This window comes from Thalia democratica, chromosome 8 (genome assembly GCF_965202585.1).
Source record: "Thalia democratica chromosome 8, ktThaDemo2.hap1.1, whole genome shotgun sequence".
Lineage (NCBI taxonomy): Eukaryota > Metazoa > Chordata > Thaliacea > Salpida > Salpidae > Thalia > Thalia democratica.
The window spans coordinates 12,602,465-12,742,113 of record NC_139172.1 but is presented as its reverse complement, the minus strand read 5'-3'; the positions used below and the strand labels follow the sequence as shown (position 1 = coordinate 12,742,113).

The 139,649-nt window shown below is 27.8% G+C and overlaps 2 protein-coding genes across 2 annotated transcripts; both read left to right on the top strand.

The window, feature by feature from the left end:
- Positions 1-18,092: 18,092 nt before the first annotated feature.
- LOC145841903 (triokinase/FMN cyclase-like) lies at positions 18,093-32,556 on the top strand. The gene is made up of 2 exons (XM_082949200.1): positions 18,093-19,476; positions 31,968-32,556. Exons 1-2 carry the CDS (start codon positions 18,093-18,095, stop codon positions 32,342-32,344), a joined length of 1,761 nt encoding a protein of 586 aa, XP_082805326.1. The 3' UTR covers positions 32,345-32,556.
- A 37,996-nt stretch (positions 32,557-70,552) lies between these two features.
- Positions 70,553-136,037, top strand: LOC145842914 (1-phosphatidylinositol 4,5-bisphosphate phosphodiesterase zeta-1-like). The gene is made up of 15 exons (XM_082950389.1): positions 70,553-70,695; positions 75,212-75,341; positions 76,693-76,842; positions 79,388-79,552; positions 84,731-84,843; positions 90,598-90,823; positions 91,836-91,938; positions 99,088-99,215; positions 99,388-99,603; positions 99,763-99,914; positions 109,996-110,129; positions 113,729-113,917; positions 116,753-116,899; positions 117,841-117,984; positions 135,795-136,037. The coding sequence occupies exons 1-15, from the start codon at positions 70,580-70,582 to the stop codon at positions 135,926-135,928; spliced, it is 2,247 nt and encodes a 748-aa protein (XP_082806515.1). The 5' UTR covers positions 70,553-70,579; the 3' UTR covers positions 135,929-136,037.
- The last annotated feature ends 3,612 nt before the right edge of the window (positions 136,038-139,649 follow it).

Sequence of the window (139,649 nt, the reverse complement as noted above, 5' to 3'; positions counted from 1 at the left end):
TGTTCATTATTATCAAAAAGTATTTAAGATTTAATATATTTATTTAATTATATAAAAATAATAGTTTAGACAGCTGTTTCGTAATATAAAACTTCGTGTACTCCTCAGTAAGCTAAAGTTAATTATATTAATAAACATAAATTTAGATTTTGAAATTTTATATAATAATTATGACGTAGCAATAATGTAGTTTATTGTACAGTTAGCTGAATTTTAAAAATACGCTGTAGTTGTTAATTATGCATTTTAAAAAGTTTGGAAAACGTCATGTTAGAAAAATATTTAAAACTAGTAGAAATGTTTTTAAAACTACTTGCTTTGCGTCTAAAATTTTACTTTGTTTTAATATTTAGTTATTTTTAATTTTGCTAAAAAAGTATTTTTGGTAATGAATGCATATGTTTTGTCCTTCGCTTTTCTTGTTTAGTGTTATGTTCTTATCTGATTTATCAATTTCTTTTTTTTCTAAGTTACATAGTTTGCAGCCGAATTTACTATTGAATTTTGATTTTGTCCTGTTTAATATTTCCTATTTAATTTTGTAGTCTGATATCTTACAAATTCTAAATTAGTTCGCTAGTTCTGTTGTATTTCTTTTGTTAATATTGTTGAATGATGATTTGTGATTTTTGTATCTTTGTTTGAAAGTATTTCCTGTGGATCCTAAGTACTGTTTTTTTGTTTTATTTGATGTTATTGTTGCTTTATATATTATACTTGACACTAGACATTGGTTGTTTAAAGGGCAAGGTTCTTTACGGCAATTGCAAAGTTTAATTTTTATGGTGTTTTTATCGTCTATATTGTTTTTGTTTAATATTTTATTGTTGTGGGCTATTATTTTACTTCTGAAATTGTAACTGTACAATCAACTGTATTATTGCTACGTCATATTTATTATAAAAAAAATTCAAAATTTAAATTCCTGTTTACTATTATAATAAACTTTAGTTTACTGAGGAGTACATGAAGTTTTATGTTTCATGTACGAAACAGCTGTCTAAACTATTGTTTTTATATAATTAAATAATTATATAGGTCCAATTCAATTTGTCGAGCACTATCGACCAGAACTTTTTATAAAATCTTTGAGATCTAGTATATATATTTTTTTCAAATGTATAGTAATCTAAATATATAAAACAAATGAACAGTGCAATTGAAATTTATATATTCCATGTTTAAAATATACTCAAATATTTTATAACACTAATATGTGTATATATATATATTATAGTTAATGAACTTTACTGCACGATCAAAAACAACAGCATCCGAGACAACTTACAACTGGTTTCGTCCTAATTAGAACTCATTAGGCAGGCATAGTCGCGTGAAACCGCTGTTGATACCCAGCCAAGCTGGAATAAGTATGAAGTTCTGAAGCAACCGTTTGTGGGTAAAGTTGAAAAAATTGACACAGCTAAAACATTCACAGCCCAACGTCTCAGATATTGTCAGCTTATTGTGAGATTAAAGTCTGTGCTCATTTGATCAGTTTTAACCGGTAGTTATTACGGCCATCATCAACAGAGTTGAGATGCTATGTATTATTTAGATATTTATAATTAATTTATATTTATGTATATTAGTCATATGTTAATATGTAGCATAAATAGTAATAACGCTTTAACATGTTTAGAATATGTTTTAATCATGAAATATATAAATTTCAATTGCACTGTTAATTTTTTTCCATTAATTAAAATTTAATAAATCTTTTTTAAATATTTCCAATCCCTATGTTTTAGTCATTTGGTATTTAGATGTCAATAGCACTGTTATTAATCTTATTATAAATGTTGAATACGATATAAAACTAGTTAGAAGACTTTCGAGTCGTTTAGTACTTTTTTCGAGTCGTTTAGTTTTCGTTTTATTTTAATTCAAAACAAGATATCATTTTTTTAAATAATAAATTTAATGAGTTATTACGTTAAGATAGTTGTTTTTTTAAATAAAAATACACAGAGTCTTTGATATACAGCGTTTTTTGGCTTAAAATTGCGTACTCAACCGGCATGTTATTGTACTATGCTTTAACTTCTTCAAACTTGTAATTTGACAAGGTATTTTAAATAATAACGTAAAAAAACATTTAGAGCGTTATAGAAATTGTAAGTTTTGAAATTAAAATAAACTAATAGTATTTTAAGTTTATAATGGTCTGAATTTGAATCAGGTCTTAATATTTTTTAGCGTCTATTCTAAAGTTATAAGTAGATTACTACAGTATCTTATTTGTTTTTTTTATACAAACCTAAATATTTGCACTATGATTTTAAACCTAAGAAAATATTTTTTGTTGCTTTTAATTTTTTCTGTTGGTTGTTTTAGTAGTAAAAGTTTTAGATAAAAACATTCAAGTGCTGTGATGCCAGAGTTCTAGTTATGATATGCCTATTGGAAACTGAATACTTAATAAGCACTTGTTTGTTTTATATTTTTTTGCTTAAGTAAATAGTTTGTAAAAAAGAAAAGGTTTTATAACTCAGTAGACTAGAAAGAGTTAATTTATTTAGTTTTCACCAAATCACTTTTGCTCGTCACTTATAACCAAATAGTTTTTACACTACATGCACGGAAAGTTATTTTTGTTCGGCGAAAATTTTGAATGGTAGCACTTTTACACGAGTCATCATATTTTTATGGCTTTTTCTTTTGTTAAAGAGTTTTTTTTTTTCGCACGGTGTCATTTTTACACCGGTTGAAATTTTTTACGCGAGTCGTCACTTTTGCCAGAGTACAATTTTGCATTGTACTTTTGTGAAATTAACTTAATAAAACTAAGTTGACCAAAGTTATATAGATATAACTGTAAAAGTTAAAATTAAACTAAAACTTTAATAAATTTAAGTTAAACATAATTAAGATTTAATTATGAACTAAACTAGGGGTGGGCAACATAAATAATTGACGGGCCGGATCCAAAAAAAATAGTCCTCAGCGGGCCGGAGCATTTTGAGTAAGTGATCTACCGGATTCAGTTAGATGCTTTTTTAGATCCGGATCTTTATTCAAAAATGTTATCAAGATCCGGCTAAATACTAATTTTAGACAAGGTTTTGTATCCGAAAATAATTAATTTCAAAAGACTTGGATCCGGCTGGATGCTAATTGATCTGGTGTTTTAAAATTTGAATCAATTTATTAATTACCAAGGTTGTCAAGTATAAAATTTTAAGTTAATTTCTATTAAGTACTCATAATTCTATATTTATTACAACTCTGGACCGAAATAATACTAGTTAGTTTTATAAAAACAATAATTTACTTGCTATAAGTTACTTGAGCCTAAGATTTCAGACTAAAACACTAAAATTTTTTAACTTTTCGAAATTGTCTAACTTTGGTAATCCTTGGCTCGAGGCTACATTAATAATATTATTCAGAAGTTAACTAACATTGCAATACTAAACTACTCTATACTTTAACTTAAAAAACTTATAAAGATTCATTCAAAATTTTGTTAGATTGTAAATTGTTATTACAAACATACACAAATAAATTTTCTAAACAAATCATTCTTAAAATTAATGAGATATTGTTTTGAAATATTGACATCAGTCGGTCATCATTAAACTTAATCATTTAATTAATCAAAAATTCCTTAATTAAAATATCAATAGCAGAAAAGAGTGCAAACTGTAGTCTCCACTTGGAATATTCTACTAAAATATAAAGTTAAGCAGTTTTGCTTAAAGTAGGTGTGAATGTTTTAAAAAACTATTTTTATTAGCATTTATAAAACAACTTATTAAGCATCTAGGAAAAATATCAATTTTTTACATGTCATTTTTTATGAAAATTATTATGATAGGTAAGATCATCAAAGTTAGTTCAGTAAACAATTTTTTTGGATAATTTAAGAAAGAATTTATTCAACTGACTTGAAACAGAGCAAGGTACTATAACAAAAGAGTGTTTTTATAACTCCAAAATTTTAAAGCCATTTTTAAAAACGTTTTCAGGTTAAATTTTTATAGTTTATTTTGTAAAAATAATTTAAAAAAGGTTTTGTTCAAACTTTGTAACATTTACATTGGTTTGTAGGATTTCATATAAATTTTAAAATGCCTAACGGGCCGGGTCATCCACTCGCGGGCCGGATAAATTTTGTCCGCGGGCCGGATTCTATTTAAATTTAAAAAAGGTTTAGGGGCAGGTCATTTTGACTCCGGGGGCCGGATCCGGCCCGCGGGCCGTACGTTGCCCACCCCTAAACTAAACTAATGTAAAATTATTTTCAACATATAGATAAAATAAGCTCAAATCAAAATCAAATACAACTTAGCTAAAACTAAACATAGCTTAAAGCTAAATTTATTTTAAGGTAAAAAAAATCAAAGTTGAAATAAAAAATTAAAAGTAAAATTTATTAGAAAAAAAAGGTTACTAAAAGACTTAGGGAATAAACTCTTAAACATTATTATAGATACTTTCAGAACAATTTTTCAATTTTTACTTTGATGTTATTCATTAGTGATCTACTACCAGTTTCGAATAATCACAATGTACTATAATGGTCGAACGCAACGTCTTTTTCAAAAGAGAGTGCAATGACATATTAACTTTTTAAGACAATTTAACTGCTGAAACGAAAAGTAATACAATTTTTCCTTCATTTTACTTGGAATATAATTATTAAGCTGTAAACATTTGTATCAATTTTTATTTTAAAGACAACTTATTAAAATACTAAAAGAATAAGTATATATAAATTTAGATAATTTCTGCCTAATACTTTAAATGTTTCTTGATTTATTAAACTTGTGGTAAATATTAATCATTTCAAAATTAATACTTAGTTACTTGTAAAACAAAAAACAATGAAACGTACTAAAAGACGAATCGGTACACACGTTTTACAAAATAAAATTTTACGTTACACGGCAGTGTAAGCATAGAAAAAAAATACTGTAATACAAATGTATAAAAGTATTTACACGCCAACTTTGACAGACAGTATGTAACATAATAGTAAGATATTTGATATTAATATTAAAACTGCATTTACACACGATACGGGGCAAATCGAATCTTGAATGAAAGCAAGTGTTAAAAAAGTTATAAATTTTTGTTAAAACGTAACTTTTACTTAAAAAACTTAAATGTATTAGTAGTTTTTAGATGTTATTACAAGTTAAAATTTTCTCAAAATTTAGTGTAATTAAAACTACTACACTCATAAACTAGCTTAAGCTAAATAAAATTCAAACTAAACCTAATAAAAAAATTCTTAATCAACTTAAATATTATTCAAACAAAGTACCGATTCATCTATTAGTTAGGTGCTAAACATAAAGATGTCTAAGGTAGTTATGGCTGTATGCTATAATTAAAACACTAAAAAATGCTAAACTAAAAAATATATTAAAATTCTATATTTGTTTACAAGGATTGCTAAGTTAATGCAAATTTGTGTTATTATTTTTTACACATACATAATCATATTTTTATTTAGTTTGAAGTAATATTACATTGTATGTAATACAAACCCATTTTAAAATTATTATTTCTTTTTATTAAAGTTTTTTTGTTTTTATTAACACATATTAAATAGATAACTTTACCAAAAACTTGCTGAGTAAATTTTATGTTTAGCAAAACATTCTAGAGCTATTTTAGTTGTTCTAATAGATTTTTATTTTAAATGATTGGTAGTCTGCAAATATGATTATATGATAAATAAAAATTTTCTGTTTTACTTCAGATTTCGGTAGCTCGTTTAATTTTTCATGATTTTGTCTTTTCGTTTTTAATTTGTCATTGCTCGTCATAGTCAGTTCAAATTCAGGTCTTGATCAGTGCGAAAAGAGATAAAATTGCAACGTAAATTCAGTCATTGAAACTCTTCGTCGAATTTTTTTATTGTCCGTAAAATAAAAATAACGCTTGAGGTTCAGAATCAGACAAGAATAAGAACTCACTCTTCGTTAAATTAACGTGAAACATATATAGCGTTGAAGTCTAACCGTCAAGAGTTCCGCTCTACACTTAAAAACAAAACCCGCTTAACTTTTTGATAGCTTGTTATAAACTCTTAGATAGAAACATGATGGATCAAATATTACATTTCTTTAATTGTACTATCTCGCTGAAAGGGAATCGCTTATCATTCTTTTAGTTTTCGAATGAATTCTTATCGTGTTGCTTTAGTATTTTTAAAAGATGATTTTTTTTTGCGTATAGTGTATTGTTTTGTATGTAGTAATTTCAATTAAATAAAAAACTTTTAATGTTAATACAAACAAGAAAACTGCTGTTTTTTATTGGAAAAACGCTTTTAAGAAGAAAATTTTCATTTAGAAAAGTTGGTTATACGCACGAATTGGGCACACGTTGTTTAACAATATTCACTGGATCTTTTTCTATTTTCATTATGTTCGATATTTTACTACTCAAAACCACATATTTCTACAATGTGTTTTAAAAAAAGTAAAGACATCAATAAGGTACGCACTTTTAGAGGTACAAACCCGCCAAAGGTATGAACTAATTAAAAAAAAGTCAAATAATAAAAGTAGTAATGTATATCATAACTACATAAAAAGTTTAGTAGTTTTATTTACTTAAATGCTAACATTGTAAACAAAACTTTAAAGATAACTTACAAAACTAAAATAAAGAAAAAGTAATTTATAATAAATAAATCATAGGACAACTGTAACGGTGTGAGCCGATTTTAAACTTGTAAAACATAAAAGCAAACTTAGAAAAAAAATTATAAACTGATAGAGGTACATATTTTAATAAAAATATAACTCTAACCTAAAATTACCAAACTATCTTAATTGAGTTTCTTGAGTATATAATTAATATAAGTAACTTAAGATCGGTTAAAATCAATCATAGACTTTTCAAATTAATCTATTTATTTTAACTAAAAAGATAATCTAGTCGTTTCTTAAAAAAAAACTTTTCACCTATCTTTAGAACAGTTGTATACTTAAGAAGTTATAGTCATTATTATATTATATTGATTTTGCTTAAACTTGGATTATAAAACCTTTAAATTTTATATATGTTTAAAAATATGCTAACTCGTTTGTAGATTGAAAACTGTTTTTTGTTAAGACTCACTGACGAGTTTCAATAAAAACGAAACACAGGTCTCAGTCTACCGAAAGCTTGACGTTTGATGATCATACTGCTTTTATCAAGTATCTATGTTAACTTGAGCTTATCTCTCTCAGCAGACGAAAGTCCAGACTTTGGTTTTGTTAGAGTTTCGCCGATGTTTTATTGATTATCAATTATATACTTAAGGAGCTCAATTGAGAAAGTTCTGTAATTTTTAGCTAGAGATATATTTTGATTAAATTTTTTACGTCAATGGTTTAATAAATGTTTTTTATAAAGTTTACTTTCATGTTTTACAAGCTTGAGTCTAACTTACATCGTTTGAGTTGTCTATAAGTTATTTATTTAAATTACTTTGTTTCTTTATGCTTTGTTTGTTTTATAAGCTATCTTTAAGTTGATTTACATTGTAAGCATTTTAAAAAGTAAAACAAGTAAGTTTTTTAAAGCATTTAAGATATACATCATTGTTTTTAGTAATCTATTTTAATCATTATTGTGATTTAGTGGGTACCTTAGGCGGGTGTGTACTTATTAAAGTGCGAACCTTATTTATGCCTTTATTTTTTTAAAAGCACATATGTGTTCGTTATCAAATAAACATCCAACAACAAAAAGGAGTTCTTGTGAATATAGCTGAAAAGTGTGTGCCCTGATTCGTGCGTATAACCGGGCCATGTAAAATTAGTAACGACATAACTCACTTAGGTTTTCTACAAAACAATGTTTCAACAATATTCTAAAGAGTTTTTTCGTTATTGTTATTGATGTTAAATATTTTTTTAAGTCCAAAATACTGCATGCAAACCTATCTGTTGTATTTAACATATAGGTTATTATGTTGTTTCTTTATTGCTTAAAAGTACATTTATTCGTTCTGGCAAAACTGTTTAGCTAAATTTACTGTAAAGTAAAGAGCTTATTAAAATGATAACAAAATTTATTAAAATAATTAATAGTGCATTTTATTATAATAAAAGTCCTAAACAATAAAAATTATTTAAAGATGTTATACGAACAGAAACTCTTTATAGAAAAATTAAAATACTTTAGCTTTTAGTGACATTTAAACCACGTTAATAATTTCAACTGCATACAAAACTTTATATTTAGCTAAAACATCTTTTCTGTAGAAAAACAGTACTTTTTCCTTAAAATTATCATGAAAACTAAATAAATTAAACTTATTTATTGAAAAACTTTTTATTTTTATTTGCTAATAAAGTTAATTAAGTTATTTTCAACCATCCAGTACACTAACATTACTTGATTCTATAAATGCAATTGTAATATACTAGCTAATAGTCCTGGACAAGACATTAAAAGGTATCCGTGGTGTGCGACTCAATAACCGAAAGGTTTTTCGTGCAACAAGTCTTAGGACAAAATATTTTGAGCGCTTTTTTTTTGTCGTTCAATAAACAATATATAATCATATTCAATATTATCATTATTTTCATAAATACCTTTTATTACTACTATAGTTTTTTATAAATAGACACTCAAAGCTTTTTTTAGTTAACTTTTTTAGTTCTCAACTTTTGAAATGAATTAAATATTCGAGATTTATACAATCAATAAATATAGTTTTAACTATCTTACACATATGATATTTTTGTTATCTTTTATTTGTATTACCTAATATCGCTAAATGCGATAATTTAGAATAAATTTATTACCAGAGTAAAAATATTATAAATAAAGTAATTTATCAAATTCTTTCAAGACGTTTTAGTGCAAACTCAGTTTCGGTCAAAGACCTCGTCAGTGCTTATATAAAAAATCTAGAAAGATATGTGTTAGTGATGGAAAAAAGCGCTTTAACAAAAAAAAAAACAAATCTTTATTTATAAAACAAGACTAATTAAATTTTAATCTTATTATTGAATGTATGTTAAAGTTTAAATTTAGGTTTAGTTTCAAAATCAAAGTGATGTTAAAAAAAATAAGAACCTTGAAGTAGGTTTCTCTTTTTCTTCTCGAAATATCGAATAAAAAAATACAGGAAATATGATCTATTACTATAATATTGAGAACAACAAAAATTATACTCCGGAATCATACAACTGTTTTTTATAAACAACAACTTTAATGTAAACTTCATCAGCTAATCAACATTTACGATGTTAAGGGCTCAACTTAACTTTGAATATTTTCCGCTCTTATGACATTATAATTGTAGCAACTAACAGTAAAGGTAGGTCGTAAAAAAGTTCTTGACTATTAAGCTTTCTAAAATGCCCTTAAACATAGATCTGCCTATAAAACTAAAAAATTTACTGTGTTGTTCGTGGTATTTAATGTCAAAAAGTAAAGCATTCTCAGTTACTTTCAGAAAATAAATCTAGCCAGTATGAAAAATACTCCAAAGCACTTAGTTTTGAACAGTGTGTTTTTGTGATATTTGCCAATTTTTGGTTTTTTGTGATTTCTTTTTGCCTGAAATCAAAAACTCAAAGATCGCCTGTTAATAAGTACTCTACTGTGCACAAAATAAATCAAGTTAATTAGAGTTATATGTTTTAAAAGGCATAACTTTTGTGCGTGCTTCTACTTGTACTTATAGCAAAACAAGTTGATAAAAGTTTTATTGTTTTATAAATAAAAACAGTTGTCGTTCGTGCGTCTACTTGTAATGAGCATAAAACCAATGGACAAAATCTTTATATTAAGCAAAATAAGGATTCGTTTCATCAGAAATTCGATGACTTTTTTTTTTTTAATTTTTGTTCTAGTTATTTTTCAAAAATATTTAGTTTTGATATCACTTTAATTTAATGATTATATTTCTTAAACTCTTATCCATTAAGTTATTTACTAAAACTTTAGGTTCTAAAATTTTGTATTTTTAAAATAGTTCTAATATAAGTTCAATTCAAGATTGAAAAAGTAGATTGAAAAAACAAAAAGTATAAAATAATGAAAAATTTAAAATTATGTGTAGGTTGAAAAATCAAAAAATGAGGTTATAAAATTAAATTAAAATTATGTTAAGTTAACACTAAAATAAAAATTTATACAATTTTTTTTTTTACTTAACACATTAAATTTGTTATGTCTTAAGTAGACTTAAAATTTAAAGTTTTATTATTAATTCAATACTTTTATTAATACTAGTTTGTTTTTGCTTGAAACCAAGATTAAGAAATAAAAATAAAATAAAGAAGTAAAATGGGTTAAAACGATCGGGTTAGAAGTGATCGGGTTAGAAGTGATCGGGTTAGATGTGATCGGGTTAGAAATGATCGGTTTAGAAGCGATTGAATTAAATCGGGTTAGAAATGATTGGGTCAGAAGTGACTGGGTTAGAAATGACCGGGTTAAAAGTGGTTTTAATACTGCTTTTTTTTCAATAATTATTGAACCGTTACAAGAACTTTGCCAACAAAATTTAGAACTCTGAAGAACCCATGTGTAAGTTTTTATATCTTTTGAATAACGTTGCAGCATTTAGCGTAGTATTCGCAAAATATTCGCCAGGTATTCGCCAAGTATTCGAAGTTTTTTTGAAATATAATTTACCATATAAAAGTTAATTTTTAACCAAAAAAAAGTACCTTCTTGTTCTAAAAGGTCTGTAGTTTCAGAAAACAGTTTTTATTTCAAAGTATATAATCTTTTATTACTATAAGTTACGTCACAATAGTAGCTTTTTTTTTCTACTTATGATTCTCTAAAAAAACAGTTTCGGAGAATTATGCTACAAAGTCAAAATTGGTCTTAAAAAATGATATTAGAGTCTCTCTTAAGGTTTGTAGTTTTGCAAATCAGTCTTAAATTTTTTAAATTTTGTTCAAGAATGACGTCACAATAAAAATTAAATTTTTGCCGTAAAAACTTTGTTTCGCAGATTCCTTCTACAAAGATTCAAAGTTGGTTTTTAAAAATGATATGGGCGTCTTTCTTAAGGTCTGTAGTTTTGCAAATCGGTCTTTGATTTTTAATTTTTGACGTAGTTTGTTCAAAAATGATGTCACAAAAAAAAGTCACTTTTTGCCGTAAAATAATAGTTTCGGAGAATTCTCATATAAGGAGTCAAAGTTGGTCTTTTAAAATGGTATGGGCGTCTTTCCTAAAGTCTGTAGTTTTGCAAATCAGTCTTTGATTTTTAATATTTGTCGTCTTTTACTAAAAGTTACGTCACAAAAAAAGTCATTCTCGTTTTAAAAAACTTTTTTCGGAGAATTTTCCAATAAAGAGTCGAAAATGGTTTTTTAAAAATGGTATGGACGTCTTTTCCAAGGTTTTATAGTTTTGCAAATTATTCTTTGAATTTTAATTTTTGACGTATTGCGCTCAAAAATGACGTCACAAAAAAGTCACTTTTTGCTATAAAAAAACTTGCTTCGGAGAATTCTCCTCGAAAAAGGTAAAATTTGTTATTTAAAATAGTATTAGCGTCTTCTTCAAAATTTTTTTTTTGATTATCGATTTTTTTAGAATTTAAGTCATAGAAAAATAATCGTTTTTTAAATATATGTTTAGTGTATTTCCCCATAATGAGGATTAACTGATAAAAAAGTATAAGAATCTATATAAAGTGTTGTAATTTTGCAACTAAGTTTCTAATTGTTTTAAAAACTTTATATCCAAAAAAAAAGAAATTTATTTCTTAAAAAAGTATTAGCGTCCTTTTTCAGCTCTTTAGTTTACAAGATACTTTTATAATTTTAAATTAACTTGTTAAACCTAATTAAGTTATATATATAATCTATAAACCAATCTGATATAAAATCAACTTGTAAAGTTTTTTAAATATAATAATTTTCAATGCTTAAATAACAATTTCAAAAAAATTCAAATTTTGTTTGTTACACTAGTCGAAGTCTTAACTGCTTATATAATTTTAAACAATATTACCTAACTATATTATATGAAATAAAAATTAAGTACAAAAAGTTTTGAAAAACATACATACGGCACACAAAAAAAACATTAAACTAGCTATAAAAACAAATGAACAAAATATTTATCTGTCAAAGTTTAAATAGTGTTTGAAAACACTAGTACAATGAGTAGTAAAATTCAAAAATAATTATAACAATTCAAAGTATAGTCAATAGAGTAACTGACTAAATTAATAAATTTAGTTTAAAGTTAACTAAAACAAGTTGCTTTACTTTTGTAAATAAAGTAAAAAGTCAGCTATTTCCTGATAGCCGTTTGAAAAGATTTTTAAAGTTTGTAAAACATACAAATTTATTGTGGTTTAATTTGTATTGAAAGTTTGAGTAATTAAATTGTTTAGTAAATAAATTTTTGATTAATATGGTTTTTTTATGGTACATTAAAAAATAGTTTTCTTTTTTTTGTTGTTCACTGAAAAAGATAAAGAATAAAAACTATTATGTAAGAGGTATTTTTACTCACGACGCTATATTCTTATGATTAATTTTTTTTGGATGCTTTTGAACATTAATTTATAACTAACTTGTCTAATTGATCAGCATAAGTTATAAAAGCTTTTATAAATGTTATATTAGTAAAGCCTATTTAAATTATCAAAATTTTTACGTTTTTGCTTTGAATACAAAAATATTTCTTTTTAATCCATAATTTTACGTTTACCACAGCAATATTTTTTAATTTTTAAGAGTATATAACTTTCTCTTTTATACTTTTTTTTATATTAATTTAATAAAACGAAGCTGTTTTAAGACATTCTATAAATTTACAAACAGGTGAAATGTTATGACAGAGAATGTTTGTCTAGTGATACTTTGGATGAGCAAGTAAAAGTAAACTTTATAGTTTAATTTATGTTTTTAATTTTTATAAATTTATAAACAAAAATAGGTTGATAGTCACAAGGAAGAAAAAAAAATGCATCAAAGCATATGCAGTTTACAGAGTCTTTTAATTTTAAAGTTTAATAAACTCTTTTTAGAAAAATTTTAGAAGTTTAAACGAAGTTATTAATCATTTTTTATGGGAAGTTTTAGAAGCAGAAATATCACCACTTATAAAGTGAAATCGGAAAACAGTACTATTAGGGTACACTAACCTGATAGTAAACAAGTACTTTTTAAAAATTAAGCCCTACTATGTACTGAAATTTTACTGCAAACGGTTTAAAAAATCGATTCAAGGATAAAAAAAACTTTGTGCACTTTGTTTCAAAAGCTCAGCTTAACAGCAGTTTCAAGGGAGAAATGTTTCAGCTAGGTTAATCACATTTTACAAAATACAAATTACTTTTCTCCATACCTATTAACCTATTTTCTTCTTACAACCTATAACCTTTCTAGAACTTACTCATCTCAAATTACCAAAATTTTAACAATTCCACAACAGCCAAACGAGATATAATCGGTTCGAAGAACTAGAAACAATAAAAAAACGTATAAGGTAGAAGACGAACAAAGTAGAGAAATAAAAGGCTATATTTAGCAGCTAAATAAAGACAAGTTTGCTGTGTATATATACCGAGAAAGGTAATAATATTAAACTTTAAACTCATTTATATTTTCAAATAATTTTTTATTATGTATAATAGGATTGGAAATATTAACAAAACATTTAAAAACACAAGTAAAAACAAGCCTCTTTTTTGACGCAACAGGGAGTGTAATCAAAAAACCAGCTGTAGTTCCAGGTTAAACTTGATTTATTAAAAAAACTATCAAAATTGTTTGGTAACAGGCTTCAACTAGTTTAAAACGCTCAACCAGAAGTAAATCAAATAAAAACTTTGATGAAGTTGCAGAAGATGTTGTAATTGTTGGCTCAACAAAAAACCGTACTCAAATGAAAGTCACATAACTTATAACTTCATATAATAAAATATAGTTATATCAAAAGTACTAATCAAGTTTAAAGTAGGATAATTAAACAGCTCTACAATCCGAAGAACTAGTACTTATAAACTTGTTTATTATTTCAAACTAACCTTCTTTAGAATTTAGATAAAATTCGTTACAGGTTGAATACATTTGGAAAAATGGATAACCATATTACGGAAATAATTTTTAAGGACAAGAAAAGTAACTTGAATTTAAGTGCACTATTGTAAAAAATTGCTAAGAAAAAAGACCTAAAATAAACTTAATTTTGTATAAGTCAATAGTTAACGATCATAATTACTTGCTTAATTCTTTGTATAATAAAATATATTACAACATAAATAAAATTTATAATAAAGCAATGTATAATACCAGTTTTGGTGTAGTTTTTAATTAGAAATTTTACTGTAATGTAATGTTTGCTTGCAAAATTAATTCAATTTATGAAGGATACTATTATAAATCAGACTGTTATTTGAAAAACATTTTAAAAACAATTTTTTCTTTGAGTTTTTTTTTGTGGAGAAAAATGACTTTTTTTGTGACGTCATTATTGAACAAAATACGTCAAAAATTAAAAATCAAAGACTGATTTGCAAAACTGCAAACCTAGGAAAAGACGCCCATACCTTTTATAAATGAACAATTTTGACTCTTTATATGAGAATTCTCCAAAACTGTTTTTTACGGCGAAATATGACTTTTTTTGTGACGTCATTTTTTAACAAAATAGGTCAAAAATAAAAAAATAAAGACTTGCTTGCAAAACTACAGTACAGACCTTGGAAAAGTCGCCCATACCATTTTAAAAGACCAACTTTGACTCCTTATATGAGAATTCTCCGAAACTATTATTTTACGGTAAAAAATGACTTTTTTTTGTGAAATAATTTTTGAACAAACTACGTCAAAAATTAAAAATCAAAGACTGATTTGCAAAACTACAGACATTAGGAAAGACGCCCATATCATTTTCAAAGACCAACATTAACTCATTGTAGGGGAATTCTCCGAAACAAGATAGCACGAATACTTGACGAATACTACACTAAATGCTGCAAAGTTTTCGAATATATATAAAGTACTTAAACGTTTTGTTAAAAATTGTAAAATAAAAATACAATCGATTGTCCAACGCAAATTAGTTGTTTGAGTTGTTTTTCTAATAATGCTTTTTTTTATATTAATAATTATTGAACCGTTACAAGAACTTAGGCAACAAAACTTAGAGCTCTGAAAAACCCATATGTAAGTTTTTAGATCTTAAGAATAAAGTAAAGTACTTAAACGTTTTGTTAAGAATTGCATAAATAAAGTTTTAAAATTAAGCATTTAGTCTTTCAGATACGCTTTTAACTTCTTGTTAATGTAATTATAGCCATGAAATTGCCACCATAACTTAAATTTAATCCTACTTAAAAATTGAAATGTTATAAAATCTGAATTATCTAAATATACTATTTAAAAGCCCTTAAGTGGGCCCTTAGAAAGATGATTTATTTAAATTAAATATATAATTTTCTGGTAATTACTTAGGATAATATTGCACTAATATCAAACTGATAATAAACTGTATTTGATGTCTTTTTTAACCAAGATTACAAATAAAAATTGATGTTTTTAGCCTAATATGTTTAATTAAAAATATTAAGAAAAAAACACTATATAAATACATAGTAAAAATAAAATATATTTCTGATAAACTAAAATATTTAATTGACTTTATTTTACAATATCATAATCAATACAAATCATTGTATTGATATAATCGCTTTATATTGTCAAATAAAAGCGATTAAATATTTAAGTTTTAATGATTTTCGATAAATAAGTTTAATTTTATTTATGTATTTATAAAATATCAATTTAAACCTATAAATATTGTTAGAAGACAAAAAATCAAATATATTTTCAGTTTGATATTGGTGCAACATCATCCTAGGTAATTACCAAATTTCTTAATCCAGTACTCAAGTACAGTGGTCTTCAAAGTGTGCACCAGTGCACACATAGTTTTTTTTTTGGTGCACAAAGTTTATTTATGGTGCATGAGTTGTAACTTAAAAATTTTATCCCAAATTTTGAAACTTTCACTAGATATGTTGGAGTTGATGATGGAGAGTAAAAAGAAAAATAAATCTTAGGTGTTTTAATGGTAGGTTAAAACATATACTAGATATTATGGAAAAGATTAGGAAATTAATGGGGACACAAGTTGTAAAACGGGGAGCCACACAGCCATAATTTAAAATTTACACTAGATATTCTGGAGTTGATAATACAGCGAAAAAGAAGGCTTTAGGTGTTTTTTTTTTGAGAAATCTTGTTGGACGATGGAAAAAAGTTTGGAAAACCCTGCATTAGATATAAGGGGAAATTTGAAACTTTACTAGATATTCGCACATTGGGGTACACAGAATTTTAATTTTGTATTTTAGGGTTCACAGATTTTGATTACCTTGAAGACCACTGCTCCAGTATATATCTAATGGGTGGGTGTCACTTTTGCACAAGGTGACATTTTTGCACATGTTGACACTCTGCACATGGAGACACTTTCGCACTCCGACTCTTTTGCAAGAGCATCACTTTATCACAAGGGCACAGGTTGAAATTTTTTAAAATTTGTTTATTAAAACTAAAATAGTTTTTTTTATTTTTTTACTATCACTATTACTTCTAACCCTAACCCTCGGTTTTAGTAAATCGTTTATTTTATATATATATTTTTAAAACTTTATTTTTTACCATTTTTTTTGATTAATAGTTTTTATTAGGTATATATATTTTTTTATATTACTGTTACCCCTAACCCTCGGTCAGTAACTTTTTTTTATCCTTTTTTGTTTTTTTATTAGTTTATTTAATTTATTTTTCTCTATTTTTTTTTTGTGATATTTTCTTTTTATTATAACTGTTACCACTAACCCTTACCCTTTGGTATTTTTTTTTCTATGAACTAATCTTTTTATGTTTTTTTTCTTGTTTTATTTTTGCCATTTATTTATTTTATATATATATTTTTTTACTCTCATGTAAAAGTTACCCTTCATGCATAAGTGTCCCCGTGCAACAGTGTCCCCTCGTACTAAAGCGAACCGTTCCCATATATAATGCATCAAATCTAGCTTTAATTAGACAAAATGAACTTTTTAGTAATTATGAACATTTTTTTAGTTTTTACTTCAAATTATTTTGAACATTAATGCAAACTTAGTGTGTCTTATATTTTTAAATGATTTATATAGTGACGTAAAAAACCTAAACTTTCTTTGCTTATTTCAGGGTTGCCAAAAAACCTGGAATCCTGGAAAAACCTGGAATTTGAGAAATTTTGAAAAACCTGAATATTTAACAAAAACAACTAGAAAACCTGGAAAAACCTTGAAGTTTAACCAATTTTTACATGATAAGTTCTTGAAGTACATGTTAAGAACTTAAAATACATGTTAAGTACTTAAAGAGGTCGCAATTTTTTGTCACCAAAACCTGGTTGTAAATATAAAAAAATAATTTGCACATTTTTTTTTATAAGTTAAGTACTAAAACTTTAATTTGACATGAAAATTCTATTATATATTTAAAATACTTTTATCATCATCAAAAATTTTATTTTATTAAAAAACACGTTTAAAGTAGCTTTGTAGTATCTTTTCAATGTTGTTGTACCACTTAGAATATTTTTAAACCACCTTAAACTTGGCTTTAAACTACGAATAGACCCAAAAACCTGTACTTTAAAAAACCTGGAAGAAATTCAGAAAAACTGGAAGAAATTTCTCAAAAAAATTTGGCAACCCTGTTAATTTCATGTACATTTTGATTTATATTTTAAGATATTATTGTAATAAACTAACTAATGTGCTCTTGTGTCTAACAGAACATTCAAGTATTTGTATTTGTAAAATGTAGAGTTGTATAAATATTAATGTATATACCTTTATAGTTTTTTTAAACTAGTTTTATAACTTACTTAAATTATAATATCTCTAAAAGATTTTCTAAGAAACCAAAACATTTACCCATAATAATTAGTTTTGAAAATATTAAACTTACTCAACACAAGTGCCTTTAAACCAGTTGTATTTAGTAAGTTTAATCTTTTCTAAAATAAAAAAGTGGGTAAATATATTGCTACTTATAAGTACATATTTGACTAGTTTTAAACCAAGTATTACGTTTATATCAAAAAGTCTTTAACAGGTATGTAAACATATGTAAAAAATAATGTCCAGAGCTAACAAGTTATTGATAAATGATTATAAAACGTGTGTTGATGAATTACTAGACAATGTTGCATTTACAAACCCAGGTTTAGTTCGATTAGAAGGTCATTCTGTAATTCTAAGAGATGATATAAACAACTTTAAATCAACACATGTCACAATAATTTCTGGTGGTGGTTCTGGTCATGAGCCATTTCCTTCAGGATTTGTTGGTAAAGGCATGCTTTCTGCTGCTGTTTGTGGTGATGTATTTGCTTCACCTTCTAGTTCTGAAATATTTGCTGCTATTCAATCAGTATCAAGCAAAAAAGGAGTGATTTTATTGGTTGCAAATTATACTGGAGACAGACTGAACTTTGGTATTGCAAGAGAAAGAGCTGTACAAAAATTAGGTATTAGAGTCGAAATTATTGTTGTAGGGGAGGACTGTGCTTTGTTGCCAAATGATAAGACTGCAGGTCGCAGAGGACTTGTTGGAATAGTATTTGCAATGAAAATTGCAGGTTCAATGTCAGAAGAAGGTAAATCAATTGACAACATTTGTGAAGTTCTCAAAGCTGTTACTTCATCAAAAAAAATGGGTACAATAGGATTAAGTTTGAGTGGGTGTTCTGTTCCTGGAAAAGGAACTTCTTTCAAGTTGTTAGAAGATGAAATGGAATTAGGGCTAGGAGCTCATGGGGAGTCTGGTGTGAAGAGAGTTAAAATTGCAAGTGCTAAAGACACAGCTGAGTTAGTTCTAAATCATATGACTGACGAGTCGAATTTCGCTCATCTTTTATTAAAAGAAGATGATCAGGTATGCATGATTATAAATAACTTAGGTGGTTTAACTTTCCTGGAAATTCGTCTTATAGCAAGTAGGCTTTTGAGTCAACTGTCACAGAATTTTAATGTTCACGTTGTTAGGTTCTATATTGGACATTTAATGACATCCCTTGATATGTGTGGTTTTAATGTTAACATAACAATTGTAGATGATGATATTGTTAAGTATCTTGATGCAAAGACAAATGCTCCTTCATGGCCAAAAGTTTCTAAGTCTAAAATAAGTTGTTATGAACTTAACCATCAAAATTTACTTACAATAACATCTCCACAAGTAACCTTCTCTGAAAGTTCAAATAGTACAAACTTAGGAAAAGAAATGATTGCAGTTGCACTCAGTTGTATTAAGGCAGCCTGCAAAAAACTTTTAGAAAATGAAAACCTTATAAATAAGCTTGATGGTGAGGGTGTAGGAGATGCTGATTGTGGATCTACACTTGCCCGAGGTAGCAATGAAATATTAAGTAAAATATCAAATTGGCAATCAATTAAATGCATTGAACAAGTTTTTACAAAGATTGCAACATCAGTTGAAAGCTCAATGGGAGGAGCATCAGGTTTTAATTTTTTTTATTTTAGTGTATGTACAAGTAGTCTGCCACATAGCTTTGAAATTAATATAGCTTTTACTTTTTAAGGAGTAAATTTTATTAACAATAATCTTTTACTATAAATTACAGCTTACAGTTACTTATATAGCTTATAGTTACTAAAAAATATTTATGGTTTCTTAAAATCAAAATACTAACCATTTTATATTAGTCAATGTAATTTTTTATAAATTAATAGTTAACATTACAATTAATGATTTGATAAAATTTAAAGTTTTAATTTTTCTACTTGGATTTTAAACTTGTTTTAACTAAAGCTAAACAGTACATGAAATCATTGACATTTAGATCTAATAAGAATCAGTGTATAGTCTAAGTATGAACCTACCAGCTATTTTATATCTTTGCACTTTTGTTACACACAAGTTCTGTGCAGATTACTTGTATTAAATACTAAAAATTTGTGCATTTTTAACTAAGGATAGTAGTTTAGTTTAAATCACCTTCAGTTTTAGTTAGATTTTTTCAATAAAAAAAAATCTTTTATTATTTATTTAAAAATTGACTTCTGCAAAATTAATGTTAGCTAAAAAAACAAGTAAAAATATTAGATCCTAGTGCCACAAGTCAGACTAATTTTAGTTTATTGAACAGCAAAAAAGCGCTTAAAATATTTAGTCCTAGGACGTGGTGCACAAAGAACCTTTTAGTTATCGAGTCGCACACTACGAAAACCTTTTAATGATATGTTCAGGATTTAAAACAAAAAAAACATTAATGTTAAGTTAACCATAAACAGCTAATCAACAAAAAAGAAAACAAATTAAATAACCAACTGTTACAAAATTGACCTAACTAAATAAACAAACAGTATAATCAAATTATTTTCGTTTGCAAAACTTTGGCTTCAAAAAATTAATAAAAATAGCTTCAATTTCAATAAGATCAAAAACTTAAGTACATTTTCTTAATGTACTGAAACTTGAATCACTAGCTTTTTCAATGGTAACAAAGATGTTTCGTTTTTGTGATGTATTTTATATGATTTGCCACTTAAAGAAATTTATGCAATAAATGCACCTTATGGTACAATCAACAGCATAAGGTTCCATAAAATTTTTGTTTGTAAACATAACTTAAATAAAAAAGGTTAAACCCGAAAGTATTAATTTAAGAAATTGTATAAAAAATTAAATATAATATTTTTTGTTTACAGAACTTAAATATAAAAAAATCATAATGTTTTACTTCTAAAAGGACCCAGCTTATTTCCCAATATATGTTAAATTTAAAAGACGTTTTAATTAAGTTACAAAGCGTTAACTGGAAAAAACTGTTGGTATAGCTGAAAGAATAAGAAAGACATTTAAGGTTGGAGTTGGGCAATTTTGAAAGTTTTTCAACAACCTCTTTCTATGATATTACAATTTATTAAAAATTGAACAATAAAAGGTTCTTAACTTATGTGCATAGAAGTAGACAAAATTTTGTTGGAATAAGATTTAGTTAAAAACTTAAGATATCTCTAGACTTACTATTAGGGTTGCCACAAGGTCAGGAAAAACTCAAAAAATGACAAAAGTCAGGAAAAATAGGGGTTTTTGAAAAAAAGTCAGGAAGTTTGACAAACTTTGAAAATACATCAGATTTTGTTAGTTCAACTTTACAAAATTCCTTATTTTTCAAAGCCTTCAAACGGTAAAAAATCATTTAAAAATGCTATAAAGTCAGACGAAATTTGCAAAATTTTCCTAGAAATTTACAAAATTACTTAATTTCAAATACCTTCATATGGTATAAATTAATAAAATGAGTGCAAATAGAAAATAAATAATGCCCATAAACTGTAGCTAGGTTTAGAGAAGAGATTCTCTTCGACAAGTGTAGGAGCAGCAGTTGAGAACGATTTGAATAAAATGAGGTAAATAGTTTTAACTGCTTAGAAAATTAAGCGGTACGCAGACCAGATGAAGGAAACCATATTTTCATTAGATGAAGAGGTTTAAGTCCTAATAAAGAAATGGAGAAAATCAATTTTAGTACATATAGTAAAAAAAAAACTGTTTTTGATTAAGTTCTTTTTTGTTTTAAGGTTTTAATTGTTCAAGTTCGTTATTGTTTTAAGGTTTTAATTGTAAAAGTTCCTTATATATCTTTTCTTTTATTTAGGTAGGTTTAATCTTAGGAAACACTAAAATATTGTTTCTTTTTAAAACAAGTTGTGTTTGTAACAACTAGCGCTGTTCTTTCTTCCTTTTCTCTCAAAGTTAAAAATGCTTAAATTTAGTGAAGCGCGAGTAGTTTGGCCAATCTAGTTTTAGCTTTGGAATAATATCATATCTTGCTAAAGGTTGTGTTCGCCTCGTACTTCTTGTACGCAGGCGACTGTTTTTTATGAACTTTGAATTGATGTAGTTATTTGTATATTTTGTTATTATGTTTAATCGCAGTTTCTATTCATTGTAATATAGTTTTGTTTTCTAGACTCGATTTCTTATATACAATTAGTTTAAGCATTCTAACAATCTAACTATTCAATTAGGCTAAGCATTAAATTATAGTCTAAGTTTAGTTCGCAATTCATTAAGTCGACTTAGCTAAATAACTTAGCTAAGTCATTTCTAAACATTTGAATAACATCACCGATATATTTATAACGCGCTAGGAGTCAGATAATAACCGGCATCGCGTATAAGTAACATAACATTATAAGTAAATCGGAATTGTTAAATGGTGAACCCTAGTTGTTTAACGCGCACCTTATTTAAGTCCTTAACTTCTTTTTATTTTCTACGTTTCGTAGTGGTAACCTGAAATTAGTTTAAAACTTTATTAAGACTTTAAACAAAATCCACTAGTATCATGGATATACTTTATTTTAGGCCTAATAGCTGCCAGCTTTATAGGGACTGGGAAGATTAAAAAATTGACATATATAATACATTAATATCAGAGTGTCCCTTGTCGGACCCACCCGAACCAGTACCCTACAAATATTCAAACGTTACGTACAATCACAATCTGACTAACCGCTTACAAAAAACTCATTTGCATTGGTTAATTTCATGTCTAGATAACGACCTATACCAACTTATTTTATGGGAAGGGCGCGTAGCTAACCGCTTAACAAAACTTACGTGTTTGTTAGATGACCACTTTCTTTACGATTGGCCTAAGTATAGGAGCATCGAAGTAATCGATGAAGCCCGCGAAAATCTCGAAGATATTATAACAGCCTGTAACGAAATTATAGATTTTAACGTTGAAATTGATTTGTTAAGAGCAGAAATTAACAAAAGACAAAGTAGGCGCGATAGATTTAAGAAAACGCATTTTGATAAAAATGTATGGTTCGAATACCAAGGTTTTAGCCACGAACGGTACCAAGTTGTATTAAGAGAAACCTTTAAGCACCTTAATATTATAGAGAATGTTTTGAAATATCTCCCTTTATTAGGCGTAATCCATGAAGTATATGATGTTGAGACGATAATTAACATATTCAAAAATTTTTTTAGTTCTACAACCGTATCGACGAACTTGACAACTGCGAAAGAATAAAGTTTATCTTATGGTCCAATGTTTTACCTCCTGATGAGATGTTTATTTTTTTAAATCAAACACAACTGAACATAGAAATGTTGCTAACTTAAAATTATTTTTACGTAACTCATATACGAGAAATAGTGAGAATCTTAATCAAGAATTCCGCGAATTACAAGCCGAATACGACGAACTTCTACGCAGATCAATTGCTAGCCGATATATGCAAGAAATACGCGAATTAGAAGCCGAATTAGCCGAACTCAATCGCTGGAAAGCTGCTATAGAATCAAAACGCAATCGCGCTGTCTCCAAACCGAATTATGACGTCATAAGTACAGCGTCACGCAATGCAACGAGAATATCTATTAAGAACCAACGTTCTGAGCAACCACGGCCAGAATCGCTAAGGCCAGAGTCAACGACCAGAGCCAAAGATCAGAGCCATGCCAACCAGCACCACGACGGGCAGTCCCAACGGTCAGCGCAATCGCAGCCAGAATCCACAGGGCCAGAGTCAACGGTCAGCGCCACCGAAGCCAGCACCTATGCTACCAGCGCCAACGATCAGAGCTATCTCAGCCAGCACCAAAACGGGCAGTCCCAACGGTCAGCACGACCGCAGCCAGCACCAGAACGACTAAAGCCAACGGCCGGTTCAGATATGCCTTCCGTCAAACCGGAAAACGCACGGAAATTATCCTCGTCTATGACAGGAAGCACAGCAGCGACTACAAAGACTTCTTCCAACATTACTTCGGCCGACAGAGCGACAAAATCACGGAAGTTGCCCTTTTCTCTAAACAAGAGCACATCAGCGATGACAAACAACGACAAAACTAAAAATGTTAGGCCCGATCGCGAAATCTTAACAAAAAAACACGTTTCTTACTCTAAACGCAAAACGATTGCGAATAACAAAAAACCTTTAGAAATTAGCTTACAGCAAATTTTTAAAACAAACCACGAATTAGTTTGGGTTATATTTCACTAATGGCATTTTAAAACCAAAATATCTTTGAACAATATTGAAGCACGCATTTTTAAAAATAATCGCGAATTATTTTGGTTAATTTTCCATCGATGGCGCTTTAAAAATTTTTAAATTGAAGATTCTATAAACACTATCGCACGCATTTTTAAAACTAATCGAGAATTATTTTTGTTAATTTTTCACCGATGGCGTTTTAAACATATTAAAATCGAAATACTGGTCAGAAACCGTTGCAAAACTTTGAGTTTTTGTTCAAACGCTATTTTTCACCGCTGGAAAATTAAACTAAGATGTTATTGAAACCTTACACTTAATTAACTCTTACGGCGAAAAGTAAAGATCACCAAAATAGCAATTTATTTTATTTAATTAAAGCAGACAACTATTCTAAGAAGCTTTCTGAACAAAGCTTAGGACGAAATCGAGTCATAAGAAGTTAAAGGAGTATTTTTAAAGTTTATTCTTTAACTTAAAATTTCATTTTGAGCTCTTACTAAGTTGAAAAATTGCCTTAATTTGTTAAACTTGATTTCAATTTGTTTTTAAACATCAATTTTATGTTCAAACTTTGAACTATAAAATATACAGTTGTACCATAATAACCTTAGTGATTGCAGATAAAAAACTTAATTACCATGTTTTTTGTTTTTATACACTTTAGCTTACTCATAAAAACACAGTTTTAATAAGGTCATTCGAGCTATTAAAAATCTTATTCAACATTTAAACGCTAAAAAACAACTTTCCTAGGATACTTAAGTTATATAAATTAGTATAAAGTTCAAGAGCTATATATTTTTACGAAAACAAGTCTAAACTTTTGAAATGCATGTAATTGCTTGTTTTTTCAACTAACTCGTGTTAAATGTAAAATGTTTTTAATACACTAAAAGTTTATATAACGAATAATTCGTTTAAACTGAATCTATAAATGTTTTTTAAGTTTTTTATAAACGTACTTGAAAGTACTTGAAATAGTTTCTTCTTTATATTATTTTGAGCTTCGCACGAAAACGGCTCGAAAATCGAAAGTCTTCAAAAAGTCGGCGAAGGTGACAAAGAGATCTGATCTACCATCAGCAAGGTGGCCGAATGGAGTACAGATGAGGAGACCGAGCATGTACGAGTAGCGCTATGGGAAACAACGACTCGCGAGCACTACTAGCAAATAAATTTTTAAAAATTCTTTCAGTTTTTTTTTTAATTTTGTAAATTGTTAAAAATTTTTTAATTCTGCGCGTCATTTACGGAATTTAAAGCATTTACAAAGTGAAATAATAATTTATTTTACAAATAACAAGATATAAGTCGACGATAGTCGACGGTCAAATTTCATTTATGCTTCTATATTTGTTTTTTAATGTTTTTTACAGATTCAAAAATAATTAAAGACAATATTTTCTTAGAGATAAGTGTAAACTCCAAAATAGCGAGTTTAAGTCGAGAGAATGTAACAACTAGCGCTGTTCTTTCTTCCTTTTCTCTCAAAGTTAAAAATGCTTAAGTTTAGTGAAGCGCGAGTAGTTTGGCCAGTCTAGTTTTAGCTTTGGAATGATATCATATCGTGCTAAAGGTTGTGTTCGCCTCGTACTTCTTGTACGCAGGCGACTGTTTTTTATAAACTTTGAATTGAAATAGTTATTTGTATGTTTTGATATTATGTTTAATCGCAGTTTCTATTCATTATGATACAGTTTTGTTTTCTAGACTCGATTTCTTATATACAATTAGTTTAAGCATTCTAACAATCTAACTATTCAATTAGGCAAAGCATTAAATTATAGTCTAAGTTAAGTTCGCAATTTATTAAGTCGACTTTGCTAAATAACTTAGCTAAGTCATTTCTAAACATATAATTAACATCACCGATATATTTATAACGCACGGAGTCAGATAATAACCAGCATCGCGTATAAATAACACTAAAAGTAAATCGGGATCGTTAAATGTTTATAAGTTATAAAATACAAATATTTTACTGATAGAGCTGTTTATTTCAAATACATCAACCATAAACAGATGGTTCAAGTGATGTAATGGAAGTTAAATGATTGAATTTAGCCAAAAATAACTGTTGTTTTAACCTGTATAAAAATAAGAATGAAGGCTTTATATAGTTTTACGTTGTAACGCCTCTGGCTTTAAATTAAATTCAGCAAAAGAGTTTTCTCTAATTAGGGGTTTTTTGTATTAATTTGTTAACTTTCTAAATTGCCGCCTTAGTTTTGAATTATTAGATTTGTAAAAGCTCAAGCTGAACTTCCTATGTGCTAAATTGTGAGTATTGTCATTAATCTCTTATTTTCTAGTTCTGTCTCTTAAATTGAAATTTCTAATAAAGTTAAATTGAAGTTAATTTTACTGTGGTTTGCATAAATTTGAATAACTAAACTCTGCTGTTGATAAAATTAAATTGAACTTAATTGTACTTTTGGTTTGCATAAATTTGAATAAATAAACTCTGCTGTTGATAAAATTAAATTGAAGTTAATTGTACTTTTGATTTTGCATAAATTTAAATAACTAAACTTTGGTGTTAATAGATCATTATATTGAAATTATCTGTAAATTGGTTATATAAAATTGAATAAATAAGCTTTGTTGTGGATAATTAATTAAGAAGCAAGCTGCTTTTGGTGCTCTTAATAATCTCTGAAATTTATAAATCAAATTTCATTAATTTAAATATCTAAATATCTAAATCTCTAAAATATCTAAATATCTAAATTATCTAAATTTAATTAAATAACTAGTGGGCCACACCTAACTCTTGGTATAGCATAATGAGTAATAGATCCAAGCCCCCCAAAAAGGATAGTATGTTCTCTAAAGAGAACATACATCATACTTTAGACAAGGTCAACAACCCCGAAACTCGCTGTAGCCAGCGAAACATTGACAGAGGGATCAACAAAAGGGGTGTTGACCCACACTCTTCGCGCCGTAGCCAACCTGGTCCATCAGACCAACCACAAGCAACGTGCGAAAGATATGGTGACCATGACGTGGAGGAGGAACAACCCCAGGCAGAAATGGGCAGTTATCAACAACCTAGAGACCAGCCTAATCCAAGTGGTCTGCCAAGACAAAGCTACCCACCCCAACAAAATTCTACACCTAGCAACTATGGGCCTCCACCAAGGGTGACAGGACCACCTAGCAACAGCTCCATTCCTCCAGCAAGAACCTCACCCTTGCCACTCCAACCTAACAACTTAAACATGGACTATTCCCTCCAAAACAACAGGAGACCCCCTATTCAAGTGCCACCTCAAGAACTGAGTGCTGAGGAGTTAGTACAGGGGATCAAAGATTTGAAGGAACAAATTCGACGGGCTAAACTTCTAGAGGAATTTCGAAAATTACAAGAAGAATTACATGAATTGAGAAGTCTAAATCCATCCACAAGGACAAATCACGACATCTCAACTCAGGTTAGACAGAATACATACATGGATCCTCAAATCCAGGTTCCCCACCAGGTTTCACACACCTCAAAGGCTCAAGACCTACCAAGGAGCCAGGTGATATCTCCGCCTCATGCAAAAAACGAGCTCCCAAACTCTCCGCAGTGAGAGGGAGAGTGATTGGGGCTACACTATCTCACACCCAAGCTTTCCAGTTTGTAAATAAAACCGCCCCTCGACAGCAACCCCCATCTCAACCGAGATCAACCAGAAATGCCTCAAACTGCACTTTAAGTCATCCAGGAAATGAAGTGTCCACACCTTCAAACAAACCAAAGATGACTTTTCATATAAAGCAAACAGCCTCACGTAGTGCAGCAGAAACACCTGATGAGAACCAAAGTTCTGAGCAACCGCAGCCAGCATCACCAGGGCCAGCGTCAACGGTCAGCGCCACCGAAGCCAGCACCTCCACGACAAGCGCCAACGATCCGAGCTACCTTAGCCAGCACCACAACGGGCAGTCCCAACGGTCAGCGCAAACACAGCCAGCATCACCAGGGCCAGCGTCAACGGTCAGCGCCACCTTAGCCAGCACCTCCACGACAAGCGCCAACGATCCGAGCCACCTTAGCCAGCACCACAACGGGCAGTCCCAACGGTCAGCGCAAACACAGCCAGCATCACCAGGGCCAGCGTCAACGGTCAGCGCCACCTTAGCCAGCACCTCCACGACAAGCGCCAACGATCCGAGCCACCTTAGCCAGCACCACAACGGGCAGTCCCAACGGTCAGCGCAACCGCAGCCAGAACCACAACAAAAATCTCTCGACACTACCAATCACAATAAAGACAAAAGTGTAGAAAAATGGACTTTTCAACTGAATAAATTCCCTGCACCCAAACCGAAAAACCTCCCTCAGAATCTATTATTTTTAGCGGATTCAAACACAAATGTTATCTTTTTGGTTGACAGCGGATCCGAAATTTCAATCCTGCCGAAGGAATTGACTAACGGTATAGACAAATATTTTCCTAAACAAAGTAGAACCATCCAGGGGTTTGGTAACAAAACAACCCACCCTATTGGTAGCGCAGATGTCGAACTTCAATTGGGGAATTTAGAACCCATCAACCACTCGTTCTGGGTTATTCAAGAATCACGCCACTTTGGCATTATTGGCATGGACCTGTTAAGAAAGAACGAACTAGCGATCCTGCCATCTACCTCTCAACTATGCAAGATGGGGTCAAACGAATCAGCTAGACTGTTCGCACCTGCTGAGTTGCCCACCCCTATAGTCGCTTCAGTCAACCACATCAATCTGGGTGGTAAGAATACGACTCCGTTAGAAGAAAAATGCAAAAGACTATTAATGGACTTCCCTGAAATTACCAGGAAGCCAACCTACCACGCAAAGCCAAAACACAACTACGAGCTCGAGATAATATTGGATAATTACAAGCCTGCCATGGTCAAAGCCAGGAGACCTGGTGTTTTTTTGTACAAGCATAGAAAGATATTTGGTACTTTTTAGATGAATACTACTTAAGGGCTTATTCAAATAGGCAACAGTTGATTTTCACTGATTATTTTGTACAACACCTAGAAGCTGCTTGCATTTTTTGATATTACTGTTAAATGACTTAACTTTAAGAATTTTTTTAATTTTAAAATTAATGGGGTTTTTGATTTTATATTTATTTGTACAACCATTAAAAATTGGTATCTTATAGACATGTATTTTTTTTTTGTAATTATCTTAGCTAAAATAGGTACTGTGTGATGTTTTATATAAAAATCTAAAATGTTCTATATTGCATTGAGTTTTGGTTGTCTCCTGTTTAGCACTGGGAAAGCTTGCCAAGCAAGTTGTAAAAATCATGGCTCAATAACTTTCACTCATCTAGTTTGGTGGGGTAAGTCGAACTGCCACACCCCAGAGACCTCAGAATGAACCATTCTAATAAGAACAAGCTGCCACTACGTACAGCAGAATTGTAGTGACGATGTCGATTCGTCTGGAAATGCATACATGGCAGCACACCTTCGGATGCCATGGGGGCAATGCCAACCCGTCTGCTGATGATGTCAAGCAGACCCTCGAATCCGTTGGCGTTGATGACGATGGTGAACAACGCCAGGTCGCCAGCGATTAATTCGCGGAGAAGGACGTCAGTGGAGCCAAACTTCCCGCCAGAGTTCCGGGAGAACCACTACAAGAAGAGCGGCCGCAGCTGGAGCAACCAGAGAAGAGGAGGAGAAGGCGAGTAAGAAGAGGCCGAGCCTCAACCTCCAGTGTAAGAGTAAGGAACCATCATCATGAACGGTAAACATTGACTTTTAAACAAACTTTTGACTCATGATTGTAATTAGGAATTTGTAAATTTATATTAAAAAAAGTCTTTTCTTTACAATTTCTTTAGAATTTCTTTTTTATTTTGTTAAAAAAAGCATTTTTACCACACTTAAAAAGTGTCTTAAGCATTTACTACATTTAAATACTTATAGTTTTAATTTTACTTTAAAAATAGCTAGTAGAGTGTTTAAATCCAGATTTTGAATTAGCTCAAAAATGTTGTTATATGCAAGTACCTTTTAGCACATAAAGTTGATGATCATAAGTATCTCTTAAAATATTATTTCGGATTATTACATGTAAATTACAAAAAGAAAGTTATAAACTTATGTTGCATGCTTATATATCTCTAAGTTGAGTGCTTTAGTGTATAATGGTTTTCACCTGGACTATATTTAAAGTTTTTTTCAGTTTAACAAACGTTTAACACCTTAAAACTAATATTTATCTAAAAAAACCTAAGTTAAAATTCTAAAAATGTTTAATAAGAGGGGAAAATGTAACGCCTCTGGCTTTAAATTAAATTCAGCAAAAGAGTTTTCTCTAATTAGGGGTTTTTTGTATTAATTTGTTAACTTTCTAAATTGCCGCCTTAGTTTTGAATTATTAGATTTGTAAAAGCTCAAGCTGAACTTCCTATGTGCTAAATTGTGAGTATTGTCATTAATCTCTTATTTTCTAGTTCTGTCTCTTAAATTGAAATTTCTAATAAAGTTAAATTGAAGTTAATTTTACTGTGGTTTGCATAAATTTGAATAACTAAACTCTGCTGTTGATAAAATTAAATTGAACTTAATTGTACTTTTGGTTTGCATAAATTTGAATAAATAAACTCTGCTGTTGATAAAATTAAATTGAAGTTAATTGTACTTTTGATTTTGCATAAATTTAAATAACTAAACTTTGGTGTTAATAGATCATTATATTGAAATTATCTGTAAATTGGTTATATAAAATTGAATAAATAAGCTTTGTTGTGGATAATTAATTAAGAAGCAAGCTGCTTTTGGTGCTCTTAATAATCTCTGAAATTTACAAATCAAATTTAATTAATTTAAATATTTAAATATCTAAAATATCTAAATATCTAAAATATCTAAATTTAATTAAATAACTAGTGGGCCACACCTAACTCTTGGTATAGCATAATGAGTAATAGATCCAAGCCCCCCAAAAAGGATAGTATGTTCTCTAAAGAGAACATACATCATACTTTAGACAAGGTCAACAACCCCGAAACTCGCTGTAGCCAGCGAAACATTGACAGAGGGATCAACAAAAGGGGTGTTGACCCACACTCTTCGCGCCGTAGCCAACCTGGTCCATCAGACCAACCACAAGCAACGTGCGAAAGATAACGTGTTTGATTATGTATTTAAGAATATGTTTGAATTAAGAGTTTGATTTAGAAAAGTCAGGAAAGTTTTTGTAAAAAGTTAGAAATAAATAAGCAGTCTAAATAAGAAATTGATACGAAAACAGCATTATATAATTGTAAATTTTAATTTTCGCAGAAAGCTATCTGACACCAATTAGTTTTTTTTATCTACGTTATAATTCTCTCATGTTTGTTTGTATAGTTCTGTGCTATCAAAAGTTTCTTGGTTGGCTGCAGTTGTATTGTTTTTTTTTTTTTTTCATTCATAACACTATGCAAATGAGGTTAAGTGATAATACAGCAGTATATTAAGAACATATATACCCTTATCTCTAATACACCTTACCCAAATTTGCGCCTTAGATCTGAAGGTGTTGCAAATTACCTTGCTTTAAAAAAGCTGTAAAACAATTTTCAGCAACACTCAAAAGTAGCTGTTTTTGTTTTAAATAGCTGAGTTTAAGTATCTCTTAGTAAATATCTTTTTTAAACAGTTTTATATTTGGCTTAGAAAAACCTGTTTTAAAAAATCTATTTATATGCGTAAAGCGGTTGAAATACTGAAGTACATAGGTAGACAATTTTATTTAGGCAAGATATAAGTTTTGAATTTTTACCAACGTTTGTATCTTACAAATTCTGATTTAAATTAGTTTTTAAACTACACTTTTACTTCAAATTACTTTTATTGCATTAGTTTGCATAACTGCATTTTTTCTGAATAAAACTACTATAAAACTTATATGTATAAACTTTGTTATTTTTTAATTAGAACTGCTCATTTACAAATTGATGTTTTAACAAAAATTTTTCAGGAGGAATTTACAGCTTGTTTTTTACTTCAGCAGCAAATAAGCTAGAAAGTTTTAATAATTCAACCACTTGTCAATTAACTAGTTCTTCGTTTTTTGAAGCATTTCGATCAGGAATTCAATCCATTCAAAAGTATGGAGGTGCGAAATTAGGAGACAGAACAATGCTAGATGCTCTTATTCCAGCTTGCAATGCAAATTGCATTAAAAAATCCGTTGAAGCTGCATGGAAGGGTGCTGAGACAACAAAATATATTACAGCGTCGGCTGGAAGAGCGAGTTATGTGTCTCGAGAGGTTGTTGCAAACAAAATGGATGCAGGTGCTTATGCTATAGCTCTCATTGTACAAGCAATATCTGATGAACTTTTAAGTATATAATTTTTTATATTACCACCAAAAAGTCTCGCTCTACTTAGTTTTAAATGCTTATCAAAAGCGAATATTACTTAGATTAAGTTAATTTTTGAAGTTTAATCACAACATAAATTAATCATATTATATGTAAAACTTCAGTTTTTATTAATACATTGGGGAATCAAAACACGGTTGTTTGTAACAGCTATTTTTGTAATATTTCCACAAATACCTTTAAATAATTTAAAGTTATTACTTACGTACTGTTATCTTTAGTTAATCGCATCAGTTGTTTTAGTTTTTAAGTTGAATCGACACAAACAAAAAGCTAAAATATTAGAATCTAATATGAAGTTAGATTTAAACTTCTACTTAATTAAAATTATACTGCTTACAATAAGAATTTATCTATATAAGAAGGTTTTCTTTGATTTTTTTTTTACTTTTTTTATACAATAAAAATTTACTACAACATTAACAGAAAGGCTTTCTACCACTTTTTTTTAAGTGTTGTATTATTAGTTTATTGAAATTAAAAAAATTATAAACAATCAATTATGAAAAAAAAACATGCAATAAAATATATAAATAAAACTTTGGCAAATATTAAGTAAATATATAAACTTGTACGTAATTAAGTTTAAAAAATTAAATGGTAAGAGTTATCAAAGTGATTATAGCTGTTCAGTAATTTAGCGTAAAATTCTATCATATCAACAAAATTTTAAATAGAAGTACAAAAAAAGTTTTTTAAATTAATATTTTACACTCGACTATTTGTAATTGTTTTTTATGCTTAGATATTTATGCTTTTGACAAATAATTTGTGCATACATTTATATTAAGTAATTTTCGTAAAAAACAAGTTTTGATATTACTACTTATTCATCAGGTCATAAGCATTAGGTAGTTTGAGACCTAGGTTTCGTTCTTATTGAAACTTGCCAGTCGTAACCGAAAAAGTTTAAAGTTGTTAACCTACAAAGAACATTATGATGGGTTACCATGAAATTACTGTTTACTGGTATGCTAAGTAAATTCAGTCTTTTCTAATTTCTATACAACTTTTAATACATTGTCCACTAACATGGCAGCTGGCACGCTTGTTGGTAAGACGATATAAGAAAACAAGGTAAAAATCATCAGAGCTAATACCTGGACTTTCAAAGGCTGTGAGGCAAGCTTTAAATTTGTTAACAACAAATTTTAACATACCACTTGGAGCATTAGACTAGCACACTGAAACCTAGGCTTTGTTCTCATTTAAACTCATAAGTAAATAAAATGAAGACAGTTAACGTCACGGATCTAATTAGCAAAATTTAGCTTCACCGTAAACCTTAATAAATATTTTTAGAATAACAACTGCCAGTTTCTTTGGTAATGACTGACTGATTAATTCAGTAAAAATCAAATATATGACTCAATCACCAAAAGGTTGTGATCTGATGATCTAATTAGTATAACCAACACTTTCACTTTGATTTGTTCCACTTATTTTCGTGTAATGTTTTGATTTTAATTTGATGTTAATCATAAAAATGGCTGAATGTTTTGTTTAAATTTAAGGAAGCTTTAATACATAAGGTTTTTTAACTAGTTAAATTGTTTTTATTGATAAATTGTTCATCTTTTGATGTTGAATTACAAATACTCTTGAAAAATAAAGGTTAATTATCTTGGAATATAAACTTTTAGCTCATAAATATATTAGTTTTCTTTGAAATGTCTTTTTAACTATTAGCAATCACACCGAATCATTAACTTTGCAATAAACTATATACTAAACTTTTCTTGATTCATTTAAGTAAATAAGCATAAAAAATTCAAATTAAGCAAAATTATCACAATTTTCTAAATTTTATTTCATTACATGTTTACGACTTACGAATCAAAATTTAGTTAGATTCTCGACTTTATTCGTGTTTCGTACGTAACACTGTTGACTTTTAATATCAATAGAAATTGGTCTTAAATGTAGAAAAAATATTAAATTGAAACATTTTTTAGTAAATATATAATTTTTAGTAAACTTTTAAATCAAAAACTGAACTAGTCTACAGCTAATTTTATGACGGCGAAAAAATCTTAGCTTTACTGAAGATGGTCAAAATGTTGCTGCCAGTGCAATTAATAAGTATGTTGTTTTAAAAAAAATTGTTGTATATGATAATTACACTTATGTGTTTTTATAGTTATACTTATATGTGTTTTTTAAAGTTGCATTTTTCAATGTTTCTGGTACTTAAAAGTTTTATATACTTGGATTTTAGCGTACAAAAAATTTAGTGTCTTTCGATCGATTAAGATCTATTTAGTGTTTAAAAACTTCGTTGCTTTGTACACAAAACTCTTTGACTAGGTACCAAGTCTAATTATAGACTTTGTTCTAATAATAAACTTTAAGATCAAAAGAAATGTTCTAAATAACTATGTTAAGGGCGTACGGGGAATAACCCGGGATTTTTTTTACAAAAAGTAACATTCACTCTTATTCAAAAGTTTAAAGTATATACTTAAAGATACTTTTTATAGATCAAGAAAATTTCAATTCACATTTGAAATATAACCAGTTTTGTTAAAAAAAAACCGATACAACTGTATGAAAAAACAAATTTAGAGCTGATTTTCACAGAATTTTTAAAGATTCACTTAAAAATTATCGCCCTCATTTTTAAAGTTATTTACCTAAAATTGTTAAGAAATGTTCCTTGTATTATAAGAAAAAAATCATATTGTAAGATTAGAAAATTAAAGTTTTTGATAAAAAAAAAATTTACTCAAAACATTAAGTATTCCTACAATAGGATTGTTTGTTATTAAGTTAAGATCAAACAGAGAAAGATTGCTAAACAAAATGTAGGAGGAAATAGATTTTAACACAAAAGTTTTTTTTTGCTTTTTTAACTTTGCCCTTTCGTGAACATCCTATTGAATTCTCCAAATTACTTCAAAAACTTATTTATATTATAAGAAACGGTAAAAAGCAACTGTTAGTTAAGTTAAAAATCTTTAAGATAATAAAACATTTAAAAAAGAGCCTTAAACGTATCAGAAGCATGTTGTTAATTTTACAGAAGACGTAATTTACTATTAAACACTGAATAAAAATTCAGTGTGGTTTTATCACTAAATTCGATTGACAGACCTACTTGCATAGCACCAGCAACATCTTTATAAGGATCTAGTTAACTACTTTTTTAAAAATCGTTTGTAACTAAACTTTATAGTGCAAAAATGTGTTTTACGTCACAATTAATTATATTTTCGTATGGACTTTATGTACAGCTTATACTAGAATTGATGTAATTTTACTTAAGTTAAACAAATGGTTAGTAAAGATCCGAACAAAAAAAGAACTAAACAATAAAAATAATTCTTTATTTTACGTACTTCATTCGTTGCACCAGGCACGTAGCTTGGTACGTTTCTGCAAATCTACAGAAACGTAAAAATTTGTGCGAAAAAACTCGCTTTTCTTTCGATTATTCAGCTTTTAAGACATTGTTTCATAAGCTTCAAGTATTCGTTTATACTTAGTTTTGCACTCCTGAAAAAAAATTTTATTTTCATATTTTTACGGACTCTCTAGCACTTTTAGTTTCGTAAATATTGAACAATTTGAATACAACTAAATTGTATACAAATAGCTTGGTGTAAAGATCTATTATCAAATAGCAAACTATTGTAAAAAATCCATTTCGAGGCTGTAGATTTGGTTTAAATTATGTGAGAGAATAAAAAAAAAAGTAAGTGTGAGAGAGGATCTTGTACTATTGAAATGTTTGTGGTGAGTCAAAAAGAACTTTATATTTTTTGATATTTACATTTTTTTGTCTTACAAAAGAGCAAATACAGATAGAAGATATATGAAAAGAAAAATTTTAGAAAAGATTAACCTCAAAGTAAAATAACATAAAGAACTAACTTTTGTTTTAAATCAAATTGACTCTCTGAGTTGAATGTTTTAAGATTAAATCCCTGTGGTTGACAAATATACAAAAATGAAAAACTTTTGAAAGAGTGATAATAATCTCATTTCCTGAAGTTTTATCAAGAAAATTAGAATCTATTAAATCAGAAAAAATAACACAATAAGGCAAATAGCTTGCAACAAGAAGAAAAATTGAAAAACTCAATAATATAAAAATTTTAAAAAGAATATTATAGACAAATTATTTTTATTTATATTTTAGAACTTTATTTTTTAATTAAAACTTATTTTAAAGATTTTATAAATGCTTAGTAACTTAAAGTTTTTATTTTTCAAGATTAATATAAACAAATTATAGTTTTTTTATTGTATTTTAGAACTTTATTTTTTAATTAAAACTGGTTTTAAAGATTTTATAAATGCTTACATTAGTTAAAGTTTTTGTTGCATTGTTTAGCAAAATTAAAAGATTTAAATTGTACATTGTAGCCACACACTGAAAGTATTCTGGATAACTCTAGGATATTTACAGTTTTATTTTTGAACTCAGACTGACTCAGTATAGTTTTTTTTTTTGTTTATGAAAAACTAAGGACATTTTAGGTTTGTTAATAATGTCATAACAGATGTTTTTCTAGATTTGAATGAGATTTTGCTAGCTAGTTTTAATAAACTTTATTTTATAACCAATTTTGTAAAAAAAAACATTGATAAGTTTGAAAAGTTAGTCTTATTTCAAAAAATAAGAAGAAAAATTCAAAAATAAAATCTTGGAATTGATGTTGGTCATAGGGTAGAGCTGTTGTTAATACCTATTTTACTTGTATTGTTATATTATTTGTTTTCTATGCATATTGTTTTATTATATGAAAAATTTTTCAGAGATTTTGGTTTTATTCCCAACTTTCAAAGGTTTTTCATTATATCTGTTTTTTTCATCTTTATATTAATAATTTTTAAAAAATTTACAAGATTAAAAAAAATTAAGTTAGTACATTTGTATTTTCTATTTAGCTTTACATTTGAAAATTGTTTTTGAGTTTATTTTTGTTACTACTGTAAACTTGGTACACTATGTTAAGATTTTAACAAATTTAGTTGTTTCACAGATTTTTAAAACTAAGTTTAAAAGTTAAATTTTTTAAGGTTAAAATTATGCAAATATTATTTGAAACTAAAACCACCCACTTGATACCATTGACATTCAAAGCTATTAACAAATTCAATCAATCTGAAGTTCAGTTTGTTACAATGAGTTCCAGATAAGTACTTCAAAAAAAGATCTTTAAATGATGTTTTTAGACAACTATGTAAAATATTAAGTTTGTTTCAACTTGTTTTTAAATATTACTGTAAATTTTGTTTTTCTACAAGCATTGTTGTTTACAATATGAAGATTTTTGTATTTTATATTTTCTTTAAATGTATCAAGAATATGAATTGTATCTGTTGTTTTAAAATATGTTTTTAAATTTTAGAGTGGTTTACTAAACTTAAAAAATATATCAGTTTAATTCTTTAATCTATGATTGATAAATGATAAAAAGTTATAAAATAAGTTTTATATAACTTTTACAATTTAAGAATAAAAAGAATAAGTTAGTACTATTTATTTTAACAAGTGTATAGTTGTATTATAAATTCGTAACAAGTTTAAAAAAAAAAAAATAGTATATTTTACGTTTAAGAATATTCATGTTTGAATTTATTTATATTGTTGGACACTTATGCAAAATCTTATTTTGCATGGGTGTCCAAATTTTGTTAATTTAAAGAAATTAATGTTTTTTACTTGATATTATATTTTTCCTTTAATAAAAACAACAAATAAATATAGTAAAACTAATTCCCAAAAAAAAACTATTTTTCACTAACAAAATAAGTGCTAGTTAAAATGATTTTTGTCTTTGATTTCTTGATTGAACTGGAAATAGCTTGTTTATGGGTGTGGCTAAGGGAAAATGAGAGAATCAAATGAGAGATCAAGTGATCTACGGAAATTCTAGAAAAAGAATCGGGAAACTATAAATACGCCCAATCAGAGCGTGAAGCGGTTATTCCACCTCGAAACAAGCACGAAGCGACATTCTGCTCCGCAAAAGAAATAACAGCCGCCGCAATCTTTGGTAGAAGATAATATCGCCAATCTTTAAGCAAGAAGATTTCAACAACCACCTAATCGAAGAAGCCCACGCATTCTGTGGCATCGAGAATTTAAGTACTGCAAGTACTCTTTCATCAAATAACTCTATGCTGGATTCCACGATTGAGTCAAGCGTTCAAGGAAACAAACTTGAACATTCATCTTATCAAGTAAACCCACACAGACTGTGGCGTCAACCTTAGCTACACTTCTACAAACAATTTGTTTTCGTACTTTTTATTTAATTCTATCGTAATATTTATACATATTTATATTATCGTATCTACTCACTATTGTACTTGTATTGTAATATTTATACATATTTATATCATCGTGCGGCACGATGATATAAATATTCGTGCCTATTTATAATTGTATTTCACGCTACGCATATAAACGATTCGTGCCTATTTAATATTGTATTTCACGCCACGCTCCGATTACGGAAAGGAACCGAAAGAAAACCAAGCAACGTTCATCAAGATTCTGTAAACGAGACGGACCAACGTCGAGTGCCAGAAACTGAGCGACCGGAGACCAGTGACACGTCAAGGAGGGAATCCAGAGCACGTTTCCCTTCTAATTGTTAACTTTAAGTGTTTAGGCTTATTGTGAGCTGTCATTGCGTTTATTCGTACATAATAAAACAACATTACTTAGTTTTATTATATTTAGTTATATAAATTATATAGTTATGTCCTTAAAACCCCTAAAAAAGGCATTAGTCTTGAAAGTGCCACGCACACGTTCGCGCACCGAAATGAGTTGTTCCGAGACTACTGCTAACCTGGAATCTGATGAGATTGTCGAGCCTGAGACCGAGGCAATTTCGAAGGAAATCAGTGAGGCTCCTAGTCTGGGTAACAATAATATGTTTCACATTGCATCTGAAAAATATTAATGTTTAACATTCAAGGTTTGTTGTTATTTAACTAAGTTGTTTTATTTAACAAATTTGTTTTGTAAAAATAAGTTTGATTCTTTTTTAAAGCTTTTATTTAACAATTTTTTTTTTTTCAATAAGAGAATATTTTATTCCTTTTTTACAGCTTAAATCTTTATGCTACCAAAGCTAGTAATAACATTTACAAAGACGTGTACTCTTCCTTTCTTTATGAATTATTTTTGACAAAATAAAGTAATTGTACATCTGTATTATCTAATTTTGTGAACTTTTTATTTTATATCCTTTTTGTTTTTTATTCAACTCCTAAAATTTATGATTTTTATTTTAATAATAGCAACAATTTTTGCAAATATTTTCTGAAGTGAGGAAACTGTTTTCAAAGTTATATATTTTAGGCCTATCAGTAATACAATTAAAGTTAAATTTTTAGTTAATATTTTTATTTTAAATGAAAGGTTTTATAGGCTCATTAAAGTTTCAACACATAAAGAATTATAGGGGGTCAAGAGCAGTACAACTTGCCTTGTATTCAGTTATTCATTATACTTCAACATTCTATTTATTTTTAAACTTTTAACAAAGTTGCACACTTTCATATAAAATTAAAGGTAGTTAAAACTACTCTATTCTTGTTATGACGACATCACACATTATTCTTGATTTTTTTTGCAGATTCGTAACTTTTTAGAGCTAGCTACGTCCCTGCATTGCACTGACGCACGTTTTTCGGTGTTAAACTAATACTAACACAGTTCCACAATCTTCTAAAGCATGTAAGTACATCAAAGAGAAAAAATAAATGTGCGTATTCAATAAATATAAAGCAAACAAATTGATATGATACAAAATATATAAATTAGGTACTGTAAAAACTTAAAAATATTAGTTAATAAGCTTCAACTGATAAACTATCAATTCCAACCTGATCAATTCGCACCAAGATCAGCTCCTACCCGATTTATTTTCACACAATTACTTTTTTATAACTACTTTTGCACGAAGTTATTTTTTCAGCGGTGCTAATTTTTACGTTAGTCATAAGTTTTGCACAGCGTCACGGTTAGCTTTTGAGAAAAAAAGGTGAGTTGACAAAATATGTTTCTACTCTACCTCGTACAGTCATCATATAGCTTAAAAACTTATAAAGACAAGGAAGCAAACGAGCAAAATAAGATTGGCATTTAAGAAACAAAAAATAATTACGACGTTAAATGGAGTATATTTCACTACATCGGGGAAATTAAAAGCCTACATAGTATCTGCAAGACTTTTGTTCTAGAAAAATTGGAAATAGTCAAAGCTAACAAGAAGTTAAACTTAAATGAGAGGCACAAATTGTTTCCAATCTGTCCACACTTAAAAAGAAAAAAACTTACATCCTTTATTTTGTTTATCTTTGTTTTACTTGTGGACAAGATGTTGAAAGGTATCCGTTGTGTTCGATAACCAAAATGTTCTTCGTGCACCAGGTCTTAGGACTAAATATTTTGAGCGTTATTTTTCGTTCATTAAACTTTTATTATTTACGATGTTTTAAGGAAAAAACAAAAAAAAAAATGCAATAATAACATTGTTTATTTTTTAACATCTAAAAAATATATAGATTTTAATCAAAAAGGTTTTTTTATATAAATATATATAGTTATTTTAAGATGTAACGTTAAAAGGCGTTAAATCCTGGAGATCCTGATAAGCTAAGCTTATCGGAATAGATACCACAGATGTTCTTGTGCTAAAACTTTATTTCAACTAACGGCGTTTCACTGCTCTCAAATAAATTTAAGAACAGATCTACGGAGTCTATAAAATATTAACACACATTAGAAAAAAAGCAGAAAAAGCATGTATAATTATGTATAGTGTTTATGTAGGTAGTAACTATAAATGAACTTTATGGTTTAAAAAAAAAGTTTGGGATAAAAACATAGAATTATAAAATTGTCTACAAAAAATAAAAATTTAATAAAAGTAGGCACTAACCTCAAAAAGCTCTAAGAATAGGCAAGTTTTTAAAATGAAAATTAAATTGAGTTGTGCAGAAATGTTACGTCATAACAAATTTAACAAATTGGTCAATAATTTATACAGCTTAAAAACATGAAGTATTAAGCTTGCAAGTGTATGTGTTTGTAATGTGAGTGTTGTGAAATAAATTAGTACATAAGTAGACAGAGTTATTTAAAGTAGAATCGTCGGTTATGGGGACAAATATTCGATAAATCTTGCCGCTTATTCAGAAGTAGGTCTTTATCTTCTGCTGCAATTACTGCTCTTACTGTATTGCAAGTTGGGCAAATTCTACTTACTCCGTTGGATGCATGTTTGATCTTTGAAACAATACTCCACTCCATGTTTGGCCTTTTACCGTACCTGTGAAAAAAGCTCCAGACATAATCAGATAAGTTAAGTAATATGCCTAAAACATGTAATTGCCGTAAATCAAACAAAGATAACTGCCCATTAAAAGGTAATTGTTTAATTAAAAATGTAATTTATAAAGTCAAAGTTGAAAGTAAGCGCCCAAATAAAATTTATATCGGAAGTACAGCAGGTAGTTTTAAGGATAGATACGTTAGCCATAAACATACTTTTAAAAGTATAAATAAAAAACAAAGCACGCGTTTATCGGATTATGTCTCAACTTTTTTCACAGGTACGGTAAAAGGCCAAACATGGAGTGGAGTATTTTTTCAAAGATCAAACATGCATCCAACGGAGTAAGTAGAATTTGCCCAACTTGCAATACAGTAAGAGCAGTAATTGCAGCAGAAGATAAAGACCTACTTCTGAATAAGCGGCAAGATTTATCGAATATTTGTCCCCATAACCGACGATTCTACTTTAAATAACTCTGTCTACTTATGTACTAATTTATTTCACAACACTCACATTACAAACACATACACTTGCAAGCTTAATACTTCATTTTTTTAAGCTGTATAAATTATTGACCAATTTGTTAAATTTATTATGACGTAACATTTCTGCACAACTCAATTTAATTTTTATTTTAAAAACTTGCCTATTCTTAGAGCTTTTTGAGGTTAGTGCCTACTTTTATTAAATTTTTATTTTTTGTAGACAATTTTATAATTCTATGTTTTTATCCCAAACTTTGTTTTTAAACCATAAAGTTCATTTATAGTTACTACCTACATAAACACTATACATAATTATACATGCTTTTTCTGCTTTTTTTCTAATGTGTGTTAATATTTTATAGACTCCGTAGATCTGTTCTTAAATTTGTTTGAGAGCAGTGAAACGCCGTTAGTTGAAATAAAGTTTTAGCACAAGAACATCTGTGGTATAGTTATTTTATTTACATTAAAAATAATTTATAAAAAATTACAAAGACTACATGTTATTATAAATGTTATTTTTAGCTTTGGTTGCTCAAAATTATCAGTTGTGAAAATTAAACAAACATTTTTAAATTGTAGTATATATATTATAATAATATCATATTTTATTTTGCAGGTTGATAAGCAAAACAATACTTCACTTTTATAGTAAACAATAAGAAACTTAAAGTTTATTAACGATGTTTATTGTTTTGCTTTTTAATCTACAAAACAAAATCTAATAAAAAAAGTTATAGTAAGAAAATGTTTGATTGTTTCACACAGCTAAAATTGTTAAGCAACCAAAGCTAGATATAACATTTATAATGACATGTACTTTTCTTGATTTTTTACAAATTATTTTTGATATAAGTAAAAAATAATTATATATATGAAAAAAACCTTTTTCGATAAAAACTTTGATGATTTTTAGATGTTCTAAATTAAAGAATGTTACTAAGAGTGTTGAACTTTATTATTGTTTTTTTTTGTTTTTCTAAAGAATCTTTAGAGTTTAGAATTTTTGTTTGAGAAAAGCATCAACTTTAGTAAATACCTCCAGAAATGTTAGCAATCTTTAAAAGTTATAAACTTTAAGCCTAGCTAACTTGTTTAAAAATAAGATTTAAATTTTCTTAACTTGAATAAAAGTTTGTACGGGTTTACATAAATAGGCAACAAATGAAGAACCATTAGGGATCTGAAGCAACATAAACTACCTTGTATATAGTAATTTCTGATACTTCAACATTCCTTTTATTGTTAAAGTTTTTTCGTAATTGTATACTTTTATATAAATAGAACAATATTAGAGGTACTTTAAACAGCTCTGCACCCCCTATGACGTCATCAAGCTTCGTCCTGATGTTTTTTTTTTTTGCGAAATTCGTAACTTTTTCGGGCAAGCCACGTACCTGGAGAACATATAGAAAAACGAATATCATACATATTACATACTTTTTACCATATCTATTATAAAGGAATCCTTAGTATGAATGAGGAAAGAAGTAATACTGATTGTTTAGTGTTCATGGGAAAAAATACATCTGTTATTCATTACAACTAGGTAGATTAACAACTTTAAACCTCATAACTTGCTAAAATTTTAAACTACATTAAGTTTTTTTTTATCTAGTAGATTTTTTAAGTTTTAAGCAAACAAATATATGTTTAATCAGTTTTTGAGTCCTCTATCAGCAACAATCTCAAAAAAGTAGTTTTTTAGCATGTTTGCCAATTTCAACTAAAAGTAAAAACAGTAACTTTTACGTTTCGCTATGTTCACAAAACACAGGACAAAAAGTATTACTTTAATCTAGAATTAATTGTTTGAAAAACTTCGAAACAGTATATCTATACAAAACTGAGAGAAGACTGAACGAAACTTATATTTAAAAGACCACCAATTTTAATGTATCCATTAAAGAACACACATAAAAACAGCAATCATACACATTAGATATTTCTTGCCAGTTCTACTTGGAAAGAATTCGCTAGTATGAATGAGGCAAGAAGTGATACAGCTCGTTCAGTTTTCAAAGGGAAGATAATTACATGTGGTTATTAGAACTTCAGTAGATTAAACTATTTAGGTTTTAATTTTAAATAGTTTTGAATAATGGTTTTAGAAGCAAAGTCTTCGATTTGTAGGCAAAATCGAAAAAAGACCATTTCAGCACGTCAGCAGTATATTTTCAGAACTCTGATCTCGACCCAGACACCCAAAAATTTGCTGCAAAACATTCCTAAGTCAATCTTAGCACAATCGTAGAAATTTTTATGCATTATATTGTACAAAAATATTGATGTTAGGCATTATTTGTCAATTTGAAAATATTTTTGTAGTTTGGGCACCCGTTTTTACTCTATTATTTTAACAGCGAATGCAAAACTGCTTTTTTTACTTGTAGCATGATGTTTGAGCTACATCCTGACAAAATTTTACATGCTTTTATCAATTTTTAGACTGTTTGATTTGTTTTATTTTTTGTAGGTGCCTTTAAGAGGCAAACTTGTAGAACTTAAACCTTAAAACTTGCTCAATTTTTAAGCTGTTTTTAAGTTTGTTTTTAAATTAGTTAGTGTTAGGGTTAAGGGTATAAATTAAAAAAATAAAAATAAAAATGCTGACTCATCAAATATAAGGGAAATTAAGTTTCACTTAAAATCGGACCCGTGTGAGTGGTTAGATTTTGTGGTCCGATTGTAATGTGAAGGGGTTTCCCCTAATACTTTTTTTTTGCTGAGTAGCTAGTATGTAAAGTTTTATATGTCAACAAGTTGTACATAGTAACAACAGTATAGTAAACAGCAAATACAAAAAAATGTAGTAAACAAAATAATAACTAATAAAAAACTGTGTAAATCTCTGGAATATTTTAATCATTGTAAAAATATAAAATTTAAGGGGCAGCAGTTATTCAAAAACAATTGATATTTGCACAGGAATTTTTAGTCTTGTAACTTACGGGGGGATTGCTCCGAACAGGTGGACATATTAGTGGACATGCTAAATCATAGGGAAGGTATTCTAGAGAGTAGCTTTGCTACATCTAGACTAGAGGGAGGTTTATAATTAGGGTCCATGTTAAGTATACTTTTGAGTCAATTAATTAATAAAATTAAGACAAAGCAATGTAAAATAATGAATTTATGATACTTTGAAATCAATACAAATAAATAAAAATTAGAAAAATGGCAAATTAGTCGAATATAAAAGCTTAGTAGTGAATAGTTTAGATTAGTATCAGCCCTAATTGAATTGTATAAATTAGCAGTTTAAAATTTTATTTTATTTGAATTGGAAACTAACTGCTGAGTTCCAATTTAACTAATCAAATCCAAATATAGAGCTTGTGTTCAAACAAGCAACAAGTTCAAATCAAATGAGCTATAAATGAACTGATTCCACCACTCAAATCCAAATGCAGAACTTTAGTTCCAACAGGCAACATGATTAAATTAAATGAGCTATAAGTGAACTGATTTCTCTTACTCAAAACCCAAACACAGGATTTGTAGACTGACAAAACTTGAAGTGACTGCAAGCCAGTTTTTTAAAACAATGAATTTGTTTTTCCTTTTTTTATTGCATCATGATAATGCAGTTTTTATGCATAGTTATAAGTAATTTGCAATTAGCAATTTGTTGATTATGATTGGCTGTACAGTTTCATTTTGGTAAACAATACTTAATATCAGGGATGCAGTACCGATGCATTACAGCCTCATACTATTTTTCTTTTATACTAGAGTTTGTATTTCTTTTGTTTTATATGTAACTTAGTCTATTTTAAGCTATGGTTTTTAGAAAATTATAGTAAAGCTATGTTTATTTTTAGATTTTGATTAAAATTAAAAAATGGCCTACAAAATAATTCAGTTTATTGTTCAACTTAAAGAAAAATATTTATTCTAGAAGAAATTATTATTTTTTAGTTTAAACAAGAATTGTGTTCTAAGAAAAAGATTCTTTGAATTTTATTAAGAAAATAGTTAAAAATGTTGAAAATTTTGTTGATTTCTCAAAAGAAAATTGCGGACTCAACAAATAGTTTACCTTGTATACATGGTGATCTTGTCTCAGGTCCATTAATTTCGGTTAAGAAATGGTTGGTACCAAATTTAGCAACTACATATTAATAAACTAAATGTCTTTGGGTCACTGAATATTTTGGGTGAGAGAAGTCTAGAACCAAGCTTACCATCCACTAGTATAGAAAGAACCTCTTAGGTCATTTAATTTCGGTCAAGAAAGATTGGTACCAAGTTTAGCAACCTCTAATAAAGGAAATGTCTGTGGGCCGCTGTCACCTTGTCCTAATACAACAACTAGGTTAGTTTCTTCTCCAAGTCATCTAACTATTTTGGCGGTTCATCATTAAAAACTACTTCCAGTGGTATTGGCGTAATAGTGTTTAAATTTTTGAAGTAGATTTGAAAAAAGATATGAATTCTTTTGCTTAAAAATATAAATTAGATAAATAAGCTAATGTGTTTATTAATTGTAACATACCTAATGTAAAACTTACTAACACAACTGCTAGTAACTGTTATTCTAAATTAGATGACATTCATAAAAACAAAAAATAAAATACCTTGAGAGTGAAAACGTGCTCCTGGAAGTAAAGGTTCTACATATTTTTTGTACATTTCGAAAACGACAATGGTCAGTTTAAGGCAGTTCTTTGTAGTAATGGTGTTCAGAATAGTAACAAGGAAGTTTTTAAGTTGACTGTTAGGCAGTATAGGATCAAGTGTTGTCCAGTAAGTTTATAAATTTCAGATAAAAAGTACAGTAATCTTCCTTTATTGTACCAACATATGTTTCTGTGTGTTAACGAATCAACACACTTCATTTGGGTTCTGTAAGAAAATAATTACTGTAATGAAAGAATAATAGCATAGAATAAAGTGGGTGTATACATGTTTTTATCAAAATAAGATAATTACTACAGATAATAATTAATAATAGGTAAAATACTTAATATTAAATCCGATTGTTATAAAACTATATAGTATTTGTAATTATTAAGTCTAAAACACTTAAAGTAAACTAAAATACACAACAAAGTAACAAATCATAATATAAACAAAGCACTCACATTAATGGAAAGAATAACTGATTCAAATTTACTGTTGTTAATGAATGAACGAAATACATTCATTACATCTAATAATTACGTCACAATATAAATGAGGTTGTTTAAACAGTTTTATTTGTATTGCAAAGTTTGTTAATTTAGTTTTTATGTCTGTAATCTATTTTGGACAAAAAATAAAACATCAACCATTAGTTAGTGAATCAATAAATTTTAATAAAACTTAACAACGGCGAAGACAATAAAAGTCACAGAAACTCGATGTAACATGTATATTATATATTAAATGCTTGTAAAGATTAAATCAAAGTTATATACAATTAGAAGCAGATTGAGTTCAAATGTAAAAAATCAAAAATTAAAAAAAAATTAAAATTTTAGAAATCAAAACACAAAAAAAAAAAAAACCAAACTTGTTATTGAGCTTACTAAGTACTGACCGATAATTAAGTTGCAGCGACATACATAAAATCACAATGACTTAAATTACATTTATATTGTGTTTAAGAAATAAAAAAACAAAAATATAATTGATTTCTAAAGTAGCAGTCAGGTGTTTGAATTAAATATCCCATATAGATATTTTAAATATTTAATAAGTGAACTGTGTTATATATGAAAGTTAAAATGTAAAATAACAAGGTGGTCATATGCTAAGTATAAACCTACAGTAAAAATCCTACTAGCTCTCTTGGGCGTAGTAGGTAAAAAAGCACGGTTTATCTGTGATTTGAATACAGGCTTCCAATTAAACTTGGAACTTAAGACATAAATGTGTGAAGAATTATAGTATTAAAACACTTAAACTAAACTAAAATACACAACAAATCATAATGTAAACAAAGCACTCACGTTAATGGAAAGAATAACTTATTCAAACTTACGTAATCAAATTTCAGATAACTATTCAAAAACATAAATTTAAGCGTTTGTTGACAAAAATCAGAGCGAAACAAATTCAGTGGAATATATAATAATAATAAACTAAACAATATACTTTCTTTATTACACTAACACATGTTTCTATGTGTTAACGAGTTAACACACTTCAAATGAGCTATGTATAAAATAAATACTGTAAGGAAATAATGGAAGCTAAAGTAGGTATATATATGTGTACATTAAAAATCAAAATAAAACTTTAAATTGTTTTAGATTAATGGTTAATAATAGATACAATACGTAAAGTTAAATCCGATTGTTATAAAACTATATAATATTTGTAATTATTATGTCTAAATTAAATAAAGTAAAGTAAAATACAAAATAAAATAACAAATCACAATATAAAACAACTTACATGGGAAACAAGAAGTTTGTGATTAAAAATATTTAAACGTTACTAATAAATCAAAAAAATATATAATAATTACGTCACAATATTACACTTTTACATTTAAAACAAGTAGATTAACTATAAACTAGCTAATTTATTCTTTACGTTTGGGAAAATTGTATGGCAATTTAATTTAAAAGAGTTTTTTTGCAGTTATTTTGAAATAGTAAGTTATCTTTTGTAAATAAAAAGAAGTAAAACAACAAACAATAATTACTGTATTAATAAATTAATCAGTAGTTAAGGTAGTTAAAACTATAGAAACTTGGGATAATATATATTTGTGAAATGCTTACCATAGTCAAATCTAAATTATAACGATAGTAAAGTTAGATACTGTTAGAATAACAAATTGAACTAAAATTAAAAAAAAAAGCACAAACAAACTAGTTTTTTTATTAAACTTTCAAACCCCTGACCAATAATTAAATTACAGCGCCGTACATAAAAACACCACAACTTCAACTGCATGTATTACATATTAAGTAAGATGATTAATTAATGCTTTAGAAAATAGCAGTCTGATATTATAACTAAAAATACCTTATACAGATCCTTTAGATTTTGTAATAAATTACGAATTTGAGTTTAACATGAAAATTTAAATGTTACACATAAAAAATCATTACGGTATAAACCTGCTAAGTATAAACCTGCAATAAAACAATTTCTAGACGAGCTACTGGGCGTAGTAGGTTAAAAAGCAATGTTTATCTGTGATTTGAATACAGATTTCTAATTAAATTTAGAACTTAACACATAAAGGAATATGAAAAAATATATGGTCGAGTAAGAGACAAAAACAATGTTTGGAGAATAAAAAGTGACGTGTATAAAGATAAATATAAAAAAAACAATGTAATAACTTAGGATATACAACTGTATTAATATAGATGTAATGAGTGTGTGTGTGTTCATGTGAAAGATAAATAAAAGTTGAGAAAGCGCCAAGATATCATTTGAAGTAGAACCGTCGGTTGTGTACACAGTTGTTTGAATCACGTCTTTTATTTAGAAATTGGTTACTATTTTCTGCTACAATTGATATTCGTTCAAGGTTGCATATTTAGCAGGTCTTGCGCTATTGATGTTGTTATTGGCGTGGTGAAGGATGCTTCATTCCATCTCTGGTTTGGTACCATACCTGTAAATTTACTGCCAAACGAAATCTGACAACTTTGTGCTATTCTTTTTATTTACATGCTTAAAAGTATACTTATGCCGAGTGTACCTATCTTTAAAACAACCTCCTGCGAACCAATGTAAATTTCTGATATACCTTAATAAATAATTCCTTTTTATGTAATTTATACTTACTCATAGGTTAGCCTGATGCATATTGTAAATGTTTATTAAAAATCAAACACATTGAAATTATCAAAAACAATAAAAAAGTAAAAGCTGCTAAAATATATAATCAATATTTTCCTTGCACTAGAAACATTTATAATTAGAAAATAGTCTAAATAAAGATCTAACCTTTGGAGCCTGCGTTAAGGGATTACTTTTAGCATAATTAAAAACATAGCTATAGCTCCTCTTAGTCTTATTGTTATTTTTCTTAACAGCCAAACGCTTAGAGCGTACTGGGTGCAAGATCTACATTTTTCTGCTCCATGGTTATAAAACTGCTCAAAAAATTAAATATTAAATACAAGAAAATGACTATCAAATATTTTAGTTTTATAAGTTAAATATGGGTGAAAAATCACAACAACCAATTTTAAGTTTGCAAATAGTTTAATCTTTTTAATTTAAATTAATAACAGCAATAAGAAACAACAACTTATAAACATTATGTACAAAGTTAGTGCAAAAACAGCTTATAATCAAAAACTCTGAAGTCAGCAGATACTGATGGCTCAGTATCTGCATGACCCGTTAACTTATTTTTATGTCTTAAGCCCTTCTTAGTCTTAATCATTCTAATGGTATAGTAATCACTTAAATAGTAGCTTAAACTAAAAACAACCGGTTATAATTTACACAGCACAGTTTAATCAACAATATTTAATAACAAATGTGATTTAAAAAATACGTATTAACTCAAGTAAAAATTATACAAAAAGTTGATAAAGCTAAAGAATAATTTAATAATTTCTTCAATAAGCAACAAAGTTTAATCTATAATTTGGTACTTCTTTTAAAGTAACAAATTTACAAAAGTTTAAACACTCAACTGCAATCCACTCAAAGTTCCAATTCAATGTCATCAACCAGAGTTCATAAAAAAAACTGACCGTTGCTACAACAAGAATAGCATTTTGTACTAAAAAACCGTCGTTAAGCAAACGTCATAGTGCTTTAATAAATTTAAACTTGTCAGTGTTTACAACTAGTTATTTTGTAAATTTATTAACTATTATCACAACGCAGGGCAGATAGCGTTACATTTTCCTTTCTTTTTACCCTTTTTTGGCATTCTTGGCCAGGCTCCAATGATAAGCATCAAGGTCATGAGTAGACAGGAAAGAAAAATCGAACATACTGGTTTGCTAAACAACTACTGACGTAACTCATTAAACTGCTTCTTTTCTCTTGCAGCTGAAACAGGTTGCCCGCCTGCAACTCGTCACACTTCTCTAGACACTGCTGGTGATTTCAAAAATGTCACGAATCCATGACTTGTCAGTTTTTTTTTTTTTTTTAGTACCAAATTAAAAATTAACCACTTTTGAAGATATAAAAAAAAAGAAAAACTAATTAAAAAGGAGAGAAAAACTTTATTAAAATTGTACAGGTATTTTAACCAAAAATAATATTTTAATTGCAACAACTAAAAAAAAAAAATCAACTACTAATAAATCATTAAATAAACTAGTTACCAAAGAAATAAAAAGAAAGAAAATAAAATTATAACCAGTTGTTTTCCATTCACTACCCCTAAATATACATAAACGCTTAAAAACAGTAAAAAAAAAAAGATACTTACGCCGAATGAACGCTTAGAATTCATCTGAGCTAGATGCTTCGGCATAACTTAAGGGGACTTTTCGTTCCCTTAAATTGTATGTTCTAGTTTCCTCACAAGATGTAACTCTGGGAACATACGCTTTCACGTTCCTTATAGAAACCTTTACCAACCCAGAATTCTTTTGAATAATCATACTTTGCTCTGAACAAGAAAGCACTTTATATGGACCATGGTAGAGTGTGCTAAGTTTCCGCTTGTTTTGTCTCCTAAGCCAAACCCATTCGCATTCAAAAATCCCTGGTTCATAGTATGATTTATTATTGTGGCGCTTAAATTGCCTACCAATTTTAGCCATCATATTCAAAAATACTTTAGTTTCTAGAGTGTTGGGTGTGGTGATAACGTCAGTACCCTCAATTTTGTCGAACATTACTCTCCCCGAGAGATTCTGGGCCGTCCCTAGAGCATATTGTGCTGGGGTATAAGGTGAACCTTCAACGAAGGTATTGTTTAAAGCTGTCGTTATCAGAGGCAAATGCAAAGCCCAGTTTGTCTTATCAGATAACGCGCGAAGTGCAACATTGATAGTCTTATGCCTAGTTCGAATTTCATTATTGAATGCCAAAAAAGGGTAAAAAGAAAGGAAAATGTAACGCTATCTGCCCTGCGTTGTGATAATAGTTAATAAATTTACAAAATAACTAGTTGTAAACACTGACAAGTTTAAATTTATTAAAGCACTATGACGTTTGCTTAACGACGGATTTTTAGTACAAAATGCTATTCTTGTTGTAGCAACGGTCAGTTTTTTTTTTTTTTTTTTTTTAGTACCAAATTAAAAATTAACCACTTTTGAAGATATAAAAAAAAAGAAAAATTAATTAAAAAGAAGAGAAAAACTTTATTAAAATTGTACAGGTATTTTAACCAAAAATAATATTTTAATTGCAACAACTAAAAAAAAAAAAAATCAACTACTAATAAATCATTAAATAAACTAGTTACCAAAGAAATAAATAGAAAGAAAATAAAATTATAACCAGTTGTTTTCCATTCACTACCCCTAAATATACATAAACGCTTAAAAGCAGTAAAAAAAAAAGATACTTACGCCGAATGAACGCTTAGAATTCATCTGAGCTAGATGCTTCGGCATAACTTATGGGGACTTTTCGTTCCCTTAAATTGTATGTTCTAGTTTCCTCACAAGTTGTAACTCTGGGAACATACGCTTTCACGTTCCTTATAGAAACCTTTACCAACCCAGAATTCTTTTGAATAATCATACTTTGCTCTGAACAAGAAAGCACTTTATATGGACCATGGTAGAGTGTGCTAAGTTTCCGCTTGTTTTGTCTCCTAAGCCAAACCCATTCGCATTCGAAAATCCCTGGTTCATAGTATGATTTATTATTGTGGCGCTTAAATTGCCTACCAATTTTAGCCATCATATTCAAAAATACTTTAGTTTCTAGAGTGTTGGGTGTGGTGATAACGTCAGTACCCTCAATTTTGTCGAACATTACTCTCCCCGAGAGATTCTGGGCCGTCCCTAGAGCATACTGAGCTGGGGTATAAGGTGAACCTTCAACGAAGGTGTTGTTTAAAGCTGTCGTTATCAGAGGCAAATGCAAAGCCCAGTTTGTCTTATCAGATAACGCGCGAAGTGCAACATTGATAGTCTTATGTTGCCTCTCGATGAAACCGTTAGATTGAGGGCTGTATGGGGATACCAAACGATGATCTATTCCTAACTGCTCGAACGCTTCGGTTAACACGGTGTTAACAAATTCACGACCGTTATCAGAAACAACAACTTGAGGGACCCCGAATGGACCAACCCAGCATTGAAAAAAAGCATTCCTGACAGTCAAAGCTTTCTTATCTGTGATCGGCATAGTTACAAGAAACCCTGTGGCTCGGTCTTTGGCAGTTAAAATATACTTATTATTACAAGATGACTCATTTAAAGGACCGACAAGATCTATGTGAACGAACTGGAATCGTTCCGTATTGTCTGGAAAAAAACCAATTTTTGGACGATTATATCTTGTTACTTTGGTCGCTTGACATACCACACAGCTTTTGACCCAATGAGTCACATCTTTTATCAATGTAGGCCAGTAATAGTCTTTTGCAATAGACTCAATTGTTTTATCTATTCCCAGGTGCAACCTATCATGGGCCACATTAAATGCTGTTAGGCGCATAGATTCGGGCAGAATGATTCGCTTATTATTTTCGTCTACCACTACCGCTAAATTATCTGGTTGTAAATATTCGACCGTTTTCTTCATATTACGTGCGGTATCTACTAGCCCCGGTTCATTACATTGCAAGACCGCAATAACTTCCCTATTTATCATATTAAAGCTAGTCGTATTTTCCCCGATCACTTCATTTAACGGACTACCTAAAATTTCATCTTCACCGTCTAAATCACCGTAATCAGACTCGCTGTCTTCAGCCTCTGACTCAGACGTATAAACAAAATCAGAATCCTGGTTATACGCACGAACATGCATTGCCGACTGTGGGGGTCGGCTTAAACTATCTGCTACTACATTATCATGGCCATCTATATGCCTTACTATTGGATTGAATTCCTTGATTGCGCATATCCAACGTTGTTCCGCTGGAGAATGATTACCCATTTCGTTTTTAATGGCCCTTTCTACTGATTTACTATCAGTACGTATTATTAAGGATCTCCCCAATATTCTGCTTTGAAAGTGCTTAAGAGACAAATACACCCCGCGAAGTTCCTTATAAAAAGTAGAACGTACTTGCTTAAATGGAGGGAGCTTTTTTGAAAAAAACGCAAGCGGTTGCATTCCCCCATTTCTCCCTTCTTGTTCCAGAACTGCGCCAACGTGGCTGTCGGAAGCGTCCGTGAAGAGAACTAGGGGTTTTGTGTGGTCTTCATAGCTTATTGTTGCTGCTTTAACTAACAGAGCTATTGTGTCATGATAAGCTTTGATTTGGCTATCAGTAAGTTTAATAATTGCCCTATTGCTTGCCTTAGATCCCCCCGAAATTTCATTAAGCGGTGCCATTACTTCGGCCAAGTTTGGTATGAATCGATGATAGTAATTAATCATACCAATTACCCTTTTTAACTCTTTGCGCGTGTTTGGTAGGGGTAATTTTTTTATAGCTTCTACCTTAGATTCCATAACATCAACCCCGTCAACACCTACTGTATGACCTAAAAAATCTACCTTAGTTCTAGCAAAAGAACATTTTGCTTTATTTAAAAATAAACCGTTTGTCGATAATGTTTCTAAAACCTGTTTTAAATGTGATATGTGACTGTCCGCGTAATCTGAAAACACAAGAATATCATCTAAATATACAAAAGTGAAAGCCCCACAAGAGGACAAGATACTGTCCATAAACTGCTAAAATCGTGTTGGCGCATTCCGCAACCCGAAAGAAGTCACCTTAGGGACGAATACCCCGGAATTAGTTATGATAGCAGCATATTTTCGTGAGTTTGGATGAAGAGGTAAGCTATAGTAAGCTTCTTTAAGATCTAACGTGCTGAAAAAACGGGTACCTCCCGGAATTCTTTCCGAGAGTGTATCTATGCGCGGTAGCGGGTATGAAAATGGGCGTGTGTGGGCATTCAAAACTGTATAATCAACACAAATACGCAAATCACCATCTTTTTTGGGCACTACCGTGGTTGGTGATGCACACATGTCGGCATCCCCCTTTACAACAGCACCTCTCGCAATTAGGTCTGAATAATTTTTATCTACCTTTTGTTGACAAGTTAAATTACATCTTCGCGCCTTAATCATTCGCGGTTTATAATTGTCAACTATAATTTCTAGAAAGTGGTTGTGTTTTCTAGGAGCAGTATAATCAGGAGTTTTTGTAAGCTCAGGGTAATTCAACAGTAGTGCTTCACACTTGGTCTCTAACGTAGCTATGTTATTACTATCCTTAACTTCCCCCGTATTAATTGACACAACTACCGACGCAGGCAAGTCAGCGGCCCTAAACAGTTTAGTCGTTTTGTTAGACAAATGATGCGTCAATTCTAACGTGAAAGGACATATTATCAGTTTGTTTGACATTAAAATGTCCATACCTAAAATGCCATAACTCCTATACTCTTGAGTAACCCAAAAATTATGTTTAATGGTTTTTAAATTACCTAGCTTAAGGTCAACGCAAGCACTCCCTATGGGGTAGATTTCATTGTCGCCAATACCCTTTATAGTTCTACTGAACGGCTTAAAGTAGTGGTTTATGCCATTTGTTAGATTCTTAGGCAATATAGAAACTTCACATCCAGAGTCAATTAAGAAAAGAACGTTTGTAACATTGTCCTTTGCAAATAATAGACTTTGAGGCAAGGTTTTCGGATTTATAGACGATTTATTTGAAATAGCAAACGACCAATTAGTTTTTACAGTTGGTTTTGTCGTGATATCATTACGCAATTGAGAGTGAGAGTTTGTTTCAGGTGATGGCTTTTTAGGCTGCCATGGTTTGGCAGAGGGACGAATTGGTACGGATTCTACAGGCTTATTAAGAGGAACTCTGTTCCCATCCTCATGTCCTCTCATTGTTTTGAAGATGGGAAATCGTTTTTTTGATCGTGTTGTTGCCGTAACGGGGACATAGGGCAAGTTGAAACTGCAGCACAATAGTCTGCCCTATCTCCAAACTTTGCATGTTTGTGACAAAGTGCGTTTTGTTCGTAATTCGTGCGCTTGTTATACCCTTCCCCGAAATACCCCTGACTACGACTGTGTTCATAGCTGCGGAAATGTTCTCTTTTTTGTGGAATGTTCTCATGCCATTTTTGTTTGTAATATCTCTTATTGTGCTTAAATCGCTGAGGTTCGTATGAAAAGTTTTTAGCATTTTCAAAGACCCTCTGTTCTTCAATGTCGCATATAAATTCCGTGCGCCTAATAAACTCATTATATTCAAGCCCAAAACATTCCTTAATTTTGTTTTTTAAATTATTAGGGGCATGTCTGTGCATAAAGTATTTAATTCTGTCTTCCTCTTTAGACTTTGCCCATTGCTTAGCTGCCAGAAACAAGTCCTGGAATTGAACTGGCTCTGGCCATGATGGGCTTGCACCTAATATACGAGGCAATTTGCTACCTTTGCCTTGTAAAAAGTTAACAAGACTGCTATACGTTCTGTCTTCGTCATGTGTTTCAACGAAGTCAATTATATCTGAACGTGGCCAAATTCTCTGGAGAATTTCAAACTTCTCCATTTCAGATGTTATACCATAAGCCGTACACCGGTCTTCAAAAAAACGTAACTCAACAGCCGGATCGCGTACGGCATCAATTTTTTGAAAAAGCTTACAATTTTCAAGAGTTTTTTTCTTGAAACTTATTTGTGTTGACATTTCGCCTAAAGCGTGCGAGGTGTGATTGTTAAGGGTGAGGCCGCTGTCATTTATGGTCTTATTGGTATCTAATCTTCTATAAATAGCTTTTAGTTCATTTTTTAGTTTATTTTTTTTCTCTAAAACCTTAGCTTGCTCTAATAAGTGAGCTAAATCCTCAACGTCTAAGTCAACTTCATCTAAAGCATTAAAATCTACAATTTCATTGTTTTCTCTAGTCTGCGCGCTTACTTCTGTTTCATGAGCGCTGTTTATGGTCGCTTGAATATTGCTGGGAGATTGTGAGTTCGATATCAAGTCAGAGTCGCCATTGAAGTCAGCAGATACTGATGGCTCAGTATCTGCATGACCCGTTAACTTATTTTTATGTCTAATTGGAACTTTGAGTGGATTGCAGTTGAGTGTTTAAACTTTTGTAAATTTGTTACTTTAAAAGAAGTACCAAATTATAGATTAAACTTTGTTGCTTATTGAAGAAATTATTAAATTATTCTTTAGCTTTATCAACTTTTTGTATAATTTTTACTTGAGTTAATACGTATTTTTTAAATCACATTTGTTATTAAATATTGTTGATTAAACTGTGCTGTGTAAATTATAACCGGTTGTTTTTAGTTTAAGCTACTATTTAAGTGATTACTATACCATTAGAATGATTAAGACTAAGAAGGGCTTAAGACATAAAAATAAGTTAACGGGTCATGCAGATACTGAGCCATCATAATTGAATGCTAGAAACTAGGTAACTCAATAAAAAAAATATTAACCGCAAACAGATAACAAAAATGGCCGAAAATTACAGTTTAATAAAAAAAGGGCGAATTTGTCATAATTTCCATTCGATCGGCCCTTACGAGGGGTTTCTATTACCATATTTCTTTAGTTAAATTAAAGTCGAAAAATTCAAATACATGCGAATTAAAAAATTTAATCAAGCGCTGCTTTATATCATGAATTTTGTATTGGACCAAAATATTTTACTATATAAAACTGATATACAAAATGATTAGAATTAGTTACGTATTATTAAGTTTTTATTCCTTCAGCGTCAGCTACGGCTTCACCACGCACTCGTCATATTCTGAACCGTTCCCTCTCATCACGGCTTAGAAATGTCGCTGCTGCTGCTTTCTCTCAAACTCCTCTCCATCCTGACCGCCCCCTCTTATCATTGCATTCAAATGTCGATTTGCTAGTTTGGTGGTTTTATAAGTCCTGGCAGCCTTTGAGAGAACTTTTTTACCCCCATCCTCTCGTCTCTCTTTAGAAGGAAGACGGGTGATCGTTTTTTGTTGGTATGGTGCAATCACATTTCCCATAGGACATATGTCTGGGTTGTCACATCCACGTGCTGAAGGACCATACGTTTTGTTTTAATAGCAAAACCTATTGTCAACCTGATTCCTATTTTGCCTACTATCTGAATTTAGATGGTGGGCATTATTAAATGAGCGTCCAGTCTGTCCCTGCCCAAATTGTCTGGCTGGCTGTGTATTCCTTCTTTGACTTAGAAAGTGCTAATTTCGTTTTGGTCTCTTAAAATATCTGATCTCTCTTGACGCATCTTTTAAGTTTCTCATGTCTGCATCGCAGACATCCATGACATATCTTTTGAAGTTTTGTAAGCAAAGTGACAGACTACTAGACACCTTGTTTTTTAAGTGATTTGGAATCAAGTACAAAAAAAGAAATTTATGTATTATTTCATAAGAATCGATCAGCATGTTTCGAAAGTCTTGAAGAGCTGGTTTGATGGCCGTACGGAGAAACCAACGAAAAAATACTTCTCGGCGATTGGGCAACACTTGTTGGACAATCCTGAGTGTGCTAAAAGTTACACAAAGGACAATTTTTCAGTCTTAGTGAGAGCGGAGAACTTACTCTTTTCAACTGCATATTCTGGAAGCCTTATGTATTCAATCTTTAAGGCCCAGTTTATGTAAGCAGAAAAAGCTCGTATACCAAACTAGACATTTTAAGTCCTTATCTTAAGTAATTTTAAAGTAATTAGTTTCTTGTTAAGTTTTATTTTAAAGTATAGTTTAATTTTAATTTTTATCGCTTGCTTATTTTAGATTGTTTTTATTCTAACGAGCTTTATTAGTGTACCAAATGTATATAGCATAAGCACTTAGTTAATTTTTAACATTTGGTTATCACGTCATTTTATATTTTAAAACTTTAAACTTCAGTATGATTTAATTTCAAGTTGTATTCATTCCAATTTAGTAAGAAACAATTTCTGATGAGCCTTAATACGAAAGTACTAAAATAAATTTAAGGAAAATGAAATGTATTCTTTTATGTCTTTTAAATAAGTTATACACCGGAAAAAAGCTGTTCAAGCATTTAATTAAACAATTGATAGTTGTCATCTTAAGTACTTTTAAGGAGATTAGTTATATTTTAATTTAGCAGTTTATTATAAACAATTATTATTATTAACAAAACAATGTTAAACTCTTATATGAGATATCATCATATAGATATAAGAGATCATCAGTTATTAAAATAAATCGGAAAAAGTATTTGAACAATTAAATGGAAGGTAAATAAAAAATAAGTAAAACAAAATATTGAAAAACTTATGGTTCAATAAACTTATTTTTAAAACTAAAATTTGTTACTATAACTGGATTGATATTATTGTATTGTAAAGTATGAAATGTTAGTGCTAAAGTAGGTTCTATAAAATACCAAAACTTTATAATACTCAACTTAAATAAAAATCTAAAAGTGTATTAAAATAATAAAAATAATAAAAACTATGTTTATGTCTTAGATTTAGTAGTACTTGCATTATCTTTTTAAGAATTGTGTACACTCTATAGTAGATTAAAAAAACATAAATAAAAATAGTAATAAACCGAACTCACATGGAAGTTAGATGCAAAAATATATAAATATAATAATAAACTTAAAGTTTGTAATTAATAAAAGTTTTACTTACATTGTTGAAGATTAAAGTTCAAAAAATTCTTGACTTAGCTTTATGACGTAATTATCTTGCTGTTTAAATTGATGTACAAATTGAAATAATTTGTTTTTGGTATAAACTTATAAAATTTCGCTAAATTGTCTTATTGAAGAAGGTTTATGTGATCAAAACTTATAAGATATAAATAATTTAACTTACTAATTAACCAGTGATAGTTTAAGTTTTAAAGCAGAGTTTCTGAAAATGCGGGCAGATTGCAAACATTTCGTACTTCTTATCCAAGTTGATCTTTTTGGTAGCATTGGCTATCTCATTTTTTTTCTAAAATAAAAGTTTTGCAGATGTTGTGTATGTTTTTAATTTCCCCGATGTGGTGGAGGATGGCCCATTTTATGTCGTAATTAATTTTGTCGTTTTTCAAATGTCAAATGTATTTTTTTTAGATCGGTCCCGTTATCTTTATCAGTTTTGAAGCTGTTATTGTGACTGTACCACCTACTTTTAAAAGTGTTTTCGGTTGAAACTATATATATTTTTGTTTCCTTTACAGATAAAATCGTGGCTTTGTAAATTACATTTTTGTTAAACATTTGTTATCCAAGGGGCATAGATTCTTGTAGCGTCAGTTACAGGATGGAGTATTAGTAATGTTGTTTTGTTCTTCGGTTTTGTTGGTTTTATTGAAAGCTTTCTTGTTTTGCTTTTGTATTATCGTCTTAATATTGTTCAAACAACTATAATTTTTTTTTTAATTTATAACCTACAACTATAAGTTGTTTACAGATTTTTTTGTAAAATATTTTACGTAGTATTTAGTTTCGTTTGCAGTGTTTATCAATAATTTCGCAAAATGTTTTGCCTTTATTAGTTTTTACGGATTGGCAGAGAGGGATCTAAAGTAAATGGTTTTACTTGGTCGGTTTGTTTGCTTTTTAGTTTGAGTCTTTTTATTTTCTGTATATTTTATAAATTTATTATTATTATTAAGTAAACTAAAAAAAGTTTTTTTCTCTTATACTGTTTACTTTTGCTGTTTAAGCACAACGTTTTTTGATTTATTTAATTCTTTTAGTGATATTTACAGTTGTTTTGTTATAAATTAGTTATTTTATAGGAATTATTATAATTGTTTTCTTATAAACTAATTCTTTAGTTCTTTTTCTTTTTCATGCCTTCATTTAATTATAATTCCTTAATTAGAAATATTTACAAGATTATACTATTTTATGTCCATGACAATATTATTTATAATTACTAGTTATACTTTCAACAATGGTATACTTGCAATTCTAACACGCGATCAATTCCCATCCTAACCAATTTTTCTTTCTTTATTTAATTTTTACTTGTTTTTTATTTACTTTTTACTATCACTTTAACCCTAAACCTTTGGTCAATAAGCGGTTCTCAGATTTGATCGGCTGGGAATTTTGCGGAGTAGTGTAATTAAATACTACAAAAAATAATATTTATATTATTTACAATTGAAGTTTTTGTTCCTGATATGACATTTTTAATTAACTAACTATATTAGGGTATTTATATTCCTGCTACAAAAAGTCTCATTCCTAAAAGCTCCTAGTATAACTATTAAGTTTAAACTATCTTATCAGAGACAAAAACTTCAAATATATATGTTTACTAAACTTTTCCATGTTTGCCATTGCTGCAAATAATAATTAAATTAGTATTAAGAAAAAAACTTCAAATGCAAATTCTAGTTAAAATTTGCCATGTTTGCCATTCTTTGCCAAAATAATTAAATTAATGAAAACTATGAACATATAATATCTAACATAAAATGTTACTTAGTAAATTAGTTTAAAACAAAACAATAATAACTATTAAAAAAAAATTGAAATTACAAAACAAAAGTAAGTAAAGAAGTTTTGTACTTAAACAATAAAACCATAATGAAAAATTAGATTAATAAACAGACTTTTTGGCATATTAAATACAAAATTTTTATGAAAAAATAATCTTGTATGTTTTCTATTTATTTTATTAGTCTTTGCCATTTAGTAAACATCTATATTTGAAGTTAGTTTTTGTGCTTGATAAGATAAGTAAAATTTACTTGTTATAATCAGGGGCTTTTAGGATTGGTCGAAATTGGACCCTTGTAAACCCAAATGTTTAGGTTTTGATACAAAAAAAATTATTATATAAAAAGAAACTTGTAGGAGCAAATGACTAGTGACCGCCATTAACAAAGTCAAAAAGTTCAGGCTGACTTTTCTATAAAAAAAGAAAACAAATACAGCCTTAAATAAGTGTTTTAAGAATAATTTATAAAAGGGAATAAAGAACTATTGCTCGTAATTATATTTAATTTGACAATCAATAATTTAATTATTTTTTTTCAAAACAAAGTTCTGTTTTTATTAGTTGTTATTTCGTTTGTACTTTTTTTATTTAAATTATTTTTAATAAGTTAAATGTAAAAAGTTTATTTAGTGAAAAATATTAAGTCTTTTTTGAGAAATTTGTTTAAAAAGTCTGATGATAAAAAATAAATTCTGATCGAGTCAGAAGTGATCGGGTTAAATATGGTTAGATTAGATGTGATCGGGTTAGAAATGATCACGGATTAGAAATTATTGGCTCTTAAACTAAATATAATTCCGCGAAAAAGCTCGTTATAACTTTTTTTATATAAAGTAGATGTAAATATAAAAAACTAATATATCAAATTCAGTCTTAATTAAGTTGTAGTTTAAACCTAAAAAGTAAATAAAATGATATTATTTTTCGTAAATTATATAAACTTAACTAAATTTTTTAAGAAGATTAACTAGAGAAGATTTGATTACTCTCGGTCTTGTTGTATTAATAAACAAATATGTTTAACATAAGGGTTGATCAACCCTTTTGTTAGACTTAAACTTGTATCACGGCATACGAAAGTTCAGGCTTTTGCTCTGCTGACTTTCGCCGATGATTTTGTTGGTAGCAAGTATGTTTAAAAGTCAGTGAATGTTTTTTTTTTGCTCTAGGTCTAAGTAGAAATTTATTAATGAAGTTAAAGCTAGACGGTCAGCTGACATTACATGCTTTTTCAGTTTCTTAAATGACATAAATGTTTAATATGTTTTATTCAGAAAGGTATAAGTATTATGATTGTAAACCGTTTATATGTTTTTAAAAAACTATATTTTTAGAGGTTTACTATCAATTCTAACCAGATCCTTAACAAACTACATATCAAAATATCTTCTTTCGGTACTGACAACATCAAAATTTTTAATTATCTCCATTTTTTAATCAGATCTGAAAAGTACTTGCTGTTTCAAAATTGATATAAATTTTAAAACGAGCTTAAATAAAAAATAAAAAAATAAAAAGAATTAGTAACTTGAATAGAGGTCTTTTTTAAAAATAAAGTGTATCTAAAGTCTCATATAAAACAATTCTATTAAAACTAAACGTTTATTTAAAAACAATTTAGTCATATAATGCAAAAACTCATAGGGTATTATAGTACAAAACTACTGATGCAAAGGTGTAACCCTAATGGCCAGTCTTAAAGAATTATTTTTATATATAGAGCTAAGTTAATTTTTATAGAATTAAATAAAAGAGCTACAGAGTTAAAAATAGTATAATATTTTTGATTAATTAATAACGGAAATGAGAGAAACAATTTATAAATAATATGTGCAAAGTTAGTGCAAAAACAGCTTACATCAACAACAACTGAATAAAAATTAAAACATTAATCGCCAACACACAAAAATGGTCGAAAACTAAATTGGAAAAAAATTAATAACAAAGGGCGAATTTGTTACAAAGGCACTAAACTGTATGCGTGGATATGACGAAATAACCCAAACGATTTTTCGTACTCCAAGTCCTTAGACAAAACTTGAGCGCTTTTTTGTCGTTCAATGAATAATACTGAAACTTGAATTTTTTTTTAACAACAACTAATGTTGTATGTCTACTGTTTAGATCCAAAAAAAAAGAACTATTATTTAAAAAAAATAAAAGTTAATATAAAAGTTATAGTAAATATAAAAAAATTGAAAGTTTAGTTATTATATAACAGTAAACTAAATAATTAAACATTTTTACGGATTTAGAATATATTTTTCTCAGTTTTATTTATTAGTGCCTAGTTTTGAAAAATATAAACAGTAAAAATTAAAAATGAATTAAGCAGTTTTAAACAAACTAAAGTTCTCTAAGTAGGACTTTTCCGTTAACCATAATTAAACAAGCAGTAAATTTAAAGTCATAGGCAAATAACGGACAAATAGATGCAATAATTTAGGTTTTATAGAGCGAAGGTAGATGTTGTTTAATGTAAATAAAAAAGAGCACGTTTTTACCCACACGAGAGAAAAGTACTTTTTTGAGCAGAAGTATAAAAAAAGAACATTAAGAAAAAAATTTGCGAAAAACGCTTTTACTTTTTTTTTTACTTAAGGTATAATTTTTATAACAAAGTATAATAAACATTAACACAGCAAATCTGTTTTTAAATTATAAGGGATGGCGACTTATTATGATAATCTAATAATAGATAAAAACAATCAAACTAAACAAAGGAAAATATCTAAGCCATATTTTGTAGGAAACTTGTGTGGAAGAAACATATCTACACCTGAAGCTCCTTTTTGTGTCGAGAAAGCAATTAAAGAAAGTACAAAGGATCAAAAAAGTAATATTAGTTTTTATGTCTTAACATGAACAAATTGTTATTATTATTTTAATTTTTTACTGTGGCCAGATTGATGATTATGAGTTGTTGCATTTAAATTTTTAGTACTTTCTTTCTTGATCTAATCACTTTAGTAACTTTTATAGTAAAGATGTTTAATAAATTGTTTTTATTTAATGTTAAATTTTTTGAAGACTAAGAATTTATGTGTAGAAAACTTTTCAACATTGTTAAATAATTACCTCAGTATCATTAAAAAATGACTTGGATAAAAAAAGTATTTAATAAAACAAGCCTTAACAAAGCTAATATTTGTACAGTGTAAACTTATAATACATACATATATAATTTCTCCTATTAGTTTTTATAATGTTTTTTAAGGTAATTTAAAGATTAAGTATTCATAGCAAATTTAAATGTTCAAAACACTTTTAAAAAAATTAAAAAAGTATTCAGCTTTTTATTGCAATCGTAGAGTATTGAAACAAGCTGTTGTCATAATTAGTGGGGACTTCACTTAAATATTTGTAATTAATTTTAAACCAAAACTCACTTTTTAAGTATTAAAACATTTAGCAGAACTCTTTAATTTCTATAAACTTAAAGTTAACAAAAAAAATTAAATGCATAATTAGAACTTTTTTTTAAAGGTATGTAATAACGCTTTTACTTTGAAGTTATTAAGCTACTTTATTTTGTGCAAGTATTATAAGTTTTTTTTTTTAATTAGTTTGTAGTATACAGTAACCTCTCGCTTATTTACGCACATTGTGTCCACATAAAAAATGCGTAAATATATGAGAGATCGTAAAGATACGAGAGGTACCTAATATACTCACTATAATGGCTGTCTTTGATATTGCTTCTAGTTAAAAGCAGACTCGGGACTTTCCCACTTTAAAAAAATTGTTTACTTTATTTATAAATATGAAATCAAAAGATAAAACTATACATATATAAAAAAAAGAATTTAATTTTATTTAAAATAAAAATACTTGTATATAAATTTTACTAATTTTTATAATAAGTAGATTTTATTTTTATCTTTATCTAAATATGACTTATTTGATACTTAACATTTATATTCTATTCTACTTAGCAAATACAATTAAAAAATTAGCATTTGTTTACAATTAAGAATCTGTGGTGTCTGTATTAAAATTTGTGTTGCTTTATTAATGTATAGGGCAAGAGTGCTGTATTGTTTATTTATGTTTTAAAATCTCAGTATTTCATTATACTTTCATTATCTAAAGCAGTCATAGATCTTTCAGAATTTTAATTTAATCTCTTATTGTTAACATAATTTCTAGTAAAACTAAATGTTTATTAATTAGGCAAGGAACATAAGTTTACAATTTCTAAAGATATAGAGAGGTGAAATAGCATTTAACCTAACTTGTGCAATATTGTAAAATATTTAATTTTTATTTTTTGAATTTTTTATAATTTTACAATGCGTAACTTAACGAGAGTGCGTAACGTCACGAGTGCGTAAAGATGCGAGAGGTTACTGTAACGAAACTTATAAAAAGAATTTTGTACTACTATAAAACTAAAATGTATATTTCCATTAACAGTTTTACATGTTCTATCAAAACTTCAAGAAGGAGAGGTTTTGTTAAAAGTTATTAATTCACGATGGAACGTTTCTAGGACAAAAGCAGTTTTTGTTAAGCTTGGAGAAAACCAGCTTTACTTTGAGTATGGTGCTGTTTCATGTGAGCTCTTTCCTAAGTTAAGAAAAAGGCAGTATAAACACGGTAAATTCTTTTATTGTTTTATAGTACAAGTTATTTTTTAATAATCAAATAAATTCCAGAAAAAGTTATTTAAATTATTGATTCATAATTAACATTTCTAATAAACTAAGCACAAAAGTTTAAACTATGAATTTTAAAAAACTTGAAAAACAAGTACTCGTTTTAAAGTAATAATAATAAAAACACTTAAACAAAATAGTGATTTTTGTTCAAATTTTTTTTATTAATTTGAACTTTTAATTATTTGTTAAAAACTGTTTTTATCGAAACTAAATTTAACTTCAAAAAATAATATTTCTTTTATAACTTAGATTGTAGTTTTTTAAAAACTTGTAATTGTTTATTGACTGTGTATTTTTATGACTTTTGATAAGTTACTTAATAGGTTTAAAAGTTTGGAAATCTGGTTTTAGAACGTTACATCTTAAATATTCAGATAAATAATGCTCTGCTCATCGGATTATCAAGAAAACAAAACTTTTTGCATGGAAACTTTAGCTCAATAACGACGTTTTTTGGCTAAAAACTATATTGAATTAGTAGTATTTGTAATTAAATTAAACATTTTAGGCAAAAGTAACTTGTATAGTTTTACTCTTAAACAATGAAAAAAGTTTTAAAAAATTAGTACACTTTCAAAAAAAACAAGACTTAAGTACGATGTATTTAATGTAAAACTTATACATATAAGTTTTTAAAAATTTGTTTTAAAGTTAACCAACACGATATCTTTACTGACACTAAACTAAAAATTTTACAAACATTATAACAACAAGTAAGTTAAGGTTTCTTTAATGATAGTGTGTTTTCTATAAGTATTTTTCATAAACTCTGCTTTGCATGAAAATAAAAATCATCGCTACGATTATTTCTTACTACATAGGTAATAAAACATCACTAGGTGGTTACCATCATATAGTGTTTTTTTTTTTATAAAACTCCTAGTAATTTTTTACCGTTTGTATTGGTTCTTTTTAGCTCAAAATGTTTGGTCGTAGGACCCCGTGCAAAAAAAAAAAACCGTTTGGTTATCGAGTCGCACACCACGAATACCTTTTAACGTCTTGTCCAGGACATACATGTTTTAAATGTTTCTTTTCATACTGATAACATTTTAATAAATAATTTTTATTTGAGTTGAACATAGATTGATGTAAAGTATTAGAATTTGTTGTTTGCTTAAAAAATTCAGATACACTATTCTAGAGCAGTGGTCTTCGCAGTGTGCACGAAATTTGTTATGGGTGCACAAGAAAAGAAATTGAAGTTAAAACTTGTTAAAACTTACCCTATGTATTCCGGTGTATGTAATGAATAATAAATAAAAAGTTTACATTGTCCTAACCATAGCGAGCGACGCACTAACTTACAACTTTGGTTGCACAGAGTAATTTTTGTCTAGTACTTTTTAGTTGTATTCTTTAATAGTTTATGATTGATGTACAATACATGAATAAATTATTGGCATAATACACTTTGGACACACGAGTACTAAATTTTGTAGATTATCTTCGACTATATATTTTGTGTTCAAAAGTTGATTTGTTTGGTTACAATAGCAGTGGTTTAGTCTAGGTGTAGCATTTTCTGTCTAGCTATTCTTTATATTAATCTTAAAAATTACTATTTTGAATTGAGTTAAGAATACTTACAAACATATTTATTAGCATGCAAATGTAAAAACAATAATTATAGTAGTTTATATTAAATAATTATAGTAGAAAATAAAGTATTTAAATAGTAAGCTAATATTACTGTTTCAAGCAAACTTATGTTTAAAGTCTCTTTTTTTGAGAAAATCAAAGATTTTTTTTTTCTTTTTTTGTTTGCAAATGCTGTTTGCTTTCTATTATAACAATTTTAGACTTGGACAAGTATTCAAAATATACAATCAGATATTTTAAAATAGAAGGAAACTTGTTGTTGTTAATATTATTATTGTTAAAATTTTTATTGTTTCTTTTTTTATTAAAAATATAAATTTTACAGTACTTAGCTTAATATTTTCATTAAAAAAAGTAAAGTTCAGTTATTGTAGAATTCACTTCTTTAAAATTTTTACAATAGTTTATTTATCTATTCAAATGTAAAATTATTTCTACTGTTCAAGTAAAATTAATAAATAAAATTACCTTTTTAGCACAGAATACTGATAAAATTTGTCTTCAAAATATTTCAGCGTATTACATTTTTACTTTCTATAAAGAGGTTGTAACCTATAATTCGAGTATTCACACAATTGCTATTAGTATTAATTATCTCCTGATTTAAGTTAATTTAAAGTTATATATTTTTTTAGTTCGTATGTTACTATACAATATTTATAGTACATTCTTAAGCACAAAATTCAGCTAATTTTCGTTTAGTTTTCTTTCATTTTGTTTAATTGATTGTTTTATTAATAAAGATTTAAATATTTAAATAATAAAAAAACTATTTTTAATTGCTTGTAAGAAACTTTATAAACATGTGGTGTACGACTCGATAACCGAAAGGTTCCTTTGTACACCAGGTCTTTAGACCAAACTTTTTGAGCGTTTTTTTTTATCGTTCAATAAACGATATATATATATATGGAAGAAAAAACAGATATTAACTTTTAAAAGTCTCAAATTAGCTGGACGTTAAATCAACTGATTTCTAACATAGAAAAAACTAGAAGTACACTTTTCATATAGTAAAAACAAATGTGTAGAAAATATAAATATTGAAGCAAAAGAGGATAAAACAGTTTCTCAAAAATTTAAAAAATAATAACAGATAGCAGTTTTAATTTGTCAGTACCAGTGGCGACACATGGTATTTTTGATTAAGGGGAGAACATTTTTGAATGTCAAAAAACTTCCCTTAGTTGGTTCTTTTGAATTAACTGAATGAAGAGTATTCATCATTTGATATTTATACTTGGTTAATTATAAAAAGAAAACTTACCCGTAGAAAATATAGAATATCATTGTCCTCAGATCTAGGAGTAAACAACCTGCAACCAGCCAAGCCAAATTCTTTGATCTAAGAAGTATTTTTTTATGTTTAAAAAACCCTGTGCAAAACAAATGATATCGATTTTTTAAAATTTTAAGTGTGTCTTCAATCTCATTTTTTATGTACAGTAGTACAGTGTTTATTCACTTATCCGGTCAGTTTCAGTCGAGAAAAAAATTCATAAAATTTTAAATACTAAATACAAATATTTTTCTATGATATAAATATTTAAGCTTATATGTTGTTAAAATTTTTAAGTGATTTTTTAAATTCTTCAACTTAGTTCATTATTATGACGTAATAATACTTCTAAAGCTTACATTCAAACTTTGTTCAAAACAATGTTATTTGAAAAATGACTTAAAGTTTTTTATTTAAACTAGTAAAGTATCTTCGGTAGTTATTTAAATTCCAAATTTTTTAGAAAACTAATGTATAATAGATCTTTTATGTTGGATTATATTATAAAAAATGTTAATTCAAAGATGAGTTTTTGTTTAAGATGAGGTGCATGACAATTTTTTTTTAATTTATATAAGTTTGACACACTCAACCTACCAGGTTTTAGAAATTGACAAGACATCAAAAAAAGAAAACGAGTTGTACGAACCATTGAAAATAAACTAGAAGCTTATAAATTGGAAAAAAGCAACGTGCCAAAGTATTTTATAGTTGAGCAGTTTAGCATAGGCAGGTCGACTTTTTACAACTTTTCGAAAAATGAAGAAAAGTTTAAAGCAAAAAAGAGAAGCTGAGCTTTTATTATTTATTAGGTATTGCACTATATACTGCAGTTATATTGTTTTATAAAAAAAAAGATTTTTTTTTTGTACATATCCGGAAAAATGCTTATCTGGACATGAATACAGAAACAACTTGCCCAACATTTCCGGATAAGTGGTAAACACTTTACTATTAAATGTTAATTTTATAACAATATTGGTTTTAGATAGTTTTATTAATTATTAGTATAAATTTCAAAATAACACGGGAAAAAAATCTTTGCAGTTCAAGTGCGGCCCACCAAAGACTTTTTGTAACTGAATCTGGCCCGCCGACTAAAGAGCTATGATTCATAATCTAAGCAGTATATTATATTTGCATTAGGATGCTTATGTTAATTTAAAATTTGTTATGTAATCAACTTTTACAAATAAGCTTGTCTTTTACAGGTACTTAAAGTTTTTACAAGTTATGTTAAACAAACAATAACAATTAATAACTTTAAACTGCAGTAGATCTTCGTGAAATAAGAAATATAAGGTATGGAGTGAAAGAAAACATTCGAGGTAGTTTTGGAAATTCAAATGAATTTTTTGGATTTGTTGTAGAACGATCGCTTACTCACATGAATTCACTTTCGTTTATAACTCCTTGTGAGCAAATAGCTAAGCAATGGACGCTCGGTCTTAACCATGTAAAGATGCGATTGAAGTCACTAGTTCCGAGAGTTCTTTTTGAATTATATCCTTTTGTAGTAAAAGTAACTAGGTTTAATTTTAAAATTAGTCCAACCTCTATTATAGGAAATATATTTTCAAAATAGTTTTATTAGTTTTTATTAATTTGTAAAAAAAAATTGTTTAAGTATTATTCGGAATAAAGCTACACTAAAAAGTTATCTTTACTTGTACTGCTTTTTTCTAAATATAAACAGAACTTTCTTTAATTTTAAAATTGTTGAAAACTATAAATTCATATAATTGATATTTTTTTTATTCAAGCTACAAATTATGCACATTAAAATCTGTAAGGTAAAAAAAGTGGTCTGAAAACTAAGGCTTGCGGGCTAGATCCGGCCCGAAAAATATATAACTTCTGATCTATGTTTTAGCTTGACATCAGTTTCAAAGCTAACCTTAGTGTTTTTTTACCGTTTGTAAATATGGTCTATTATAATAAAGAGTAAAAAGAAGTTCTTGTCAATAATTATCTCATTTTTACCTTGCTTTCAAAAGTATTTTGATTTATTTTTCACCATAGTTTTTCAAAGTAATTGCCTCGTGAAGATTTATTAGCTACAAATTCATCCCACAAAAACTATTTCTAAAAAATTTAACCCTCAACTTGTACTATACTTTCATCTCCTATCTTAAAGCCTATGTTTTTTTAATAAATAAATAATTCCCTGAGTAATGTTTGAAAAAATGTAATGCTAATTTTGTACTATGTTAAAATATTTCTGAACTTTGATAAAAACCTTAATACATATTCATTTCAACTTAAAGAACAAATACATCAATTGGTTTATAATATAATAAAAAATAACTTCTTGGCGATTAGGCAACACTTGTTGGACAATCCTGAGTGTGCTAAAAATTATAAAAAAGACAGTTTTTCAGTCTTAGTGAGAGCGGAGAACTCTTTTCAACTGCATATTCTTGAAGCTTTATGTATTCAATCTTTAAGGCCCAGTTTATGTAAGCAGAAAAAGCTCGTATACCAAACTAGACATTTTAAGTCCTTATCTTAAGTAATTTTAAAGTAATTAGTTTCTTGTTAAGTTTTATTTTAAAGTATAGTCTTAATTTTAATTTTTATCGCTTGTTTATTTTAGATTGATTTAATTCTAACGAGTTTTATTAGTGTACCAAATGTATATAGCATAAGCACTTAGTTAATTTTTAACACTTGATTATTACGTCATTTTATATTTAAAAACTTTAAACTTCAGTATGATTTCATTTCAATTTGTATTCATTCCAGTTTAGTAAGAAGCAATTTCTGATGAGCCGTAATACGAAAGTACTAAAATAAATTTAAGGAAAATGAAATGTATTCTTTTATATTTTTTAAATAATTTAAAGTTTAAATTCACAGATTGTTTGAACAAATTATTTTCGGTGCACATTTACTCAAAATATACAACAAAACTCATTATTTAAAACTTATTTGTTGTGAAGTGCTTTTGACTAAGACTCATAATAAACAGTATCTTAGTAAGCTAAACTGAAATAAAAGTTTAATGTAGTCGAAAGGATAAGTGTTCATAAAGTATAAATGACATATTAATTAAGTGTAAAATTAGAGTTAGGAATTTAAAAATTAACTAAATGTTAGTGATAAAGAAACATTACTGTTTACTAATAAAAATATTAGATTTAAGACCACTTTAGCTTTTTTTTGTTTTACAAAAACAATGTTTCATTTGTTTAAACAATTAAAAAAAAAATTAGAAGTTATATTATTCTCCTTAATCATAAGTCGACAACTTTAATTTTAATCTTAATAGGTCAAAGTATACAAGATTTAGAATTATGCTTAAACGAATCAGCGATAAAAACTTACAATAATCAAATTAAACTTTCAAGTATTTAAGAAAAAGATACTATATAACTACTTCATGTAAATAGTTAAAAAGTCTAGTTTGACAAACGAAGTTTTTCAGCTTACATAAAATGGGTTTTAGTAATTTGATACACAAGGCTTCTAGAATATGTAGCTGAAAAGACTTCTCAGCTATCATGAAAACTGAAAAGTTCTCCCCTTTGTAATTACTCGCACACTCATGACTGTCAATTAAGTATTGTCCATTCGCAGAAAAATAATTTTTCTTAGGTCATTCGTAGGTTGCCCACCCCTAGTCTAACCAATACATACAAAAACATTTTTTTTTTAAGTAAAAAAACATCTATTACAAGAAAACTTTGAAAATACTTATAAATACGAAATTTTTTAACTTTCCTTAGCATTACCTCAAAAACATGTGATAAAGCTTTTTTATTAACTATACCTACATATTAACTTTTTTTTTTATATAAATGAAAAAATATTAAGTTCGTATGTAAGTCTAATTAATACATACAAGCCATTTTTTTTCTTGAAAATTTTTAGATATTTTTTGAGATATGGCTAAATTTAGTTTAAAAGTATAGTAACTTTTACTAACTTTCAAAAACATTTTTAAAACTTTTTGTTTTCTGTTTATTTTTTGCTATCATAATTTTATTAATTAGATCCACAACCGCTTTTTTAAATTTCTTTTGAATATGTATTACTTTTTGAGAGGGACTGCTCATTTACAACCTGCAATCATTTCCCACCCGCGATAAAATCCCACCCGCTCAAATCCAAGAACCGGTTACCAATGTAGGGTAGGGGGCTTAAGGGTAACAGTGATAGTACAACAACAAAAAAACAAAAAAAAAAATTAAAAATAAAGGAATAAATAAAGAAAACTTCAAAAGAATTTGAGTGGGAATTGTGCGCAGGTTGGATTTGATCGGCTGGGAAACAATCGCGGGTGGGAAATGTCAGTATACCTTTTTTGAAATATGATAGATGAAATATGGTCTAATAAATTTTTTTCCAAGAATTTAAATGTCTAAATTTGAATTTTCAGAATTTGAATTTAGATGCAACCGAATTAGGGACTTATGAATTTCATTTTTTTAAAATCTTCGTACTAAGTACAGATTTTTTTCTTAGCCTAAGATTTTTTAATGTTATTTTTTAAATTAAATTCAAAAAACAGCATATTTATCTTTTTTTAAAACTTATTGTATATGCTAAGTTATAATTGAGAGTTTTTGATCTACAAAAATATTGAATGTTGTGAATTTTTCTTGTTTTTTTGTATTACAAATTAGGTTAATTTGATAAAGTTTTAGTCTAAAAGAACAAAAAAAAACTTTATAGTATTTAGTACAAAAAATTTATTACACTTTTTATTATTTTTAAAAACAATTAACATCAGACACCAGTTAATATATGTAATATGTATATATAGATAACACATGTATACGTAAAATTGCTTTGATTTAAAGCAGGTAACTATAATTTGATAGATACTATCAATCAAAACAATAAAACCTCATGCTTCACTTATAGTGTAACTTAAGTCGTTATAAATCAAGTCTGCATATTTTCACAGTCTTTTAAAAAATGTTGTATAATACAAAAACATCAGTGACTAACTCATTTTTGTTCTAACAAATAAAACAATTGAAATGGAGCCTTGATTTCTATCTCATATATCAGAAGTTTGTACATTAAAGTTTTTTTTTATTTGTATGTCTGTAAGGCTGTGAATTTTCATCCAAATTGAAATCTAAATGAAAATTGAAATTTCAAATATTGAAAAAATATTTTTTAAATTCATTATTAAAAATAACTTTATATTTGATTAATTTGTTGAAAGTTTGACTGGTTTTATTCCACTTATTTTAAAACTTGACCGATAACCTTGACTAGATTTGAACTAAAAAACACTATGGGTAGGTATAGGTTAAGAAATTTGAGTAAAAATAAAGCTTGACTATAAATTATTAAAATTACAACCTAATAGGCACTTAAAAATATATAGTTTTCAATTAGAAAAAACGAGCAATCTTTAATCCATCGAACTTTGATAGTTTTTAGTTGAGTTTTTAGAAATAAATAGCTGTTTCACACTATTTGATTAATTTTAACACTTTTGTGTTTTATTTTTTTATTACTGTTCAAAATCTAGTCAAATACTTAAGCAAACAATTTTTTTTGTTAACAATTTTTTAAAAGAAAATAGTATTTAATAATGTAGGAGAATAGCTTAGATTTTAAATAAGTTTAAAAAAAAAATAAAATGATACATTACAATAAATTCTTCAATAAACCTAAAATTTGAACTAGTTTTCTCCACCTTTGTCATTCGTTAATAAAATTTGGGCTACTATACTTAAAAGTCAGTCTAAGCTGAAAAAATTGCCGAGCCAAAACAAAAGCTTTTTTCATAGTTTTTTAGTTTTGATTATCAAAACTTTACTTTTTAAATAATTTCAAATATGTTAAGGTAAAGTTGGTAACGGATAAGGGTATAAACAAAAAAAAAAACTTAAAAAAAATTTGCTGACTTAACTTTTTTAAAGATTTTTTTTTAGCTCAGACTGACCTTTCCATAAAGTGTGTTTAAAATATTATCATTCTGTAATATTGTAGATAAATGTTTTTTCTACTAACTTAGCTTTTAATTCTATTGTTCTTCTTTTAACTCTGAAATTACGTCAATATGGGAGGTTTTCAACGCATTTTCAACGTACAAGGAAAGTCGTAAATCCACTAGGCTGTTGCGACAACTAGAAGCACTGCATTATAAAGGACTTATTACTGAGGAAGCAATCTACAAATTTATAGTAAGAACTTATACAGTATGGTAAAAATTCTATGAATTTTTTCATAAGTTGATAATTTTTGTTTATTTCAAAGTTAAAACTTGAAAGTATTAAAATCAAGTAATAGAGTTACTTCTAGGTTTTAAATATTCTTTTATTAAAAATATGTAACTTTATTGAATTAACTAATATTTATACCTAGTAAATGTCAAAAAAATTACTATAACTACTAACATTTCCACTTATTTGATTAATAGTTTTTTAAATATATAAGAATTTTATAATGTTACTAAAACTTAGTGATTTTATTTATAGTTTGTGATATTAATATACAAATGTATTTCATAAAAAACTTTCTTAAAATAGAAAATGCTATTAGAAACTGATTTTGCTCACGACATTTAAAAAGCTTTAAATAATTTCGAAACGATTTTAAGGTTCATAAAATTTCAATAAAACAAATCGATAAAGTATACACCTTTTTAAATGTAACAGGCGGTCAGCGGCATAAATAAACAATAGCTTTGAAAAATAGCTAAACATTTATTATGGTTAATAGTAGTTTTTGATTTTATAAATATGCTGAACGGCATGAAATTTAAATTTTTCTTTTTCGTGCAGTACTAAACTTTGTCTATCAAAACTTTTAGCACCAAAATAATAATAAAAACAATACATTTTTAAAGTTTATATAAATTATTGTAATAGATACTAACAAAATTAAAATTTAAAACGCATGAAATTCAAACTTTTCTTAGCTTTTTTATTTTGTCAATCAGTAAAGAGTTTGGTTTAATCCAATAAACTATTTTAGCAGAAGTAATTATTGAACTGTGACAAAATACAACTTAATTGAATCTATTTAAAACCTTATATACTAAACTAAAGCTGTATGCAGTTTTAAGTATAACAATATCGAATATAATGGAAAAAATTAAAACAAAAGAGTAATTTGTTTAAAAAAAAGATATTTTCTAATGTACGATAATTCGTTTGTCAACATAAACAGTATCCTATAAAAAAAAAAAGAAATAAAAACCTATACTTGAAAGCTTTGAATTTTCACCTTTATATCTATTTAAAATTAAAAAAAAATCGTTATCTTAAATAACATCAAGGTAGTTTGTTTTAAAACTTTAGAGACAATTATAATATTATATGATATAAATTCAAAAGACTATAAATAAACTTACTTTTGTGTTAATCAAAAATATTTCTAATAATAGTCATTATATATATATTTTATATATAGTTTCATATTTTGTTTTTGCTTGAAAAGGTCGCAATCTCTTGCCACCGAAACCGGTCGCGAATAAAATATAAAATTTGCATAAATCTATTTCTAATTAATAATAGTAATTAGAAATTTTAGAAACAGTGCGGAACTTCTAATATTTCGTTTTGCAAATTTTCGTCAACTTATAAGTCTGTTCATGACTCAGATTTTGTGAAAAGACTTTTTGAAAAAGTTTCTCCTGATCACAAGTATATCAGCTGGAGAGAATTATTCAAATTTATGCAGGTTAAATTTCAAGTAATAGCGTTCAGTAACGAAAAGCGTAAAAATATTTAAAACAAATTAAGTATACCATTTGCAACATAAAATATAAAACTTGGAGCTACTCATTTTATCCTTATTTTATTTTTGTAAACGTTTTCAAACTAAAAATATATTTTTCTATTAAGTGATAAAATTATTTTGAAATAATTTGGTGAGTATCCAATCTAAAAAAATAATGTTTAAAGTACGATGACGTACAAATCTATTAATAAATTGTTAATAATTTGCCTCATTATTTGATATTATTTCAGTATTTAACTTTTGCCTTTGTGAAATTAATATCGATTCTATTCTGTGTTGTATAAAAAGTAATATTTGAGTACATTATGCTGTGTATGGTATCTCATCTCCCTAAAAATAATTAGTTTGCTTTTACCATTTTATAACTTATAGAGTGATAACAAATCTATTTACATTCTAATAATAACCTTTTTTATTGATTGAAAAGGTATACAAACTTTATGAGGTTGAACTCTGTATAAAAGCTGAAAACCAAAAATTATATATATTTTTTTATCTTTAACGTAGTTGCTTTTTTAAATATTTCTTTGCTAATCAAACATTAAAAAAAAATTCATACTTGTTTTTAAATCTTTAAAGTTAATTAATTTTATAAATACTAATTTCTTTTAATTTTTAGATCGAATATTTAACAAAACTGGTAAATAAAAAGACTAAGAATGATTCTATTTATGTACTTTTATGAATAATTATTTTTACTATCATGATATTTTACAGTGAACTACTCTTATTGCGTTTATTGAATCTTAAAAAAATCTAAAAATAACCATTATCCCCATATTTTAAAATATCTTCAAATTTTTTTTATAAAATTTACTGTTTAGTATTAATATGGTCTTTATTCTATCCTTTTAAATGTTTATAAGTATGTTATAATAAAACATAAAAAATAATTTTTATTTTTGTTACCTTAAAAATTTATTTTTCTTTAAAAAAGCAGTTTTAATTCTATTTATAATGTTATATTATATTATACAATTTAATAACACTGTTCAACTATTTTTGCAGTAAGAATATTATAGTTTTAAGTATCTCAAATCTTCCCTTGGTTGTGTGTTGTTCTTCGTGATCTTTTTGTTTTTATCAAAATCGTTTTAAATTAAAAAATCTTTTTTATTTTACAAAAAATTTACAAATTTATAATTAAATTATTCAGACTTAGATTTTTTGCAAAGTAAATGGATCAATAAACTCGAAGCAACAATAAATATAAACAAAACTATATTACCACTTTACAGATAATTGACTAGAATACTATTATTTAACATGTTTCAATGTTTATAAAATTTTTGATTATACATTTCTAAATATCTTAAGAAGTTAAGGTAATACGCACTACTACTTTTATCGACTTATTTATTATGATTATTTACTCTATTTATTTTTGATTTTTTTACTTTAACCAACAATAATCTCGATTACTATTTTTATTACTATTATTTTTTTTTTTTTACATTTTAAAGTATTATAAAACATTAAATCAAACACATCAAAGTTTAACAATTTAATTTCAATTAGTCTTTTGTCTTTGATTTGATTTTATTTCATATATTTTTTTACTTTTTTTTTTCATTTAGTTTTTGCGAGTTTAAACTAGAGATACTAATAAGATTTACTATTTGAAAAACTTTTCAAATTTCAAAGCCAGGCATTTAAAAAAAAAGTTTTACTTTTTTACAGTTACTTAAAAACTTGATTTATAATTACGTCATAATATACTTTTTTTAAACTTTGTATATAAAAGAAAATTTTGAATTATTTCAGTTCTAATTTAATTGCCTACTGAAGAAGAAATTTTGAAAGTACTTTAGGCAATATGACGACTACATATAAATTTGTAGATATTTTTGTAAAATAAAAAAGAGTATTTTATTTAAAACGACAACTGTTTTTTAGAAATTTACAAAAATTAATTTTAAGATACATTTTTAAATTTAAAGCTCGTATATGCTACTGCATTGATTTCCAAGAAAAATACCTGTGAAATGATTGATTTTACATTTAATAAAAGAAGTATTTCGTTACGTTTAAAAACAAAATTGATTTTTTAAGACAGTTTTAAAAACATTATACGTTAATGTTAAATAAAAAATACCATACGCATTTAACTTCAGTAAACAAGTATTTCTACCAGGTTATAGTTTTTATAGCTCATAATAGTTAAAGACTAGAAAATAAATGGACTACTTTATTTTTTATTTTGATGTTTCCATAGACCTTTGTACTTGAGTTTTTAAACATTTAAAAATGACCTATAAGTTATTAAAACTTCAAATAATGATAAAATTATATTAAAAAAAATCTTGTTTGAAATTATTTTTTGGTTTATTAAGTTTTTATTATAACTGTGTTTAGATAAAAAAATTAAATAGTGTTGTTTATTGATGATTAAAAAAAAAGTATGGTTTAAAATTTTCACTTTTTCGGTAACAAATTTTTAGTGTTTATTAGACATAAAGTATATGTTATTTAATTTTACAAACAGAAAACACAACGTGATTATGACATAACAGAGGGTGATTGTCTTCATTTTATTGAGGAATTCGAACTAGATGATATTGCAAGATCTAATAAAGCATTTACAATTTGGGGTTTTTCTCTTTTTTTGTCTTCACAATATTGTGACATCTTTAACTGGAAACACGATAAGGTATAAAAATAAGTACTTAAAATTAGTTAGTTATTTTACTTAAAAGTTTATATACTTCAATGAATAAAGTTTATACTTTAAAACTTAAAAACAGACCTAAAATTGTATAAACTAGTTAACTTGAGTTTGTTCACAAACAAAACGTCACTAGTTCTGCAATTATTTATTTAATCCTTTTATGCTGGATAATTTATACGTATTTACGAAAATATTAATACAAAATATATAAATTAAAGTTTGTAGAAAAAAAGTAAAACTCATAATATTACCACAGTGGTTCTAACTAAGGGGTAGGTGTAAAATTTGCACGAGGGGACTAAATTGCACGAAGGGTAACTTTTGCAAAGACACTTTTGCACGGGTTGATTTAATTATTTTACTAAAAAATTTTCTATTGATTTAAGTTTTTTTGTTTTTATTAGTTTAGTATTTTTATGTATTTTATTTTACTATCACTGTTACCCCTACCCTTACCGTCGGTCGGTAGCTTTTTTTCTTTTTAATCAGTTTATTTTTGTTTATCATTTTTTCTTATTTTTTTTAATAATAATAATTCAATAGTAATTTTTTATTTTCACTATCACAATTACCCCTAACCCTTAAACTCGGTCAGTATTTATTTTTTATTTTTGTTTTTTATTAATTTGTCTTTTAGGTTTTTTTTTCTGTTTTTTTTGTACTCTCGTGCAAAAATGACCCTTCGGGCAAAATTGTAACTCGTGCAAAATTGACCCTTGGTGCAAAATTGTCTTCGTGCAAATTAGTCCCCTTGTGCAATTTTGTATTTGTGCAATTTTTACCTGTTTCCCTAACTAAGTCGTGTTAAACTGGAAATGGGGAATTGAAGTTTTGTATAAAACTAATATTTTTTACTACTAAAAAAAAGGTTTAATGTAGTCTAAGATTACATCATTTGAACTTTTGAAACTAAAAAAATATATCAATAGAGAGAAATTGTCAAACTTAAAGAAGTAGCTTTCTAAAATATTTTTGCTTTGTGTTTTTTATTTATATGAAAATAGGTTTCATTTAAAACTAAAGTCAAGTCAAGTTAAACTTGTAATTTAACAAACTTTAACGACAATCATTCTAAAATAAGGTAAAGTTCGAGAATCTTTTATTAGCTTAATAAATTTAAGATATAATTTATTTTATACTTTATTCTATACTTTATATGTTCTTAAAGCATATTTTGTTCAGCACTTTATAGCTAAATTGTTTAACTTATATTACTTGTATTATTTTTAGTAGGGTTGTTGACACGGTGCTAGAGCCAATAGAAAAAGTGAGACATATTTTTTTTTTTAATTGAAGTCATTTAACAAAATGCATTTTATTTTTCACCAATTATTTAGTTCAGTGGTCGGCACGGTGTACACTGGTGCACACTAGTGTACATGAAATTTCTTTTAGGGTGCACGAGACTTTTGGGGTGCATGAAACTTATTTTGGGGTACATGAACTTTTTTATGGCGCAGAAACTAAATTAAAGTTTTTTTTTTAATATTTCTACATTTAAGACATATTCAACCTTGATATCTAATTGACTATTTTTTGTAAATAAAACGACCATTTTTGTACTCTCCAAGTTCTATTCTGTTACATTATGTAAAAATTCTTTTATCCTTAGCCTAGAAATAGGTAGGGTAAACTAGTAAATTTAAATAAAGCGTGTAAAAATTAATTGGGTGTTACCGAATTGTTAGTAAAAAAAAATCATTAAAAGTGTTTACATATTCTTAAACACTAGCGGCGCTAAAGCATGCAAATTGGGGTGCACAGAATTTTAACTTTGTGATTTAGGGTTCACGGATTCGAAGTAGCGTGCTGACCACTGATTTAGTTAATCAATTTATTCGTTTTTTTTCTAACTTTGATATAAGTTAATATTTTTTCGTATATTAAACTATAAATAAATGTGTACGTTTTTAGTTTTGATATATGATTTAGGTAATTTTACAGGGTCAAAAGTTTTTTATTTTGAGAAAATATAAACTCATTCAGCAATTATACCTTCTTAACATGTTATATAAAAATAAACTATAACGATTTTTAATTAAACTATAAAAACAGACAAAAACTTAAATTTTTTTTTATTGGTCCTATTATCGACTTAAAACACTTTAAGGATAAAATAAAAAATACCAATAATGAAAGCTAAATATTTTAGTTATAAAACTTTGTAAAAATATGCTTTTTAAACATTTTAAGCGTTGAAATTGTTAATTTCTTAGAATTTAAACTTATTTTAGAATTAATGTCTTTAAATTTTGTGTGTAAAAATTTGCAAATGTTAATATATAAATTTAATTAAACAATATTTACCAATGTGGCAATAAGTCTATCAAATTTTTTCAACCAAAATTCTACCAAAGGCTTGTAGTCTGATGATCAAATTGGTATGATCAAACCTTAATGTTAGCTAGAGCTTGTCTCACGGCATGTGTAACTCTAGACTTAGGCTATTGCCGATACTTTCTTTGACCGCCTTAAAAACTCAAAAACAAATTTTATTGTATAAACAAGAATTTTAAGCACAAGTTTATTTTACAATCACTTCAAACAGAATAGAGTAGCTTACTATAGCTTTAAAAGCATTGTTTACAAACTATAAATTGTTTAAGAAATAGATTAACAAAATGCAAAAAAAGGGATCATTTAAATTTTAAATTCTGTTTTAAATGCGAAACATATATTATTAAAGATAAAAGTTGGACAATATTAAATTTAGTTTTTCTTGCTAGCTTAAAATACAACAGTTTGGTAATTTATTTTATGTTTGAAAATATGTTTATCTAAAAAGGTGAAAACTAAAAAAGTATAAACTCAAAATTATTAGATTTTTTATAGTATTACTAAATAAAATCTTATGGTATAATGTTTTCATCAATACTAATAAGGCGTTCAATTCAAGAAAGAAAGTATTTTTTTTAATTTTGTTGAAAATTGTCTGACTTCCAAATCTTTTAAATGATCTGGTATTTTTGACATTACACAAGGACATTTTCCCAGCGAGATGGTAGTGTTTCTATTCATTTACGATCAAAAGTTAGGTGAAAGTTTTACACTTTTTTGATTTTCTTCTATATTTTGTTAAAGTTTTCTTTATGCTCATCGTCTATAGAGTTTCACCTACATAGAAGTTTTACGGATTCCCGTATACTAGCGCACTTCAGTAAGCAAAGCAAAACTTAAAAACATCACTGCTACTTCGCAGCTGGTGGTAAAGCACTTTCTAATGCTTAAGATCTTTATAAACTAAAACCTAAGTCAAAAAATTTACTTACGGATAATAAAACTAACAGCCTCTATTAAAAACTTAGAAGGCAACGAAAGGTTAACAAGAGAGAAATGTTAAATACGTTGGTCTCTTTATCATGAAAACCACCCTGAGCCAATAAAGACTCTGTTTTCAACTTAGAGTTGGTTAACTAAGATTACATTTCAAAGACGTTTGTAAGCGCAGCCTTGAATTTTGACCATATACAGAGAAAAGCTAGCTGATAACCAATAAATGTCGCTTTTTTAGCATAATACTGCTTGAAAAAGAGAATTAGTGTTTTATAAGACCGAAGAAAAAGGTTAAAATGCAGTAAAAATGAACATTATTTATTTATTGTTATATTTATAATAAAAACAAATTTACACAGCAGTCTTTCTTTAATACACTAACACATGTTTCTGTGTGTTAACATGTGTTTAATTGATACATTTCCTTTAATTAATTGAGTTTTTAATTCAATTTATATAACGATTTTCATTGTGGTTTTATGTATGGCGCTATAACTTAATTATCGGTCAGGACTTAGAAAGCTTAATAACAAGTTTGATTTTTGTGCTTTGTTTAAAATTTATTAAAAAAAAATTAAATTCAATCTGCTTTCTAATTATATGTAACTTTAATCTTAATATGATTTAGATTTAACCATTATAAACATTCAATAAATAAAATATACATTATACCAAGTTTCAATTACTTTTATTGTCTTTACTATTGTTTAATTTATTAATTCAATATTTAATGTTTGTTGTTTTAATTTTTATTCTTATTAGATTACATATTACTTTTTCTAAATTCTAAAAATAAGAAATAAATTATCTAATTTTGTAGTATAAATTAACTAGCTAGTCCTAATGTTAATATATATTGTGACGTAATTATTAGATACATTTTTTTTCAATGATTAGTTACTAGTAAATGTATGGAATTAGTACTTCCTCCATTTTCATATAAGTAGTTTATATTATGATTTGTTATCTTATCTTTTATTTTTACTTTAAATTTTTTGATTTAGATTTAATAATTAAAACAAATTATACAGTAATCTTCCTTTATTGTACCAACATATGTTTCTGTGTGTCAATAAATCAACACACTTCAACTGGGTTCTGTAAAAAAAAATAATTACTTTAATGAGAGAATAGAAGCATAGAATAAAATGGTGGTATACATGTTTTCATTAAAATAAAATATTTTCTACAGATATTAGTTAATAATAGGTAAAATACTTAATAATAAATCCGACTGTTATAAAACTATATGATATTTGTGATTATTAAGTCTAAAATAAGTATAGTAAGCTAAATTACACAACAAATCATAATATAAACAAAGAACTCACGTTAATGGGAAAGATAACTGATTAAAAAATTTACTGTTGTTAAATAATGAAAAAAATACATTCATTGCAACTAATAATTACGTCACAATATAAATGAGGTAATTTCAACTGTTTAATTTGTGTTGCAAATTATTTATATTTCAGATATACTTTACTAGGATATTTTGTTAACAAACGATTAAACTTATATTCTTGAAGAGTTAGATTTGATAATTACAAATATTATATAGTTTTTTAACAGTCGGAACTAACATTAAGTATTTTATCTATTATTAACATATAAAAATCTATAGCAATTATTCTTATTTTTAATGGATACATGTATATGCCTACTTTAGCTTCTATTCTTTCCTTACAGTATTTATTTTTTTACGGAGCTCAGTTGAAGTGTGTTGACTCGTTTAACACACAGAAACATATCTCATTGTAATAAAAGAAGGATACTGTATAATTTGTTATTATTATACATTCCAGTGAACTTGTTTCGCTAGGATCTTTTGTTAACAAATGATTAAATTTATATTTTGAGTAGTTATAACGATTTTCTTAATTTAAGGTATATCAGAATATGAAGCAACCTCTTTCTCATTATTATATAGCCTCTTCTCACAACACCTATCTAACTGGTGATCAAATAAAGGATCCCAGCTCAACAGAAGCTTATATCAAGTCAGTTTTAAAAGTTATTCAACTTAAAAATAAAGATAAGTTGATAACAAAGATTTTACTTTTCATCTTTAGAAAGTCTAATTAACTGTTGAATATGTAATAACTTTTTCAATTATTAGTTATTAGTATACAAAACAGTATATATACTTTTAAAATGATAAAAGAAATATTTCATAGTACTCTTTCTTTATAAACTTAAACTGTGAAATTTTTTTATCGTTGTATACTTTACCGAGGAAGCTGTCAAATTTGCACGAGCGTAATAAATTGCACGAGGGGACAAAATTGCATAAGTGCACAAAATTGAACGAAGATACTTTTGCACGAAGACACTTTTGCACGAGGGGACAAATTGCACTAAGATACTTTTGCACAAAGGGTCACTTTTGCACGAAGACACTTTTGCACTAGCAGACAGTTTTGCACGGAGACATTTTTGCACGAGTTGAATTTTTTTGGTATTTCTTTAAATTTTGATTTTTGAATTTTTTTACTATCACTGTTACCCCTATCCTCGGTTGGTAGCTTTTTTTCTTTTCTTTTTAATGAATTTTTATTTCTTTTAATAATAATCTTTATTGATTATTTTTTTAATTATATTTTTACTATTACTGTTACCCCTAACCCTCGGTAAGTAACTTTTTATTTACAATTATCTTTTAGTTTTTTTCTTTTTCTGTTTTATTTTTACTTTCGTGCAAAAATGTAAATCGTGCAAAATTGACCCTTGGTACAAAATTGTCTTCGTGCAATTTTGTACTCTTATGCAATTTTGTGCACACGTGCAAATTAGTCTTCGCGCAAAAGTATCGTCGTGCAATTTTGTTCTCGTGCAGTTTAGCTCCCTCGCGCAATTTAGTAACGTCGTGCAGTTTCGTCTTCGTGCAACTTTGACCCGTTCCCATTCTAGTCAACTTGCTTCTCCAGGATCTCTATTAGCAAACGATTAACCTGAAATTCAGATTTTTTTTGATATTAGTACAACTAATTTTTACGTCTAACCTGAAAGTTTAATCATATAAATAGATTTAAAGTTAAATATGTATATATGAGTTACTTACTATCATAAAAAATATTTAAGTTATTTCTGAATTTTAACAAAAAGTAAAAGTAAATACAGTCACCTCTCGAGAATCTACGCACATTGTGTCCACAGAAAGGGCGTAACTAAACGAGAGGTAATACATGTACCTGCTATAAAAAATGTTTTCTAAAAATGCATTTGATTAAATACGGTTTTGGGATTTTTCAACGTTTTTAGTTTAAAAATATAGTTTTCATTCAAGTTTTACATATACGTATAAGGTATTTTAATTTATTTTATATGTATACAATTCCTTTAACTTTACTCCTTACAAACTTAAGATTAAACTTGTTTTTCACGGTATTAGAAAAATATTTCATTCTAATACCATGTAAAACAAGTTTAAACAAGGTTAGCAAGGAAAAAATAGCTAAAAATAAGAGATTTATTGAATTGAAATGAAACTTTATACCAAAAATATTGCGACGAATTAAACATTGTACCTTGTTTGATTTAAATGTATAAAGGGGGGCTAAGACACTTAGATATAAAGAGTGAATCTGTAGATTTAAAAAGGTTCCTTATGGAACGCACAAACTAAAAAATCAAAATTCTGAATTTTATTAAATATCTACCTCATCTATATCTAAAAAAAATATTTTAAATTTTGTTGAAATTTTCATTTCACTATTGTTGCCGAAATACTTGTAACCCTGTTAAAACAGTAAGTTTAAAATAAAATTTCAAAGTTTTCTAATTACACTTTGAAAATTAAAAAATCAGTAACTAAACAAATTGCGTAACCTAACAAGTGCGTAGGTTCGCAAGTGAAGACTGTAATTAGTTTCTTTTTTTACATATAGTAATAATATAGTACTTTAGTTTCTCAAATCGTCCTTCTGATATGTCAATCGTTAAACTTTTTTTTCTGTTATCATTATAAAACTATGTATTAAAAAGAAAAATTCAAAAAGATCAACCAAGCAATTGCTTAAATTCATTATTGTTGCATGAAATACTTTCAAATGCGTCGTCAGCTACAAACGACGTATTTTAGCTTGCTCACGACGCATTTAAAAGTTTAGTAAATTTCTTAGAAGTAAATGTATTTATATATAGTATCTTTTACAAACATAGCTAAATAAAAATCACTAAGTATGTACTTAAAGCAGTTTAACGAAGAAGTCAATGAAAGATGAATACTTATATATTAAAAAATTTTTAATACAAATTTCAGACAAAAACTAACTTTACCGCTGAATGGAATATTATACTGCGACTCTAATTCTAAGAGAAAAATTCCAATTGAAAAAGAATAATAGTTTGATAATCCATTCAGCGGTGAAACTTAGTAATTGCCTGAATTTTGCAATAAATATTTTTTATATAAAGATAAATGCTATAATATTTTGATAGTAATTTTTTTTAATCATAAGAAAGACTAAAAGTCTAATACTTAATTAAAAAAGCTGTATCCTTAATTTTAAATATATTTTTCAGTTTCAATCTAAAAAAATATATGTTTGAGTTTCAATCTAAAAAATGGATTTTTGATTTAAAAAATACATATATCTTTATTAAAGAAATTGAAGTATTGCATATTGTGATGAGTTTGGTTTACTACCATTCCTTACCTAAGTAAAAAAATCGTTGTTTTTGAGATTTATTTTAATTTTTTATTTTTTATTATGAAATCAGACTAATCTTAACTTTTTTCTTATATTAGAGTATAGTTTGCTTGGCTTAACCGAAACTTAATGTTTGTATAGTTTTTACTACATTAAACTGTTAATGATCATTTTATTTTAACTCATTCTAACTTCAAATTGGTTTTCTTATTTTGACGGTTTTATTCATATTAACTAACTCACTTTAGTCGACCTTTTTTGCTGATTAAATAAGTTTTACTAGGTTGTTTTATATACTTAAAAAATTTTGCTTTGATGAATTCTCAAAGGAAGCTTTTTTAATTTTGTCTTTTTGTCATTTAGGTAACTAGAATGTTATTTTAGCAAAAGTAAATTTCAAAATTTAAGTGTAACAAATGTAATATTCAGATACAAAGATCTATATATTAAAGTCTATAAGCTATGCTGTAAATAAGCAGTCTAGCTCAAGTGTTGCACAGTTGTTGACTAATCTATTACTTTTTCACAGTCGGTAATTTTCCACTTTAAGCTTGCACAAACCTATTTGGATAATAAAATTTAGAGAAACATTAAAACAAACTTGAACACTTTTGCTTTATTTAGTCAAAAATCATAACTTTTAGATATTACAACTTAAACAGATTTGTTTATTAATTTTAAAAGTCCGAGGGTTATCAAATCTCGTCAAGTTACTCAACTTACAAATTTTTACTTAAGTTTATATAATATCAAAATGTTTTAACTACGACTTAAATTAGTACTTAAGTTGATATGTTTACTGTTTACAACTATATTTACTTTATAAAAAAAAGTTTTTATGATCTTTTGCTCGTAGATATAGTTATTTTAACTATAAGTTAAAAAAAAATATAATAATTTTGTTCTTTGTTTTTGTTGTTATTTTGTTTATACTTATACTGTTTCAACTCTTTTAATAAAATAAATGCAAAAATTAAATTTATCAGCCTAAGTTTTGATATAGTTGTACTTAAAACAAAAAGAGTGAATCAAATGATAATACGTTTACATATTATATAAACTTAACTGAGAATTATAAAGAAGATTACCTAGACGAGTTTTAATCATCCTCATGTTGTATTAACAAACAAGTCTGTTTAGGTGTCATTGATTTTTTTTCCTCTAGGTCAAGGTAGAAATTTATAAGAAAAATAAAAGCTAGACAGTCAGTCGACATTGCATGCTTTTACATCTTATTAAATGACATAACTGTTTTATTGGTTTTATTTAGAAAAGTTATACCCAAATATTATGATTTTTGAAAAAAAAAACATAAGTGCTAAGTTTGTCAAATGTTTGTTTTAATTCTATTATCAAACTAGGCCTGTGGAAGTTGTAGAAAAATTTATGCAAGTTTTTAAGCTGAAAATAGAAACTGACGACTATAAAGTAGCAACATTTTAGTCAACAGTTGTTCAACGTTTACACCAGATTTACAACATAACAACTGTAATATGAAGATACTTGTAGTAAAATATTACATTTGTAAAATTTTGAATTAAGAAAAAAAAAAATTTTAAGGTTATAAATATTCTAGCCAAGTAATTGAGAACGAAATCTTAATTAAGTAGAGTTATTACAGCTTACTTTAAGAATCCTACAAAGCAAAGTTTTAAAAGGTTTTCATACAGTTTAGTGAATACGACAACCATTCTAAAATAAGAGAAAGTTTAAGAAGTTTTTCTTGACTTAGAAATTTCAACATACAATAATTTCTTTGAGTAAATTTTTTACAGAGTTTAATATTATTATTATTTTGTTGGACAACAAAAAATAACGCTCAAAACGTTTGGTCCTAGGACCTGGTGCACGAAGAACCTTTCGGTTATGGAGTCGCACACGACGGATACCTTTTAACGTCTTGTTCAGGAATTTAATAGCTAAATGATACAGCTTAAACAATTTTTTTTTCAGTTCAGGTTTATTGAGTCTGTAATAAAGCCCATAGAAAATGTGGGCCATTTTAGCTTTTTTTTTAGTCTGCGTAGCATGTCTCAAAAAACACATATACTTCAGTAATTTTCATTCACTGTTCTTTTTAGAACTAACTTAAATAGTAAATGTTATTGTTTTTATATAAAGTTAATACTTTTTAGGTTATTGACTATATTTTTTTTCAGTTTTGGTCTTTATTTAGGATCTTCTTACTTAGTCAAAAAAAAAAGAAGTTCTAAGTAAACAGACGAGTATCGATGTTTTTGTTAAAAATTATAAACTTTTTAATGATAATAATTTTTTTTTAATAATACGGAAAATAAAAAAACATTTCTAAACCCTTTTGTCTTTTATAGTTTGTGTAACAAATGAAAAAGTAATTAAATTAGCATTATTTTTTAATGTTTAACAAAGATATTTTATTTGTCAGTGATTTTAGATTAAGATAAAATGTTAAGCAAGAAAACTCTTACTTTTCCTTATTTTAGAATGAATTTCGTGTAGTATATCTTATATAATCGAAAAAAAAAATCGATTTGAGCAGGTTGATATAAGGAAAAAAGTCAAAATAAAAGAATTGATCTATGACTAGTTGAAATATAATTAATGTTGGAAGTATATTTTAAATAGAAAAATATAAACATTTAGTTTTGTTTTGGAAAGAAAACTTTTAATTCAATAAAAAACAATATTGTAAAGTTTAGTTTGTTTTTAAAATTAATCCTGATTGAAAAAAATCGAAAAATAAACAAATATTTAGTGATTAAGGCTAGAAGTGATCGGGTTAGAGATAATCGAGTTAGATCACGCTAGAAATGATCGGGTTAGATCAGGTTAGTAATGATCGGGTTTGAAATTATCGACTTAGAAATGATCGGGTTAGAAATGAACAGGTTAGATATGATCCAGTTAGAAATGATCGCGAGGTAAAAACTATCGGGTTAGAAATGGTCGCGGGTTAGAAATGATCGGCTCCCGATATATTTTTACTACTTACTTATTTTTAAACTTAACATAAAAGGAAGAAAATAAACATTTTACATTAAAACAGTTTCACAAGTAGCGATAATCATTTATAACAAAACAAAATCTTTAATTTATTCAACTTTTATTTTTAACCTTTTATAGGGCCCTTTTAAAAGGCTGTAGGTGCGTAGAGCTTGATTGCTGGGATGGACCTGAAGGTGATCCTATTATATACCACGGTTACACATTGACTTCAAAAATTAAGTTTAAAGATGTTGTTGAATGTATTGGAAAGTATGCATTTGAAAGCTCACCCTACCCTGTCATTTTAAGTCTTGAAAACCATTGTGGAATTCAGCAACAAGAAAAAATGGCATATTATTTAAAAGTTAGTAAATTATAAACCTTGTTTTGTAATAATAAAGATACTTTAGTCATCTCAAAATAAACTTTGTTGTATAATTTGTATCATGTTTGACAACTACGATTTTTTTTAATGTACAAATACTCTGTTGATTTTTTTGTTAGCGCACTTAAAAAAAAATGTTATACATGTTTCAATTGATGTTATAAAAACGAGAAAAGTTAAGGATATCTTAAATGGGTGTAAGATAAGTTTAAGATAAAATTAGTTTTGAAGTTGGTTATTATAAAAAATATACGTGCAACTACAAATTACAAAATATAAGTGAAGTTTACAAAGTATTAAAATATAATAACTTTCTAAAAACTTCAAACCAATTTAGAAAAAAAATTAAACAAAAACAATATTTTAAGAAATATAAAAAATCAGAAAAACTTAAATATTTTTGAATGCCTAATCAAACTAAACTATAATTTTTTTAAACTAGATAGCATATACTAAATGATTTGAAAGATTTTTTTTCTGTACTTTCACATATATAAAAACCTAATAAAAATAAGTATCAGACCAAATTATTAATGAAACCAAATTATGTGGTACATTCTCATTAAACTGGCACATCTGCTAACACTGCTTAGGCTAAATATTAAAATTAATAAATAACTTTTGTAAAACATGTTTGATTTGTCTGAAACTTAAGATTAATCTTTTGCTTGGAATTTTACAATCATTTAATTATTAGTTTTTAGAAGAAAAATATCAACTTCTTTTATTACTATACATCGCTTATGGTTTTTTAAACTATTTTATATTAAAGATTATAGTATTTTTCAATAAATGTTTAACTACAAACTTATTCTTAAAATAGTGTTTGTGAAAAAGCAATAAGACTGAGTAAATTAGAAATACTTAAAGCTTGTAACAACAGTAATATTTCTATAATCTTTTTTTTTAGTTGAGCGGAAAATGATTAATTAACGTTTAGTAAGTTTGCACATATGATCATTTTCATTTACAATATCTTATTAATTTTCAGACTATTTTAGGCAGTGAGCTTTTGACTGAGCCTCTAATACCAAAAGATTTTGAACTTAATCTACCTTCACCTCAGGCACTAATCGGAAAAATACTACTTAAAGGTTTTTTTGAATAATAATTGTAATTTGCCTTATTACACTTCAAAATTGAAATAGCTATAACCAACTTGTTTGTGTGATTTTTGTATAAGATGTTAAAAGTTTAGAGCTATTTTTATCAGTTACATTTAAATCCTGTTTTAACGCATTTAAATATTTAAGTGTATGCTTTATGATGCTGCATATAGAGTTGAAAAATTTTAAGAACTTTTGTGCTTTTTTGTCTATTTAGTTTTTAGACTTTGTTTAATATTTCACTAAACTCAAAAATTTGTATTGTTTTAAGATTCGAGCAAAATCTTATAGATTAAATTATATAGGTATTTATACTTATGTTAATTAAAATATTGATACAATAGTTACTTTATTTTATTTTTTATTATTTCGTTTTTTTTGTAGACAAAGCAGGTTTTTAAACATAATACCAACATTGCCTAAAAATAAATTAGGTTTAATGTAGAAAATATCAAAAAATACCTCGGTTTAAATATAATAGATATTCTTATTATGATTCAAGTTTTCTAATATTTTTAGTTAAAGATTAAGTTGTATACAAAATAATGTTTTATTAATTTAAAATCTTTATTAAAAAACTCATTTAAACAACGAAGATAGCTACTACAGAGCTTACATGTACAGTGTACACAAAAAAACTCTATGGAACTAAGTTATTAATTAAACACAGAGAAACGCGCGTAAACTTTCAAAAATCTTGTTACTTTAAGAGAAGTTGTTGTTATTTATAGTAAAACAGCGTGCAAAGAGTTTTAGGGTGTATTTTAACTAGTGATGTACCGGACCCACAATTTCGGGTCCGGCCGGACCCGGATCCGGACTTTTTTTTCAAATTAGAATCCGGCCGGAACCGGATCCGGACTTTTTTTTCAAATTAGAATCCGGCCGGAACCGGATCCGGACTTTTTTTTTCAAATTAGAATCCTGCCGGAACCGGATCCGGACTTTTTTTTTAAATTAGAATCCGGCCGGATCCGGATATCAGACAAAAATGGCAATATCCGGCCGGACCCGGACCCGGATAGTGAGTCCCGTACATCACTAGAATAAACTAGCCTGAGTCAGAACGAGTTTTTTTAAAAACTGAAAAATAAAGAACTTTAATCTAATAATAAGTAGAACAGCTAGCCACAAGGTTTACAATTTTAGGTGTTATTTACAATTAAAAACCTGAAATCAAGTTCTTGACAAAATACACTAGAAAGTTACAAAATATTGAAAACTGGATCAGCTCAAACGCATTCAAAATCTAAAAGAAAACTAGCCTGAGTTTTTATAAAAAACTAAACTAGCCTGAGGCAGTCCAAGATTTTCTAAAATTCCCAAAATTTTTCAAACTAGCAGGGTTGCCACTGTTTAAGTCAATAAATCTAGCTAGAGTGAGTATAAACAAGCCTGACTCAGAATAAGTTTTTAAAAACTGAAAAAAATTGCTGTAATCTAATAATCAGTAGAACAGCTAGCAAAGGTTGACAATTTGTTAGTAAATTTGTGGACTGATTGTGGTACACTTAACTTGTTAGTACTACCCATCATAATTAAATCCTACCTTATTTAATTAATATCTAACAAATACTAAATTCTAACTGAGACTACTTTCTACAATCAGACACGACAGTTTTGAGTGATGAATACTTTATATAAAGCACAACAAGAAATACTAGCATATACAAAATTATTAATTACTTTGGTAACACCTTAAAAACTGGAAGTTATTTAAATCTATATCAAAAGACTTAAAAAAAAACTAAAAATTAAATAAAACTTTAAGTAAACAAGAAACAGTAAGATTTTTAATAAACTTTTAAACTATAAACCTGGCTTAAATATTTAAACAATTAAACACCTGTTGAAATATTCACTTTTAAAACAAAACACTACTTACAATAAGCATTCACAAAAACGTTCAAGATATTTTGTTGCTTCAAGCTACACACCAAACTAACTAACTGCTTATATATAAACTGCCTGTCATGTTCTGATGTTTTGTTGCATCAGTATTTAGTTTGAAACATTTCGTCATATGACTCTCATTGGCTCGTACATTCAACCGTATTAACTCTAAATATTCTCTCAGCTCAACTTTAAACAATAAATAATGCAAGTATTCATTCCAAAGTTTTCAATTTTACAACATAAATAAAGAGTTGCATTTCATGAAATGTTTATTTCATAGTTTAATGTAAACAAATGTAAATTAGTCAGGTGTACAAAATGAGCGAATCACGGTAGGTGTTTAATTTTAACAGACGAAAATGACTCTTATTAATTTACACAGGGTTTGTTTTTGAAAAAATACTTTTTAGTATGCTCTTTTTTACTAACTAGATCCGGGTCCGGACTTTTTTTTCAAATTAGAATCCGGCGGGAACCGGACCCGGACTTTTTTTTCAAATTAGAATCCGGCGGGAACCGGATCCGGACTTTTTTTTTCAAATTAGAATCCGGCCGGATCCGGATATCAGACAAAAATGGCAATATCCGGCCGGACCCGGACCCGGATAGTGAGTCCGGTACATCACTAATTTTAACACACTTTTGATTTAAAACACAACGAAAAAACATTATACTTTTTGTTTTTGAAGAAACATTTAAAGATTTCTAATTTTTAGGTGAAAAAATTGTTGTATAAAAATTTAAGGTTTCCATTTTGACCTACTTAGATTAAAGAGTGTTTCTGAAAAAACAAGGTAGCCTTTTTAAATTATAAAGCTTTATCAAGAATAAATCTAGTAAAATTTTGTTCTTTTTTAAATTATAATTCTTAGTAGTTTTCCGATGTAACGTAAATAATCTAGACAATATATGTCAGAAAAGTACGGCCAACACGCCATATAAGGCTAAAAAACATACATCTCTGTCCAACGACGTATTTTATTTGATTAAAAATAAGTTGGGAAAACAGCTTAAGAATTAAAATTGATATTTTTGATAAAAAAAAGTCAAAATGTGATCTTTTTACGACTATAGAAACACAGTAGTGCTTATCAAGTAATTTTATAACTTCAATTCTACTTTTTTAAAGTATGTTTTAATTCTTGAAATAGTTTATTTTAATTGTATTTGCTCATTTAAACTTTTTTAATAAGTCCAACACACAGGATCCAAATCGCTTTTAAATGGACCTAGAGAATGAAGTTATGTGGAAAATCAATATTTATAAATATTTTCAAGTATTAAATTTAATTTCAATGTAGATGAAGAATATTTCAATTGAATTTTCTAAGTAAATGAGAAATTCTTTTTAGAACAAAAGTTATCAGACTTGAAGTAGTTCTATTGAATTTATATTTGCTTCATGGTCTATTTTTATGGCACTTAATTTAAGGTCTATTTAATGTCCTGGACAAGAAATTAAATGGTATCAATGATATGCGACTCCATAACCGAAATGTTTTTTTATGCACCAGGTCCTAGTGTAACTCTATAGCCTGTCTTAAGGAAACACTTTTATGTATAGAGCTAAGTTACATTTTATAGTATTAAATTCAAGAGCTACGGAGCTATAAATAGTTTGATCTATTTTATTTACATTACAACAGCAATAAAGAAAACTTCAGATACAGGTTGACACTATCAAAGTTAGTATATAAAAAACAGCTTACATCAACAACAATTTATAAAAAATAAAAATATTAACCGCAACACATAACGAAAATGGCCGAAAACTAAAATATAATTTAATAACAAATGGAAAATTTGTTACACTTGAACCAAATATTTTTAGTGTTTTTTTGTCGTTCAAAATTTTCTCATCCGAAATTATTTTGGAAAATTTTAAAAAATATGTTTTATAGGATGTTTTCAAAAAACATGTCAGCTTAGACTGCATAAAAGATTGCAAAAGTTTAATTTTCTGCATACAATGAAAATACTTTATTATAGTTTTTTTTTAATCAACTAAACCTGAAAACTTTTAAAATGTTTACGTTTTTTATAGTTTATTGAGCGACAAAAAAAAGAGCGCTCAAAATATTTATTCCTAGGACCTGGTGCACAAAAAACCTTTCGGTTATCGAGTCTTATATCTTTTTGATACCTTTTAACTTCATGTCTAGGACGTTTATACAAAACAGTGTTAATATTATAGTCTTATCACTCAGAATCGCGACACATTAAGGTTTTAAGTTTCAATAAAATATCGATAATGAAATATGCAAAAAAAAAAGTATATATTTATTTTTATACTACAATTCTTTTTAATAAAACTACTAACTGAATTTATAAAGTTTTGAAATATTTTTTCAAACTATGAATAAGGCAATAAAATATTTTCATGTTAAAGTAGTTATTTAGTAGTCTTTTATTTGACCGTTAGTTTTTGATTTAAAAAAAATTAAAACTTGATTTTAAAAAAATTCTTCAAATCGCCTTGCGTCAACTGACATTACTTTTTTTGTAGACGAACTTTTATAGATTGAATAGAAACTCTAAATGCGCTAGTATCTTGGCTTTCTATACACGAATTTTCAAAAGTATTTTTTTACTTAAGTTTTTATTTTTATTTATAGTTGTATAAAGGCTGTTTCAGTTGCAGCTCGTGAAAGACTTTTTTGTTGAGTTTAACTTGCGGACTAAAAAAAATTATTTTTGAAAATATTTTTTATTGTACAGTTGATTAATGTAACATTATAATATTTTAGGAAACTTAAGCCAAAAAGTGAACTAACTTAAAATGAAAATAAAAAAGATTGTAATTAAAAAAACAGCGACTTTAAAAACAAAATTAATACTGATATCGATGCATCCACAGACTGTAAAAAACTGTGCACAGTATACCATTTTAAAAAATCTATGTGTCCACTAAATTATTTAAGATGTAAATATTTTAAAAACAGCTGTTACTGGGGTTTTATTCTTTCTATAGACAATAAGTATGCTAAAACGTATTAAAACTAAAAAAATAAAGGTTAAACTTAAAGTTAAGTATAAAGGTGTTTAAATCAGTTGCGTGTCTAGACGTTTTTCAGTGGGGTAGCACAATTTTTTTTTTCTATAATGTAACTGGCCACTTAGGTACGCACTGCTGGTCGGGTACGCATTTTTTAGCAAAAAACGCTGTGTTAAACATTAATAAACAAGCTAAAAGTTACTAATACAAAAGTATTATAGTTTAAAATAAGTTTTACTGTAGGAAACTTAAATAATTTAAAACTAAAGAAGCCATAAAAAAGTTATTAAGTTACATATTGTTTAAGTATCAAATTCAATACTTAAACAAACATACTACAGTTTATTAAATTTAGTAAATCTTTTAGTTAAGAACTATTATTACAAATTAAATAAAACTGACAAAATAAAATAATAAAAAATTATTTAAAGTTTTAAGAAATTTCTATCTATGATATCCTTCCCATTTTTATTAAGTAACTTGAATTTTAACTTTCTTAACATTTGAATATCTGTTGCTTACAAAGTTGTTTTTTCTTTAATCAATTTAATTTTTAAAATTTGAAATTTCACTTGAAAGAAGTAATGGTTAAACTTGTTCAATAGCATATAAATATATTTTGTTGGTTATCAAATGTGTAGCTTGATGGTGTAAGAGTCTTTATGATGGCTTTAAAACTCTCTAAGTTATACATTTTAAATTTAAACCCAGTGATCGACACATATACAAAAAATAAGACTGAAGTAACAATGTTAAAACATCCTCAAATGATAGTTATATGTTTTGCCTGATGGTGAAGGGGCCCAATGTTGGTTTTTAAAACTTTCTAAGTTGAACATTGCAAGACCCAAACCCAGTGGTTGGTACATATACAAAAAAAGTATATATGCAAAAAGTAAGAATTACAAATTTAAACAGTACTGTTTTAATTTGTTAATATTATATACTTCAGTGAACTTCTTTTGCTAGGATCTTTATTAGGAAACTATTAACTTTAAATTTTGAATATTTATGCAAAAAATTTAAAGTTAAATAAAATTTTAAAGAAAATATCGAAATTTCAATATTAGATTATCGTGGTCAAGTTTTTAAAATGGCATGGTCAGCTTTTAGTGAGCGATTAGAATCAAAGTTTGAAAAATTATTGTAAATGTATTGACTTTGCAACATTCAACTCAATTTCAATTGCTATGTAGTTTAAAATGATACAGCTTGCTTCACAATATACAATAAACTAAGTGTAATTAAACTTTGGTAATTACATTGAACATTTTTTAAGTTAAATTGTACTTACTAGTTTATAATCAATGCATAATAATAGTTAATTTACATTGTAAATAATTTTATTATAGAAATCTCAAACAACTTAGCAAAAAGTTTTCCTAAACAAAAGAAAAATTTTTAATTGAAATTTATTTTAAATTACTTGAGGAGATACCCAAGCTAAAAGCGAAACTTTCTTACTGTAATCCATCAATGTAAAAAAGTCAACAATCATTAATTAAAAACTTAGCAAATAAGCACAACCAAATCTATAAATAACGTTATTAGAGAATAGCCAAAGCTTCTTTTTTTTCAGGGGTCGCCTAGGAAACCAGTCATTACACGCCCCTGGGTTAATTTTTTTTTTTAAACCAAACAAATTTTTAAGCAGTACTAAATTGATTCATGTACATTACTATTTGACAATACAATACTACATACATGCTACTTTTTCACTAAGATTAAAAAATTAGACGAGGATAATAATATTTTTTTTTCATATAATTTTGATAAATTCTATACACTGTAAATAAGCTCGAATTTTTTTTGACTTGTTTTCTAGTTTTAAAGTATAAAACTTATTTAATTTTTTTCAAAGTGATTAGATTAGAAATGTAAGTAAAATTTAATTTTATTTCTATGACTCCATGCTTAGTTAACAAAAACGAGTCAAAATTACTTTTAACATTAACACTTGCTTTGGCACTTTAATATATTAAAATGGTGTAATTGTAAAACTACAAACATAATAGATTTTTATAAAATGCAGCAATAGTTATTTTTTGGCTTATTGTTTTAAATAATTGCAATACATTTTCTCTATTAATTGTAAGTTAACAATTTGTTTTTTCAAGTTAAGTAATAAAATATAAATCGTTGTTTAACTAAAATTTCCAATAAGTTTGTCGAATAAAAAATCTGTGGTAACTCTTCAAATTTTAATAAACTTCATTGAACTTTTATCTTTAAAAAAATGTTTTAAGGAAAGAAATTAACTCAAGATTATGATAGTTTAACTAAAACATCCGACGTTAATGGGGATTTTTTTGAAGATATAAGTGAAGACGATGACTTTATTCCACCTGTGACATTGTACCGGGATGAATTAAAAGTTTGTTAGATAGTAACTACAAGTATTTAGTAATAAGTATTCATTATATAGCATTATATTTATTTTAACTTTACATAGTTAGTTACATACAAAAAATAATTGTTGTACACTAGGTCTAATAAAAATTTATTCTAAAACTCTAAAAAATATGCTTACTTTATATGACGAACAGCTAAGGGAAACGAATCCACTTACTAAATCAAAGGCTCAGCGAAAGGTGGCGCTACAACATTCAAACCATCCAAACTTTTCGAGCAGGTTTCACAAAGTAATTAAAACACGTACAAAAAACAATATGGAGAATATTGAACTGAGTCAATGTAGTAAAATATTTACACCTTCATCAACGTCATCAAGCAGACAAACATCACAAAGAAAAAGTTCAACGGTCCATAAGCTTTTATTCAGTATATTTTAAAAACACTAACATAGTTTAAAAATATAAAACACTCTAAAATTGTCTTTCAAAAATTGTTGACCAGACTTTATTATACTGCATCTCATTTTTTACAAAAATTACATATATTTATACTAATCAATATTTCAGAAAAAGAAGCAAAAACTCGCAAAAGATTTGTCAGACTTGATAGTTTATCACAAGAGTGTTAAATTTAAGCTTCCAGGTGACAGTCTTAAACCTGGATTTAATATGAAAAACTTTTCTGAAATTTCATCAATTTCTGAAACAAAAGCAATGAAGTAATTTGTTCATAATACTTATATTTATTTTTAATTTAAACGTTTTACATTTATACTTAAAACAAAAACCACAAACCTACTTAGCTTTTCTATGATACAAAGGATCGGCAAACTGCGGACCATACAAGGTTAAAGTGCGACACGGAAGAACATTTCTATTATAAGTTTGATGCACCCGAGAAAGGTAAAACTAAAGCTCGCGAAAAGTAAGCTGCCCGCGAGGATGTAATATTATGAAACTTTCACTAGATACTCTTGAGTTTAAAATTAAGAGTAAACCGTAACTACAACTGCAGCCTGCAACGATTTTATTAAAAAGTTTTTGTCCGCAATCAAATTCCTGCCGACCCTGAACTATATACCACACAGTTGTTACATTTAAATCCTCTGTTGTTAAAAAAAAACATAATTTTTTTTTCATGGAATTCTCAATCTACATTTTAATTAAACTTCTATGGTTTAGCTTTCATATTTTAATGTTTTTTTAGATAAGTCTCACTTTTAGTTCAGCTTTCTTATGAATTTATTAATACATTTATTTAAAAAAATGGTATTGGTACATAAATTTCAGAAAACTATTTGTTTTAAAATGTGGTTAAGTAAAGTGTTTAAAGTTTATCAAAATAATAACTTTAGTTTAACCCTCGAATTTTTGTTCAAAATCTTATTTAAATAGTTGTAGGACTGCTAAATAGCAATTTGCCGACCTGTCAGGATCTTACTTTAAAAAAAAAAGATCTGAATCTTGAACCAATTGATGTGTTATGGCATTTAGTAAAGTTAATTACAAAAAAAAACAAACATCTATATTTTAAAAATTAGTTACAAAAACTTATAATACTAAATCTCTAAAAAGGCACAAGTCAAAATTTTCAAAGCTCAATTAAATAACTGCAAATTAGAAAAAAAAAACTAATAAAGTAATCGTCCTCCTTTACTACTTAATTACTAATAATTTTTCGCCCATGACTAGTTATTACCCCCAGATATCCAAAAGTGTCCCAAAAGGGGTAATATCACACACTTTGAGAATCATATCTCTAAGTAAACCATTAACACAAACAAGTCTACAGTATTGCATAGTTTTAAAATAGTACTTGACCTATCTTGTAAAGGTTTACAAACAAGATATTTTCTCGTTGCTTTACAAGTTATAAAACTTTTTTTTTAAACTTCAAAGGTAAACAATTTTTAAATTTGCACTTTATTATGAAATTTTTCTTTGACACTGCCAAAAAATATGTTTTTATATATATATATATATTTATTTATTTATTTATTTAATTATATAAAAACTATAATTCAAACAGCTGTTTCACACATTGAAATGTAAAATTTCATGTGATCGTCAGTAAGTTACAGTTTATTATAATAGTGAACAGAAATTTCGATTTTAGAATTTTTTATAATAATTATGACGTAGTAATGGTAGAGTTTATTGTACGATTAGTTGAATTTGAAATACGCTGTGAATATTATTATATGCTTTTTAGGAAAGTTTAAAAAGGTTATTTTGGAAAAATGTTTTAAGCTATTAGAAAATTTTTTTAGGCTGTTGGGAAAAATGTTATAAAATGCTATAAAATACTCGTGTTTGCCGCTTCGATTTTATTTTGTTTTAATATTTAGTTGGTTTTAATTTTGTTAAAAAAGTATTTTTGATAATGGATGCATATGTTTTGTCTTTCGCTTTTCTTGTTTAGTGTTACGTTCTTATCTGATTTTTCGATTTCTATTTTTTCTAAGTTACAAAGTTTGCAGCCGAATTTAGTATTGAATTTTAATTTTGTCCTGTTTAATATTTCCCATTTAATTTTGTAGTCTGTATTGTTATCTTTTAAGTTCCATATGTAATTCGCTAGTTCTGTTGTGTGTCTTTTGTTAATATTGTTGAATGATGATTTGTGGTTTCTGTATCTTTGTTTAAAGGTATTTCCTGTCGACCCTATATACTGCTTTGTTGTTTTATTTGATGTTACTGTTGCTTTATAAATTATATTTGACACTAGGCATTCGTTATTTAAAGGGCAAGGTTCTTTACGGCAATTACAAAGTTTATCTTTTATGGTGCTTTTATCGTCTATATTGCTTTTGTTTAATATTTTGTTGTTGTGAGCTATTATTTTACTTCTGAAATTATTTGTGCAACTGTAAGATATTTTGATTGTGTTTCGGTTGAATATTTTATGGAATGGGTGGTTTTCGTCAAATGATGTAGTAATCAGGTTTAAGAATTGTTTGCCTATTTTTGAACTTATATTTAGACTGAATGGTGGAACAACTGAACGCAACAACAAAGAAATCAGAATACATAGTTTTAATGTACCAAAAAGTTTACCAACTGATAGAAAGAATGAGATGGAAAGCGTTCTTCTTCCAACAAGACCGAGAAAGAGGAGCAGCAAAACAAACCAAAAGAACCTTCCCTACAAGAAGATCAGCACCACAAGATAAACGGTTAGTTGAATTTGAAAATGCGCTGTACAAAATTATAAGTAACATTAAATTTAAAAAACATTATAATAAATTCCAAACTGAATTAAAAAACGATTTAAAGAAAATAGAATCATCAAATAAACTATTCGTGTTTGCTGACAAATCAAATAATCTATATAAAGTAGACAAATGTATTTACGAAAAAATATTAAACGAAAAAATATGTGCCGAATATAAAATATCAAACAAAAACACAGTAAATAAAATAAATGATGAGACCTATAACCTAATAAAAACACACAACGTAGAAGGCAAGATACCAAAACTAGAAGAAAAACAAGCATTTATTACAATTAAAGACCACAAAGAATACTTTCCGAATAAAATTAAATACAGACATAAACCCAAGTAAATCACCTTTCACCAAATACTCAAAAAACTTAATAGATAAAATTAATTGTATAATACGAAAACAATCTAAATTAAACCAATGGAAAAATACAGACGAAGTTATCACCTGGTTCAAAAATTCTAAATTTAACAAAAACTACAGATTCATAAAATTCGATATCACCAAATTTTACCCTAGTATAACCAAAAATAATTTAATTAAAGCATTAGAATTCGCTGAAAAATTTTACCCAATAACAGACAAAGAAATGAATTTAATTATACACTCTTGTAAAGCAATTTTAACTCATAAAAGCCAAACCTGGGAAAAAACAAATTCAGACCAACTATTTAATGTAAGTATGGGATCATTTAACGGGGCAGAAATCTGCGATTTAATAGGGTTATTTTTACTAAATGAAATCAAAAAAAGTAAGATTTTTATAGATAATGAATTCGGATTATATAGAGATGACGGGCTAGGGATAATAAGAAGCAAATCACCGAGATCAGCTGAAAACACCGCTAAATATTTATTTAAATTATTCAAACGAAACGGCTTTAAAATAACAATAGAATCCGGATTATTCCAAACAGACTTCTTAGATGTATCCTTCAACATATCAAACTCAAGTTACCAACCATACAACAAACCAAACTCACCAATTTTATACGTAAACTACAACTCCAACCACCCCCGACAAATACTAAAACAACTACCCGAAACAATAAACAGAAGACTTATAAAACTATCTAATAACGAAGAATCCTTCAACAATGTAAAAAATGAATACCAAAAAGCATTAAATTCGGCCAATTATAAAAACACCTTAAAATACGATAAGACCACTTTACCAGAAAGAAATAAAAAACAAAGAAAAAGAGACATAATATATTTCAACCCACCATTCAGTCTAAATATAAGTTCAAAAATAGGCAAACAATTCTTAAACCTGATTACTACATCATTTGACGAAAACCACCCATTCCATAAAATATTCAACCGAAACACAATCAAAATATCTTACAGTTGCACAAATAATTTCAGAAGTAAAATAATAGCTCACAACAACAAAATATTAAACAAAAGCAATATAGACGATAAAAGCACCATAAAAGATAAACTTTGTAATTGCCGTAAAGAACCTTGCCCTTTAAATAACGAATGCCTAGTGTCAAATATAATTTATAAAGCAACAGTAACATCAAATAAAACAACAAAGCAGTATATAGGGTCGACAGGAAATACCTTTAAACAAAGATACAGAAACCACAAATCATCATTCAACAATATTAACAAAAGACACACAACAGAACTAGCGAATTACATATGGAACTTAAAAGATAACAATACAGACTACAAAATTAAATGGGAAATATTAAACAGGACAAAATTAAAATTCAATACTAAATTCGGCTGCAAACTTTGTAACTTAGAAAAAATAGAAATCGAAAAATCAGATAAGAACGTAACACTAAACAAGAAAAGCGAAAGACAAAACATATGCATCCATTATCAAAAATACTTTTTTAACAAAATTAAAACCAACTAAATATTAAAACAAAATAAAATCGAAGCGGCAAACACGAGTATTTTATAGCATTTTATAACATTTTTCCCAACAGCCTAAAAAAATTTTCTAATAGCTTAAAACATTTTTCCAAAATAACCTTTTTAAACTTTCCTAAAAAGCATATAATAATATTCACAGCGTATTTCAAATTCAACTAATCGTACAATAAACTCTACCATTACTACGTCATAATTATTATAAAAAATTCTAAAATCGAAATTTCTGTTCACTATTATAATAAACTGTAACTTACTGACGATCACATGAAATTTTACATTTCAATGTGTGAAACAGCTGTTTGAATTATAGTTTTTATATAATTAAATAAATAAATATTAAGCTCCAATTTGATTTGTCGAGCACTATCGATCAGAACTTTGTATAAAACCTTTAATATATATATATATATAATTTATTGAAATGGCGATTTTAAAAATTCTGGTACATATGTTTCATAAAGCTTTAATCATCAGCCAGTTAAATTCAACATAAAAAGCACTGTACTATACAAAGATACAAAAGTTATGCAAAAAACAAAAAACAGTATGACGTAATATTGTACATTACAAATATTCAGTACAAAAATCGATCTACCATCTAACTAATCAAACAACTAAAATTAACGAAAACAACAGTTAATTGACTATAAAATGCTTCAAAATTTGTTGTATTTTAAGAGAAGCTTTTTCATATGTCGACAAGACGATATAAATTCGCTCCTCTTATTTAAACAACCTTCCTTTTTTAACGCATACATAACGGCTGTTGATTCTTTTAAGCACATCCTACAAACAGGGTTGTTACCATCTGCTATTGTCTGTGCTCTTTTTATTACCTCCCAAGTTAATTTAAAATCAATGTTTTTGCGCTTAAGGCCGCAAACATACTTCGAAAGCTCAGTTTCATTTTTGTATACACCACCTTTAAAGGATTTTTTATGGTTAGCATTCCGAAATCTGAATTGAGTGGAGCATAAGCCGATGTAGAACTTCTTTTCAAGGTCAGAGTTAACTGTTGCCTATAAATAATGTTCTCTGACCGGCAATTGCCCCCCTTCAAATTATATTTACAGCCACCAGCGCAATTACACTGATTTTTGATTAAATTACTTTTGTTTAAAATCCTCTGATTATGTGACTTAATTAATTTCTCCAAATTCGCCATACATGAATAACTGATTCGCATATTGTGTTTGTTAAATATCTTTGATAATGGGTTATTTTTGTTGAAATGTTATATGTATAAAATAAGGTTAATGTTCAAACTTAAACACTATTTGTTATTTGTTAGATGATAGATCGATTTTTGTACTGAATATTTGTAATGTACAATATTACGTCATACTGTTTTTTGTTTTTTTGCATAACTTTTGTATCTTTGTTTAGTACAGTGCTTTTTATTTTGAATTTAACTGGCTGATGATGAAAGCTTTATGAAAAGTTAAAGCTTTATGAAACATATGTACCAGAATTTTTAAAATCGCCATTACAATAAATTATATATATATATATATATCTAACTGTCATAAAATTTGAAATATCATAAAATGATGGAAGCTAAATGTGTTATATATATATATAACACATTTAGCTTCCTAAATTTTATGACATTTCAACTACTTTTTATGCTTCTCTTTTGTATTCTTAAAAACTTAAATTAATTTCTTTTTTTTTTAAAGTTTATTGAAAACAATAAAAAGTTAACACCTAAAAACTTTGGTCAAAAGACCTGGTGTATAGAAAGACTTGGTCTTTAACTATTAAATTACTATATAATTTAGTTTTAAAATTAAATCAACAGATCTTAGTATAGTTTATTCAATGCTTTATCAAAAATTGATTAAACTGTAAATCAAGAAACCAGAATTTAATTATTTCATTATATTTTATTAGTTGATAAAACCTGACAACAGGTAATAAACAAACATCAAAATTAAAAGTATAGTTTATCATTAGTTAATGCAAAAATTTCGAATCAACCGGTTTGAACCTGATGGTAATTAGAAAATTACGGATCTGGCTGGATCTTGATTCGAAAAATAAAGTTTTGGATCCTAATTTTTGATCTTGTGAACTAATACTGTTAAAATATGATGTATATTCATTTAAAAATACATAATTTCAAACATTAACAATATTATATAAAATTAAAAAAAGGCTTTTAGTATCAGATAATACACTCATTTCTTAAGCTTTTGATACGTAGTAAAAGCATATAAATATAGAATAATTAGGAAAGTTTAAATATGTATTTATAAAACAAAATATTGAAGTAAAAGTTTTTAAAGAAAACTTTAAAATCATGACAACAAAATAAGTTTGTTGGAATATAACAACACCACCTTTCAAAGAACTAATTTTATAAAAATAAAGTTATCTACAAACTGTATATACTAAATCAACTTTTCAAAAGTTGAGTATTTACATGCAGAGGAAGTTTTGAAATATCAAACAAGTACGTTGAAAAAATAAATATAAAGCAATTACAAATATAAAGATAATACACAGTAAATATGGCATGATATATTAAAAAATAAATTAAAATAACCAGATAAAGAATAACAATTAAAAAAAAATTAAAATAATAAAAGTATGAAAAAAAACTTAAAAAAAAAATTATTGATTCATTCAAAAAATACTTGTAATTATTTCGTTTTTTTTGGGTCTATTTGAAATTTTTATTTTTTTGAATTCTACTTAAACTCTTAAAAATTTATACTAAGATCTCGGCAAATTTTGCGATCACTTAGTAGCTATTCTAATTAATCAGTTCCAAAACTTTAGGTCGCTCCAAAGCTATTCAAGTCGCGCTTGCAAACTTCTTTGTTACGTAGCCTTAGGCAACCAACGTTACCTTTGTCAACGACCAATTCTTTATAGAGGAAATCCTAAGGTTTGCGCTATTGATTTATACTCAAAGCATGACCAAAAAAGCAGGGAGGGTTTACCTAGGAGGGTTGACAGTGTACGCTGTACAGTATACGTAGTAGTGAAACTGGTACGTAGAAAAGAAAACCCAAAATTTATTTAATGTATGGAACATAGCCTTGCTATACTCTGTTTTTAATCATAAGGGAATCAGAAGCATTATCATAATATCGCACAGTTGCTTTTTCGTTGGTGTAAAATACTTTAAAATGTAAAAGAGGCTTACATGACAACCAATTTTAAACAATATCGCAAAAGCATGTTTTTCTGTTTACTGTATCGGAAGCTTTAGTAATGTGAATGAACGCAATAAATTAAACATATTGTGTTGTTAAATTTATCCTGTAGCTAACGCACAGCTTAATTATTTAAAAATTGAAGCGTCAGTATCTAAATCATCGTAAATACCCTAGAAATTTTCTTTCAGTTAATTTTTTAACAAGGAATTGATTACTGTCAGCAAGATGGAAAACCCCATTTTATCTATTACAATCTTACCTAGTACCTAGTTCTTGTACACGGTGATGTTTTAGTATCACGTGTGTCTGTAGTACCTTACCTTGTCCCTAAAATTCAAATAAAATTTCACGTATGAGAATTAGTAGGTATGAACTACATTGGAAGAGTAAGTCCGCTGGTTATACATCACTGTCTGGTGCTTTTTAAGAAAGCATCTTAGATATAGCTTTACTTAGTTCTTTATTAATTGGTTTTCTGTATAGATCATACACCGCTAACTTTCCTTATAGTTAAATGCACCATCAGTAGCAATACTGTGGTTAGAATAAAGAACATAAAATTGTAGGACCCATCAACCAAGTTTCTCTTCTTTGCTATTGGAGACTTTCACGGTAGAAGATTGCAGACATGAGGTAAAGCATTTTTGTAAACAAATTTTTCTAACACCCTTGATAAGTCATCATCTTAGGTTATTAGTGAAATGGGAATGAGATATAATACTTATTTACACAGCTAAGATAAAATTTATTCTAAATAAACACTACAATTAGCTAGATTTAAACTATAAACCATATATTTTTTTAATTTAAACATTATTGAACGATAAGATAGCTAATAAATTAAATCTAAACTTATATTTTAGACAATGTAATCCCTACATTTTGTAATCTAAAATAAACCGACTTACGCATTAACAACACAGTTAACTACTACACCAATGCTAGTTCCTTGTAATAGAAAGCTTTGTTGTTTATTTTTACAACAACTTGTCAGAAAAACTTCAAAGTATTTTTTCTTTCTTCTACTATTTTTAATTATTTCTGTAGCTTTTAAATTTGTAAGATACAAATCGCTGCGGCAAAGCTCTTCATTAAATAGCATTTCAAGGTAAAGCGGTGTAAAGTTCAAAAGGGGGATTAATTAGTAAAGGGGCGGTATGTAAAAAACAGGGGCATTTTTTTTTAATTTCTGCCAAGGGATGTTAATAAATTCAAATTTGAAAAACCTGGTATACACTTACGAGGTTTACATTATTAGCTTGAAAACCAATAATGGTAATACGTTTGTTGCTTTAAGTCCTAATTTTTAAAGAATGTAGAAGTGTTTGCTGATAGCATAGCCTCGTTACCTACGTTATTTAAGAAGTCTACAATGTGTAAAAAACCTTTATAGAGCCTTAAACAACAAATTATGTCTCCTGAAGATCTGCAATAGTAACTTTTAGATGATCAAGTTATATGTTGTTAGTTATGATAGTTTTACGATATCATTGGTTTTATATATAGACTCAGTATTCATAGAAATTGTCATAGTACGAATGCTCCAACTTTTCAATTAAACAGTTAATTTCTTTTACTTTTATGTTTTTGAGGAACTCAAACTTCAGTTTAATTTTTACATAAACACCCAATCACGAAGGCAAACTGTGGCGAACGCCTTATCGGCAAAGAACTGCTTAGTTTAAGACACATGGTCGTTGGTAACGGAGTATAAAGATTCTATCTAGCGACAAAATTGATCCTTGGCACGCATCCTTTTGCCAAATTCTATTGTATTTATGAATGGTAATTATGAACTTCCGTGTTGACTTTTCACGAAGAAGCTTGCAAAATGGAGTGACTTCTCAAGAGAACACAACCAAGGCATAAAATCCAGTTGTTAGAATACTCTTTGTGGTAAAAATAACTCAACAGAGCAGCAAAGCTGATAAATTTGACATAAACTCGTCGTCTCAAGAACTGCTGGAATGACTGGTAGACCACAAACGTGTTTTATACAACAGCTTTAAGATTTTAGTTTTGCATCTCATAGAAGAATAGAGTTACTTATACAAATAAATCCCTCTAACCCAGTTTTTAATCTAGTCTACTTTGGGTTTTTATAAAAGCATTCATAAAGCAGTAGTTTTCGGCAAAGTTTTAAATACCTGGGTGCAAGGTTAGCTCCAAATAATATGAAAAGAATCACAAGACAGTAGTTAATTAAATGATATCTATTTATCAAAAAACTTTTAAACAAAATACAAACAAAAATAAAGAACAGTCTAAATAATTAAGAAAATTAGTCATAAAGTTTTAGATGCTTTAGCGGAAATAAAGTTCAGCTATCAACATTACCATGAGAAACAAATATGTACTAAGCAAACATTTTTAATAAGTTATTTACTTGTTATAAAATTTAGTTTTTATGTATTAATAGTTTTACACAATTTCTTTTTGATCTAAAACAAGCCTTTTGTTAATTTAGACTTGTTTTTGAGTTAATAAATATTAACTAGTCACTATAAACGAACAGTATGTCAAAGCAGAAAACATCATTATTGATTGAATACCACAAATACCAACTTGGAAGGACGTACCCAGCTGGTCATAGAACTGATTCAAGCAATTATGACCCACAACCACTTTTTAATGCAGGCTTTCAAATTGGTGTGTTATTTTTAATTGTATTTAGAAATGTTTATTACAAATTCTTGCAGTTTCTGAGTTTCACCGCTTAGCAGATTATCAAACTACGATTCTGTAAAAAAAAATTTTGAAATAACGGAAATGCAAAAATTGATGAAAACTTAATTAAATTCATGATTTTTTAATACAATGTACAGACTAAAAATAATTATAGTGTGAGTTAAAAAAAGTGTTTAAAAAATATTTGGACGATGTTTACAATCAGATCGTTATATTTAAGTCTAGAATAAAACTTCGGCGAATTCTAATGAACAACTATTATATAATATAACTAACATCCAATTTATTGGAAAGAATTTGCTGTCCGCGATCAGCTTCTTTCAGTTTTATCTTAGATTTTTGTGCTTTTACTTAGAAAAAATATTTTACAGAAATCTTTATTGCACTTTAGCGCCTAAAAAATTCTAACATTTCGGTTAAAGTTGTTTTTCCGACTGTTTCAGTTTTAGTTATTTATAGGCTTTTATTTTAAAGAATAATTCATACATGTTATGAAAATATATTTCAAAGATTTGTATAAATAAATAAAGAAAATAGGATGTTAAAAATACAATTGAAATTAAGAAATGTAAAATTTTGCATAAGTTTTTTAACAACTGACTTTAGTAGTAAGAAAAAAAAAGTATTTTTAACATTTAAATAAACAATTTTAAAGTTGAATTTTTCCTGAAAACTTTGGCTTTAAAAAAACTAGAAAAATTAAAAGAGATGTTTCAGTACTATATGGCTAACAATAAACATGACTACAGTTACAAATATTTATTACAGCTGAAGAATGGCAACTTGTTAGCCAATTTTTTGAGTTGCTTAAACCTTTTTACACAGTAATGCAACAGTGTAGTAAAAACAACGCATTGTGTCAAGCGTTGTATTTCCACATGTGAAAATACTGAAATCTTTTTAAATCCTAAAGCGAATAGACAACCAGGTCAAAGTGCTTCTACAAACTTAGCAAGGAAATATAGAAGATGTCTTTAAAAGAACGTTGTACACTACAAATAACAGATCATACGTAAACCTTCATGATAACAGCTTGTTGTTAGTCACACAAATGTTGATCCACGGTAATTTTTCCCTCATACTATATATAATTAAACATTTTTATATTACACTGGTGATATTATATTCTAAGTTTGTTCTCTATGGACAGTACATAAAACTTAAATTATTTAGTATCCCGATCCGGCCGGATCTTAACTTGTAAAAAACCGGATATAATAATAAAAGGACCGCTTTTAGCCGAGATCGGGTATGCGTAATTGTGCATAGAGAATAAAAAAATAAAAATTAAATAAAGAATTAATTTAAAGCACACAGTCATGCAATAAATAAAAACAAACAGATTAAAAAAAAAAAATCTTTCTGCTTCTCATTTCTTCATATTTTTTCGGTTTCATAAAGTATTCTTTTTCCCTTTCTCTCAGTCTTTTGTGTACAAAAGATCAACATTTGGCGCGGTAATTTGCAAAAAACTCTAACTCATCAATTCTTCTGTGCAAGCTTTTTAGGTCGCGCTTGCATACGTCCTTAAAATGTAATTTCGGTCGACCTCGGTTGCATTTACCAACGACCAACTCGCTATACAACAGAGACTTTGGAGTTCGCTCAGCACCCATCCTCAAAATATGACCGAGCCAGCGAAACCTGCGCTGACTGAGGGTAAAGTACATGGTGATTAGACTAGTACGTCTCAACACTTCCTCGTTGGTGATCTTTTTATGCCATGCAGTTTTAAGGATGCGATAATGGCATTATAGGTGAAATGTGTTAGTTTTCTGCTCTTGCACGCTAGACAACGTCCATGTTTCGTCGAGGAAGAACTACTCTTGCAAAAGGTTTACCAGCAATCGCAAGAAGATAAATTCCCCTGTAACTATAACAGTCCGATCTTGAACATTTTTTCTTATATAAGGTTATGATCTTAGCATCACGCATGTCTTGTAGCTTCATACCTTCCCTTCTACACTTGACTAAAATGTTATGTAGATGAGGTAATAAAAATGACTTACAATTGTGGAGCAAGTCCACTGGTATACCGTCACTACCTGGTGCTTTTCAAGGAGCCATCATACAATGGTTTTACTGAGTTCTTCAATAGTTAGTTCGCAGTTCAGGTCATCCAACATTGGTAAACTATCCATGCTTTTAAGTGTATCATCAGTAATAATATTAGAAATACAGTGTAGAAACAGTGTAGAATACAGAAGGGAAAAGTGGCAGGCGGTGGTTGTTCTGTGGAATTCAAAAATTCCTGCTACCGACGAATACGACCCCTGGCGCCCAAACTGTCGCCAAACAGGATTGGTCTTGTAACCAGTAACTGTCGTATTCCGTGTTTTGTATTGCGAAAAACCTGCGAAGCTGGAGTGAGCCTCTTCAAGCACAAATCCAAGGCATAAACATTAAGTTTCCAGCTGTTGTCCATGCAGTAGGATCTCACTCTTTACAATAAGAAGTCTGGGCGGAACAGCAAAGCTGATACAGCCAAAATTCATCCTTGTCGCTGGAGCTGCTGGAATGACACTGGATACAGAGTCTTAGTTTGAAAAAACCCGGTTCCAACCAGATCTTAATCAAAAAATAAAAAAATCGGATCCGACTGGATCTCAAGTTTATTTTTTTGGATCCGGTAGATCACTTGCCTATTTTGAAATACCACCCTATAACAATACTTTTTAATACAGGTACATGTAAAACTTATTCAACATAAAAAATTAGTTGTTTAATTTTATCATAAAAAATATTTTGTTAATAGAATCAAATAAAAGTTGTTAGTTATACTAGCATATCAAGTACAAGCAAAGCTAAATTAAGACTTTTTATGTATAGTAAAAATAGTTGAATTGTTTTGAAAAATGATAGTTAATAATTTGGTTCAAAAAGATTTTTGTTATTTAGAGACTAGGTATATACTCATACGATAAACATAAAAACTAGATAAGAAATTCTTAAATTTCTCTAGTCTTAAAAAAGTTAGTTTACATTCAGATGTAAACATACACAAAAGTACTTAAAAATTTAAAATATGGAAAAATACTATGTTTAAAATAGTCTAGTTGTTGAATTAACTAGTTTTTTAATCTTTTCATTTCGATAAATAAGAAATAAATTCTGTTTGATATTTTAAGGAAATCACTTTAAATTGTGTAGTGTAAGAACTAGTTTTTAACTTGGTGTATTTATTTCATTTTATATATTAAAAACTTTCAGTAAGTTTGATAGAAAAAGTTAAAAACTGTACGACAATGTTTTGAATAAAAAAATTAACATATTTTACAAGTTTTATTTTAAAACAGTTTTTAATAACTAAAGTGTAATAAACAATTTTTTAAAGTACTATTTTATTAATAAGCAAATCTTGTTTGAAATAAAAAAGTTTGAATGACATTTGATTAGTTAGAAAATATACAATAGACAAGTTTTCTTCAAGTTATTTTATTTCAAAATAGTAATCAGTAGAACTTCAAACAATAAAAATGTTACAGCAATTTCTAGAATAATAAATAAATACAATAATATGAAAGCATTTTGTTTTCTACTCAACTACTTTTTTTCTTTAGTTTCGATGAATTATCAGACTAAAGACGATAAAATGGAAACATATCTTGGAAAATTCAGGCCGAACGGTAACTGTGGATATATTTTAAAACCTCGTGAGCAGTGTTGCATGCCAAACTCAAAAGTTGATTTTTCGACCGACAATGATAAACTGCTTCGACTACAGATAATTAGCTGTCAGCATATATCAAGTATGTATTTTTTTTTAAACTATAAAATTATAAACATAATTTTTTGGATAATACAGTAATCTTCTCCGTAACTTCGCACTCGCAAAACTTAGCCAGCTGTACCATTTTGCACTTTATTAGAAATCTTGCTTTAAAATAATTCCAAGTTTCATCTTTACAATCTATGGTACAACTAATGACAATACGTTTTAGTCATACATTATTTTGTTCAGATAACTGAAAGTTTACAAGTCTGTTGGTAAAAGAATATATTTATAAAACAATTATTAACTTAATTAATGAGATTAATGCAAAACTCGTTTATAATGTTTATATGAAAATTTAAATAAATAGTAATGGAGACCTTAAGGCTTAGCTTAAGTTTACAAGCTATTTTGAAACACATAACAAAAAACTAATAGTGGAATGCTATTATACATTTGTTTGTTTTGAATTAAACCGATCACAGATATTGTTGCTTATTTTATACGCGGGCCTGGGAATTACTAACTATCACGCGCTATTATAACAATATCGTTGATAGTTACTTAAGCTTATGTTTAGAATAACTAGCTAAATAATAAAGTCAATTTATCAAACGTATATTAAACTTGTACTGTTATTATAATAGGTTATAAGTGTTGATTAAACCTAAGCTGCTGTTCATTAAGATAGGGTTATAAGCAATTAGATACTTAAACTGAGAATATTTATTCAAGTAGCAAGATTCTTAGAATGCTAAAACTACCTGCGTAATGAAGTCGAGCCTATAAAGTGTATTATCAATGAATAAAAGTGCGACAAAATACAACAAATTGCTTTAAAATAAAACAAAATCAACTACTTTGACTTAAAAAAATAGACAAGTAAATAAAAATAGTTAATAAAAAAAAACGTAAAAAGTAGCACAAAAGACAAACTTTGCAATTGCTTAAAAGAACCCTGAACTATAAACAACCAATGCTTTATTTATAATATAATCTAAAGAGCCATAGTAACATCCAATAAAGCAACTAACAAGAACGTGACGTCTACAGGAAACAGTTTTAAGAAAGAAATAGGAATAATAAATCTTTATTAAACACTATAAATATATAAACACTTTAAATATATATACATTATAGACGTACAATAGAACTGGCAAACTATATTTGGGATTTAAAAGATACAGTATATAAGATGAAATGGGAAACACTAAGCAATACAAAATAAAAATTCAATACAGAACTTCTTGGAAGACTTTGTAACCTATAAAAAATTTCAAAAGATAAAGCAGATAAGACTAAATTACTTTTCAAGAAAAGCAAAACACAAAATATACATATAAAAATACAAAATTTCTTTATAGCAAAAATAAACCTAATTATATTAAAATAAAAGTAAAGTTTTAACAGAAACAAATTAAAACGTTTCTCTAATACCTTATTTTTTCTTTTGTAATTTACAAAGTCTTTTATAGCAATTACTAACACTTTCTCAAAATACACAAGTTCCTAAATTAATAACGAAATAAAAAGTAACGTATACTCAAATTCAACTTACTGGGTCGGTCTTTTTATGGGTACTGTTTTATAGACACTATTTTAAGGGAAGAATTGCTTCAATTAAATCTGCCCATAACTTGATGTGACATCAATAAGATTATAGGTACTATTTAGGTGTTGCTGCAACTAAATGTCATTTTTGTACTTTTGGTTTGTAAAAAACCAACAAAAATTAGCAAGGCTTGTAAAATGTAGAACTCAAATTTTTGTTTATGCAATGTAAACAATACTGACAGAAACAAATGCTGGAGAAGTTTATAGCTAGAAAAATGTTTCTAAGCTTCATATTCATGTGATATCATTCTGACTATTATTTTTTTGTAATTTATTAGAAATCCCTCTCTTGTTATCTTATTATTAGTTATGTGGAGGTAATAAAGAACATTATGGGTTAAATATTTAAAATTCAACTAAATTTACCCTATTCTTCATACTAATTACCTAAAAATCTATAATACATAATATATTACATTATATATTATAAGTATTAATCAATTATAACAAAGTATAGAACTTAAATCAAAAGTTGTCATGATCAAAACTCAATACTAATTAATATATTTTTTATTAATAAATAATGCTTTTTTTATGACAATTTTAAATGAATAAATATACAATAAGTCTAGCTAGTTTTTTTTTTGTTTTTACAGAAATTTTTCATAGTAACTAACCCATGAGATACATATTAGGCCTAGCCATTACTTCTGTAAGTCTAAAAATATAAATTACATAAGTATACTTATAAATCAAACAATTGGATTATGTGTATTCAAGTTATATTTGTTAATAAATCTCAAATGCAAAAACTCTTTATAATATTTATGACAGGTTTTTCCACTATTTTAACTTCTTTGCACAATCTTATTTACGAAAATCTACCCTTAGTTAAGAAATTATGATGTCATAAAAAGTAAAAAAAAATATTTTTCAAAGCTGTGCAATTAAATCTTCCCAGTGCCCATAAAATAGTAGCCATAAAAAGTCCTACCGACTTACTGTACAAAAATCTTTAACATCATTACTACGTTACAATATTTATAAAATTTGTAAATTCTAAAGTTCTGTAAACATTTTAAATAAAGTAAAGTTTTCTGTTGTAATGAAAAAATTGTAAAACACTTTGGTTTGTTATATATTAAATATTTAGCTTGAATTTTATTTGTCGAAAACTGGTAAAACTTAAAAAAAAAAACTATAAATATAATGACTTTATCCATACTAGATTTTTTTGAAAAAAATTAAAAATCATTCTTAAACATACCTCATTATCAAATTTAAACAAATAATAAATTTTTATTGTTCCTGTAAACAGAGCATACACAACTCAAGTTAAAAAAGGAAAACGTACAGCTAGAAAACTTACAAAAGTTAATTCGCTCAGTGATGCATGTTGAAGTTTCAATAGTTGGAGATCCAATTGACACTACATCTAGAAACACTTCGTGTTTAGAACATCATTGTAAGTTTATAATGCGTGTAAAATTTATTATCATGACCACGAAATAAAAACAAATTTACTTATAGAAAATGTTAGTTTTAAAGTTAGATAATTAGGTTTAGTTGGATGCACGACTACTCAAATTCGGTCAACTCGAACTCCGACAATTCAAATTAAAAAAAAAAATAAAGGCAGAAATTCAAAAAGTAGTATATATTTCAAAGAAAAAGATACATATGTAGGTCTTTAAGTATCTCAAAGTCATTTATTTTCTCTTTTGCAAAATATCAGTAGTTTTTTTTAGATATGGCTTAAGTAAGATTTAACTTAAAGTTGTTTTTATTAATTTTTAAAAATCTCAAAAACCATCTAAAAGTTTTCAAAAAAAATGGTTTGTAGATATTAATAATACCTAGACATATTTCTAAAGTATATTACTTTCTGTGATATGGTTTCTTGATAATTTTTTTTTAGAATTTGAACTTTTAGATTTTGAATTGACCGAATTTGAGTAGTTCTGCAACCAACTAAACCTAACTATCTAACTTTAAAACTAAAATTTTCTAAAGTATTAAATTTTTTTTTTTCTTAGTTATCATAATAAAATTTGAATTTGAACTGTCCGAGCTTGAATTGTTATGTAACTGGTGTTTAGTTATATAGCACTCTAAAAAAATCATACTTGGAAAAAAAAATACTAAGTAGCGACCATTTTATAAATGATCGGTTGACGAGTTCACAGTTTGTAATCCTAAATGTTACTTTCTTTAAACTTACTATATTATTTACTATTGAAACTATAAAGTTTGACTATTCTAGTGCTTTAGTGTAAGCAAAGTAACTTATAATGGAAAAAAGAGGAAATTAACAATTGAAAACTAAGACTAATTACTATTGGTTGCTAACATTTTGTACAACTAATCTTATGAAAATCTTTTATTTAAGTAAAACTTAATTGCTAGCCTCATGCGTCAGTTGGAATGAAGATTTTTTGATATATATTTCAAAACCGGAACTAGCTTTAGTTAAATTTCAGTTGAAGGACTGTGATCATTCACACGAAAGGGTTGGACAAAATACAATACCATTTACAAGTATTACACAAGGTAAATAACATTAATTTTTTCTATCTTTTATTTGTCTGCAAGTTGTAAATCTAGTTTTCTTGTCAAATTACTATAAAATTTAAAAAAACGTTTTTCAGAGACAAATATCCTTTTAAAGTTTTTAAAAGACAGCAATAACTCTTAAAAACTTAAAATGTAATAATAAGAAAAAAACTACCAATTATTCCAAAATAAACAATTATATAACTAGTTTTAATATGGTTGTACGGACTTGTTTTTACAAAAATTAGTTAAGTACTTATTAAAGAATTAAGACAAAGTCAATTACTTACCTCCGAAGTACTTATTGAGTAATAAAAATTCATTTCATAGTTTTTTCATCTATAATTTTTTTACATAGAACACTTAACACACACATTGACACACAATATCATTCAAGAGTACTTTGGACCGAGCTTGTCAATATACTTTAGTAAAATAAGATAAAACTAGTCAATGTTTTCAACAAAATACTTAAGCATATAATATGACTAAATAGTTGTGTAAATTATGTTTACGCAATTTAATACTTAATTTTGAACTTATGTAAGAGTATAAAATCATACTGGCCATGACGTTAAACTGTTCTGGTGTATGACTCGATAACCGAAACATTTTTTGTACACCAGGTCCTAAGACCAAAGTTTTTGAGCGTATTTTTTTTCGTTCAATAAATAATATACTAAACCGAGATAACGACATTGAATAAAGAATCACAATAAGAAAACACTTTTTTTTATTTTAGAGGGAAACCATTGTTAAAAAATTGATTTAAATTAAAGATTTAATGTAAAGACTCGAAAAGTTTAATCTGATTGTAATGATCTGCAGCGGTTAGCGGTAGAAAACGGCCTTTTTTTTTTCTCTTCTCTCATTTTATTCCTTCTTATAAGTATTAAACTCGCTTATTTTTGACTTATTTGGTTTTGGCTTACTTGATTTTTTGCTAAGTTTGGTTTTACTTTGCGTTTGCCTTAACTTTGTTATTTTATCACGCGTGTTTTTTTGTTACCATCGTTACTAGCGTAATGATGTCGATTGTTTTTAACATTGGCTGTTAAGCCAAAGTATTTTACTTCGTTTTATTTTGCTAGTGCAGTTTATTGTATTTTTTCGCACATTTATTCAGAGTATATACATTAGACTCAATTCCAATTATACAAATAGTTTAAGTTATCTAACAACTTTATAAACCTACTTCAATAAACAATAGTTTGAGTCAACTATCAATTTTGTAAACCTACTTCAATAAACAGTATTTAGGTTTAATCAAGACTCATAACCTAGTAGAATAATAGTACAAGTTCAATATACACTTTATAAACTTTACTAATTAACGAGATCAGTTTAACACTAGCGTAGAACTATCTAGTTATATTAGCGCGTTATAGTCAGTAACCGCTAGGCCCGCTTTACATGCATAACCAAGCATACCCTCGGATTAGTTTATGACAGGGGCGTCGCGTGGGGTGTTGCACTGCCGCAATTGCACCACCTTAAAATTTTGTAAGAAAAAATTAAGTATCTATAACGTTTTAGTAATTTGTAAGAACAAAATCTCTTATAGGACTCCAATTTAGAAAACGACCATTTTGCTCACTTGACTGCCGCAAATGAACTCAAAAAAGCAAAAATTTTTCAAGAATTACTGCAAAATCAATACCTTGCGGAAAGTAAGCTAAGTTGAAAATTCCCTGAAACAGTAAAGGCTTAAGTATAATTCCACAAGCGATTGTAAACAAAATTTGAAAACAAAGCTAAGCAGAGACAACTCGAGCAAGGGCAACTCGAGCAGGGACAACTCGAGCAGAGACAACTCGAGCACGGACAACTCGAGCACGGACAACTCGAGCAGAGGCTATTCAAGCAGATGCAACTTAAGCACCGGCAACTCGAGCAGGGATAACTCGAGCAGGGACAACTTAAGCAGGGGCAATTAAAGCACTGGCAACTCGGTTTTTTTTTTCTGCACCACCTAAGAAAAATACCACGCGACGCGAGTGGTCTGTGATAAACAAACTTTACTAACAACAAAGAGTTAGCTATAACGATTATATAAATTAAGCTTTCAAAATATAAAACACAATAAAGTTTTCATTTTACATTAAAGTTGAAAAGTTTTCATCTTTTAAGTTGATTGGGCTATTTCACAACTATTTTCTTGTCTTAAAGTATACAATACAGCTCTTCTGCAAACACCTCTTGCTGGTAAAGGTTAAGTTAGAGAAAAGGATTATACTTTCTTATAATATGGTAAATCTGCTGATGAACATGGTGTTGGACTTGCTGTCGAGAACATACTTTTACAATATATGAAATTTGGACGTCGTGGTAATAATATTATAACTGTTTGCTTAAACAGAAAGAAAAGGACAGCAGTTCTTGTTAGGGTATACGCTATTATCCGACAAGGAAGAAATGATTTTTTAGATGAGAAATTAAATATTGCAGTAAGCAAACTACCCTAACATGAACAGCTTGTCTTTCTTGGTGATTTCAATGCGAGGGTTTAGTCTGATTATTACTCTAGGACTACCTGTCTAAGTAATTCTGGTTTAGTAAAAACTAAAAAAACGGCAACACTTTTTGGAGTTTTATCGTTAAAAAAATTATTGCATGACTAACTTATTCAAAACCAAACTTCAGCGAAAAATGTTCTAGAGACATCCTTGTTTAGTACCAGCTACACCATATTATAGTAAAACTGCATCATAGAAAAAGAGTAAAAGTGCGGAGGGAAGCATGTTTTTATATTAAAAAGAATGTAGCTAGTAGAAGGTATAACAAGCGCTACGAGAATAAAAAATAACGAAACTCACTTTATAAATTCCGAGGTTTGAATAAAAGAGCAAAATAAAAAAGGTCTTAGGTAAATTTGGAGGGTAATTCAAAAATTTGAGTAGATATTTTAAGTCTTATATAATGAGTAAAAACTGACACTACGATTGCACCCCGCGAATAATTTTAGTTTTGTAATTTAGCTCTGACAAACAAAAGCGTACCGAATCCTATTATATATGATGCCTTTTTATGTAATTGTTACAACAGTACAGATTGTAATAGCAATCACACGACAGACTGCTGTAAAAATTCCATTTTAAAACGTTCATGCACGAATCAAAAGATTTAGCTTACAAATTGTGATTAGATATTTAATAACTGCATGATAAGAATGATATTAAGAAAATTTTAGTTCTGATACAATCTGTCAGACGCATCTGCTTTTAAATCTTGGTCTCAAATCAAAAAATAAATTATACTAGAAACTTTTGTAAATAAAAAAACAACAAATACTGGTTTGAAGAAAATATCATTGTGTTGTTTCCTCTGATAAAAATTAAAAGACAGACTCATAATGAATATTGATGTGACCCAAGTAGACCCAATCTTAAGCACATTGGACCTTCAACTAACTTAGTAAAAAGAAATCTTATATATTAAAAAAAAAATTATATTTTACAATAAAACAAAATTGATGGCATTGAATTTTAAAAAAGCTGTACTTCGGCTTAAGTGTTTGCCAAACGTTATAACTGTAGTAAAAGTTGAAAAAATGTCGCATTGGTAGGGGTTAAGAATAGCTAATTGAAAGATATTTGGATAATAATTATTAAGTACTCGAAAATATTCTAACGTTTATTGTTTTGTGTATGTAGTACTTTGCTATATGGTAGAAAACATAATTTGTCGAGTGTGTAGAAAAAGTAAGTAAACACACTCCATCTATGGTGCCTCCGACGTTTTCTTAGAATTGAATAGTAACAAAAAATAACCTACGAGAAGGGTTAGACGTATTTACCACTATTTGTTTTATTCTCAGCTAGCACATACTTCGCTAGATTTGTCATGACTTAATAATGCACTACGAGGAAGTTCTAAAGCCTCTGATGTACAAGAAGTTGCTTGTAAGGATTCTAATTACAAACTTGCATCTAGAAATTTTCTAGTTTTTTTTAGTTTGATTTTTTTTTAAAGACCTGCAAAGAGTTTTAACTAAAAACATTTTTTTACATAGGTTTTAGTAAGAAACTTAATCTCTGAATTTGAGTCAACCGAAAGTGTTTTAGATATATATAAATGTTTTTTATTTATATAATTATTTCATTATTTAAAAAACAATAGTTTATACTACCGTTTTGTATATGAGATATAAAACCCTTATACTTCTCAGTAAGCTAAAGTTTATTACAATGTTAAACAGAATATGAGAATTTGAATTTTTTTATAATAATTATGACGTAGTAATACTAGATAGAATTTTTTGTATAGTAAGCCTAATTTAGAAAAAAACACGCTGAACTTGTTAATCTATGCATTTTGGAAAGTTTTAAACATGTTATATTAGAAAAATCTTTTAAACTATTCGTGTTTGCGGCTTAATTTTACTTTATTTCAATATTTAGTTAGCTTTAACTTTGCTAAAAAAGTATTTTTGGTAATGAATGCATACATTTTTTCTTTCGCTTTTCTTGTTTAGTGTTATGTTTATGTCTGATTTATCAATTTCTATTTTTTCTAAGTTACAAAGTTTGCAGCAGAATTTAGTATTGAATTTTGATTTTGTCCTGTTTAATATTTCTTATTTAGTTTTGTAGTCTGTATTGTTATCTTTTAGTTTCCAAATGTAGTTCACCAGCTCTGTTGTATGTCTTTTGTTAATATTGTTGAATGATGGTTTGCTGTTTTTGTAAATTTTGTTTGAAATTATTTCCCGTGGATCCTAAGTACTGTTTTGTTGTTTTATCCTATGTTATTGTTGCTCTATATATTACGTTTGAGACTAGATATTGATTTTTCAAAGGGCGATGTTCTTTACGGCAATTGCAAAATTTATCTTTTGTGGTGCTTTTATCGGCTTTATTGTTTTTGTTTAATATTTTGTTTTTGTGTGCTATTGTTTTACTTCTGAAATTAATTGTACAACTGTATGATATTTTAATTGTGTTGCGGTTGAGTATTTTTTTATATGGATGGTTTTCATCTAAGGATGTGGTAATTACATTAAAAAAACTTTGAGAACTTACATTTAGACTAAATGATGGGTTGAAAAATATTATATCGCTTTTTCTTTTATTTATTTTTGATAAAGTGGTCGTATCGTATTTTAAGTTATTTTTGTAACTGGCTGAAATTAATGCTTTTTGGTATTTACTTTTCACATTGTTAAAAGATTCTTCATTGTTAGATAGTTTTATTAGTATTCTGATTATTGGTTCGGGTGGTTGGTTTAGTATTTTTCGGGGGTGATTGGATTTTTTGTTTACGTATAAAAATAGTAAGTTTGGTTTGTTGTAGGGTTGGTAACTTGAGTTTAATATGTTAAAGGATACATCTAAAAAATCTGTTGGGAATAATCTGGATTTTATTGTTATTTAAAAGCAATTTTGTTTAAATAATTTAATAAATTATTTAGCAGTGTTTTCAGCTGATCTCGGTGATTCGTTCTTGTTATCCCTAGTCAGTCATCTCTGTATAATCCGAATTCATTGTCTATATATATATATATTTTTTTGATTTCATTCAATCAAAATAACCCTATTAAATCGCAGATTTCTGTCCCGTTAAGTGATCCGATACTTACATTAAATAATTGGTTTGAACTTATTTTTTTCCCAGGTTTAGTTTTTATGTCTTAATATTGCTTTACAAGAGTGTATTATTAGATTCATTTCTTTGTCTGTTATTGGGTAAAAATTTTCAGCGAATTCTAATGCTTAAATTGAATTATTTTTAGTTATACTTGGGTAAAAGATGGTGATATCAAATTTTATGAATCTGTAATTTTTGAAACTCCACTCACCCCCGACAAATACTAAACCAACTACCCGAACCAATAAACAGAAGGCTAATAAAACTATCTAACAATGAAGAATCTTTTAACAATGTGAAAAGTAAATACCAAAAAGAATCAATTTCAGCCAATTACAAAAATAACTTAAAACACGATAAAACCACTTTATCAAAAATAAATAAAAGAAAAAGCGATATAATATTTTTCAACCCATCATTTAGTCTAAATGTAAGTTCTCAAAGTTTTTTTAATGTAATTACCACATCCTTAGATGAAAACCATCCATATAAAAAAATACTCAACCGCAACACAATTAAAATATCATACAGTTGTACAATTAATTTCAGAAGTAAAACAATAGCACACAAAAACAAAATATTAAACAAAAACAATAAAGCCGATAAAAGCACCACAAAAGATAAATTTTGCAATTGCCGTAAAGAACATCGCCCTTTGAAAAATCAATATCTAGTCTCAAACGTAATATATAGAGCAACAATAACATAGGATAAAACAACAAAACAGTACTTAGGATCCACGGGAAATAATTTCAAACAAAATTTACAAAAACAGCAAACCATCATTCAACAATATTAACAAAAGACATACAACAGAGCTGGTGAACTACATTTGGAAACTAAAAGATAACAATACAGACTACAAAATTAAATAAGAAATATTAAACAGGACAAAATCAAAATTCAATACTAAATTCTGCTGCAAACTTTGTAACTTAGAAAAAATAGAAATTGATAAATCAGACATAAACATAACACTAAACAAGAAAAGCGAAAGAAAAAATGTATGCATTCATTACCAAAAATACTTTTTTAGCAAAGTTAAAGCTAACTAAATATTGAAATAAAGTAAAATTAAGCCGCAAACACGAATAGTTTAAAAGATTTTTCAAATATAACATTTTTCCAAAATGTCCAAAAAAACTTTCCAAAATGCATAGATTAACTAGTTCAGCGTATTTTTTTCAAACTCAGCTTACTATACAAAAACTCTATCTATTATTACTACGTCATAATTATTATTAAAAAAAATTCAAATTCTAAATTTCTGTTTAACATTGTAATAAACTTTAGCTTACTGAGGAGTATAAGGGGTTTTATATCTCATATACAAAACGGTCGTCGAAACTATCGTTTTTATATAATATAATATATATTTTGCTCCAATTCAATTTGTTGAGCACTATCGACCAGGACTTAATATATATCTATCGATATATTTCACAGTTAATACATATACATAAACACCACCTTACACACTATTGAACTTTAAACCTAACTATATGAAGCTACCTTTTAATACTTAAATTACAGTCACCTCTCGCGAATCTACGCACTCGTTTGGTTACGCTCTCTCGTTTAGTTACGCATTTAAGAATTCTTAAAAAACACAAAAATAATAGTACAAAAAGTTTCTAGCATTGTAGATTTATTGTATGTGTTCGGTTTTTAATATATTTATTTTTTCAGTTTTAAATGCTTAGTAATCTTTAAATAAAACTGAGATTTTTGTCTTTTGAATTGCCATATACAAAAACCTATTGAATTCTATGACATTGCTTTTAATATTTTAGGTGTCTTAGCCCCCATTAATACCTTAAAATCAAAAAAGGTACATTGTTCAACACCTCACAATATTTATGGCATAAAACTTCATTTAAACTCAATATATCTCTTAATTACTAGTAATTAATTTAGCTAAAAATTCTTTCTTAACTACCATGTAAAGCAAGTTTAATTTTAGGTAGGCAAGGAACAAAATAAAATAAAAACACTTTGTAAACAGATTATCAATTTCTATCAAAAAAATTTTTACATGTTTGTACAACTTTAATGAAAACTATTTGTTTTAAACATAAAAGAAAAGGAAATTCTTTAAATTGAATTTAATCTAATGCATTATAAGAAAATAGCTAATAAAGTAAGTATATTTGCTTTACTATATTTAATTACGTTTTTTCGTTTAGTTACGCATTTTCGCTGTGGACTTAATGTAGCTATAGTTTATTGAACGATAAAAAAACGCTCAAAATATTTAGTCCTAGGACCTAGTGTACGAAGAACCTTTTGGTTATCGAGTCGTACACCACGCATACCTTTATCTTTCACGCGTTGCTTGTGGTTGGTCTGATGGACCAGGTTGGCTACGGCGCGAAGAGTGTGGGTCAACACCCCTTTTATTGATTCCTCTGTCAATGTTTCGCTGGCTACAGCGAGTTTCGGGGTTGTTGACCTTGTCTAAGGCATGATGTATGTCCTCTTTAGAGAACATACTATCCTTTTTGGAGGGCTTGGCTCTATTACTCATTATGCTATACCCACTATATACTATATAATAGTTAGGTATGGCCCACTAGTTATTTAATTAAATTTAGATATTTTAGATATTTAGATATTTTAGATATTTTAGATATTTAGATATCAAATTTGGTTTGTAAATTTCAGAGATTATTAAGAGCACCAAAAAGCAGCTTGCTTCTTAACTAATTATCCACAACAAAGCTTATTTATTCAATTTTGTATAACCAATTTACAGATAATTTCAATATAATGATCTATTAACACCAAAGTTTAGTTATTTAAATTTATGCAAAATCAAAAGTACAATTAACTACAATTTTATTTTATCAACAGCAGAGTTTATTCAAATTTATGCAAACCACAGTAAAATTAACTTCAATTTAACTAATTTAGAAATTTCAATTTAAGAGACAGGACTAGAACATAATAGATTAATGACAATACTCACAATTTAGCACCAGGAAGTTCAGCTTGAGCTTTTTCAAATCTAATCATTTAAAACTAAAGGCGGCAAAGTTAACAAATTAATAAAAAACCCCTAATTAGAGAAAACTCTTTTGCTAAATTTAATTTTTAGCCAGAGGCGTTACATTTTCCCCTCTTATTAAACATTTTTAGAATTTTAACTTAGGTTTTTTAGATAAATATTAGTTTTAAGGTGTTAAACGTTTGTTAAACTGAAAAAAACTTTAAATATAGTCCAGGTGAAAACCATTATACACTAAAGCACTCAACTTAGAGATATATAAGCATGCAACATAAGTTTATAACTTTCTTTTTGTAATTTACATGTAATAAACAGAAATAATATTTTAAGAGATACTTATGATCATCAACTTTATGTGCTAAAACGTACTTGCATATAACAACATTTTTGAGCTAATTCAAAATCTGGATTTAAACACTCTACTAGCTATTTTTAAAGTAAAATTAAAACTATAAGTATTTAAATGTAGTAAATGCTTAAGACACTTTTTAAGTGTGGTAAAAATGCTTTTTTTACAAAATAAAAAAGAAATTCTAAAGAAATTGTAAAGAAAAGACTTTTTTAAAATATAAATTTACAAGTTCCTAATTACAATCATGAGTCAAAAGCTTGTTTAAAAGTCAGTGTTTACCGTTCATGATGATGATTCCTTACTCTTACACTGGAGGTTGAGGCTCGGCCTCTTCTTACTCGCCTTCTCCTCCTCTTCTCTGGTTGCTCCAGCTGCGGCCGCTCTTCTTGTAGCGGTTCTCCCGGAACTCTGGCGGGAAGTTTGGCTCCACTGACGTCCTTCTCCGCGAATTAATCGCTGGCGACCTGGCGTTGTTCACCATCGCCATCAACGCCAACGGATTTGAGGGTCTGCTTGACATCATCAGCAGACGGGTTGGCATTGCCCCCATGGGATTCGAAGATGTGCTGCCATGTATGCATTTCCAGACGAATCGACATCGTCACTACCATTCTGCTGTACGTAGTGGCAGCTTGTTCTTATTAGAATGGTTCATTCTGAGGTCTCTGGGGTGTGGCAGTTCGACTTACCCCACCAAACTAGATGAGTGAAAGTTATTGAGCCATGATTTTTACAATTTGCTTGGCAAGCTTTCCCAGTGCTAAACAGGAGACAACCAAAACTCAATGCAATATAGAAAATTTTAGATTTTTATATAAAATATCACACAGTACCTATTTTAGCTAAGATAATTACAAAAAAAAAATACATGTCTATAAAATACCAACTTTTAATGGTTGTACAAATAAATATAAAATCAAAAACCCCATTAATTTTAAAATTAAAAAATTTAAAGTTAAGTCATTTAACAGTAATATAAAAAATGCAAGCAGCTTCTAGGTGTTGTACAAAATAATCAGTGAAAATCAACTGTTGCTTATTTGAATAAGCCCTTAAGTAGTATTCATCTAAAAAATACCAAATATCTTTCTATGCTTGTACAAAAAAACACCAGGTCTCCTGGCTTTGACCATGGCAGGCTTGTAATTATCCCATATTATCTCGAGCTCGTAGTTGTGTTTTGGCTTTGCGTGGTAGGTTGGCTTCCTGGTAATTTCAGGGAAGTCCATTAATAGTCTTTTGCATTTTTCTTCTAACGGAGTCGTATTCTTACCACCCAGATTGATGTGGTTGACTGAAGCGACTATAGGGGTGGGCAACTCAGCAGGTGCGAACAGTCTAGCTGATTCGTTTGACCCCATCTTGCATAGTTGAGAGGTAGATGGCAGGATCGCTAGTTCGTTCTTTCTTAACAGGTCCATGCCAATAATGCCAAAGTGGCGTGATTCTTGAATAACCCAGAACGAGTGGTTGATGGGTTCTAAATTCCCCAATTGAAGTTCGACATCCGCGCTACCAATAGGGTGGGTTGTTTTGTTACCAAACCCTTGGATGGTTCTACTTTGTTTAGGAAAATATTTGTCTATACCGTTAGTCAATTCCTTCGGCAGGATTGAAATTTCGGATCCGCTGTCAACCAAAAAGATAACATTTGTGTTTGAATCCGCTAAAAATAGTAGATTCTGAGGGAGGTTCTTCGGTTTGGGTGCAGGGAATTTATTCAGTTGAAAAGTCCATTTTTCTACACTTTTATCTTTATTGTGATTGGTAGTGTCGAGAGATTTTTGTTGTGGTTCTGGCTGCGGTTGCGCTGACCGTTGGGACTGCCCGTTGTGGTGCTGGCTAAGGTAGCTCGGATCGTTGGCGCTTGTCGTGGAGGTGCTGGCTTCGGTGGCGCTGACCGTTGACGCTGGCCCTGGTGATGCTGGCTGTGTTTGCGCTGACCGTTGGGACTGCCCGTTGTGGTGCTGGCTAAGGTAGCTCGGATCGTTGGCGCTTGTCGTGGAGGTGCTGGCTTCGATGGCGCTGACCGTTGACGCTGGCCCTGGTGATGCTGGCTGTGTTTGCGCAGACCGTTGGGACTGCCCGTTGTGGTGCTGGCTAAGGTAGCTCGGATCGTTGACGCTGGTCGTGGAGGTGCTGGCTTTGGTGACGCTGACCGTTGACGCTGGCCCTGTTGATGCTGGCTGTGTTTGCGCTGACCGTTGGGACTGCCCGATGTGGTGCTGGCTAAGGTAGCTCGGATCGTTGGCGCTTGTCGTGGAGGTGCTGGCTTCGGCGGCGCTGACCGTTGACGCTGGCCCTGTTGATGCTGGCTGCGGTTGCTCAGAACTTTGGTTCTCATCAGGTGTTTCTGCTGCACTACGTGAGGCTGTTTGCTTTATATGAAAAGTCATCTTTGGTTTGTTTGAAGGTGTGGACACTTCATTTCCTGGATGACTTATAGTGCAGTTTGAGGCATTTCTGGTTGGTCTCGGTTGAGATGGGGGTTGCTGTCGAGGGGCGGTTTTATTTACAAACTGGACAGCTTGGGTGTGAGATAGTGTAGCCCCAATCACTCTCCCTCTCACTGCGGAGAGTTTGGGAGCTCGTTTTTTGCATGAGGCGGAGATATCACCTGGCTCCCTGGTAGGTCTTGAGCCTTTGAGGTGTGTGAAACCTGGTGGGGAACCTGGATTTGAGGATCCATGTATGTATTCTGTCTAACCTGAGTTGAGATGTCGTGATTTGTCCTTGTGGATGGATTTAGACTTCTCAATTCATGTAATTCTTCTTGTAATTTTCGAAATTCCTCTAGAAGTTTAGCCCGTCGAATTTGTTCCTTCAAATCTTTGATCCCCTGTACTAACTCCTCGGCACCCAGTTCTTGAGGTGGCACTTGAATAGGGGGTCTCCTGTTGTTTTGGAGGGAATAGTCCATGTTTAAGTTGTTAGGTTGGAGTGGCAAGAGTGAGGTTCTTGCTGGAGGAATGGAGCTGTTGCTAGGTGGTCCTGTCACCCTTGGTGGAGGCCCATAGTTGCTAGGTGTAGAATTTTGTTGGGGTGGGTAGCTTTGCCTTGGCAGACCACTTGGATTAGGCTGGTCTCTAGGTTGTTGATAACTGCCCATCGCTGCCTGGGGCTCTTCCCCCTTTTGGTTATTTCCTGACTGATCCTCCCCTAAGTTCATGTCAATCTCGGCACTGATTTCTATACCCTCAATTAAAGCGTGTTCACTCACGTCCGGGTCACCATATCTTTCGCACGTAGGGTGTGGTTGGTCTGATGGACCAGGTTGGCTACGGCGCGAAGAGTGTGGGTCAACACCCCTTTTATTGATTCCTCTGTCAATGTTTCGCTGGCTACAGCGAGTTTCGGGGTTGTTGACCTTGTCTAAGGCATGATGTATGTCCTCTTTAGAGAACATACTATCCTTTTTGGAGGGCTTGGCTCTATTACTCATTATGCTATACCCACTATATACTATATAATAGTTAGGTATGGCCCACTAGTTATTTAATTAAATTTAGATATTTTAGATATTTAGATATTTTAGATATTTTAGATATTTAGATATCAAATTTGGTTTGTAAATTTCAGAGATTATTAAGAGCACCAAAAAGCAGCTTGCTTCTTAACTAATTATCCACAACAAAGCTTATTTATTCAATTTTGTATAACCAATTTACAGATAATTTCAATATAATGATCTATTAACACCAAAGTTTAGTTATTTAAATTTATGCAAAATCAAAAGTACAATTAACTACAATTTTATTTTATCAACAGCAGAGTTTATTCAAATTTATGCAAACCACAGTAAAATTAACTTCAATTTAACTAATTTAGAAATTTCAATTTAAGAGACAGGACTAGAACATAATAGATTAATGACAATACTCACAATTTAGCACCAGGAAGTTCAGCTTGAGCTTTTTCAAATCTAATCATTTAAAACTAAAGGCGGCAAAGTTAACAAATTAATAAAAAACCCCTAATTAGAGAAAACTCTTTTGCTAAATTTAATTTTTAGCCAGAGGCGTTACACCTTTCAATGTCTCGTCCAGGACATTAAAATGTGCGTAGATTCGCGAGAGGTGACTGTAGTTTATATAGTATATTTCATATGATAATATAAACAAGTCATGTTGCTTGAAATATAGTTACATAACATTATTTAATAGATTTAATATATATTTGTAATTACTTTTAATATATACTTTGTTTGTTATTAAACATATTTTATTTTTTTAAATATGAAAAACAAGCAAAAACTAATCAAAATTATAAAAACGAAATGGCTTATTAAAGCTCATGCAATTCACATGTAAAAATATACTATAATTGTTTTTAACACATTTTTTTGTATATATTTATTTAAAACCATTTACAACATGTTTTCAAAGTGCGAAAATATACTAAATTGTTTTTTATTAGTTTTGTTCTATCACACCAACTTTGATATCCTGTATCTCACAAACTTTTTTGAATTTTGTTAAGCTGCAAAGTATAGCAAAATATCAATCTACAAAAGATATTAAACTCGTAAAATAAAGTTAAATTTGCTTTATGACGATTAAAAAAGCTCTTTTATAAAATGTTGTTGAAACAAAACTGAAGTTGTAACAATAATAATCAACGATTTATTGAAGAAACTCAAACATTTATTGATTATACAAAAATCTTGTAAATCTCGCAAAGTTTGTTGAAAGTTATAGAATTTTTCCAAAAAATTCAATTCAATTATGTTTTCTTTGTATTTTTTATATTCATGACTCGTGTGATTTTATAATATATCCGTATCTTAATTTGTTGAAAAGTTTTTATTGTAACATAGGTTAGCATTTACATAAATGTATTCTTTCTCTCTTAGTAATTATTTAATTTATTTTCTCTATTTTTTGTGAAGCAAAAAACTTTTTTTGGGAATCATGGAATGATTTTTTATTAAGTTGTTTTTAAACCAGGGTTTCCCAGACTCATTTTCTAAATCGCCCCCTTTTGAGAAATTTGAAAAATAATCGCCCCCCCCCCCACGATTTTACAAAGTAGTTTTTCTCTTGAGTTCAAACTTTTGAGCCGAAAAAGTTGTGTTCGAAATGTAATTTAGTCTAGTACTTCTTATTCACGCCTTTTTGGGCTGTGTTCAAAGTAGTTTATAGGGCTTGAGAAAATACGTTACAGTTGTTTCCTTATAAGCCCAATAAAGTGTATTAAAATACTTAATTATTAAAAAGCCTTGTGTAATCTGTAATCAATCCTGTTTAGATATGAAATGTTTTGAAACTAATGAAACTTTTAGGATAGAATTGGAAAACTTCTGTAGTCAGCAATTCATATTTACTATAAAATCTTTTCTAGTTTCAACTTCTTAAAATAATGTAATTGCAGGCTGCATAATTTAAAAAACTAACGTATATGAAAATTAAAAAACTCGAGCAGAATGGTAACAAAATTATTTAGTATTATTGTAATTTAGGAAATACTATTGTGAACTGAAAACCAAATTGAAAGTGTATTTCAAAATATTAAGTATCAAAAAACTGAATTTTGTTTATTTTGCACAAGTAGTTTTCAAGTTACTTAGCGGGTCGAAATTTGACTGGATCTTAACCGTACGTTACCCATCTGAAATTTTAACTTAAACCTGACATTATAATAATCTCTCATATAACGAATTTCGGACATTTAGAAGTTAATACTAAGTAACTTATTTAAGCCACACAATATACTTTAATTATTTAATAAATAGGCATATTCTAAAATTTCTATACCAGAGATTAAAAACTATAAAAGAATGAACAGTTCATTTTACATATAATAAAATAAATATTAAAACATAATATCTGATCTAGTCTGAGGAAGTTTGACCGACTGGTTGATTATCTCACATGAAAAGTGGTTTCATCAACAGCTTCAGTTAATGCAGTAAAATTATTAATCTTAATGCTAAGATATATTATAAGCAAGTTAGTTGTAAAATTTAAAACTTAATTTTTAACTTACAAACTCTATGTTTTGTAGTAGAATACCATTAAACAGTATTTGACTTGGAATAACCTTTAGGAAACTTAACCTTAATTTTAACAATTTCTTTTTTCTTAACTTAAATTCAAAAAAAAAATCAAAAGTTTTACCGTTAATTCTGTGAACAGAAAGTAATCGATTAAAAAAATCTTTTAATTAGGTTAAAATGTTTTTTTGTAACTGTAGCATTCTTTTTGATGGCTTATTTAATACTGTTTAAATTTATTTTTTCTCTAGTTATTAGCCTATAATAATTTACCAGAAGAAAATAGTGAAAAACTAAAAAATAGTTTTGAACTATTAAAATAAACAACACAATCTAATTGCTAATATACTAAAAATTAAGATAAAACAAAAAACAATTGTAATAATAGTTTAAAATTCCTTAATATATAGATTTTTAAACAATAATAAATCAAGTAAGAAAATGAAATTGAGTTTAAGAATCTTTTAAATGAAAAATTTGAAGTCATTTCAAACAGAGAACTCAAATCTATACTCTTATAAAACCAAAAAAAAAATTTTGAAATAAAAACTTTAATTTTTATCAATTATTTTTATTTATACAGATTAAACAAGTTATAAAAATAATATGTCAAATTAATTTCTTTAAAACAAATACTTTGATCACTATGCTATAAAAACTTTTAGTGTAATGTTTAACGACAAATATAAACTACACAGTTATACAAGTCAAAATAAAACTATTAACAGGTTTAAAACATAAACCATTTAATAAATACAGTAGACTTCCGCTTGAGTTCGTACTTTGAACAAAATCAAAAAGTGCAAACTCAAAAATTATTACCACTTTTTTTACAAAACGATAATTTCAAATATGTTATATGCAATAACGTTATGCAAAAACATGAAATCAACTAAAACATATAACAAACATTCATTAAAACACAGATCTATATAAGGTATTAAATATTATGTATTTTTTGTTTTATTAATACTTAGTTAGTAATAGACTTTATTAAAGTTAAATACAGAAAAAATAAATTTGCAATTTTTTTTGGGTAAAAAGTGCGAACTCAAAAGGAAGTCTACCGTAATTAATATTTATTAGGCATTATGCAAACCTGTTGTAGAATAAATAACTTAATAAAAGTTTTATTATAAAAAGACTAATTAAATACAATAGAAACCAGGTTAAATAAGAAGTATTTTAAAAGATCAAATAAAATAAAAACAACTTTCATAAAATAATGTCTGCTACTGAAGTCTAATATAATGTGAAGGATGAGGTTCATGACTGCTTGCAAGTTTTTCTAATCTGATTCTTAATCAGTAAAATAAAGTCTCCTTTACAAATATCTAGATTAGATCTTTTGCTCAAGATGTTGATAACTGAACTGAAAGCTTTCTCAACAATATAGCTAGAAGGAAAAACTATAAACAACAATCTAAATTCCTCTCAAATGATTATATACTTTTGCCCTAGTTTTTGTTGAGTCCAAAAGCTTTTATATCGTTATTTGGAAAAACTTAATTTAAGTTCAAGGTCAGTTTGTAAGTCTGAGAAGGTTTTCTGTAAGTCGTTTACTTCAAAAAGATCTGCCTCGAAGGGATCTATATTTTTATCTATATGATAGCTTTTTGTGTCAAAACGAAACTTTACTACTTAATATGTTGAAATTGTTAAAAACTCCAGATTTTTTAGGTATTTTTTTGCCTAAACTGTTATATTCCAGGTTTTTCCAGGTTTCTAGGTAAATTAGCAACCCTGTATAGTTTAATTTCTTAGTCTAACTTAGTGACTTTTCAAAAAACAATTGGAAATAAAAGTATACAGGGTTGCCAGTTTACCTAGAAATTTAATAATATATAACATAGATTTTTACAAACCATTTATGATCCCAAATAGCATTTATGTCAGGTTATAAAATGGTCAGAGGGATTCCGATCGTCTATGATCTATGTAATTGTTAAATAAGAAAATATATGAATGAAAATATGTAATTTACTTAAAAGTAGGAGTCATAAGTACTTGATTTTTTTCTCTATATTTTACATAAACAAAATAAACTTTTTCTGTTTAAGTTTTACTTCAGGGTCAAATATTTAACAGCAAGCTAAAATTAGTAAAATAGCAATATAAAAAGTAAAAATTTTATGACAGCCCAAAATTTTGAAATCGCCCCCTTTTCGCCCCCTTACTAGTTATCGCCCACCCTTTCGCCCCCTTACTAATTATCGCCCCGCGACTTACTATAATCGCCCCAGGGGGTCGATATCGCCCACTTTGGGAAACCCTGTTTTAAACCCAGCAAAGTCAAAGAATCGAACTTTGTAAAAATAAATTTTATTTCTTAACTCCTACAAACACTGAAAGTGTTAAGTATTGGTGAATAAATATCTACTAGAACTAAACTAAGTATAAATGCATACTGAAGCAAAAAAATAAAAATGATATTAAGCTAATATTATTAAACAAAGTCGTTTTTTTAAACAGTACCAAACAGTTCAATGGAAATTTCCTCTGATTTCTTGTTACAAATATTTAATAAATATAAGTCTCTCTGACAAAAAACATTTTTGTATACTAAGACTATTGAGTAGTTAGCTAAAATTAAATGGAGGCTGGTGAACACTGGCATAAATATTTATAACATTAATCGTGTTGAATTACTTTTACGCTGGTTTTAAATTTTTTAAAACAGTTGCAGCTTTTTTCTTATTTATAGTTTACATAAAGATAAGACGTTAAACTGTGTTCCAGTTGTGTACGACTCGATAACCGAAAGGTCTTTTCTAGCACCAGGTCATAGAACCAGTTATTTTAATCGTTTATTGTTTGTTTTTCAAAAAAAAGTATTTTTTATCTATAAAAAATAAGAAAATAATTTAAAGGGTATAGAGTTTTGCCTCTGCTGGACAGAGACAATAAAAAAATTCAAGGAAGCAAAATATTTCTCCATATTCAAATAGAGGATGCTTCCAAAAGGCACAAAAACCCTGGAAGAGTAAAAGAATGTTTTTCATGATGAAAATACTGTTGTGTTAAATACATTTTAAACGTTTATAAAGTTGAGAAAAAAAGTTTATTTTTTTGAATTACGCTAGTAAATATTAATTTTTATTTATTAATTTTAAATAACAAACACTACCTAACTCAACTACTTTCTTAGTTTTTAGCTGCTCTTTTAGTTACAGTTGGCTTTTTATAGTGTTTTTTTATTATAAGATTAAGTTTAATAAATGGAAGATCAAAATTCTGAACTTCTTTATTCAAGAGAAATTGAATTAAATAAGGCATGTTGTGTATATTATAAAATCTAAATAGTTTTGAAACCCGTAAATCGTAAAAAAATATTTTTTTTTTTAAATGCTAATTGAAAACTTGCAATATTTCATATTATTATGTATAAGATTTAAAAATTTAATGCATTATTAATATTAAATTGAATTTGTATGAATACTGCCTTAAAATAATATTTTTTTTTTGGTTTTTTGAAGCACTATTAATTGTGAATAATTCTTGTTTTTAGTAAAGTTACATAAGCATATATACTTATTGTATTTCTTTCTCAGAATTTTCCTAAATTTGAGAATTTTTTAAATTCAGTCAACTTTTTGTTTATTTTCAAGTTATAGATCAAAATTTAAATAACACATTATAATTTAATTTAGCTGATAGCAGTGGCGTAGCGTGGTACTTTGGTCAGGGAGTGCGCAATTTTTTTTTCTCAAAAATTCCCCTAGCTTAAGACTGTTGTAATTAGCTATAAAAAGATCTTTTTTAGTAAAAGCGTAGAAATTTTAATTAAATAAAAGAAAATTCGAAGTTACTGTTCTGGAAAAAACTTTTATATTTCAAAATTAAACCATTTAAAAAAATTAAAAACTCCATTAGAATTACTTATACTTGCACAAATATAAACTTACTGAATAAAAACTGTTTTTTACTAATTACAGTAAACTTTATATTTAAAAATATTACTTTATTCCATATAACGAAAATATCTGTTTTATTAATGAAAAAAATTCAATTATTATAATATACAATACAACAGTGGTAACAGCAACTCATTGCACATTATATATATTACACAAAATTATCTTTGAGTAAAATAAAATAGAATTTTATAATCAGAATAGATTGCTTGCTTATTTAATGTAGGTTAGGTATTAGTGTTAGAAAATTAAATCTGAATTATAGCAAACTTAAAGCAAAATGAAGCTATCTTATTGCATATTTTAAATTTTGATTAAATACAAATCAAAATTTGTCATAAAACAAACATATTAAATGACAAACGTAAAACACCAGACATAGTGAAAAATTGTTTCATGGCAAGTTTGAAAGGTAAGACTTAATAACAATAAAACTTAATATCTAAAGAAAAAGAAAAAAACAGAAAAAAACTTTTTTAACGAATTAATAAAGTACAAAAATCTTTATATTTAAAAAAATATTCTATTGCAAGTAAAACAGTACCAAAGCTATTAATACATATTTGAAAGCGATTTTTTTTATATAAAATAGTTAAATGATAAAAAAAAATAATAACTAAAAAAAAATTAATATCTTTTTTATATCAATAAGATAGAATTGTATTAAACTTAAAATAACTCATACTTTTAGATATCGCAGTTTTTAATATACTACCTTTATCTTTATGAATTTATTCTTTCAAGAATTTAATTTACAAACTAAGTTTCGGTCAATCTTTATATTTATCAAATCTTTATCTTTATTGTTAATTTTTTAAACGAGAATGTAAAATCTTCAGTATTAAATCAAACTTTTTAAGTTTATTTTTCGAAGAAATCTAAAAAGCTAGTTTATTTTTGTCATGGTTTATGTATTCTAAGCTGTATTAAAATATAACACTGTAGTAATTAATCTTAAGAAATGAAGAATGTATGAAATTTAAAGAATGTTAAAAGTAAAAACTTTATACACTTGAACTGCAGTCTTGAGTAGTAGTAATATCTGGTGTTGGTCTGCTATTTTTCAATTTGAGCTTTTCAATCATTTCCCAATCTGACATTTTTTCAGATTACCAATGTTCCATACAATATTACTTTTGGTACCTTGCATATTTTTTTTAGTAACAATCTAAAAGTTAATCAAAACAATTTTTTACTTATATTTTAATATATTATAATACACATTTTATAAAATAAAAAAAAATACAAAGGTTTTAGATATCAGGATTTCCTTGCCACTCTTTGAGTCAAAAAACTGTCCTAAGTTAGTTAAAAAATGTCCTGAGTCATCATGAGCATTTTAAATTCCTTTAAAGACTTTGTTATATTTTTTATACTAATAAAATTTGTTTTAATTTATTTTATTTTTTTCTAAATATTTTTAGTATTTTATTATAAACTATTTTTATTTAATCATATTTATTACTAATTACTTTTTACTTTATTATTAGTTATTAATTGCTATTTTTGTTACAATTTGTTTGTTCTTGAATCATTATCACATTAGTTTTAGCTTGATGGTTTGTTTACAAAATGTTAGTATTTTTCCTTGCAGAAAAATCAACATACTTTTATACTACTGTTGTGCACTACAATATGTGTGCGCTTTTTAAATCTTAATTTATATAGATTTTATGAAGTGTTTTTATGGAGTTTTTTATCAAAGCCGGTAGACAATGATATACACGCACCGGAACCCGGCTATTCATATTTGGTATTCAAAAGTTGTTTAACTTTTCGAATACATTTAAACATATTAAAAAAAAAGCAAATTAGGAAGGGAAATTAAATGATTTAATGATAGATATAAAACATTCTTTTTTTTATGTGGCACGCTTGAGCCAGTGTCTTAACCCACGCTACGTCCCTGCCTGATAGTATTAGTTTTTAAACATAAGTTAAACAACTAATAAGGTTTTAGCTACTTAAAAATTTCAGAATAGTTTAGAACTTTCAGAACCCTAAAGCTACTTAAAAAGTGTTAAGCGTAAAACTTAAGTAAGTTAGTAAATTATGTTTTTAGTTTGGTTCAAGTTTATTAATGCGTTAATGTTATTAAAATGAAACAAATTTACAAACGTTAAGAAAAATCTGTAATTAAATGGTCATATGCTTAAAAACAATGATCTAGTTATTTGTTTTACTTTAAAGATTTAGCTTGATATGTTAATGACTAAAGGTATGAGAAAACTAAGGTTGTGTCGAAAAAAAAACATTTGCTATCCTCGTACACCTAACTTTCAATTTCACTCTAAACATAAACTTTAAAACATACTATTTTCAGTATATCAATGGTAATAAAGTTAAAGGAACATTTATCAAAACTATTATTGTCATCCTTAATAAAGACTAAACTTTCTTAACATTGTTATCAAATATTTATCTATTAAGTTTCCCGTCAGTTTTTTTAACCAAAATCTGTTTTAAATTTGAACAAAAATTTAAATTGGGTTATAATAACTAGAAAAGTAAAAGCTAACAAATCCAACATTTAACAACTGTTTTTTTAAGTAAAAACTTAATCGGCTGAATGCGGTGCAACGACTAGTCAAATTCGGACAATTCAAATTCTGAAAATGTCAAACTCTTAAAAAATGTTTAATGGTCAAAACTTAAAAGTAATCTATATTTTAAAAATAACTGTTCAAAATATAGATTTAATCATTTGCTAACAAAAGATCTTAGTGAAACAAGTTCACTGGAATATAAATAAAAACAAATTATACAGCAATCTTCCTTTATTGTACCAACATATGTTTATGTGTGTTAATG

Coding starts and splice junctions, on each gene's coding strand:
- LOC145841903 (XM_082949200.1), top strand. CDS start 18,093: ATGTCCAGAGCTAACAAGTTATTGATAAATGATTATAAAACGTGTGTT. Junction 19,477..31,967: donor CTCAATGGGAGGAGCATCAG/GTTTTAATTTTT, acceptor AAAATTTTTCAG/GAGGAATTTACAGCTTGTTT.
- LOC145842914 (XM_082950389.1), top strand. CDS start 70,580: ATGAATTCACTTTCGTTTATAACTCCTTGTGAGCAAATAGCTAAGCAA. Junction 84,844..90,597: donor TCAACAGAAGCTTATATCAA/GTCAGTTTTAAA, acceptor AACCTTTTATAG/GGCCCTTTTAAAAGGCTGTA. Junction 99,216..99,387: donor TGTACCGGGATGAATTAAAA/GTTTGTTAGATA, acceptor TATGACGAACAG/CTAAGGGAAACGAATCCACT.